Source organism: Onychomys torridus, chromosome 17, assembly GCF_903995425.1.
Source record: "Onychomys torridus chromosome 17, mOncTor1.1, whole genome shotgun sequence".
Lineage (NCBI taxonomy): Eukaryota > Metazoa > Chordata > Mammalia > Rodentia > Cricetidae > Onychomys > Onychomys torridus.
In genome coordinates this window covers 11,926,779-12,045,699 of record NC_050459.1, presented here as the reverse complement: position 1 = coordinate 12,045,699, position 118,921 = coordinate 11,926,779, and the positions used below count along the sequence as shown (strand labels likewise).

The 118,921-nt window shown below is 49.7% G+C and overlaps 2 protein-coding genes across 8 annotated transcripts in view; both read right to left on the bottom strand.

The window, feature by feature from the left end:
• Positions 1 to 10,987: 10,987 nt before the first annotated feature.
• Arhgef10 (Rho guanine nucleotide exchange factor 10) lies at positions 10,988 to 108,771 on the bottom strand. 4 transcript variants are annotated; one of them, XM_036209522.1, is made up of 29 exons: positions 107,925 to 108,771; positions 87,132 to 87,222; positions 82,994 to 83,176; positions 81,676 to 81,957; positions 79,289 to 79,352; positions 78,086 to 78,162; positions 76,558 to 76,614; positions 72,727 to 72,890; positions 70,230 to 70,346; positions 67,675 to 67,789; positions 65,737 to 65,843; positions 60,239 to 60,316; positions 59,816 to 59,995; positions 57,651 to 57,767; positions 56,062 to 56,154; positions 53,004 to 53,174; positions 51,521 to 51,666; positions 49,866 to 50,038; positions 38,984 to 39,099; positions 38,367 to 38,494; positions 38,123 to 38,223; positions 36,509 to 36,630; positions 35,638 to 35,724; positions 34,039 to 34,265; positions 33,289 to 33,446; positions 29,499 to 29,641; positions 21,399 to 21,573; positions 14,659 to 14,781; positions 10,988 to 12,759 (listed from the first exon to the last, which is right to left on the bottom strand). In XM_036209522.1, the coding sequence occupies exons 1-29, from the start codon at positions 108,090 to 108,092 to the stop codon at positions 12,245 to 12,247; spliced, it is 4,278 nt and encodes a 1,425-aa protein (XP_036065415.1). In that variant the 5' UTR covers positions 108,093 to 108,771; the 3' UTR covers positions 10,988 to 12,244. The 4 variants fall into 4 exon arrangements, with proteins under 4 accessions (XP_036065415.1, XP_036065417.1, XP_036065418.1 ...); XM_036209524.1 differs by lacking the exon at positions 107,925 to 108,771 and adding an exon at positions 101,544 to 101,599; XM_036209525.1 differs by lacking the exon at positions 107,925 to 108,771 and adding an exon at positions 95,452 to 95,498.
• A 9,039-nt stretch (positions 108,772 to 117,810) lies between these two features.
• Positions 117,811 to 118,921, bottom strand: part of Cln8 (CLN8 transmembrane ER and ERGIC protein) — an 8,599-nt gene continuing 7,488 nt past the window's right edge. For all 4 annotated transcript variants that reach the window (XM_036166940.1, XM_036166939.1, XM_036166941.1 and 1 more), the window contains exon 3: positions 117,811 to 118,547. In XM_036166940.1, coding sequence (XP_036022833.1) covers positions 118,221 to 118,547 — 327 coding nt within the window. In that variant the 3' untranslated portion in view covers positions 117,811 to 118,220. The remainder of the gene's footprint in view (positions 118,548 to 118,921) is intronic.

Genomic DNA, 118,921 nt, shown 5'->3' with positions numbered 1-118,921 from the left:
CTCCTTGTGTGGACAGCCTGGGGTGACACCAAGGTTGTGTGAACTAGACAAGAAGTCAAATCAGGGTTTGGCCCCGGTAAATGTTACTTTTAAAAGCTTTATGCAAATTACCCATAGCTAGATTTCAGAGCACAGAGGGCTTGGACATTTACTTCCTTTTTCTCGACTTTGATATGCTTGGCCAATTTACATCATCAGCCCTTCTGAGTTCAACACCAAAGCTGTAAAAACCCTTCTTGTTCTGTAGCCAGACATCAATCAGAAAGCTGCAAACTGCTGGAATTAAACCTTCCATTTTCTGTTGGTTATAATATAAATAGGCAACCTTGAGGCTGAGATTCATTGTTAATTTCAGTTTTTACTCAAACATGTGACTCTTGAGGTCTCTTTAGTGTGTTTCTATTTACTCGTGGGTGGAGAAAAGGCAGAAGGCTGACCAGGAAACAGCCTCTTGGTTTCCTCTACACCACCAGCCCCCAGCATCCCTGCTCTAGCTGCTGAGAGGATTGCTATTGTCTTTCTCCATCTTTTCACGCTCCCACATAGGATCATGTGGGACTTACATCCCTCCCCTTCCACCCACCCCCACCCGAGATTTTTACAAAGAACTTCCAACTAATTACCACACCTCTGCAAATTTCACTGAGTTCACTGAAACTAGAGTCTATAAACATCTAAGTGGGGAAACACAGAGGTAAGCCCTGCCGTAGATCCTGGGAATTACTTCACTCAGTTCTTCAACTCTCAGAAAATGTTCATGGACGTTACCCCCGTGCTGGAAGTTCTTTGTGCCTCTGAGGTCCTGAAACTGACCTGGATTGTGGTCCTGCTGGGAATAATAGTAATAGCGTATGCCATTAAAATCCTCCTGCCTCAGAGCGAGCCTAACAGCAGTGTGGACTTGAGAAGCATGAAGACACACCATCATGGGTGTGGTGGTTTGAAAGAAACCCCCCCCAAAGGGAGTGGCACTATTAAGTGTGGCCTTGCTGGAGTGGGAGTGGCCTTGTTGGAGGAGGTGTGTCACTGTGGGAACGGGCCTTGAGGTCTCTTGTGCTCAAGCTTTGCTCAGTGTGACCCTCAGACCACTTCCTGTTGCCTGCAAAATGTAGGACTCTCAGCTACTTCTCCAGCACCGTGTCTGCCTACACAGTGCCATGTCCCTCCACGATGACAATGGACTGAACTATAAGCCAACTCCAGGGAAATGCTTTCCTTTATAAGAGTTGCCGTGGTCATGGCATCTCTTCACAGCAATAGAAACCCTAACTTAGACAGTGGGTATCTGCCAGAGTCAGGTGTGATGCTGACTGAACCTTTTACATCTTGGGTGCCTGGTACAACTGGGCTGGTCCAGGCCAATAGTAGCATTAGATCTCCACAGACAAAACCCCTAATACAGTCAGCCTTCCCAAACCTGACAGGGACGAGATTCTCGCCTTCCCTTACAGTACCCATCTCAGATTGAAGGAGATGGTACCTGCTGTGTACTGGGTAGTGGAGCTGTCTTTCTCCAAGAAGGGTGTTCACCTGATACTACCATTGCCCTGGCAACTCTCAGATCTACCTGTCCCTTTATGGTCTACCTTTCCTGCACACAGCCTTGGGGGAAGTAGAAGAAGCAGGTGGCCTGTAGGTCATAGCCACAGAGTTCTTTCCTAATCCCAGATGCTTTGGTTGGGTGTTGTTTTCTCACACAGGCCACACCAGACAGTCCCCAGACTTGTTTTTTAAAAGCCTGTAAGACTGCATGCACTGCGCTGCTTCCTGCTTCCCCAATCAATTAAATTCCAATGACTGTCAGGAACGGCGCCAGTTGCTCTAAGTACTTCCAGCTTCTTGGCATGAAAATAAATAATTAGATGTGTGTTGGCTCATTTAAAATCCAACGCATGCAGTGTAAGAGGGAAGTTGTCCCTCGGGACTCCCTTAAGGCAGCCTTGTCTGACCAAGCCACGCCCTGCAGGGATGAATCTGCATATGGACTCTTCCAGAGGCTTCTTAGATACTGTGGCTGTGTTGATGAGGCCTCCTTTCTCTTCATACACTGCAGACCAGGGCCTAAGAACCAGGTACCCAGAGGTCATGTGATGTGCATTATCTGTGAAGTGCCCAAGGCAATGGTGACTATGGAAATTGATGCCACCTGTGAGATGACCCTGGGCCAGTCTTGTCCTTGGAGGCACTTTAAAAGTACAGATGACCCTCAGCCTGAGTTGAGACCTCATGCCTCAGAGCTGAATATGACAAGAATGTCTTCCTTTGCTCTATGTCCTCCTGGGTGGAAAGCCCTAAGTGACAAGGGATGCTGGTTTAGACCGTACAACTGTCTTTTGCTGCTCCTGTCTTTTGCTCTCTGTGGACTGGAGGTTCGGGTAGATTGCTTCAGCCAACCTCAGTTCCTGAGAGGAGAGAAATCCTTATCAAGTGAGTATTACAATCATCCCTTAATAAGCCAGTAAGTTCACAAGTGTGAATCCTAATATGTTTTTGAGAATAGCTTTAAAAGGAAGTAAAATTTTAATAGTTGAGATGTTCTTTAAAATATGTTAGTACACTAAAAGCAGGCTGCAGTTGGATGAGATTTCACTTTTGCAAGTATATAAATCAAACTTGTATTGATGAGTCATAAAGAATTTTATTTTAAATCAATCATTTGGTGTAGTTTTACCATTTATTAAAGAGGAAATTTGCATACTAGTGAGATGGATGTGCTTGTTCATTTTTGAAGAAAAAAATTAAACCTCTGCTGATTATTTGATCTTGTAGTACACAAAGCATCTTTGTTTTGTTTTGTTTTTAGAGTTGGTCAATATTTTTTAAAGATATTTTTTCTTTTTAGTTACATGTTTGTGTGTTGCATGTTGCATGTTGCATGGAGTATGTGCATGTGAGTTCAGGTGCCCATGGAGGCCTAAGGTGTCAGATCCTCTGGAGCTGGAGGTGCAGGTAGATGTGAGCTAGAGAACCACTGCATGCATGAATATTAGGAGCTAAACTGAGATGGCCAAAGGTACAGTCTACACTCTTAACTGCTCAGCCGTCTTTTCAGCCCTGAGATGGTATTTTTTTTTTTTTTTTATAATTGTGAATGCTGAGAATACTATTTCATGTAAATATGTAGCACAGAATGGCAGAAGTTATGTGTGGGGCCATTTCTTAAGTTATTGGAATTTTGTCCTAATCCTAAAACAAAATTCATTGAACAATGTTTTTTTTTTTTAATAAAACTCAAGCAACTAATAATAGCAATTTTAAAAATGAAACATTCAAAACACACTAATTTTAATACATGCTGAGGAATGACAGAAAATATTGAAAGTCTTCATTTTCTGTAATTTGCACGTATAGTAAAAACTCTGCACTTGCTAACATTAGCATCAAATGTGAGCCAGGGTGTTTCAGGCAGCATCCATTGGCACCACTGGGCATGACAGCATGCACAGTGAAAAGTTGTATATGCCATATGCTCAGAAGCACAGTTGCAGTGAAGTGTCATGATACATGGGTGAGTGCCGCAAGAAACACCCTGAATGTGTTACATGTTTGGTTCCAGATGCAATTTTGGCTTTTGCGCATCCTTCTGTTGTCTAATTTTTTTTTGTGACCTCACATTCAGTTATGTGACCCCATCTGGGGTCTAAGAAGCTGGGATTTACAGTCGACCAGAAAATTGAAATGGTTCCTTATTACAATGAAGGAAACTCATTATTCATGAGATGGAATAGACTTGCCCCTGGTCACACATTTTATACAAATACAGCAGTGTTCTCCTCCAGTCTAGCCCAAAGCCTTGTTCTTTCGTGATGAAACGCCACCTTTCCAAATGAACAGAGGTCCTTGCTACAGAATACAAAGCAAAAAGGCTGTTAGCACCAATGAGAACACACGGAAGTCCTTTCCATCTTGACCATATTTTGTTATAAATTAAACATTTGTTAGTTTAGTGTAGTTGGCATGTTCTTTGAGCCTCTAACCAGTTCTCAAATACAGCCACAGAGACTTATTAATTATGGATGCTCAGCCTTAGTTTATGCTTGTCTAACTAGCTCTTTTAACGTAACCTGTTTCTCTTCATCTACATTTTGTCTCGGGACTTTTACCTTTCTTTCGTTCTGTATGTCTTACTTTCCTGCTTCCTCCATGTCTGTCTGGCTTAGCTTCTCCCTGTTGTCTCCCTTTCTTTCTTCTTCGAGCCTGAATTCCTCCTCCTACTTACTCTCTCTGCCCAGAAGTTCCACCTCGTCCTCTTCCCTCGATACTGGGCTCAGCTTTTTATTAATCAGGTGCATTAGGCAGGCAAGGTAAAACAGCAACACGTCTTTACATAGTTAAACAAATATTCTGCAACATAAACATATGCAACACATCTTTACATAGTTAACAAATATTCCAAAATAGTTTGGTTTTGGTGTTTTGGCAGGACCAAATGATGTGCCCCAGACAGTTCTTGAACTCATGGTAATCCTCCTGACTCAGACTCTCAAGTGCTATGATTTCAGGCATGAGCCACCATGCTCAGTAGAGTGTAAATGTGCCCATGAGCTATACCTCTTATTGAAGTGGCTTGACTCACTTCAAATGGCAGGAGCCTTGTGCATGTGGTCAGTGGTCAGGCAGCTCCAGATGGACGCACTGAAAGTGGGGAGAGCTCTGTGCTGCAGAAGGCACAGCCACAGGAGCCAGAATGCACAGGCCTTGGTCCTGTGCCAGCCCTGGCAGCCAATGCACATGTTGTCACACAAATCTGTTCTCTTTTGGTGAATGCAGTGCAGTTTGGAACATGAGCAATGGCTTTGGTGCCATATACAGTTTAACATAACAAGAATCCAAATAAAAAAATAAGACATCCACTCTTGATCCTCAATCACTGCAAAAATTAATTTTCTGGCCATCTTTAACTAAGATAGCCTGAAGTAGTAAATTCTCAAATTCCCTTGGATAGTGTGCCTTGGAAACCTCAACGCTTACTAGGGGTTGAATTGTGTATAATAATAATAATAATAATAATAATAATAATAATAATAATAATAATAATAATAGTGGCATCTCATCCCCATCCCCACCTAAAAATGTAACTACATTGAGAAACAGGGCCTTCACAGAGGTTACTCTCGGGATAGAGAGGTCATGGGGGCAGGTCCCAGACCAGCATGACCAATGTCCCAAAGGCAGGAGAGAGACAGATACCACAGAGAAGTCACGAAGACAGGAAGAGAGGCTCAGACGAAGCTATTCTGTGGCAGGTGTCCACACCACAGGACACTGAAAGCTGACAGGCACAGAAGGAAGTTCTCTGAGTACCCACAGAGACAGCAGAGCCTACCGAAACCTTGCCCACAGGCTCGTGCCCCAAGAGCTGTGGTTCATAGGCCCCAGCTTTGGTATTTTGTGGCTACAACTCCATGGCATGGAGAGAAATTTTGCATCCTGGTTATATAAATAGAAGTGGGTTTTTTTGTTTTTGTTTTTGTTTTTGTTTTTTTCAATCAGCCTGGACATGGACCTTAAATGTCTTTACCTTTCCAACCCATTATGGACTGTTTTTGCAGTTTATAGTAGATGTAACATTTAATGAAGAACGTATGAGGGCTGGGGTGCAGCTCCATGGAGAAGCATATGTCAAGCATGGGCAGGGCCCTGGGTTCCATTCACAACACTTCAAAGAAACAAATGAACAAAAGCAAAAGACAAAAACAGACTCAATGCAAATGAAGAAATGAATGAACAAAAAATGAAGGGCAAAAACAGAGACTAGATGAACAGCAGTCACCATGACTGAGCGGGCAAGAGGCCCCAGCCAGCATGGAGCATGCTGCTTTCAGCACCTTAGTGTAGTGGGGTGACCTAAATCATGTTGTGTGTAGCCTTGCCAGGACGGGTCCTCTGAGATGACCCTGCCATGTTTCCCCATGCCTTCCCAAAGACCTCAGCTTGTAGGAGTGGATGGAAACGGGAATTCTTTCACTTTGTCTTACACCAAACTCACTTGGGCAAAAGCAGGTGTAATACTTCTGAGAAGTTAGCCAGCCAGGGTGGGGTGGGCATGAGGGTCTGAAACCGGGACTAGACTATTTCCATAAACGGGAACCGGACCACTTGGCAAACATTACCCGTGTGTTCAGAGCAGACAGGCTGGCCTCCTTCCCCCCTGCTGCTGTCTGGGATGAAAGGGTGATGGTTTGCAGGCTCAAGATGGCACTTTCAAAACCCAGAGTCCCCTAGGCTGGCCACTCGTGAACACTCTGATCTCTCAGGTGGCATAAGCCACTTCAAGTTATGCCAGTATGCTTAAGCTGGTACCACGCCAAAGCTTTTGCATTTTTCCCTGGCTCCCGCTTCTGCTACCAGCATCCTGGGAAGTGGGTCAGCCTGGGCAGGCCTGGCCAGCTGCCTTGCTGTGCCAGGGGAGCGTGCCCTCCCTCCACTTCCTTCCCCACAGCCTCCCTCCCTGCACCCAGAAGCTGTTTGTTCTCCAATGGGAGGAGCAGGAAATGAGAAAAGCAGCTGACACTGGCTAGAAAGACCTGACAGGCAGTCCCCTACGACCCGACCCGACCCCACCCCACCCCACCCGTGAAGCCCTTTTCCTCCTGTCCCTGGGTGGGAGAGAGTCAGAGTACCTCTTCTTGTCTAGCTCCTGCCTGAATGAGCCACTAGCCTGCACCTGCTGGTCCCTGGAGAATGCCCACATCAGTGGCCTTCCACATGCCCCAGCTCTACTACAACTCCCTGCTGGGCCAGGGATGCAAGGAGGCTGTATGATTGTGGCCTCTGCCTGGGCACAGCTGCCTTGGGTAGTCAATAAACCCTGCCTCATCCCCAACCAGATGAACACTTCTCCCCCTCTTATAGATTGCTCTGCCTCCCCTTCATCCTGCCTCCCCTACCTTCCCCCATCAGGGCTCCCAAGTTGTGTTTCTGGAGGATTAAGTGAAGGAGTTTCAGAATGCAAATATAGTCTTTATGCCTCAGGGGGTGGATGTGGGCAAGCTCCCCTTCACCAACTCTGACAGCAAGATGAAGGCAGACACCTTCTCCAGGGGAAATTGTCGTCACCTGCCTTCCAGCTGGGAGCGTAGGGCCTGCACACTAAAGAAAGCAGTTGTTTCTTTGTGAGATGTTGAGAGCACACTTTCCTCCTGCTTCCCTTCTTGAATGCCTGCCAGATATCGGTACTCTCCTTAGCCTGTCACTGCTGAAAAGAGCTGGCTCTAAACGTCTCCAGGGTCCCTGTCCTTCCCTCCCTGGGCTTCCCCTGTGTCTCAGAGGCTTGTTCAAGACGGGCAGGCTGGAGCCAAGCCAGCATGGACAGCTCCTGCACACACCTGGCATCTATAGGCATCACTCACTAGCATTCTGCTCTCAGTTTCTTGATGGATTATGGGATTCTAGGACACTGTCCTTCTTGGGTTCCTACAGGCCATGGCAGAGCTCCACTGTGCAGGCTTGGATGCTCCATTGGAACCGGGCCCCCAGAGTTGCCAGATTTTGCAGAGAGCAATCAGGATTAAATGACACGTTTCCAGGCAGCAGTCCACAGTCTCGTGACCATGACCACAGGAGTTAAATGCACCTGGATGGCAAGGTGCTGTTGACTGTGTGGGTGGGCTTGCTGGGCTTTGTGCCCTGTCCACGCACCAAAAGAGCAGCAAGAGCAGCGTGCCTAGCTTGGTGCTGACCCTGCCTACTCCTGCCCCACTGATGACCAGCTCAGGCTCCTGACCACCTTGTCAGACAGCAGCCACATGGCTGAGCCAGCCTGGGTCTACCAGAGTGGGGGAGTACATTCCAAACTCCCTGAGCCGTAGATCTCCACCTGCAACAACTTGGTCTTTTACATGGTATTACATCAGAACCACAATGAGCCCTTCAGGAGCATAGACATTCACAGGGAAGTAGAGTTCCATCGGCATCTAAGAAACACACACGCGACCCATATTGACAGAAGCTCTCAGATGCCAAGGCTTTCCAACCCTGCTTGCCAAGAAAGGGTTAATTCTTTCCCAGAGTGCTAGGGAGCACTGGCCCCAAGCCCAGGGTGACTGGCAGCTGCCTCTGTTATTTCCACTCCAATAGACATTGCTCAACCAGTCCCTCACGGAAAGCAGTAATTATTAGAGAAGGGCAAGTATGTGTGTATATATGGGTGCAAATGGAGACCTGTGTGCAGGTGTGTAAATTTGTATTTACACAGGGATGGAGACCTGTGTGTGTAACTGTGTGTATGCACATAGGTACAGACCTGTGTGTGTAAATGTGTGCATATGCACTGTGTGTGTGTGTGTGTGTGTGTGTGTGTGTGTGTGTGTGAATGTGTATGCGGATAAAGGTAGAGAAGGGCTAGAGTGGGGAAGCAGTCTCTGCAAGGATGGGAACTATCAGATCCAAGCTCATGTTCTATTTTAGTGGAACTTTCTCTGATCCCATGTGAATACTCTGCTTTGGGAAGCAGGGCCTGCAGCTCAGCAGGGCCAATGGCTGTAGGGGTGAAAGCTCCAAGCTGAAGATGTAGAGGGCAGGCGCCATGCAGGCCTTCATCCTCAGTCCCTAGGGCATATACCCAAGCTGGGGCTGGCAAGCCTTACATCAGCTACAGAGGATGCATGGAGATAGGTGGGGGCAAGTCCAGGCTCTGGCAGATAGGGTCAATGTCAGGGCTCCTCCTGGACTATGGCTCTATCGGGCCACCCGCTTTGGGGAGCCAATAAATCCTGTTGGCACCAGCCCTGACCCTTGTCTTCCACAAGGTTAGATTTCATGGCTTGAGGCAATGCTGGGTACAGAGCAACTTGAGTGACAGTCCTCGGCTGAAGGGTGGAAGCGAACCCACACTCATTCTTCTAATTACAACAATGCATTCCAGGCTCCAGCAGCAATGGCTACACAGAAATTGGCTTGTCTCCCTGAAACAAAGGCAAGACACTCAACCCTGCCTAATGAGGCCACCGTGTAGCATGAATCTTCAAGAGTCTTATTAATAAAATCAAACCTGAGGCTAGTTATTGGGGTGAATGCTGGAAAATCAGAGAAGCAGAACAAGCCACAGCTACCTCACCTCGCCAGTTCCTCAGCTGATTCTGTTTCCTCAGACTGGAAGCCTCTGAGTCCTCACCCAAATGGATCTCAGCTGAACTGTGCTAGAAGCCTAAAAGCTTAGCCAGCCAAAAGCTTCTAGTTCCTAGTCCTCAAGCCTTATATACCTTTCTGCTTTCTGCCATCACTCCCTGGGATTAAAGGCTCGCCTTCTGGGATTAAAGGTGTGAGTCACCATGCTTGGCTGTATCCTTGAACAGATGGATTTCTGCCTCTGGGATGCTAGGATTAAAGGCATGTGCTACCACTGCCCATCCTCTATGTTTAATATTGTGGCTGTTCTGTCTCTGACCCCAGATAAGAGTATTTCGGGGAACACAATACCACCACACCACCGTCAGTGGCAGGATCTGTCAAGCTGGGCCTGAGGACTGTACACACCCCAGTGCCACCTCTGTGTACTCAACACCACAGCTCAGGTCCTCTCTAACCAGAAGCCAGCAAATAGGTCATTCTGTCCCCTGGTGGGTGGGGCTGCCAGGCTGGTGCCAGCACAGACCCAAGACAGCTTGCCCATGCTTCCAATGAGCTGACTGCTGAGTATATTTGCAGCACTCTGGGGGAGAAGATGCCTCTCTATGCCTCCAGGGGTTCCTTGTGCTGATCTGGGAACACAAAGTCCTATTACCCCCATCCCACTTCACCAGGGCCTTGCTGAGCACTGGCTGGTTATGGGGCCTGCCTGTGTGCTGAGGTCTAGGAGATGATGCAGTGGGCAACATCTTGACTACCTGGGCCTTATTGTTTTGAGACAGAGTTTCTCTGTGTAGCTCTGGCTGTCCTGACCAGGCTGGCCTTGAACTCAGAGATCCACCTGCCTGGCATGACTACCTGTTCTTACATCACACCCTGACTCCTTGGTTCTGCTTCATGTTACTCTGATGAGCTATCCCTTTACCTCTCCCATACCTCAGATCCAGGCAACAGCAGCTGAATGCAGGGGGTAGGCAGATCTTAGACTGCATTTGCATCTCCTGAAATTGTGTCAAAACTTCCCATTTTTATGAAACCTTTGTATCTGGAGGGGTCCTGGGAGCTGGGACACAGGATGGGATCTCATGGTGGTGCTTGGGGCTTTTGTAAGAGGAAACACCGTGTTTCATATTTCTTCTCCTTCCCAGGAAGACAGTGAGAAGCTGACTTTGAGGGCTGTGGTTGGATTTGCTCTCTGAGGAGCTGAGCCAACATAGCACCTGAAACACATCCTTCAAGACTGGGGGCTTAAACTGAGGCTGCAGGTCCTAGAGAAAGGTGCCAGCATGACAGGGTCCACATTTCATTCCCAGGCCTGGGAGAGCTTAAGGCAACTCTGACACGTAACAGGCTTAAGAGCTGCCTCCTCACTGCTCATTAAGTGTGTTGGCCTTAGCAGGTGGCTTTGTTCAGTGGCCGCTGACACACCCGTGTCCCTCAAATCCAGGACTCACCAGACACAGGCCACAGCAGGGCTTGCCATCCTTGAGTTCCCACCTCTGCCCTGTGGGATGCTCACCACCCAGCCTGCTTCTCCCAGGTAAGGAGCTGTGGCGAAGCTTGCTTTGGGCGCACATCTTGCTTGTATCGGCAGTGTGGAAACGCTTGCGGCTCCTGCCTCCCAGGACCGTGGACTTGCTCTGTGCATCTCTTCTGTCGGTCCTCTAGGAGTTCGCCCTGGCCTTGCAAAGTATCAGTTAGACAGGCAAGTTATATCAACTCATGATGTGACACACCATGAGAACTGTCAAGTGCAGGGGTCCTTGGAGGGTCCCTGTGAGCTGTCACATACACAGAGTCCCTGCAGCTGGCTACTATAATGCCCAAACAGAGAGAAGAGGACCGCTCCCTCCCCTCCTGGATGCAATCATCCTTTCGGATTTTATGGGGGTTGGAGAAGAAAGGAAACGTATAATACTGTGTTCTAAAATAAAAAGTCTTTTATTTATTTATTTTTTTTATCAAATAAGATAGCAGCTAACAGTTTAAGAAAGCTTGGGTATATGTGCAATGTAGGAAATATTTGGCTAAGTTAAAAGTTAGCATTTTTAGTCATTTGTAAAGTGCTGAGAAGTGTGTTTCTGATGAATATCTGAATTAGGCTTAAAAGAAATAGTTTTAGCCATTCAGTAAGTGAAACACTGATGTACAAATACAGGTAGAGCGAATAGTCTATAGGTTACTCGTCTCCCTTGACATGTACAGCTGCCTCTCAAGTGCCCCATATGACCCTGTATGTTCTATGTGTGTGTGTGTGTGTGTGTGTGTGTGTGTGTGTGTGTGTGTGTGTGGACACTGGCATGGCAGGCTGTGGAGGCAGCAGCTGACTGATCAGCACCATGGGCGACTTGGCGTGGGTGTCCAAATGTGGAGGGGCTCTGATAGCCGGAGACTGTCAGAAGACCTGAGACTCTTCCAGCACCATGCCTGCATGACCAGACCTGCTGCACATGTCCTGTGCAGATATTAATATCATTTAGCATGAGAAGGCAAGGGTGGTTTGGCATGGAAGCTGGAGTCCCAATGTTGATAGGTATTGAATATTTTGGCTTAAAGCAAAGATTATGTGCAAAACACTATAGATAGTATATTGACTAAAACGTTAACGGTTAATTTTTTAATAGAAAATGCAATATAAAAAACACTATTTGTTAAAGGGTACAGTACACATATCAGTCTACTTTGGAATGCCTCAGTCGCTCCCAAACAAAACAGGAGGACTGGACTGGAATGTGTTACCTGGCTTTTTAAACTGTTACAATTTTTATTCTGAGATTTAAAAAATATATAGAATATAAATAACAGCAGTGAGTCTAAGTCAAGTAGAATGATTTTAAGAATGGTTAATGACCTCCTATGCTACTGGACGCTGCATTTCCCAGTCGTCTCTCTGAGATGTGACCAGAACTGATACCATTGGCACACTGTGCATCTCAGGGGAATGACGGGGCGGGTGGACTGCAGCACTATCCTGGAACTCTGCTCAGTGACTCAAAAGCCGGAATGCTCCTCTGCCTCCCTAGCACATCTGGACTCAGTTGTGCTGTGGGAGAAGGCAGGAGAGCTGTGTTTCCAGTTGGTCCCAGTGGTACGGATGCAGCCTTCGCCACTCGGCCTGCACCTGGCTGAGGGTTGTCCCTGATTGCCACCCTCATGCCAGGCAGCAGCCTCTGACCTACATGCTCAGCAGTGGGATCTGCCACACCATCACCGAAGATACTGGGTCCTCCTGAGAAGGCTGCCTAGCCTTCCGATGCACTCGCCGGTGGCCTTGGCCCCCACACACCACCAGCGCTGAACTGGCTTTGGCTCTCCTAGAGCGCTGTGCCCTGCTCCTTGGGGAGGCGCTGGGGTCCTTTAGGAGGTCACACAGGCTGCTGTCGACAGATCTGTGCTCAAGGGAGCTGGAGCCATGGGAGAGGCTCAGAGACCCAGAGGATGAAGACAGGTCACTCTTCTGCCCTGCCAATCCTGAAGAGTCTCCCAACCAAACAGCTGTGTTGGCATCCGTCTGGCCCAAGCAAGAAGTGCCCTCCTCATTGCCAAGCAAATCCTTGGGGTCTTCATCCTGAGGCTCGGGGCCGGAGGGTGGGCTGTCTCTGGCTCTGTCTTTGTTTTTCTGAAATGCTGTGGCCATGACAATGAACTTAACAGGCCCATTATGTGCATGGTAGGAGACCATGCCTCGCCCTGAGAGGACAATTCAACAAAGGTCTTTAATAACACACATACAGCACTGGTTATCAAAGAGCAGGGTCTAACCCTGCACCCCTACCCAGGGAACAGCTTGACAAATAGCATCAAGCAGAAACACCCTAGATCACATCCCTGTGGACTCTCAGTCATCCGCAGCCTTAAAATGGATGGCTCCTGGTAAGAAAGTTTAATGCTCTTGCAGAGGACAGGGGTGCAGTTCCCAGGACCCACACTGGGAAGCTCACAACTGCCTGTAACTACAGGGAACTGATGCTTTCATCTGGACTCTTTGGGCACTGCACTCCCACGGCATACATATAAACACACAAAGGAGCCCGCGCGCGCGCGCGCGCACACACACACACACACACACACACACACACACACACACACACCCTTGAAGTAATATAATAGTCAGCGTTTAACTCTTCCTCACTTGCTCTATGCAAATATACCTGAAGTGCTCAGTGTTAGGAACACAATGTTTACACTACCAGAAAGTTCCTGGCAATTTCCACTGCAAAAAGTTCCTGGAGCTTGAGGAAAAACAATTCTATAGTTGTTCACTAAAAACCAGGGCTTTCCAGGTGGTGTGACTCATTCATCTTAGCTGTCAGGGATAACTCCTGACATCCCACTGACAAGATGCTGCCTGCCTACATCATTGATCTTAGCCATATATTTGGATGCTTCGCAGGCACTAATGACAGATACCCAGATACCGGAGCATGGCAGGAAGTAGCAGAAACAGAGGAGAAAATCAAATCACTACAAGACTTCTGTAGACAGCGCAAAATGAGGAAAATAATGTGAGGTACAACTTTGGTGAATGAAACAGAGGGAAGGGTGTGGAAGTGGAAGAGGTGAGTTTGGAAGGGTGGCTGGCTGGGGACTCGGACCTATAAACCATGTCCCATTTCCTCCACCAGACAGCCACCATGCTATTTAAACAGAAAACACTTGGTAATCACAACTTGAGGTATGTGCTTGTATTATAGCTCCTAACAAAAACAGGAATTTAAAAATGAGTGAATGGAGCTGGGGTAATAGCTGTGTGGTAAGTGTGAATGCCAATCATGTGTGAGGCCCTGGATTGACTCCTTAGCACTGAAAAGGAATGGAAAGGGGAGGTGTGAAGGGAAGGCAGGGAGGGAGGGAAGGAGTGAATGAACTGGGATTCCTTAGCCCTACTAGCTAGGAAACACCACAACTTAGCAGCCTGTCCTCACTACATGTCCACATGGACCCACCCTCGTTAACTTGCGCTAACATCCTTCAAGTCCTCTGCTGAAGACTTGACAGTTCCCGACAGACAGTCTAACCAGCACCCATACAGGATCCTTGCTTTACCTCCAGGGTCACACTCTGGGGATCTGCAGGAGCTCTCTGCCACATTCTCTTCAGTGAAGGACCAGGCAACTCTCCCTAAACATCTCCCTACCTCTCATTTCAACATTCAGGTGGCCGCTTTTCCGTGCTACTGAAATCTTCCCATCATGCTTTGCTCCTGGCTGGGGCTTGCCCGAGTAGCATCCTAAGGTGGAAACCCCAAGACTATGATGTTGAGCTGCTTCCCAGACCTGCTGCCCAGTATGAACAGCAGCCAGAAGCAGCTAGCTTCCTCTATGCCCAGGAAGAAGGGGTCCATTTCTACTGCGCAAAACCCTGTGTTCTGATGGGAACTAACGGGTAATAGAGGCACCGTGAAATGAGTTTTCAGGGTCGGTTCTCCTGGAACTACTAACACGAGAGTGAGAAGAGCCAAGTATGAAGAGAACGTGACAACAGAGCAAATTGGTATCTGCTGAGTATCTACAGCGCACTAAGGACCACAGGACAGCAACGTGCCGGGCCACTTTCAAGAGAGGCAGGCATGTGGCTGTGCCCACTTACCTGTCACTTTGGGGATACCTTGAAGACGAGGGACGGGCAGGGCCACGACAACACCCAGGCTGGTACCAACCATGAGCAAGCCGTGACAGACGAGCAGGCTGGTCACAGACAGACGCTGGTGCCCTGGATAAGAAAGAGAAGAGAGCAGTGCTGGGTGGGAGCAGGGGGCGGGGGTGTAGCCTGGAAATGTCCAGACATCAAGGCCGGTCTCCCAAGACAGCACAAAGCTGTAAGAAAGGGTACTCACACCTGTGCCCTAAGCCTTCCTCTTCAGGAGAGAAAGACAAGGTCCTGGGGTTGTCCCATCAATGCACCTCAACTGAACGGCAGCAAGCACATGGCAGGTCTCCAGTCTGTCCTCAGACCAGCCTCGACAGAGGTGCACCAACACCAGAGCTACTTAAATCATCTGCATTTATATAGTTACATAGTGTCTGTGCTCTCGCTCTCTCTCTCTCTCTCTCTCTCTCTCTCTCTCTCTCTCTCTCTCTCTCTCTCTCTCACACACACACACACACACACACACACACACACACACACACACATACACACAGACAGACAGTTGATAAGGGGCACTGCCTTTGAGGCTTCCGGACTTTCTGCGCAAGTGTACCCCACAGGCATGGTGCTAGTGACGGTAAGGAATGGGCAATGACAGCCCTATGGGGTCAGAGAAACCTCCGGAGTACTTGGGCTGGTCTGCTGAGCCTGCCCTGTAGCCAGGGAACTGACAGGCCAGGAGGAGGGCTGCAGAGGAGTGAGCGACATTGCCGAAGGGATCTTCTTGCAGGCTCCAGAGAGGCAGGGGACTGCCAGGGACTCTGCTTCCAGGGAAAGTGGACAACGGGTAGAAAGGAGTCCCAAAGCTGACCAGCACAGAGGCACCGAGTTTACTGATGTGGCACCCTTTGACTCTTGTTTTCTGTAGAACAAAGGTTATTTTTGTTATATCTGCTTCTGGCAAGCAGATACTAGGGCCAAAGTGGACTTGTGTGTCCTCAGAGGTCATTTTTATGAAATGCTTAAGACTTCAAAACAGGTATTTCAAAAATTAAAGGCATTTTTAACCTCTTAGCATCGATCTGTGTAATGTCTTTTTAAAAATGCCCTAACAGTATTTAATCCCTGAGGTTCCAAATCTGTCCATATGGAATGAAGTGGACCTCAGAGATGCATTGCAGTTCACCCTGTGTGGCCACATCCTTAAGCAGGTGCTTTCAAAGGCTGCTGAGGAACGCTGAGGAGTTCCCATGTTGACACCCACTGTCACGCAGGGCCGTTATTGCTGACTGGTGTGTTAACCATGCCAGGGCAGGCTGGTGGGTCATCCCCAACACACAGGGGCCACTTCCTCCATCTGACCTCCCATGGGTCCCCCCACGGTAAGACAGGAAAACAGATGGGAGAATGGAAAGTTCCCGTGAGTCCGAGGAACTTCCTTTTTCAAACACAGAGGTATGGGAAGGAATTAATCCCACAGCTCCAAGAACCCCTCCCTCCTCCCACCCCAGGACCTCTCAGCTCTGCTCAGGGCAGCTGCCTGAGGAGCAGGCATGTACCACAGCGGCGGGCGGCCAGTCAGCTGCTGTGGGCAGGCGAAGCTCCACAGACGGGATGGCCGTGAGCATTCCCATCTGACAGCCCAAACTGGTTCGCACTGGGAAACTGACTTCCCTTTATTTTTTCTACAAAGGGGAATTTCTGAATTCATAATTTTTAGAGTGCTAATCTGAGCAGGGCTTTTAAAGAAGCCTGTGAAATACTTTTACTGTAAATAATGTCACTTCAAAGACAGTTAACAGGCAAAGAGGGCAAATCGTGTGTAATGCCATTTCATTCAATGGCTCCAAAAAATAGTTTACCGTCAAAGCATGAAGGATGAAAGAGTCACCAGATATTTTCATTCACCCAGAAATACATCTTGTATCCTTCACTCTCTGATTAAGTCTCCTACGTGTAAACAGTGGGTATTTTTTTCAGAGAAATTTCACTTTTACACCTACATTATCTTAAGAATATATAGTAAGAATCTGGGAAATGTTCCATTGCCTTTTCAAAGAAATCCCTTCTGTCAGAAGTGTGTTTCTCCAAGAACAGCATGTTAGATTCAGATAACAGCTTCCTGGAGAGGCCAGAAGCCCTGCAGGGATGCTGAGATACAGGGGCTTGGGTGTGCAGCAGCAGGGTATCACACAGGTGTCCCCTGAGCCCAAAATGCTGACCTGACGTCAAGATGATCAGATGGACACTGCGAAAAGAAATGTCCTTCCTTAATAGTAATTAGTAGTAGTAATAATAATAATAATAATAATAATAATAATAATAATAAAAGTCAGTGACAAAGAAAAAGCAGGTGAGTCCCAGATGCTACTATTTCCTGTTTTTTTATTCAGTAACTAAGTAGAAACTTGTTCCAGGAACAGGTTGTTTGCTTTCTTCAAATGCTCACCTCACCTGCACCTGCATTGAGTACCTGAGTCACACACATCCAGAAGTGCAGTTTAACTAGCCAGCTCCCTTATGACTAGGCCCAAGGAACTCGTAAGACTCACACTAACTTTTTAAATAAAAAATGTAGCCCTTTTATTTGGCTCCATCACTTCTGGAAGCTGTATCCGCTCAGCAGGGACACAGCGGGTAAAGGTGCCCCACCTCGCTCTGCCTGCTTTGAGTATTGAGGACAAGACAGGAAACATCTGTGTGGTGACACTGAGGCTGCTTAGGGGCCTTCCCATGCTGCAGCCACACCTCCTGTGCCTCTGTTCTCAGAGTCCAAAGCTTGCTCTAACAGAGGAGCCCCAGGCACGACCCAAGATCTACTGCTGGGCGGCCCTGTGCTCAGTGTGGTTTACATTAGGAGCCTATGTTAAATGGCCTCAGAACTGAATTCCACATACAAGGGGAGGCTGACCTGCTAGGAATGGGTTCATATGTTCCACGGGGTGGCCTTAGGTCTGATCAAGTTCTGATGATTCCAGGATCTGTTCTCTTCCACATTTTGTTCTTTTTGGACCCAGCGCGTCTCTAGCCTCAGGATCTACTTGGACTTTGTAACTCTCAACAATGGCATGAAAGGACTCTTGCCCATGCTGCTTCTCACACACACACCTACATGTGCACTTACTGTAGTACAAACAGCAGGTCACCCAGTTTGCAGCACAAGACAGTGGTGCGTACTGCTATGAAACACTGGCTGGATTCTCTCAACCACAGCGTGTGCTGGTGAGCAGAGCAGCCCCCACGGCACCATTCTGGGATGCCAGGAACTACTGTTGGACACAACAGACAGAACCCGGTGCTTCCTGCAGCAGAGCTCTGCTCTGAGTTACGCTTCCTCAGTGACCAGGCTGTAGGACAGCACCACATCACCAGTGGAAGAACATACTGGCAGGGGGTGGGGTTGGGGGGGGGGGGTGCAGGCAAGCCTGACAAGCCCCCGCCCCCCAAGGTAGAATGGAAGCTACTTAACATACAGCACAGGATGCTGAAGAGTGCCGTCCAACCGTAGGCTGTCCGGTCCACTGTGGTCGGACAGCCCTGTCCATTCCATCCACACATGAATAAGAAGCAGACTGATGAGACTGATGACCTGCACAGATGTAGATCAAGCTCTATGACAGAGGGTCCCACAGGCTGTGTCCCAGGTGGTTTTCATCCATCCAACTTCCACAGCTGTGACACCAACAACTTAAAAGCAGGACTGACTGTGGGTCACAGCTTCAGTCCACAGCTCCACTGTTTTTACACCTGTGGCAGGCCAGAGTGACAGGCGGGTGTGGCGAGGAAAGCTGCTCACCTCATGATAGCCGGGCAGGCTGTGTGTACAGAGGGGATATCTGTCCAAGGCATCCCCCGAGCAACACACCACCTCTCACCAGACCCCATTCTCATTTCCAATACCTCTCAACACCATCAAAGTATGAATCATCACTGGATTGGGCCAAAGCCCTCATGAACCATCCTTTAAAAAGTCTCTAACTCGTGAGCTGTCAGGAGGCTTTGTTAGATTCCAACTGTAACACTGTAGAGAGACTCTGATAAACCCTCTAGCCTGAGGGAGGTGAGGTGGTGAGGTGAGCAGTCCTCTGGAGAATGGCCCATACCCCACAATCCCATGAATCTGGTAGTGCTGAGGGGTCGGGATTTGCAGAGAAGGGTGGGACAAGCCAGTGTTTGGCCAACTGGAAACAGTGCAGAAGGCTGAAGAGGGGCAGCACCAGCTATAGGGCCCGGAAAGAAATGCAACAGCCCCGTGCTGTTGGCTCAGCTGCAGAACACTGCACACCCAAGCTGAGTGGTCCTGAACTGGCTGCCTGCCCGGGAGGCAGGGACCCGCACTGGTCAGTAAGGCAGAAGAGAGGAAGTGGGCGATTGTGCACGTTCCCATGCGCCCTGCTTGCCTGAGTGTGTAGCAAGTGCTGCCAGTGGATCTGCCGAAGCCAAGCACATCCCACTTTCTCTACAGCAGGAAGACATTGAGAGGCCAGGGGAGAGCAGCACACAGTTCACTTTTAAAATCAGGAGGGCATGGGAAACACCAGATACTGGAGGGTCAGCGAGGGAGAGTCCCGGAGCCACCCCACTGTTCACTCGGTGTTCCTTGCTGTTTGGTTTCACTGTATCATGGACAAGGATTATTTTCACAAAATCTCAACACACAAACTGCACTCACTGGTTAGCCCTTCCTCTCCCCAGTCTCTGACAGAAACTGCAGGGTAATGAACACAAGGCAGAACGGGGGGGGGGGGGGGGGGGGGGCTGTGGCAGGGGCTGTGGCCAGACAGCATTCCTATGGTTGGTTCTCAGGATTCCAGAAACCATGGCAACCACAGCTGCTTCCCTGGAGGCTACAGGGTACCGGGTCAGGATCTGGGGCCCAGAAGCCTTTATCACAGAACAATCTAACTCCTGTAGCTTTCCATGTCAATAGAGGGTACAGGGCACTCTCTGGCCAGATGCAAGCATGTGCTAGCAGCTGCCACATCAGACCTGGTTTCTGTCTAAGGGACAACAGATTCCAATAGCAAACACCTGTCCAGGTGGACAATACTTAAAACAGTCAGGTCCCCAGCAACATGCTTCGAACGCCATCCTGATACTAAATCATTTTTATTTTCTAAAAATAATGTTCATTACAAAAACCTTTATTTTCCTAACTAAATAAAACAGCCTATTAATATCTTAAAAAAAAAAAAAAAGGTTGGCAGCCAATCCCATAGAGAAAAACATCTGTCAGTATCCCTAGATGCCTGTGTCCTGGAGGTCTCAGAATCTTCTCAACTGCCATCTTTTCTTGCCTCTACCTCCTCATTATTCCTCATGTCACAAGATAGGTGCATACCCTTTCTGCTTTGTGACCTCTAAACTTTTGGCTTTTCCAAGGCATCAAAAAACGTGAACTGTGATGGACTGTATGAGTCAGTATTCTCATATTCTCATGTTGTAGGTGATAAGATTAGCAGGTGGTACCCGAGGGAGGAGACAGGATTAGGTTGGAAGACAGGGCAGTGTGAGAGGGTTGGGCCTCATGATGGAATCAGCAACCTTACAGTAGGGACCAGAGCCGATGCTCTCTCTGCCTTGTGTGAACATGGTGTGAAGTGCTGTACCTGAACAAGCTGATGTTCTCTCTGCCTTGTGTGAACATGGTGTGGAGGTGCTATACATAAACAAGGAAGTAGAGCCTACCAAGACCTCACACCTTGAACCTCTACCTTCCAGACCGGGGAAACAGGTGATGCCATCAGAGGCCTCAGCCTGTGGCCAGGACAGGGGCCAGCAGCCCTCCCCCAGAGCCTCCCTTTCCTCCACAGACACCTCACCCACCACAATTCACCAAATAGACAAACTCACTTACACTCCCCCATCCACAACACACACACAGACACAGACATAGACATAGACACAGACACAGACACACACACACACACACACACACACACACACACACACACACACACACAGCATCTGGTCTGAGTGTGATTTACAAATAATATCAGTCATATAACTCACTGCTGGCTGAACAAAGCACCACACAGACCCTCAGAGAACATCTCCTGACTACTAATGCACATGATGTGAAGCATGTCCAATAGGGACATTGGCCTACAGAGACTGGCTTACCTGTGGTCCACACATGAACACTGTCTAACACAGCACATCTGCTAACGGGAGACCAACTCACCTCACCACCCACTGCTTACTTTCTAACTTCAGCCCATTCCTGTGCTCTCCATTTCCACCTTTCCCTCATATTCTCCCTGCAGTCTGTTAGACCCCGTGGACAAAGGGCAGGCAAGACCCACTCCAGCCTCTCCCTGCAGGATGATTCTCCCCAAATCCACACTGGCACAGTCTCTTCCCCTCCCTGTTCAAAGTCTTTGGTGATTTCCTGCTGGCAACAGGTACATCCAGGACCATGAATTTACCTTGTCTTGCCTCTGGCATCCCCATCTGGTCCATTATGGCCATTAGAGCAGCCTTCATCATAGTCACAGACAGGCTGCATAACTGTGCATACAAGCTACACGTTTATGTACACTGTCCACACACTAACTCACGCCAGGCACCACACACAGTGGCTATGCATCTACAGATGTGGGGCATGTGTGAACAGGGTCCGTGGACCACACTGTCTATACGTGTACTAGCAGCTGCGGTCTCTGCTGCTCCTTGAACCTCTGCTGCCTTCTACCCCTCCTTCTGAGGCTCCTGGCTGCAGGCCACGCAAGGGAGAGTACCTGGCAACATGCTATGCACCGGGGCGTCGATGTTGACATCCTGCAGGTGCTTCAGGGTCTCGGTGTGGAAGAGGCGAAGGGTGGACCCGGAGGTGAAGGCAATCCAAATGCCAACGCCAGCCACGGCCATGTGGGAGATGATCATCCCTTCCTCTTGGTGGGCCTCCAGCTGGTTCTGGGGGGAGGGGAGAGGAAACGGGGTTACACAGGGTATGAGGGGTTCAGCCAGAGCCTACAACAGTGCTGTGGGCAAATCTGCCACACAATGGGGGCTAGGCTGAGTCACTCCTGAGTATCATGGGGCCCAGTGGGAGCTCAAACCCGTGACTGTAGCAGCATCGATCTCCTATTCACAGCCACAGAATAGCATCTGAGGGTACAGTGCTCTTGTGGAGTTTCCCTGAGCAGGTAAAAGTGCTACTGAAGGGAACACAGTGCTACTTTTCCCCTTACCACGGCACCTCTACAAGCTGAGAAAACAACCCCAACCCATGAAAGGAGCTGAGAAGGGGATGGCTGCTGATCCTGGGCTCCAAGGAGGCAGAGCCCACTGAGCAGCCTGGAAAGTGGGTGGTGGGAAGCACAGCCATGGGGACTGAGGAGGAAGCTAGTCCTTCTCCTACAGTCCAGGCCAAGACATCACACGGTCATAGGGCCACCTCTCCCGAGGCCTGCCTGAAGCAGGCAGTCCTGTGGGATCTCGTTTCCCCCACTGATACCCTAACAGCACCATACTGCACAAGGCCTGACTGGCAACAAACAGCTATGTGGTCATCTTGAGACCAGATGGGGAGTGGCAGCCAAAGCCAAGTCGGGGTACAGTGTAGCAAGACCCGGGAAAGTCAGGAAATGCACACTAAATATCAATTTTGCATGGTGCTCTTAATTTGAACAACTTAAAACACCCCCTGTAGGGGAGCAGACATAGATCTGTGTCCTAAGAGAATAAGAGGGGAAGCACATGACCCCTGTCACAGAGACAGCAGGCTTGCCAAGGTCACAGTACCCCACACCCTCACAGATGCTCCCAGCAGGGCTGGTCTGAGCTACACCCTGTATTAACTGGATCTCATTTCAATGGAAGATTCCAGGGCAGGAGTGGCTCAGCTTGTACGTAGCTGGCAGAGCCCAGGTTAGGAGGTATATAGGAATGTCTCCTGACCTTGTCTGATTGGCCTGGTTTTCAGGCCGTTTGCTGCTGGCACACACAAACTAGGTTGATTTTTGGATATTGATCTTGCACCCTCTGACCTTGCTGAATGTTGTGTTGTTTTGTTTCACTCTGCTAGTGTTGTTCCAGATTCCTTAGGGATTCTGTACCGGAGGCCATTTCTTAGCCAATTCACATCCTCCTTCCAAACCCAAACCCACCCAATCCACCCCCAGCATCTCTGGCAATAACAGCCAACTCTGTGTGGGCAGGAAAGGAGGAGGTGGGAAACTGTGTATACCTCATGATCTCATTTACACAGTTGCTATTCCAACACCCATCTTTCTCTCCATGCCCTGACACATTAGCACTGCCTGGACCCTAGACTTCTCTGTGGGCTCATGCTGAGCCCAGTGTGTCTGATGTTTACTGGGTGGCCTTAGGGACAGGTCCTCCTCAATGCCTTCACACAGAGAACAGAGCATGTAGCTGGTGCTGCCACCCCCACAGGGGCTGTCTGCTTTACCCTGGAGCTCAGGCTGCATACTGGGATACTTCCTGGAATGCTGAAGAAAACTGATGCCCAGGTCTGTCCCCTAAAGTCTCGGTACTGGCATGGTCTTTAAGATTCAGAGATGCACGCATGCACACACGCATGCACACCATGCACACACGTGCGCGCATACACACACACACACACACACACACACACACACACACGCACGCGCACGCGCACGCGCACGCGCACGCACACACATGTGCGCGCACACACACACCCTGTATAGTCAGACGTCACTGGAGGAAGAACCAACAGATAAGTCTACTTCCCATGTAACTCTGGCCGTAACACATACTGTAGACTGCTGTGATTTAGCTCAGACCACAAAGAAACAGGGACCGTTTACGTGGAGCTTGTGATCCAGATATGAGGAATCAATGTCACCAGCCTGGGATCCTGCAACTGCTCTGTTCTTGAGACAGCCAGCTGGGGGTACCCTGGGCATGACCCAGTGCCAGGGACTAGAGAAAGGAGTGGCTTTGAGTAAGGACAAACAAGGGACATAGGATCAGGGGAGGGTCAGACTTCTCTGTGTACTGTTCTCATGGGACAGCTAAGGTTACAGCTGCTTAGCTGCCCTGGTCTCTGGAAACTGGCATCAACTTCCTCATAGGAGCCAGACTGCCAAGCCTCAGGTGGAGGACGAGGCAGGACACTTTGCCTTGCAGGACCTTGTTTTTGTAAGTGCTGAAGGAGTTCTCCCTTCCTGTTGTTTGCCCAGTGCTCACGTTGGGTGCAGAACTGTCTGCAGGGGAAGATGAATCCACGCATTTGGGGCACAAGTCTTGACCACTACTGCCCCTCATGTGAGTTCAAGGCTGAGTGGTAACTGCCCCTAGAAACCTGTGGTAGCTGAGTGACAGGACCTCCAAAGAGGCTTGGAAAAGCAGAACAAGAAACCATGGCATGTGAAGACACAGCACTGGGGGACTAAATAACAAGGCTCCTCCTTCCTGTCCACGTCTTGTTACAACGTCTACCCAACTTTCCCTGGAAGCCTGCGTGGCCTCAGCTCCGGGGTCACCAATTCCCAGCAACTTCCTCAATGTGACTTGCAGTCTGCAGGACTTGAAGGGCTGGAAGTACTGTCTCAGAAGAAAAAACACATTTCATAACATCTGTTCTGTATCTGATGTCCCTCGGTGCTCGATGTCACATGGCAAGTGCGATAGTCAATGGGGAAATGCACAAGTCTGCTTTAGGGCATGAGGTCAAAGGTGCTAGCTCCAGCAGACCTGGCAATTCCCATCTCCACCCATAGACCAGGAAGCTGGGGGGCAGTCCAGACCTCTTCAGCACCCCTGGAATCTATATACCGAGGTGAAAAATCTAGGCCCCTATTAATGTAGGGTTTTCCTGGTGCTGTCAACTCACTATATCCCCTCACCCCTCGCCCTATTGACCCACTCTTCACCCAGTCTGAGAACCACAGTTCCTCCAGGAGTCATGTCTCACTCTGACAATCTCTTGGGGTTTTCTTTCCCACGTCTTAAACTCTGCTTATCTTGATGGGAGTCGTGATGAGGCCCTGGAGTGAGGCCATATGGCCTGACACAGACTCAGGGCAGACACAGGACTTGAACATTACAAGGCCACTCCTGACCTGAGCATGGGCTTATCATGCCTGCTGAGGACTGGGCAGAGAGGAGCCACCAGAACTCCACAGCATCTGACACTGTCCCACAGCTGGACACATAGCCAGGGTCTGTTGTATTGCACCTAGTACTTGGGAGGTATAGAACAGTATTTAGATGCTGGATGAAGGACCACATGACAATGGTTCAGTTCTGTGATGCTGGGCATGATTTTTCTGTTTGAAAACAGGAACACAAGCCTAGGATCTGTGCTGGCTAGTCCTGTGTCAACTTGACACAAGCTAGAGTCATCTGAGAGGAGGGGGCCTCAATTAAGAAAATGCCTTAAGAAATGTAAGATCCAGCTGTGAGGCATTTTCTTAAGATTGATGTGGGAGGGCCCAGCCCATTGTGGGGCCATCCTTGGGCTGGTGGTCCTGGATTCTATACAAAAGCAGTCTGGGCTAGCCACGAGGAGTAAGTCAGTAAGAAACACTCCTCCATGGCCTCTGCATCAATTCCTGCCTCCAGGTTCCTGCCTTTTTGAGTTCCTGTCCTGACTTCCTTCAATGATGAACAGCAATGTGGAAGTGTGAGCCAAATAAACCCTTTCCTCCCCAGGTTGCTCAAAGATCATGGTGTTTTGTTACAGCAACAGAAACCCTAGGACAGATCTGTTCCTCCAAAACTGTTTCTGGGCATGTCTCAGAGGGATGCCAAGATGCATGTGTGGAGCCCTGGTCTGCACTGCTGTGCTAATTATCATAAGGAAGAGCATGGTTGGAGACCACTGTGATGTTGCTGTACTCTGTCCTGGCTGTTCATTCTGTCTGTCCCATTATCCTTCTTTCCTTCCATCTATCTGAAGTTAGTCAAAAGCACTATATATGGTAGAAACTCAAGAGCAAGGAAAGCAGTCTTCAGAGTTAAGCAGCTCCAGGAGGGAAGCGATAACCGTGCCCCATGGCTCTAAGAGAAAACGCTGTGAAGTTAGCATCTACCAAAACCCTAGAGTTTCCTAAATGTCAGATTGCTTTAGGCTTGTATTAGGTGTTGAGGCTTGAGTTTGAAACACGCATGCGCGCGCACACACACACGTCTATAGAGACGCAGAAATAAAATGTGGAGAATGCAGCTCCTCCAATAGGTGACAATCAGCACTAGGAACTCTCCTCATGCTTTGCAGGAACCCAAGTGTCATCTGGGAGGTGTTCTGCCCAGGCCTGCCAGGTTCTAGACCCCAAACACAGGACATCCTGGCCTATGAGCATTCCCACTCAGCCCTGCAGGGGCTGTGAAGATGCCTCAGCTCCTGGTGCTCTTACTTTCCTGGTGCTGTTACTTTCCTGGTGCTCTCCACCCTGTGCAGGAAGGCAGCCCCCTCAAGCAGGAGCACCCCCACTCCAGCTGGGTGAACACAGGTTGAGGTCCTGGGCTGCACCCACATCTCAGCTGTGGCTGCCCACAAAACAGGAACAGCATGAATCTCCTTTTCCCAGAAAAGCAGGTTTTGCTTCTCTCTATAAATGTGTCTAGTTATTTTTAGGCTAAAAACTGCACAGAGGGGACCAGCACTTGGCTCGGGATGCTCTACTCTTTGAGCCTTGGAAATCTCCAGCACTGAGCCTCTCTGGAGCATAGAAGCACAATAAAGCAGAGGGGAAACACTGCCTTATCTCAGAAGCCCTCTAGGGAGGGCTGCCAGCACCCCTTGCATTTCTGCTTTTAGTTAACCAACAATGGAGAAGAAGGAGGAGGAGGAGGAGGAGGAGGAGGAGGAGGAGGAGGAGGAGGAGGAGGAGGAGGAGGAAGAGGAAGAGGAGAAAGAAGAAGATGTCGCCATTTGGGGAAAAAAATCTTAGGACAGTGTCATATGTCTCAGTATAAAGACAACGGACGGCCAACAACACATTACTCTGGCTCGTGTACGTTCCTTTTAGCAAGATTTCATCCTGAAGAAAAATGGTGACTTCGGCTCCGATGGGCTGCGCTGGATGCAGGTACTTCCCTTCACCAACCAAGCAGCCCTGAGCGAGGGGCCCAGGAGAGCGTCCTGTGACATGCCGCTGGGCTGTGGGTGGGCCTGTGCTACTTCAGCTACGGAATCCGCAAGGTGACATTGCTAGTCATCAAGACTGCCATGTGGAGCACGTCTACATTGGGTTTGGAACTTTCTAGGAACATTATTTACCAGATGACGTCACTGGTACCTACAAGGGCTGCAACAAAATTCTAGGAAGTTGCCACGGCACCTGTGACTTGGTAGGGAGGGCTCTGTGCTTGAAGGGAAAGCTCTGACCACAACAGTGACTGACAGGTGGATATAAAAGTGACCAAAGTGACCATGAAACTATCGTCCATGTCTCCTCCTGCCTCCCCTGTGGAATACAGTGGAGCCACCTCATAAAAGAATCAGGAAAACAGACGCTGGTGCAGTGGCACACTCCTGTCGCCCCAGCCCTCGGGCTGAGGTAGCAGGATCCTCAGTTCAGGGACAGCCTGGGTCTGCCCAGCAAACTGCTGGCTCCATCTCTGCCCTGGGCAGAAACCTCCTCATCCTAATCGAGCCTCACCTCCCAACCCTTAAAGTGCCCTTGGGAGTCTGCAGGCCTGAGACAGCATCCTCATGGATGAGCTCAAGGTCACAGTCAGGGCACACTCTATTAGAGCTCTGGAGACGGGAACGTGACTAGGGAGTGAAGTGTGGAACATGCATGGGGTCCTGGATTCCACTCCCAACACCACAACCACCCTGAGTTCTCTGTACCTGGAGCTAAGTTCCATTCTCTCCCTGAGGTGACAGAACAAGCCACCAACCAATGTCCTGAAATAGATGTCTGAACAGTGTCTGAAAACGTGACATGTGAACTCTTAGCAAATGGCCTGAAGCCCTTCTATGGTGAGTTGGCAAACTCCACCAGAGATGACCCAAACATGTTTTCTGAAGCTATGATGGGGCAGTTTGATTTGCAGATTTCTGAACAGCCATTCCAACATGTCAGATTAAATAAGCCACACCCCAGAGAAAAAAACACAATACCTCTGTGTGACACTTAAAGAAAATTTCGTGAAGATTGGTTTGTTGCTGTGGTTTTTTTGTTTTGTGGTTTTTTTTTTTTTTTTTTTTTTTTTGAGACAGTGTTTCTCTGTGTGTATCCCTGGCTATCCCAGAACTCACACTCTAAAGCAGGCTAGGCTCTCAGAGTTTTGCCTGTGTCTGCCTCCCACATACAGGGATTAAAGTTATGGGCCACCACTGCCCAGCAATATGATTCATTTTTAATGGCATAAGAAAAAAAAAAAAAAACAGTGTCCATGTGACCTGAGCTTACGCAGGAAGGGCGGGGCAAGAGACCGTAAAAGACAGATGGGTGACTGGGCATGAGCAGTCTGTCCAGTAAGCAGTATAAGATATGGCTAGAAAATGCCAACGGCACAATGATGAATATACAGATCGTATAGCTGTGAGCTGCAACGAACACACTGGGACATGGCAGCAGATGTGACCCCAGGCAGCCGATGCAGCATTTCGTTGCACTTGTGGCGCTCACCGCATTCACTGCCGCATGGGATGCCTGTGCTTGACCAGCTCCCACTGTGGAGGAGGTTTGTTTTGGGTTCCTCTGACTACCTTTCCTTTGACATACTGAAAAGTGGAGTCTAGGAGATGGGAGGTTACCCCACAGAGGGGAAGAGGAATAAACCAGTGACGGACAGGGGTTGTTAGAGAGGGGATGGCTGCGTATAGGGCTGCAATGTATAGGGCTGCAATGGACACATGTCACTGCACATCTGTATCTCCAAAGTAGCAGCACTGACATGTCAATTCAGGTCTGCTGATGCAAACAAACATGACACATGGATGGGTGCCGAGGGCAAGGAAGGGGAGCGCAGGGAGGGCGTGCTGGGGGGTGGGGAAAGGGGCAGAGAGCTACTGCAATCTGAACTTCCTGCTTTATCTTTCCAAGAATCTAAAGTTTATACACAAAACAGAACCTCGCTGTGTAAGCCATGCTGTCACCGAGGCATCGGGTGTGCGGCTGTGCATTTCCTTTCCTGTCTGTTGCCTCTCAGGCCCTCTGAACGCTCCCTACTGGGTTGGTTGTCTCTCTCTCCATGTCTAGGAGGGTACCAAACATGTTAATTACAGGTCATATATACAGGAAGTTATTTCCCCTAATCTGAAAATGGATATATCGGTGTCTGTGTACTAAATATTACGTGTGAAAAGTGATGATGCTAAGTCACAATTTCTTTCCCTGCTGTGGCAACTTCTGGTGTCTGGGGTCTTGGGAGAGGCGTCCTCCACCGCACAGCGACTCACACACTAATCCTGCTTTTCGCCCTGTGAGTCTATGATTTCTCCTTTGTTCAAGTTCCCACACACAGGGTTTTTTGATTTAGGAAGCCTGGACTGGTTTCCTGCACCCCAGGAATGATCCCCTGGCCCGCAGATGAGAAATGAAACTCCAGTCAAGTGCTGATGTTCCATGGATCCCTACCTACCTACCTACCTACCTATCTATCTATCTATCTATCTATCACATATATATATATAGCGAATATATTTCTAAAGCAATGTCTCCACTACTTAGCTGGTAAACACATAGCATCTATGCCCCAGAGAAGAGGTTAGGAAATAGTTGAGTTTTCTAGTTAATTGTATCTTTCTCAGCAAAGCCGATAATCGTTTCCTTTCACACACAGCCCCAGCATGCACCGCCGGTTCCTGCCACTCACACTGCAGAATGCCTGGGCTGCTGGGACACACCCTGTCCACAGCATGCGGCAGCAGGGTGTGCGGTGACAGCACTCACCTCTATAGTGTGCGTCTCCAGGCTGGCCATGAACACCTGCCCTCCCGAGGCTGCCCACAGGGCACCTTCCACCAGGAGAAGGCTTTTGACAGGCAGGACGCCCAATTTGATCACTTGCTGGGGTTCCGAGTTCCAGGATCCATCTTAAAAGAAAATATTTTTAGTTCCTCTTGAGCTCAGGGGACAGAGAAACAGGACCACACCTCACCGCAAAAAACACAAACCAAGTACCAACTGTGACTACAATGCTTGTTGTATTCAACATGGGAAGTTCAGGGGCCCTGGAACCAGCCCTGGTTCACAGAGCCCGTAGCATGTGGAAGACACAGAGGACAGCAGGCAGGATGGGACCATGTCTCTAGGTACATTCCTTGCTTTCAATAAATTAAGTATCAGTTTCTTGATCTGTAAGATGGGGGCAGCACTGTCATAACCTCGAAGCTTCTTTCAAGGACTAATAATGAGATGTATACATAAAAGCTCATTGCAGGGCTCATCACGTGGTTCCTCAGATCCTGCTGCAATACAGTGGTAATGTGTGACATGCCTCAGTCGTCAGGAGGACTGCTTCTGTGATGCGCACAGCATCACGAGGAGAACCTGCCCTTACTGAAGGTGAAGAGACCAAAGCGAAGCCAAAGGCCCTCCCCTGCTCTTCTAATGTCAACCCCCTTTCCCGACCCCTGGAAGCCAAAAATGTATTTTAGTTGAAAAAACGTTCCAGAGATTTGGGATGAGTTCTGCCACGACTTAAATGAAGTATAAACTAATAGTGTAGCGACTGTAAAGACTGAACACAAGATTTAATGCAAATTTTAAAGTGACTGATGTGACTGTCCTGTAAGTAACTCCTCACTCATCAGCCCCAGGATTCCGACGGTAATGGCATCATCAGTGTGGCCTCCCTGCCCTGTGAGTTCTCTTAGCTCCGAGGAAGCAAGGTCTCAGCTTCTCTCTCCTGACCAGAAGCGCTGAGCCTCTGAGCACAAATCCCATGAGCAAAGGGGGCTGAACGGGGCTGTTAGATAGAGGCAATGGGCAAGCTCCGCCCACGGTGGTGTGCTCCCTGTTAGACAGAGGCAATGGGCAAGCTCCGCCCACGGTGGTGTGCTCCCTGTTAGACAGAGGCAATGGGCAAGCTCCGCCCACGGTGGTGTGCTCCCTGTTAGACAGAGGCAATGGGCAAGCTCCTCCCACGGTGGTGTGCTCCCTGTTACGGTGTTCCTTTAATGGGAATTCTGCTCAGAACAGTGTTGCAGGATGGCTTTGCACCCCAGTGTCCAGGCCTGCCTTTCATGTAACAGGTGCACTGGCTCTACACATGGTTAGGTGCATGTGTGTGCATGCATGCATGCGTGCACATTCATGCATGCATGCACACAAAAATGCAGGTGTGTATACAGCCACACGCATACACCTTCACCTTTCCCTCCTCGCCTTCCCTAACATTCATAGAAACAGCCACCCCTGTGGTACTTACAGCCCTTCACAGCCCTGTAGCCTGTAGACACAGTTTCCTCTGTGGTTCCCAGGCTCTGAAGGGCATGGCATGAGAATACAGCTCTGTCTCTGAAGTGAGACAGAGCTCTGCCTGCAGGCTGCCAGAGTAGTGTGATGCTGCTGACAGACGGTGTGGTTCCTTTGAAACAGGAACTCCAAGATCAAAGGAGGGATAACCCACTTTTGGGTTAAGATTTGACTTCCAACAATCGGCCTCTGTTTTCTGGCCACCTAAGCAAGCTCTCTTCTCCTTAGATACTGTATCCTTGTCTCCCCGGGAGGGCCATGTCCAACCTCACTGCTGAGAGTATGTGAATCTGGGCCAACTCCTGGGACGACTTCTTCCTGGCAGGTCACCTGCACCACAGCCAGACTTCATGCACGAGATAACAATACTGATAACCCCAAGTCTTCGCAACCTGAAACATTCCCATCAAGTCCCAGGTTTCCAAGACCCACTCCAAAGCAACTGCCCCTCTGTCTGGGAAGGCCATAGTCTCCACTCCACCACCCAGGCCTGGCCACATGTGCAGGCCATGTAACACACAGCAGGAACGCTGCAGATGGTGGGACTCTGGAGACACCGTGTGCTGTGATGCATACTGCATAGTGCAGCACAGAGCTGGGCTGGCTAAGTGCAGGGACACACAGCAAAGAAGGTTAAACCCTCAAGCGATTAACACCCAAGAAGGAAGAAAACCAGACAGCCAAGGGAAAAGGAGCAAAGATAACCACCTAGAAATCTAAAAGAAAGGGCATCGTGAACGGGAAGCATAAGACAATATAATGGCAATCAGAAAATTCGGCACAAGAGAAAAAAAGATGTCCAAAGACCCCTGTGCATTGTGAATGTGCCTTCTCTAAGAAGGGTAAGCAAAAATAAACAAACGAACAAACAAACTGTTACCTCTAAAAACAGGCGGAATAGAAAAGGGACTATCAGCATTTTAATGGAAGAAAGGGCTAGGGACGTGGCTCAGTGGCCAAGTGTTTGCTCTATGAGCAAGCACAAGGCTCAGTTCAGGCTCTAATACATTAAAGATAATAAAGTAAGACAAAGTAAAATGGAAGGGTGTTATAAGTAAGTCACCACATAAGTTTTAATAGTATAATGTTAATATTTTATTAATCCCATGCAATGTGGTCTCCTCCAAAGAGGGTCTGGAGAACACAAGGTACAGAGTTGGGCAGCAAGGCCCAGCAGCAGTGGACAACAGTCCAGAGCTCCCTAGACAGTGTTCATCCTTGACAGTGCTCCGCAAGGTGGTAAGGAACTCAGCAGCCCTGTTGAAAGCTCATTAACAACTATTCAGAAAGCAAGCACTGCAGGCATACAGGGCAGCATCGGGGCAGGAAATACCACACCATATTTTGGAGGTAATGGACAGGGTCGAGTCAGAAGGCTTTGGACACGTATGCACAGGGCCAGAGGCCAGCTTTCAGGGAGCTGTGCGGCCAGGTGTGCAAGGCTGTGGGGTAGGCCTGGGCATGTGGTCAGCCTCGAGGCTTCAGTTCAGCATGTCTGTATTATGTGCCTGCATGCGGGGCTAGGGAGAAAGCCTGGCCACTAGCTGTGCAGTGGCGAGGACGATCCCTGGAAAAGCATTCCTACAAAGCAGCAGCTGAAGCTCATGAGAAAAGCTAAGAACAGCCATGGTACCATGCCCACAACATGGCAAGTTCCCAAAGTCTGAAGAATGGTGTGAGGCTGCTGTACCCTCTGCCGGGAGAATCACAGAGGGACCAGAGAGCCAGGGAGGCAGGAGGGTCTCCAGAGAAGAGCACGTGACCTGGACAGCCCTCTTTGCACCTTCATGAGTCTATCAGGATGGGTGGTTAAAATACTGCCAAGCTGTAGGACTGGAGGCTGAGGGGCACACACAGGGGCTGAGAGCTTCTGAGGTGGTAAAGATCGGGCTCAGTGTGTGAGACTCTGCACAAGGGCAGATACAGCAGAGCCACAGGGAAGGATGATAGACAGAGAAGCCAACCCTGAACAGCTATCAACTTTTGTCCCCATGGAAAAGTGGGCTTGAGTGATGGAGGAAGCCTCAGGAGAGCAGCGAGAGTCTAGAGTGCCCAAGGGCACTAGGGTGGGCCTTCAAGGCTGGTCTGCACTGTGGAGCAGGAAGAAGCCCCTGGCAACCAATGTTAGAAAGACGTCCCGTGTGCCCATCAATGACTGTTTAGGAAGGAGCAAGTCACACAGGTTTGGAAGCAGGGGTGATAAGCACCATGGGAGGTGAGACGGATTCCTAGTCAAGGGTCAGGGCTGAGTGTGGGTCATTACCTGGAGCCTTGGTGTAGCTGGCTACTGACCCATTGACCAGACCTGCATACAGGCCTTGTGGGGAGCAGGCCAGGCTCAAGACTGTGGACTTGTCAGGGGTGTAGAAGTGCTGAAGCCTCACTTTCTTGCAGCCCTGACTGCTTTTGTAGATGGAAATGCTGCAAAAGAAAAACCACAGTAACAGGCCCATGTGCGCCCCGTGAGAAGACCAGGCACCAGTCAGTGTCGGAGAATGACACGCATCCTCTTCATCCCTCCCCGTGGCCTGCCTCCCCGCTCTTAACACACACTTGGCTACATTAAAAAAAAAAAAAAAATACCTGTAGCCATTCAGATTTCATTCTTAGAGCTTAAAGAGAAATTCTAGGTGATAGTTTCTTTTCTTCCTATAGATTTTGGAATGTTAGCTTATTTGCCATTAAACAGTGTCAATGTTCCACATGATTATACTATAAAATACTGTTGCTTCATTCCACAATTGAAATAGTATATTTTTAAGAAGAATTAACAAAAACAAATCACCCTGGAGGCAAGCAGAACTTTCCCCTGTATCTCTTGCCATACTAATTGCCATGGGTGTGGCTGACTGGTAAATTTAGACTACAGTAATCTGGAACCCCCACCCCCCTCCCCCCCCCCCTACCCCCTCCAACCCCAGCCTTGCATCTTCTATTAGGCTCATACTGTTCCACGTGAGAGCTGATGTGTCTTGAACTGAGGACAATCCCTAAAACAGCGGATATTCTCTACCTTCCTTCTTCTGTGCCCAGGCAGATGGTGGGCACATGGGACGCTCTCGAGGCTGTGGCCTCTGGCTCCATGGCTTCACCGGACTCTTGGGGCTTCGACTCCTCTGCGGGAATGTATACCATGCACAGGATGCGTGACTCCACATTGAAGCACTCAATGACTTTGGGGTTGGAACTTTGAAAGGAGACGATGGCGACCTGACCCATCTGGTCACTACAGCTTCCGATCTGAGATACGGTTGTGAGAAGGAGGAAGGGTGAGAAACTTAGGCATATTTCTGGAATTGTTAAATTTTCTGACTGGGCATGATTCTGGATATGCAGAAACCTGACCTATGAAGGTATCAATTTTCATGTGTGAATCATACTCAGAAAAAGCAAATGAAGTAAAAGGATTCCTAACAGCCCATTTCTCTTTTCAACATGTTTCGTTTGGCTTTTAAATTTTTCAATAACATGAGTACAACTTTATTTTCAAAGGGAAAACGTATATACATCGAACACCAGACACTCATCCCTTACACAACTGTAAGGGCCTATTCACACACTCATTTTGTAAAGTACTGAAGAGCAAATTAGTGGCAGTGTTAAGTAAGCTGGCACAAAGGTGTGACCGAGCCCAGCCTCAGTGACAACAAGCCTTTCAAGAGGCGACAGCCAAAAAGAACACAGCCCAAAGCAGGTCATCCCAGGGAGCACACTGAGTGCCACCAAGCAGATCTGGGATTTCTGCAACAAGTCCCAGGAAGGTCTCTAATCCTCTCCACAGTTAACAGTCTAGAGGGAGACAGCCCACTGGTTCCCAGTACCATGGATCTTCTCTCTTCCCTCCATCCTGGAGCATGTTGTCACACCTCCCTGCCTCTCCTGCATGTGTCCCATGCTACAAGTAAGCAACCCCCTCTGACCCTGTTGGAAGGAGGCCAAATCATCAAATCCCTGGGAGAGAGAGAGAGAGAGAGAGAGAGAGAGAGAGAGAGAGAGAGAGAGAAAGACAGAGACAGACAGAGACAGAGAGAGACAGAAAGAGATATCATACATCAGCAGCTACAAATCTGCTCAGTAGGGAATCACTACCCAGAAGGAATTTAGCATCTCTGCTGGTCCCTAGGTGCTGAAACACCAGCTAGCCACGCTCCCCCATTCTGAGCATACTGGTTGCAACAGAGATGTCAACTTAGAGGGATGTGTACTGAGAGGGGAAAGGGGAGAGGCAGGAGGCCAGGGACCCGGGCCCAGGGAAGTTCCTGGGCTACTGCTACTGAGGACTACTGACAGCCCAGACTTCGTGTAGAACCAGTTCATTTCAACTAAGACAGCAGCGTGACAAGCCGGCAGTGTTTTTGAAGAGGAGGAATGTCCATGCGGAGAAACACTAGAGTGGAGGACATGCCCAAGTTATCCTCACAGCATTCAAGTTTTTGTCTTGGGTCTTTACTCAACTGTAGGTCTTAGATGCAAAAGAATAAAAGCCAACATTTTAATTCCTAAGTCTGCACCTCAGAGGAAGGGTTCTGTTTGGAAACCTAACCTGGTGCTCTCTGGTGAACTCCCCTGAGTTCTCTGTCAACCTGCCCTGAAGACAAGCAAAGAGCCTTACCCACAGGAAGCCACGTGCTGAGGAGGGCGAAGCTGGCTGGCTTTCGTTGCTTAGGTAAGGCTCGGGGTTATAAGCTGCGCATTCGATCTACAAAGGAACACAACACCGAGGGTTCAAAATGTTTCCCATTGTTGGCTGAAGCGTGGGCCTGAGCCCCTGCACCCTGTAGCCAACTGTGTGAGTCTCACAAGTGTATTCTGCAGGCATGAATTCCCAAGGAGGTTTGGTCTTTTGTGCTGTTGTCTTTAGAACCCTCAACCATGCCAAAAGCCAGCTGGCAACGCCAAATTGGTCAGGAGGAACTAAGCCAGGAGCAGGACACCTGATGGGTGTCCACTGGCCTTCCTGACACATGTGCTGTGTAGTTTTGCAGAGCTGGAGTTCTGAGGCTTCTAGAAGTGTGCCTCACTTGAGGCATGGACAAGGCCATCCTCATCAAGTGGGTCAGAATCCAGGAATAAGAGAGAGATAACAGTATCAAGTTATTTCTGAAAGAAAGGCATAGTACCTTGTCAATGCCATTGGGCCTTGGGGCCTGAGATGAGGACCCTGTGGGTGTCCACAAGACACTCGGGGCACTTTAGTGGAGGAGCACACCACATCAGATAAAGGCTTTAGAGTCCCAACCCTCTACAGAAAGGGGCTGTTGATCAAGCTGGAGCACCACAGAAGAGACAGGTGCTGGAGCACAGTGGGCATATGGCCAGCAGCAGGCCACACAGGCAGTGGTTGAGCTTCACCAGTGGGCTCCAAGCAACAGCATCTCCAATACTGGCAATACATTTCCTCTCCAGTCGTAGTAACAAGGGTCCTACACCAGTGTTCCCCAGGTAAATCCTCTACAAAAGCGGGTATCGCCTAGGGCCCTCACCTTGAACTCTGGCTGCCTGGCCACCATCACAGGCATGTGTCCCACCAGGAGAGGGTGCGTCTCCTTCTTGGCTAGGTTGCCATCGTCGTCCACACAGAACCATCCCATGTGGTTCTCCTCCTCTGTGGGCACATTCAGAGAGAGCAGAGCTGAGCTGCTGGGGTGAATGTGAGTGCCTCCTCATGTCCCAACAGCTGTACCCAACACTCCAAGGCTCGTGAGCAAAAATGATTTTGTCTTGGGAAACAACACTGCCTTTCCCTAACTGGAGGTTGGGGGAGGTAAACTCTCACCACGGCAGACTAATCTGCACCGTGTCATGGGGCCTCATACTTGGATCCATTCCTGAACAGAATGCACCAGTATCAGGAGCTGGGTCCACCCAACAGGCCTGGATCCTTTAAGCAGCTGAGCTGGTCAGACTCAGTGAAAAATTCTTAAACATGAAGACATAACTTGCTCCTAAAGATAGCGATCATCTTAGCTTTGAGTAAAGACAGAAGGGCGCTTACTGCCATGTTATTTCACAAGGGGTCATCCCCTGGATTATAGGACACAACCCAGGGAATCATCCAGGAGAGGACAAAGAGCTATGTCCCTGTCCTCAGCCAGGTCAGGGAGGCTCCCTTTCACAATAAAAGTCATTTTTTCTTTTCACTAACCATTGCTTTCTAAGGGGCCAGCAACAGCCTACCTCTGTTTCATGCTTAGGTGATGGTTCAGACCTTCTGCACTTAGAAGAGAATTTCATAAATGAGTGCACACACCTGCCCACATACAGGTAGGTCATCAGTCTCATACACCAACATCTACACCTAGACACACACCAGCACTTACTTATATGTCACCTAATATGCCTATCCAGCAAGCTGAGTAAGAAATCCGTGTATATAAATTCTATACAAACTATACAGAAATGGATCTGCCACCCTCCCTCCATCTCATCTTTCAGTCTGTATACCCATCTACCTACCATCAATCTCCATCTGTCTACCTAATTACCTATTGTCTATCAATCTATCTCTCCGTCATAAATCATCTACATACCTACCTATCATCTATCTACTTACTACCTATTATCTATCGATTTGCCAACCTACTTATCATTTACCATCTACCAACCTATCACCTATGCATCTATCTACCTACCTACCTACATAGGCTCAATAGACAGAAGAACCAGAAAACAGTTATAAAGCCACTTCTAACCACAGTAAAAATCATGGGTCTTATTTTTAGAGCTGGAGGTCCTGAGTGACAAGGTGTTAATACACTAGACCCCGTCACAGGAGGGTTAGCGCAGAGGCTGAGATGATGTGTGTGCTTCCTGCTGCTTGAAAGCTGACCCACGCCAAGGGTTTCAAGCTCTGGACCAAGGGCCTACCCTTGTAGACATAATATACAAGAATGTCTTATCACAACAGAAGCAATTGGAATGTTCTTGTTTAACTTAATTTTTCCAATTAAAGCTATGCTTCCAAGCCACAGGAAGTTCTCTCTCCACCCCAGTTTTACCCTCCCAGGTGTATGCATCATCATACGACCTCTCTGATGACTCTGAAACATCTATTTCTTAAGGGAGAGTGCCCAGTTAGCATAAATCCTGTGTCTTACCAAGTGCCAGCTTGGCCATCTGCAGGCTGCTGACCCAGGACTCCTTGATGGCAGGGGTAAATGTATTGAACACGGCGGTAAAGAATGTGGGCCGCCCTGACCTGCCAGAGAAGAGAAGCGCTCCCTTTACAGACCGCACTCGAGCACATACAATGACTGTGCACAGTTCGCCATGTGATGCAATCACCAAGCCAGAAAGCAGGTATGACAGAGAACCGTTACACTTGTGTTTTGAATCACTGACTTGTCTTGCTTCCCCGGGAGCTGTAACTGAATCCTGCAGCGGTCAGCGGCTCTGATTTCCTCTTCTTTCTTCAGGATCAGTCGCTGTAAGCCTGACGTCCAATCATGGGCTACCGCCTGGTTTAAATTCTACAGAGGAAACATACATGTTTGTTAGGTTTTATTGCATTTTGCCTTGTCCATGTGACAAGGTCTCACTCTACCCTAGGATGACCTAGAACTCACTAGGTAGTCCAGGCTGGTATTAAACTCATGGCAATCCTCCTGCTTCATCCTGCCAAGGGGGGTGTTTACAAGGATGAGCCAGATCACTTTGCTTACACACACTTTTAGGAGAAGGGAAAAAGCAAAGTGCTAACATGATGAAGACCCCCAGGGAGACTCAATCATATTCATATCCAATTACAAAGCGAATCCATTAGGGTTGGTCATGCAGAGATATAACTGAGGCATAAATACTGCAGCATGAAGGAAAGCTATGCCACCCCGAACAATGGAAAGCAGCCCTGGACCTAGTCCTTAGAGACATCCAAGCACTCGATCCTGGAGAACTGGGAGACAAACCTGCGCTCACAGATCTGGAAGCCACACAGCATCCCATCCAGGAGGCCACGTTACCTGATAACTCCCACGGAGGTTTCCTATTAGCTGCGAGATCTGGCCAACAACGTTCAGGTCATGCAGTAGGTTCTGCAAATCCTGATACAACTGTCCCGGCCCCATGTAAACTTTGTCTGAAAATGGGAAGGAAAGACGAGAATCACTTCCTGCTTGGGAGGCACCAAAACAAATTTTAGTTTTTTTTGTTTTTTTTTTTAAAGTTGAGGAGGATCTAGAATTAAAAAAAAAAAATAGCTTCAAGCATTTGGGAGTTATTCCTTTGCTAACTGCTATTTTGAAATAATCTGACATGTACAGAATGATGCCTTTCATCTACCTTCCACGACGTTGGTGTCTTTCCTCACAGAACTGTATATTTCGATGCTCAGGATGACACAGAACTCACTGTCCTGTTACATCCAAACACTACCGGCTTTTTCCCATTGTTCTCATGCTGGTCCAGCCCAGGTCCCTGAACTCCTCGAGTGTCCTAGCCTTCACCTGCCCACAGACCTCTCAGTGTGTCTTTGATGAATTTGACTCTTTTGAAAGACACCACTGAATTATCTTATAGAATGTCTCAGAATTTGAACAACATTTTATATGAGAGAGACAGACAGACAGATGGACAAGGGAATTTCATGTATTTCAGGTTTTCTTCAAACTCCTAAGTAGCTGAGGCTGACCTTGAACCTCTACCTCAGGATTGCTAAGATTGTAACATGCATCACTATGCTGTATTATACAGTTCTGGGTATCAAACTCGTGGCTTCATGCATGCTAGGAAAGCAACTCTGTCAACAGAGCTGTACCCCAGGTCCCCTCATTTTAAATGTAATCATTATTAGTAAGAAATACCCAGATACAAAATTTAATCAGAATCAAATTTCTAATATCTGAGGTTTCCAACACCATAGCGTTCCCTAAGGATTTCCCTGAAGTTAAAACATTTAGAAAGTCCCAAAAATGGCTCTCTCCATAAACTTGAGTCAGGAGGTGATGAGCACCATGCTGTCTGTGTGTCTATAGTCAGTTCTTACCAGCCAACCCCCAATAGCTAGGCCAGCTCCACCACTTACAGAAGGCTTGGGGGGCACAGGAGGATGATTTGCAAATACTGTATCTCTAGACCCCAGAGGTACGTGACTGTTGAGAACAGACCCTCAGCCTCTTTTGGTTCCAAGCTGACTTGGAAACCACCCAAGGTCACAGAGAGTCAAGAGGGATCTGCACTCAGAACTACACTCCAAACCCATGCTGCAAACCAGCATGGTGTCCTCTTGTCCCTTTCTCACCCTCTATATCACATAATCAGCACATCAAACATCTAGGGCCAGCCAGGGAAAGAGCCGATTCAGAGCCAGAGTCATTGGGGCTGAAGAGAGCATCAGGGCCTTGGTGTTCGAGTCTCAGCAGACCGGCTGCCTGGCCACAGCCCTGCCTCGAGGGTTCCAGGCTTAGCAGAGCCCAGCTGGGTCTCAGGGTCTGGTCTGCTGCTAACACCTTCAGCTTCTTAGTGATTCTGATCACTGAAGTCCGCAAGTTCAGTTTGCACTGTCCGGAGAATCACACAGCTTGTCCCATCCTTCATTCTGTCTAATATGTCACTGTGTCAAAGCTTCCCATGATAAAGGCTTCATTAAATATATGTGTCTCAAATACACACTGTCTCACTAAGGACAAAGCACTCTATCTATGTCAAAGACACCACCAGAATATAGGCCTGATTTTATCACCTTTCGTGCATTCTTGAATTAGGTGCCTCTCAAGAATCTTGAAGTTTCACCACATGAGGAGTAAATTGTGGCAATGTATTATTATGAAAGTATCTCTTGCATTCTGAGAGACTGGAACTTCCTAGACCTCACAGCTTAGTTAACAATACATCTTGAAGTTACTTAAGACTCAACATGGATATGTACTGTATACTCAGCCTGTTTGTTTAATGTGCTTTTAAGAGGACAATGTAACTGTCCTTACTTGCCTTGTGTTTCCCATGTAATCAACTTTTACAACCCAAGTTAATACATAGCTTTAATCTGAAGATATGTACTCTTCCATGTCCCTGACCCAGAGGGCAATGTGTGTGCGTACATATGTTATAGTAATCAATCCTGGAAACAGCAAATAGGTTGAAAGCAACCTTATGCAATAAATTCCACCACAAAGGCTGGAAGTGGCACATAGATAATTATCTGATAGCATTTGTTTGTTTGTTATCTAGGTCAGTAGGGTTCATGTGCACTAGGCAAAGCTTCACCCCTTGTAAAACACTGTTAAAGATGTCTGTAAACTGCCCCTCGTTCCTTTCCCATGGGATCCTTTCTGTGCTGTTCAATAAAAAACAGAGCAAAAGCCTTTTGTGTGGGGCACAGAGACAGGGACAGACAAGACAGCCTTCAGGAAGGCACAGACTCAGACTCATACAACAGACAAATTCTACACTAACCAGAGACAGAAGACAGGGAGAGAAACAGAAAACTCAAACGTGGGCTCTCTCTTGATTAAACCACTCCAGGGGCAAGGGCCTTGGTTTCCTTCCTTCATGAAACACTGATGAATTCTAGTGACTCTGAATTCATCACTAATGCACTCAATCGATGCAGTAAATGTGCTAGGTGCATCTATGTACATACACCTGTTCATCTACGATCCACACACTGACTATATATGTACACACACACACACACACACACACACATTATGCTTACAAGTCAAAATATTTTTATCTGGCAACTCATCTGTTACATTCACGATATAATAAACTTTTGAGAATAAACTGTGAACCCAGACTTGTAGTGATACTATAAATGCTATAAATTAACTTTCTTGATCAGCATCTATTTTCCATTAGCTTTACCATTATTAATAAATGTTGATTTTGATTTTTGGTAGGCAGCTCTAAGAATTTCAGGGTACATTTTAGATGCTCACCACACTCTTCAGTTAGCCCACAGGCCAGGAATAGCTCTACGGCTCACAAAACAACTCCCATCACCTGTGGAACTCCCTCACACGCCCCCCCCCCAGAGTCATGCCCCCTCCTTGGCCCTGTTCTCTATCACTATACCTTTGTCTAACCATAACCCATATCTAGTTTTAGCCCCCAAATTAGTATAGTTTTATTTATACTGGTGTTCAGTTGATGAGCCTTTATAGGAGAAACTCCTTGGATTGGAGGACAAGTGTCCACCCCTGTCACAGTTACACCCTGGGCTGTCACGCCAGAACAAGTGCCACAGAGCGGAAGACTGCAAAGAAGGCAGGTCTGTACCAGGCTGCCAAGGGCCTCTGCTCCAGCCTCCCCACTTCCCATCTCTGGGAAGAAGGTGATAAACTAGAACAGATACCAACTCTCCGGCAAGTGTTTCTAAGCTGAGCATGTGAGAACATGCCATTTGTTCTTGGATTTGAAAGAGACCATTTCTCCCTCCCACTCACACGTGAGTGAGCCCCATGTTTAAACCGAGGATACTTTTCTACTTAATCCAGCCTTTCTTGGATCCCTTCAGGCCCGAAGCCATATCTAGGCTCTTCCTCGAGTCTCCATTCCCTTCAAGGAAAAGAAGTGACGGGCGGTCAAGGCAGCGCGTCCTGAGTGTTGGAGCCCCTTTGGGTGGCTTTGCCCAGCAGGTCTGCACAGAGGATGACTGAACCACGGGCCTGAGTACCAGGTGTTTGGAAGGGTCTACACTTGGTTGTAACTCACAAGGGGGAGGTCTTTGCAGGGCGAGTGGGTTTTGACCCAGGCCCTCCCGAGGCTGTCCTGTGTTTCTGTCTTTCCTCTCGTCAGCTAGCCCTCTCTTTCTGGCTAATGTGTCTCCCTTCTCCCTACTCAAGAGTGCCCTGGGCCGTAAAAGCGGCGGCTGGTCCGTCACACCTGAGCAGAGAGACCCCGGGAGGAGGGGAGATGTCGACAGGAAACAGAGGGATCTGAGGTAAGGCTGCTCACTTTACCTCCCAGACACCTGGAGACCCTCCTCGGAAGAGAGGGAATGTGGAGACACAGCCAACCGTGTCCTGCCCACTCAGGGAAGAGACAACGGGTCTGCACTGTGGCTCCAGCTTACACAGCAAGAACTTTACCCACTGAGCCATCTCCTCGACTTAAAACACAACTTTAAAAAAAAAGAAAAGAAAAAAGAAAACCTGTGTGTGTGCGCACACCCACATGCACCATCACTGCTGTGAATCTGGGGCAGGAAGGGAGGCAACTTTCTCCTTGGTGAATTAAAGACCTTTATAGTGAGACCACAAGGGTGTGTCTGCCTCCGCCCAGCACAGGAAAATGTACCAAGTGGCACCTGAGCATGAGCGGCAGACGCTGGGGACACAGAAGAAGAACAGGAAGCCACTATGGAAGATCCCAATGCTGGGCAGCAAGCCAGAAAACCTCTGCTCATGGCAAAAACTACCAGCTGCACAGACCTCAGAGCACAGTGGCTCTCCAATGCTGCTTCCCTGCAGGAAAGAACTTGTTGTTTTCCAGTCCAGACTCCATCACGTAAAAATACACAATCGGAAAATTTGTTAGCGTTGGTTTCCAGTTACCTGGTGACAGATTCTGAGTATTTTAGATGTTGTGGGTTGATTCTCTATTGTGGTCGGCACACAATAGCTCCGCATCTTTCCCTGGCTTTCTCACGGACCCTGCCCTCCCCGCCCCTCCCTGTTTCTATGGAAATCCCTAGAATTAGTTAGAAAATTCAGGGTGTAAGCTGAGTGGAATCTTATGTGGAACAAGGAAGGGGCTGTGTGGCTAAGTCACCAGCAAGGACGTCTACAATGACCTGGGTGGGAGTATGGACGCAGACATGACCCTCAGCGAGTCTGGAAGCTGAAATCTCTCTGATGCTGGTGGAGGGATGTCAGGGGCAGAGGGCTCCCAGGCCCAGACAAGGCTGTTCCACTGGGGGTGGGTTGTAAAGTGGAGGATGCAGGGAGCAGGTGTGATGGGAAGCAGTCAGCCGTGAGTCACCACAGGCTCCCACGTGCTGTCCCTCGGAGCTGCCAGGCAAACATTTTTCCTCAGAACCCCATCTGATTTTCCCAGAGCTCCAGAGAATCAGCAGGAACTGGAAGGAATTGCTATCCTCTGGCATAGCAACCAGCTCCAGTCTGTGTCCCTGTCTTCCCCTTCCCACGGGGCCACTTCCCCGGGGTCAGGCTTCTCAAACCTAACTGCTCCTGAGAGCAAACACCAGGGTTCAGAGTCGGCTTCTGTGTGCACTGAGCGGGGTTACTGTAGGTTACTCTAGACGTCCTTACTGGTGACTTAGCCACACAGTCCCTTCCTTGTCTGCCACAGAAGATTCCATTCAGCTTATACCTTGAATTTTCTAACTAGTCCAACCTCCTGCAGGTGAATAACTAGCTTTTCCAGAACTATTTGGCAAGGGGTTTTTACACATGACCCCAAAGCACAGATAACAAAAACAGAAGAATAAGCATTATATCAAATTGAGAAGTTTCTTTTTTTTTCATTTTTTTATTATTAAGAGATTTTCTATTCATTTTACAGACCAACCACAGATTCCCTTGTCCTCCCATGGGGAGTCGGCAGAGTCCAGTACATTCAATTGAGGCAGGTCCAGGCCCCTCCTCTCTGCACCAAGGCTGCACAAAGTGTCCCATTATAGGCACTAGGCTCCAAAAAGCTGGTTCATGCACTAGGGACAGGTCCCGATCCCACTGCCTAGGGGCCCCCTAAACCGTTCAAGCTAAACAACTGTCTCTCCTATCCAGAGGGCCTGGTCTAGTACCATAGGGGGCTCCAAACAGAAGTTTCTACACAGCAAAAAGAGCAATCAACTGATAGAAGACAAAAGATGCCGCAGACCAATCATGTGACAAGGACTAACATCTAGACCGTCTGTAACAAAAATCCAATCAATCCAATTAGAAATGGGCAAGTAAGCTGAACAGACATTCCTAAAACATAAGATGCGCAAACAGCCAATGAGTCAGTCCACAAAGAAGAATTCCACATCACTAATCACCGCAGAAAAGGCAGACCAAATTACACATCACCTTACACCAGTGACAATGGCTGCCATCAAAAAATAAGTGACAAATGCGGGTGAGGAGGCGGAGAAAGGGGGATGATTGCCAGCACAGAGAACAGCACGGAGGCTCCCCAGAAAGGCCCAAGCAAACCCACCATATGCTCCAACTACCCTACCCTGAGTATCTATCCAAGGGAAATCAAGTCAGCAAGTCACACAGACCTGCGCTGGCTTCAGCACCTCTCAAAAGGGCCGTGACACAGAAGCAGCCGAGGTGCCCATCAGCAGGCAGAACGGGCAATGGATGGCACACACACACAATGGAAAATTGCATCCAATGACACAGAGTATGGAGCCCCAACATCTGTAGTGAAACAGATGGAAATGGAGCACATCGTGCTAAGTGGCATAGGGCGGACACAGAAAGATAAACACCATGGGGGGAAGGCAAGCAGAGGGTCCAAATACAGACGAGGTACTTCGGAGGCGAGGGGTGGGAGAGGAGCGGGAGACCAAAGAGGGACTGAAGACAGAAGTATTAAGTTCTGCATGGTGCAGTGTGACTACAGTTTACAACAACCCGTGGATAACGGGAAGAGAGGTGACAAGAAGCCCCAAACACAGAGCAGGGACAAGGAGATGGTAGCATTAAGTACTCAGCTCAGCCAGGATGTATGTCAGTACTGCACTGTCACACTGGGTCCCACAAACATTTATAATTACAATGTGTTAACCAAAAGCTGAACGACAATTTTCAAGGAGACGGAAATACTGAGGATCGTGTTCAATTATTATATTTTGAAGTCAGATGTCAAGTTATCACATTATCTGACGTAAGTATGTTAAGTATAGTAACAACTCATAATAAGCAGCACCAGGGGATGTGGTCTTACTTGGGCGAGGAGGACCAGAGTCACGTGAGGTCATAGATACCGAGCCCCCGGGTTAGCTGTGGACCATATGCCAGATAAACCAGTACAAACTAACCACCCAGGACCTGCTTCTGCTGTAGTATCATCAGTGTGCAGAGGGCAGGTTAGTGTGCAGCATCCCAACAGACGGTTCATAATCTGTCTTCCCAACCATGAGCCACAGGCTGAAAAGTCAGCGAAACCTTTTAAACTACCCCAGAAAAGGACACACTTTGCAAAGTAATTTCAGAGGATCTCAACACTTAACCCAACCCATGGGTCCCTGGAGGAGCCCAGTTCACTGGTTCCCAAGCCCCTCTCTATGTGCAAAGATGATCATGGAAACTCAAAGAGACTAACACTCGTGCCCTGCCCCCCAGTGGGAGCCTGTTTTCTGGGTGCCTGAAGCTGTGCAGGGCCAGCTCCTTGCTGCTTCTGCTGGCACAGTCTCACCCTTTCCCAGCACTGGTTGCTAGGCAGTGACACCCACACTCTGCCTCCAACACAAAACAACAGACCCAGCTTCCCAAACTGAATGTTACAGTCATTCAAACAGCACAAAAGTCCTGTGACTTCAATGAGAACGAGAACTTCTACCTTCTAGCTTCTCCAAACCTAGCTTCTCCAAGTGCCCCAAGACAGCAAACCCAAGGGGAGGAAAAGAGCACACAGAGAGAGGCCAAACTTGGAAGGAAGCAGGAGCAAGACCCAGGGACGCCTCCATTGTGAGTGAGCGGATTATCAGTTCAGCCTGGTGCTGGCGTGACTGACTGGCAGGCTGGAGGGCAGCTCATTTGATCCTACAGACAGGCTGACCCTGTTATGAGATGAATCTGGATGAACCCAGTTCAGCCCTTTCCCAGTATCTAGGGTTAGTTAGATAGGCCAGCAAGCATGCTGTCTGCTGCAGCAGGAGCAAACTTTCTCTCCTCTTCCCTCCCCTTCCCTCCCACTCCCACCCTCCCTCCCTCCCTCTTTCCGTGTGTGTGTGTGTGTGTGTGTGTGTGTGTGTGTGTGTGTGTGTGTGTTTATGAGACAGGGTTTCTCTGTGTAGCTCTGGTTGTCCTGGAACTCTGTAGACAAGGCTGGGCTTGACTCAAGAGATCCACCTGCCTCTGGCCCCAGAACGCTGGGATCAAAGGCATGTTCCATCACTGCCCGGCAGCAAACCTCTCAAATGCAGGAGAACACTCCATCACTGAGGCCTGCACAAGACAACTTGAAGGAGTGGACTCTCTCTTCCGCCGTGGAAGCAGCAGAGGTCAAACTCAGGTCAGTCAGGCTTGGCGGTGGCAAGTGCCTGCTGAGCCATCTCACCAGCGATACATCTGAAATGCCTAACCACCAAAGAGAAGAAAAGCAAACCGGTACCTGCTAACGGTGATGACTAGCCAACCAACTTGGTTGCATGTCACTTGACACATGTGTATCAGAGCATCACATGAAACATTTTAGACATATGTGGCATACAACTAAACCTCAGCAAGTGGGCAAGTACAATCTGGAAGCACACACTCATGGAGTCCTTCAAGATTTAGTCATCACTGCTATGCGGACCACTCAGATGAAGATGCACTGAGTCCCAAGCAGCAAGTGGATAATTTGGGCCTTTTCCAGCCCTATGTTCCTGAGACTGAAGCCGCAGCTCCGGGGCAGTCTCCCACAGACCACAGGGCTGGCTGGACTTCCACAGCTGCCCCAGAACCATGGCTCCTTCAGGAGTACCCAGGCCAGTACAGCTGAGGGCACCCATGCAAGGGTCAGTCAGGGTGCCCACCTCCATCTGCAGAGCCCCATGTCTTCCCAGCAGCTCGTTTTAAAGGCACTGTTTCTGAGAACACGGTCTCCCTTTTATCTGCCAAAGCTTTTATTCCTGCTTCTATTCTGGGATGTGTCACACAGTGCAGCCTCTGTGTGGCAGGACAGCCTGGTCGGTGCCAGGTTTGCTTGTGGCTCACAGGACTCGGTGCTTGGCTCATCGCGGGCTTCTAATAAATAAATGTGAAGAACAATGCTTCGTTAAACCGCAACGCCCACTGGAAACTGCAACGCTCTTTAATTCGTCCTACAGATGCCTTCTACATGGCACGCTGTAAAGCTGGGGGATAAGGAACAGCAAACCAAGGGAGAAATGAACAGATGAAGTCACCCACCCACTAAGTTGCCACCTCAAAGGGCATGGTATTCCACCATCAATATCAGCGGCAGCGAGATGAGACATACTATGCCAGGACGTGGGTTCATCCACAGTGAGCAGACAGCAAATCTCTGGAAGACAGCACAACTGTCTGACTGTTGGAGAGGGTGTAAAAGGATGCCCCAAGAAACTGCTTTTACTTAGTGCTGTCTTAACGACACAAAACCGACACGTGCCTGCAAAGGGCAATCTGCATGTCTCCAAGGACTTTGCAAATTCCTCTTAACAAGGCAGAAAGGCAGTGATCCTGAGCTCGGAGTGAGGACAGCTCCCCTCTCCTGGGGAGGAGCTCCCCTTAGCTGCTCCACACTTAGCATCCTACCCCACACCTCATCCTCAGGCAGTGGGCATGCTCAGCCCCCAGCTGGCTGGCTCCTCTTCCCTTCAGCTCCCTGTGTTAGCTCCTGTCATAGCCTTCACGGTGAAGTGGGAGAGAGAAGGCAGGTGCTCCGGGATGAGTCAGCTCTGCATAGTAGTTGGGACGGAGAGGTCGCTGCAACACACAGGCCTCCAACAAGAGGAATCCTTTTCTAGCTCTTCCGTCCACAGGAGCTGGTCAAATCATCCTGCTTTATACTTTCTCATAACGTTTCTTACTGATTCTAACCCCATTCTACATTTGCTTCGTACAAAATAGAAAGACAATAAGAAAATGTAAGTCTGTGTGTCCACAGATGATCAGAATTATCAATAGCCATCTGGACACTGAAAAGCAATCTCAGCTACAAACACACTTTAACACTGACAGCAATATTAAACACAGTCATCTGTTCAGAGATACAACACCACTTGCAACCGACACTGCTGCATAATTTAAGGGAATTCTCGAGACCACTTGGAAAGATGTATTCAATTCCAATGAACTGTGACAATTTGAAAAATCATTCTCTTCCTGCACTACCCCCTCCATTCTTCCCTTCCCTCCTCACACTGCTCATCTGTCTGAAGTCCATCTTGGTGCTCTAGGATACTCTTGGGTATTTCAAGTCTAGTGGGGAGTCTAGATAAAGGAACATGCTGCCTTAAGTGGGGGGTACAACTTACAGTCAGCATTCAAGAGTCTACTAACTGATACTATGTTCAGAGAACTAGCCTCTGAGATAGATGACCACATGTCAACATTCTGGGAATTAGAAAAGGGGATTAGGTCGGATACTTATTGCTCCATCTTCTCCTAAATGCTCATGCCCAACCAGAAAGGCCAAGTTTCAGTGCCTGCCTTCATGTTTCTGGATGTGTCAAAAACAAATTAATCTGAAAGGTTAATGCTCGTTAAGATTTATAGACAGTTTCCCATTCACTGTGGTTTCATTGGTCCAGAGGCTGGGGTCAACCACTGCATTAAATCTAGCTAGTCTTTAGTCAGGTTTAAAATGGAAGAGGAGGGGAAGGCAATGATTCCTGCTCTCAGATCAAAAGCTGCAGTCCGAACCATGACTGGTAATAGCAATCCCAACTACTGTGCAGTGCTGAGCCATTCCCAAAGCACCGCCACCCCTTCACTGTGAAGGCCACACACACAAGCTCCCCATGGGGAACTGAAGAAACAAGGAGCCAGCCAGCACAGAGCAGAGCCTGCCCAAGGTCGTCTGACACCTTGTAGACAACGCAATGCAGAGACAGAGAGAGCTCTGTCATGTCAGACAGACAGACTGACAGACAGACCAAGGCGGCAGACTGACATCCCAAGAAATGTAGCACTCCAGCTCCAGGGGAGGAAGGGAGGGCCAGGCTCAGAGCTCACGTTGCCCACAGCTCCCAGGAAAGTGGACAGGACCGTCACTTACGTGGCTTCACATTGGCCACCACGGCCAGGCTTTCAGGCGCGTGTGCGGCATGGTGCCTGTGCTCCCCGGCGCCAGAGCTACCGCTGTACTCGATCACATCCACGTGTCCTAGAGGGACACTCCACTTGAGCAGGTACCTCTGGCTCATCACAGCATGGCTTTCGTGTGAGGTCCTAGAACAAATAGAAGGCTGTTACTTTACCGGTGGCCACGGGGCCAAGTTCCTATGCCTCCCATCTGTCACGTATCGCTGAGCAACAGTGGAACTGCCAAGGCACTCAGGATCCCTCTGCAAACAGCAGTCACTGGCTCCAGCTAAGGCCTCCAGCAAGATGGGCAAAAAAAAAAAAAAAAAAAAAATCCTCTCCACAGTCTCTCACTCAGAACCTGACAACTCATTGCAACCACGTCCCAGGAGTCGGGACAAAGTGTCCCAAGTGTGCAGAGATGTTCTCTGATAGCTCCATCCGGGTTGACTCTAGCGTCCCCCTTTATTCTTATATGGCTACATTATAATCAATTAATAAAATTAAGTCACATCCCACACTCCATGACTGAAGCATCTGTTGAGTATACAGAGGTGAAACAAAAACCTATGTATTCTCTTCTTTTTACCACAACGTGGAACACAAACACAGAGAAACACCTATGACCAAACAGCAGCAGAGCCCACAGCTCATGCAATTATGCACAGGCACATCCATGTTGCTGAGGGTGCTCAAGACAGCTTCTGCATGGCCAGCCTGACCCTCATGGTCAGTGCCCTTCACTTGCTGACAAGGAGTTAGAGGCTTAGCAAGTGGGGTGACTCTGGCTCTCAAGTGTCATCCACATATCCTCTCTGCCGGAACTCTGTGGTAGTGGGAGGAGGGTGGCCACCTATCCACAAGGGTGATGCTGGACAATAAAGCACCATGTGATGGAGGTGCGCAGTTGCACGGTTCCCAGCCTGCTCTCCAGGAGGGACAGTCCAGATGCGGTGCCACGCACCCTCACGGTGCAGGCACTCCTGCTAGACCATTGTGCATTACCAAAGGCTCATCGACGGCTCCTGTGAGGTCGGTAGAAGCCTCTCACCTGCTGGCTCCACATCAACCTGCAAGGATCCCACCCTCCCAGATTCCCTCAGCTTCCCACAGTAGCTATGTGCTGGGGAACCATCCTGATGCTGGAAAACACCCATCCGAAGTATACTTAGAGGATCGGCTAAATGACAGCCGAGAGCCACAGGTGACAAGGGAGGTCAGGGGCGCAATGCGGGGCCAGCTCCAGCACCAGCCTACCTGAGTTCACTTGTACACACCTGATTTCCACCAGCAGACTCACTGACCCTCAACAACTCAGTCCCAGATTGGTCTGTGTATAACGCTCTGGGTTCCACCCTCAGCAAGGCATAATAATAAAATTAATACTAACACTACTTCTTCTACTTCTACTTCTACTTCTACTACTACTACTACTACTACTACTACTACTACTACTACTACTGTACAAAAAGCTTGCAATGAGTTTCCTTTCATTAAGGTACTGAATTTGGCCACAGCTCAGTGCAGTTCAGGTGAGGGATTGAACGCAGCCTCTCTCTCGTTATCTGATGTACATGGCATGTCGACATACTATAAGGCCGACGACACATGGCCTGGGCTTGTTCTTACCGTGAGCTGGCAGTGGCACACATGAGCACATCATTCAACATGAAGAGGCGGCGTTCTTTGGTCTTGATGATTTCTCCCCTGTCGTTGTAAACCGTTTCAATCACATCATCAGATCGAATGAGGTACCGGTTTCCACTGCTGAGGAGCTGAGTGTTCAAAAGGACACCAACACAGTCACTACCTCTGGGTTCAGGCAAAGGAGAAGGGATAGGGGACTCCCGAAATATACAACCTTACAGTGTCCATGTTTTATATGACTCATTCTCTGTAAGAAGGGTCCATAGCTCCTGCTCTCTCCTCACAGGGAAGCTACTGGGCTCAGTGTGTGACTTTAAACTCCGTCTTATTGACATCAGCACTGGGGGTGAAAGGTGAGTCTGTATCTACACTTAACTTGTTGTAATTGTTTTACCGCCATCAGTGATTGAACCCAGGACGTCCTGCAACCCACCAAGTGTTCCACTACTGAGCTACATCTCCCAGGGGCTGTATCTGGTCTTCCTGTCGTCTGCCACTCTGTGTGTCACTGAACCACAGAGACATCAGTTCCTGCAAGGATGCTCTACATGGATCAGTGCCATGGGATGTCACTTCATGCTCATAACAGGAAACAGCACCTTTGGCCCACCTCTGCGCCTAGCCTACTACCTGACGGCCTAGCTCTCAGAAACCGGCTAGAAGCCAACATCATCACGGGGCCTTTCATGGCCTGTGCACAGGATCAAGGTCAGGTGCTTCCAGGCTGCGGTCAGTATGTCTTCCTTCCCAGGATGCTCTCACACCAAGCACCATGGAGATGCTCAACTTTAAATGATTCAAACTATATCAAGAGAGCATAGCCGACTGTAATTCTCCATTCAAAAACTTTCGGTCATTGAGAAATCAGAGAAATGCCTCTCAAAATGCACAGCCAGAGCTCCTCAGCAGGAAGCCACCGGATGTCATCATCAAGCAGGACATCTCCCCCGCCGAGGAGAAAATGAATGTGGTATTAACAATGAATAACACCATACAAGTGAGCATGGCTCCTACAGGTAGACTGACTCCTCCCCACAGACGACAGGGCCTTAAACAAACATGTGAAAGCCTATGAAGGTCTGTGGTGTGCTGCAAGAAATCCTTCTGTAAAGAGCAAGTCCAAACAGCCCGGCCAAGGAGGGCAGATTTTTGGGGTACAGACAGCTCAGCACTGGAGGATAAAGACAAACAGCTATCTGTAACAAATTATGGGGTTTTGAAACTAAAGCTAAGAGTTGTGGTTCTTAAACTTTTGGGGGTTCTTGGATCCAAACGAGGGGCTACCAAGTCTGTGATGCCCTTTCCTGAGAAACCATGTGGGCAGAGGTCAAGGTTTTACGTGCATTCCCAGGCATTCCCGGCCCTCCCCACCACAGTCAGACGAGCCGAGCGAGTTACCCTAGTAGTCAATGAAACTGTAACCCTGGCTCGTTAGCATGAAAGGGCCGAGAAAACCCTCTCCGACCTTGTTCAGGTATCTTTCATTTATGGCTTTTGCGATCTGTTTGACTTCACAGCGCTGGTCAGCATCTCTTTTTCTCTCGTTCAGCTTCTCCGCCAGGGTCTCGAGCTCCGTCAGCGCCATCTGAAGGGGCAATCTGTCGGGGTGTCCTTTGGCCGTGTTTTTCAGCATGTCCTGTGAGCAGGAGGAAGGGTGTGTGTGGTCGGCAAAGACGCCTCCAACCCCCACAGTTAACAGACCACTCAGTCTGGCAGCTGGAGTGACATGGGCTGCCAGCCACCCCTGGAGGAGAGTCCGGACTCAGAGAGGGATAAGAGTCATCTCAACACTTGGCTGAATATCCAGTCAGCTCTCTGTGTAAAAATGAAACTACTGATGAAAAACTACATAGTGTGGGCCCGACATAGGAACATACCACCATCTCAGAAAGCCAACAGTGGCCAGGACAGAACAGTCAGCCTGCGTTTTTCTACTGGAATCAGTAGTCAAGCAAATGCACCTACTCCCCGAGTTCCCAAGCAGTGTTAAATGCGCGACTGTGGCACCGACCACACTCACAAGGTCAATTCACCCAGCAGGGCTGTGTGCCCTGTCTGTCCACTCCTGACAAAGGCCCCGATCTTAAGGAAGAAGACTCGCCACATGGTACCACGCAGGCATGCCGCACATCCACTCTGCTCCTCAGACCCCGAGTCTTTGGCAGGTTGAGGCCATGGCACTGTATCCACCTCATCCACAGGGAGTTTTTCCAACAGCATGTCCTTACGCTGAGTCTCCATGGCCCACTTGGTAATTCCCACAATATTTCAAGCTTTTCCATTATCATCCTGTTACGGAGTGCTTGATGCCTCTGTTGCAATTGTTCTGGGGTACCGTAACCCACACCACTCAAAGACTGTGGACTTAATCTATAAATGTGTGTGTTCTATTGACCTGCTGACTGGCCACTCCTTGAACCTCCTTTTTCTCCTTGGGCCCCCTAACACCAGAGATACAACAGTACTGAAGTAGGTCAATCAACAATCCTACAGTGACCTCTGGAGAGTCTCAAACTTCTCACTCTAAAGCAAAAACTAGAAGTGGGGCCAGGTGTGGTGGTACATGCCATCCCAGCAGGCCAGAGGCCCAGGCAGGAGGGTCAAGAGTTCAAGGCTGAGATGAACAGTGAGTTCAAGGCCAGCCCGAGTGCTCTCTCACCTGGTACGCAGCAGTAACTAAGAGATCTCTAAGCCCTTGAGAGAAATTCAATGTTCTCCTTTAGTAAAGACACAAACAGTCTTGATGCTGATACAGGGAGAAAATCAAACTAGCCAGATACGGCATTCCTCAAGTCAGCTAAGTGAAGAGACCCTAACTTCTCCACTCTCAGGGAGGCTAAAGAGAGCTGCTGACTCTGGACAAGATAAGCCTGGAGTTGGCAAAGGCTGGATCAAGAGGTGTAAGCACAGAACATCCCTGGAATGCGACAGGAAGGTGAAGCAGCAGGTGCCATCGGAGAAGACTCGGCAAGTGTGCCCCAAGATCCAGCTCAGATAACTGCTGGACGGATGGGCTAACCAGTGAACTTCCAGTGAAGGCCAAGCCTCCTGCTAACAAGACACCACTTCAGATTCGCCCCACTAGAGAGGAGCAGCCGGTGCCTGGCTCGGAGCTACAAAGGACAGGATGACTCTGTTGGAGAGCAGAGTGGACACGCAGGGAGCTGAGATGGAAGATGATGGAAGATGAGGCTCGCTCAACCGTCCGAAGGCCTTCTCCTCTCACCATGCCTACTCTGCTTGTGCTCTGAAAATGGAGGACAAACCCTAGCGACAGCCCAGTTCACAGCGTCTCTTACTCTGTGCTCTAAGCTCACCACTGAGAACAGCTATGTAGAGAAAAGGACGTCTCTGAAAACAGGACTGACGCTTGACAAAGCACGGTGCAGCAAATGCAGAGGAAAATTACTGGGGAGGAGCCGGGGGAAGAGCCTGCCGGAGGGCCTCAATCACTGAACCCTCTTTACCATGGCCAGAGAGAGAAGCTGGGTCCCAAGAAGGAAGTTGTAGCGGGTGCAGGTGCGGCAGCACTTGAGAGGGCTGACTCCAGCTCCAGGGGGCTCTGGGTGGCTAACGCTCTGTGCAACAGACACACACTACACGGAGGAAGAGGAACAACCTGGCTTCCACCCTCTGCTACAAACAGGGCTCAGGGATGTTTCTTGGAGGGGCTGAGAGGCATGACAAACACCCCTGCTCAGAACTGAGCAGGGCTCTCTATCATGTAGCACCCATCTTTGTGATATCACACTGGTGCCTTTTTCTGCGTAGGTAATGCACGCCAACAGATTGCTCCCCTGGAGCCAATGGTAGCCTTTTCTGAACGAACAATCTTGCGGCCTTTCACACAGCTCCTAGGCAACCCTTCAGCCAGTCCTTCATCGTTGCTGCTTATGATTCCTTAATGTTCAACACCTATTGTTCTGGTCCATTAACTCTCCCACTTTGGCCAACTCTGCTGTAGAAAGACGTGGACATCGCCTGAACCTCTGATGATCAACTTCCCCCTAAACATTCTGTCTTTTTAACAGGGAAAGATCTCGGCACAAACAGCCCAAAGGCTCCAGTTTTCATGACCAATATGTCCTTGCTCTGCATATAAATTACATGACATTCTGTCAACAACAAAAAGAAAACAAGACAATACCAAAAACAAACAAACAACAAAAAACAAAAACAAAACCTCACCAAAAAACAAACAATTAACAGGTCTAAGGATGGTTCAGGAGCTAAGAGCACTGGCCACTTTTGCAGAGGACCCTGTTTGGTTCCCAGAATCCACATGGCAGCTCACAACCATCCTTCAGTCCAGTTCCAGTGCCCTCTTCTGGTCTCCACAGCCGCTGCCTATGTGACTGCTGGTGACTGTGCCCTGCTATCCCCTGTGACAGCAACAGATTAGGGACCAACTCCTCTAGGGGCAGCCCATCTACTTGTAGCTGCAAAGGAGGTCTGCAATTGTTGAAGGAGGGGGAGCCTTGGGGGGCCCACCCACACCTGTTCCTGGTCTTTCACCGGCATACCTGCAGTAGGAGGATGAACTGCGGGAACCTCTGGATGGGCCTCATCATAAGGCTGTGGAGTGTGACGCGGTCTGGACTGGAATCCTGGCTCAGCTATGGGGAAGAAGGACAGGGTCAGTGTGAGCAGTGGGTCAGCCTAGCTGTGTCCTTGCTGCACACAGAGTGAGGATGATGGACAGGCCGCTCAATAAAAAACTTTCTAGAACATAGGGAAAACACTTCCTACCCCAACCCTTAGGAGGACTCATGGCTGACGCTGGCCTGAGGAGGGGCCATACCCAGCTATTTCAGGCCCTGATATACTTCCCAGTATTCTTAGGGTTCCATATTGGCCCAGTCTGCTACAGAGGTGTGGCCCCTTCTGCCGCTTCCGAGAGAAAGTTACTCCCAGCACTCATCAGTCACCTTGACCAGCATCTCCGAGCACCCAGGGAGACATCAGTACTGGACCGCCTGAGGCCCTGATTGGCCCTGGCCCCGGGGCTACACCTGGGACATCTCCTTATAACAACTCCACACAGTGAGGTCAATGCACAGTAAACAGCAAGGCTTAGCTAGGCCTAGACTAAAGGTCACCTGGCCCTGGGAAGGACACCGGGAGGGACTGTGGCCACCACAATGCCACAGTTTCTATCAAGTTCCTGACAAAACCCTCAGAGGAAATCACTTGCTAACTCGGTAATGTCTCTGTTCCCTCTAGGAAAAGATGTCACAGCTCTAGGACACAGAGCTCAGCTTCTCCAAAGCCAGAGGATATTTAACCTCTGGAGAGCCCTCTTTGAGCTGACCGCGGTGCAGTGGGGACCTGAGCTGTGTTCAGTAGGAGAAAAGGGGGGTAAGTGTCCCACCTTAAATCGGACATCAGTGTAAGCAAGAACACGTGCCCTGTGTCTGCTCACCCCAGGCAGCAGACGCCAGAAAACAGTCCAAGGACCAAGAACACACGGTGCTCTAAGGCTTTGTCATTCAAATGAGACTGAGCAGGGATGCCCAAGGTCCTTGAAGGGGACTTCAGTCTGGTTCACTGTGCATCAGCCTCAGGGAGGCTTTCACATGGAGGCCTCTGAGTCCTGCCTGCAGACCAGCACCTCCAGGGAAATGCCCTCCATTGAGAAATGGAAGAAGGCAGCAAGAGCTTGGGGCTCTCAGCCTGACATCGGGAGGAACAAACCCCACATATCCAGCAGGCCCCTCCACCCAGGGTCAGCCTTTCCAGGCCCTGGCTTACTGCTCTGTCTCAGGAAGGGGGATCATTTCCAACTGTAATCTAGACGTGAGCTACTGTCACACCTGACACCATGCTGAGATGGGAGCCCCAGTCCTCTGCGGGTTCTGATTCAACTTCCTTTACATCTATTTCCATGTAAGTACGCTTCTAAGGTGAGCAAACAAAAGTTCCTTCAAAAGCTGTGATACAGCCTGAAATCCCCAGACCTCCCGATACCCGGGGATCTGATGGTATCGACTCGCTACAATAAACGGCACCACACGTTCAAGGCACGGCTCGGTCCAGCCTCGTTCCAAGGCACTTCGATATGGGACTTGTCATAAGACACAGTTCAAACCCCAAGCAGGGGAAGTGGGCTTACCTTTAAGAACTCCAGGAAGGCGGGCTTTGTGGCACACGTCTTCTTGAGGACGGCCACGGCTGTGCTGAAGTTGTTCACATACTCGCTGTAAGCATCCAGCACCATGGACTTGGAGAACTGGAGAACAGAGATTGGGAGAGGCATGGCTTAGAACATGCCCTTCATGATGCTTTCACAGGACAAACCACTGTGGCTACACACGGTTCTTGTTTCCTGTGTATTTGCAGTGCACTTGGTGTCTACCTGGCTGGACACGCCTGGCCTGACCCCAACACACCTACCTGTTCCTGCACTTTGAGTTTAGGAGGGAAACCCTCCTGGCTGCAGAGGAGCTCAGCCAGCCAGCTCAGTTTCCTTGGCAGACACAGCTTCCAAGAGAATAAGGGTCATCACACAGTGGCCCCCACACCCTCCCTTGGGGCACAACCTACCTCTGGAAACACAGGGTAAGGCCGACCCCTTCCCCAGGTGGAGCTATGACACCCATATGCTAACATCCCCTATTTTCCCGCAAACGCCAAGGCTTTAAGATGCAGGATGAGGCAGGACTGGTGGTGCCCCTGGCACCAACCTTCTTGTTCTCTCACAAAGGCACCATGTGTCACCAGGGACAGCCAGGTGACCGACATGAGCATGCTTTCCGGTAAACCTGTGTGTGTGCGTGTGCGTGTGCGTGTGCATGTGCGTGTGTGCGTGCGTGTCTGTGTGTGTGTGTGTCTGTGTGTGCATATGTTGTGTGTGTCTGTGTGTGCATGTGTGTGTCCATGTGCGTGTCTGTGTATGTGTATGTGTGTGTGTGCGCGCGCGCATGACACTGAAACTCATGTGCTTGGTTCTGTCCACTTCATCTCGTATTTATACAAGAGAAAAGAGCTCGGCTGGCACTCATGCACAGGAAGCTGAGGCAGGACACCTCGCTAGCATTCAAGGCCAGCCTGGGATTCGAAGCAAGGTTCTGTCTCAAAAAAATAATCTAACATGGCCAGTGTGGTGACTCAGAGGGTAGAAGTGCTTGCCCATAAGCCTTGACAACCTGAGTTCAATCCCCAGGACCCACAGAGCGGAAGAAGAGAGTTGACTACGAAAAGTTGTCCTCTGGCCTCCATATGAGCGCCCCCAACACACACACAATAAAGAATAAAACATCATTTAGAAATAAACAAAACTGGGCTGGAGAGATGGCTCAGAGGTTAAGAGCACTGACTGTTCTTCCTAGAGGTCCTGAGTTTAATTCCCAGCAACCACATGGTGGCTCACAACCATCTGTAATGAGATCTTGTGCCCTCTTCTGTATACTAAATAAATAAATCTTTAAAAATACATATATATATTTTTTTAAAAAAAAGAAATAAACAAAACTGTCAAAAGTTTGCTACATTACTAATGTGGCATCATTTAAGTATCCAAGTACTTTTCCCACAAAGCTTCACGTTTCTATCCCTTTGACAGCGACCTTAAATCATCACAGAGCTAATCTACTTCCTCCATGGCCATCTACGTCCAGACTGAAAGGGAGACAACCCGCATTGTGCGTAACCCCCCCCCCCCCCCCCCCCCGTGAAGAGGAAAGATAAAATGACTCCAAATCCGTGACACACAAACGCTGTGCCCTTGGCTTCTGGGGGGCTGCTCCTGATGCCAGGAAATGTCACCTGCAAGCTGTCCCAGCATTATATTCCTGCAACATGGAGGACCAAATCCTAGAGCCCCATAACAAAACACCCAGGCCAAAGAACAAAGGTTCGAGGAAAACATCCAGGTATTTTTTTCTGCCTCGTTTTACACAGTCACCAGGCATAGAAACTATCGTGTAGAGAAAGTATGACCTCCATCAGGAAGGGGCCTGGTGACCTTACTACTACACAGGCTGGGCCCTCGCTCAGGGACAAACCCACGACTCAGTTAAATGACTGTGCACCCAAAACCTGATAAAGCGTGTACACTTAAGCCTTTCTGGACCTGTCTTTTGTCTTAAACCTCTGCACAGTCCCCTTTGGCCCCTGGGCAAGGGGCCCCTGCTCCTTCCCTGAAGGTACAAACTGGGTCAGGGCACTAACTGAGCAGCATGCATCCTTATGGGCTCTGGGGTTCTGGGAAGGGATGCCACCCCGAAAGGAACCCACAAAGCTCTAGGGAGGGTGGGGGAATGGGGTCTGCTGAGTTACCGAGGCCACAAAAACGTCGCCGATTGTTTCCACGGCATCCCACTCAGACACACGGCTGGCCAGTGCGATCTGGAACATGGAGTGACATTGCAGGATCTCTTTGACACGATAAAACACCATCTTGAGCTTCCTGTCACTCAGGAGCCGGGGCTCCATCTCAGACAGCGGCTTCTCGTATTGCTGAACCAGAAACAAGGACGGACAGTTCAGTCACCCAAGGTGGCAAGAGAGTTATTCTCACTTCCAAACAAATCACGTGACTTTCACTGTCAGCCCACAGTCACAACACTTAACACTTTTCGGAGAATTTCTCAAACTTGTGTATGTTTGGCCATAAACATCCAAACAAAACATACACAACAAAAACTATGTACACAGGGGTAAGGAAGGGTGTGTGAAATATGCGGCACTGTGCTGAGGTACCTCCAAAATCCTTCGTAAGGCATCTACGTAGTTCTTCTCACTTTCAACAATGGAACCCAGGATGTACCTCCTCAGAACCTGTCAGAAACGTGAAAGCAAGATGGTGGAAAACTGCTTCAGAACACACACTGGTAAACTTTACTTCTAGGTTAAAGCTTGTTAATTAAAATACATTTCTGGGGGTTGGGGATTTAGCTCAGTGGTAGAGTGCTTGCCTAGCAAGCGTAAGGCCCTGGGTTCGACCCTCAGCTACACACACACACACACACACACACACACACACACACACACACACACACAATACATTTCTGCCAGATGTGGTGGTGTGCATCTTTACTCAGCACTGGAGAGTCAGAGGCAGGTGGGTCTTTGTGAGTCCAAGGGCAATGCTCTTTACATAGCGAGTTTCAGGCCAGCCAGGCTGCCCAGTGAGACCATGTCTCAAAAAAACGTAAAATATTTTAAAACTAAGGAGACCTCTGAGGAAATGTTTTAAGTGGTGTGTTAACTAAGTAACACGGTGGGTATAAAATACACCTCTGTTGATACAACTGTCACCTTTTAAACCCCAAATTATAAACTGTAACAACAGCAAGACAAATAGAATAACACTTGCTTATGCAACATCCGTGATGTGAATTAACCAGTCAGTTAAGTGACGTGCCGTTTCACATATAACAGAGGGCAGAAAAGCTTCGGTCTCAATCAAATAATGCTACTAGCAACAGCAACCTACAAATCATTATTCTTAAGTTATAGACGAGCAGAAGCCTGGGAAGATGGAAGAACTGACTCTGTTTGCTAAGACCCACCTGGGCAGCGTTTTAATTCTCCCCTGTCACGAGAGGTGTGATCTTCTCATGAGAGACTGTGAGCTGCTCGCATTTAAAACACAGCATTTTCTGATTCTTTTTCATTGCGAATATAAAGGATTAGCGTATGGCTGTAACATGTCTGTAAAATGCCAGCGATGACATTTGGTACTGTCATTACCCAAGTGTCAACTGCCAATAGAAGGAAAATAAGACATAACACCACAGTAGAGTTACCCTCAAGTCAACACTCACAAACACACTCATGCTCGACATATCCATTTGTACACACATCATTGTCACACATGATGTGGACACACGCACACACCAGAACTCTTCTGGGCAAACAACTTGCTAAATGGCATTATCTGAAGATACTGCAATGCCACCTAGTGGGCCAAGAAATCATTTCCACCCAAAAAACTCAAGGCGGTTCAGATTTCAACTATGATTTATGAGACAGTCATTGCTCTCTTACAAAAAGGACTACATATTCAACCCACAAAACTAAGAAGACAATAAACCTTCCAAGAATATCTAAAGAAATTGTGTGTAGTGTGTGTGTGTGTGTGTATGTGTGTGTGTGTGTGTGTGTGTGTGTGTGTGTGTGTAAGAAACAGACAGACAGACAGTGTAGGCCAGAGATCAATCTTGTGTTGTCATCCCCAGTCATTTTAATTTTCTTGAGATAAGGCACTTGGCTGGTGTGTGGCTCACCAGTTGGGTAGCTTGCTCATCAGGAAGGAGTCCTAGGCCTGCTTCCCCAGTACTGGGGTGTATCTCACTATGCTCAATGTTTCTCACAGGTTCTAGGAGTCAAGGTCAAATCCTCATGCACGTGCAGCAAGAGACATACAAATACAGGGCTTGGTGGCTTATCCCCGTCATCCCAGTAGTTGGGAGGCTGAGGCAGGACTGATGATGAGTTAGGGCTAACAGGTGAGTTGCTGATGGTCTTGCCTATGAATCTAGAACATGCCTCAAAAAATACAGATGAAGTGGGGGTTAGAAATACTTGGAGCGGGCTGGGCGGTGGTGGCGCACGCCTTTAATCCCAGCACTCGGGAGGCAGAGGCAGGCGGATCTCTGTGAGTTCGAGGCCAGCCTGGTCTACCAAGTGAGTTCCAGGAAAGGTGCAAAGCTACACAGAGAACCCTGTCTTGAAAAACCAAAACCAAACAAAACAAAAACAAAAAAAACCTGGAGTGGTCATAAGACAATTTTCACTACTTTAGTTCATTCTCAGGCAGAGCCTAAGCACAGGTTCTTCACTGTAAAGTACACTCCTGATCACAGATCCAGGAAACTGTTTCTGCCAAAACTCAGAAGCCCAGACCCTACCCTGGGGCTCTCAAGTAACACTGCCCAAGGGTTAGCCTAAGGATTCAGACAGCTACATCTTAAGGCCCTGAGATAACACCTTAGGTCAAAGGACCAGAAATTGGTATAAGGTAGTCAGCATACAAAACCCACTCCATCATCTAGATTTCCTGGCTACGGCAGGTGATGTCAGCCTTTGGGGGTACTCAGAACTGACCCATCAAATGGCATGTCCACAGAGGAGTGGCATTAGAGAGCACCCAGTGATGTAACATCATCCTAAGAACTACAAATCCAAAGTTGCAGAGATAAAGTTCGCCCACGGGCATTCAAGAACCAAAGGAACAACCCAGGGGAGACAGTATTGTCCTCAAGAGCGACAGGTCTGCTCAGAGCAGAATGGGCAGTCCTCACTGGGGCCTGGGCCTGGAGAGATTCCAGACCCTTCTATGGCCATTCTTGTCCTAATATGGGTTGCTGTAGGGCGACTGATAAGATTCGGTACCCTCGGGTAACAACCTCAAACATATAAGTAAGAGCTGTCCTACCCCTTCCAAAATTAGGGCATGAAAAGAATATTCAACACGCAGCCTTTCGGGCTACTTCCAGTCCTTCTTTCCCTTTCAGAAGGGGGGGGAAATCCAAAAGCATCAACACCCCCAGTTTAACCTTTAAAGACATAACTCTCAAGGAGAACTCAGTTGCCAGGGAGAAAAATAATAGACGTGCATCACAACTGTAGGAGAGCAAGCTGAACAAAGAACACAGAACTCAGGGCCCCTGCTCAGGGTTGGGAGTGCTGAGATAAAATTCAAACTCCCCCACTGAACCTCATAAACTACTAGAGTATCTCCATGCCATGCGGGAGGGGAATTGGGGCTAGACTCAGTCAATGTGACCAAGCTAATCCTAGTGTGGTCTACGGGCCTTTTTGCAGAGATGGCTCTACTTACGGTCACCTGGGTAACCCACAGGGCACCTCCACCTCCACCCCCCCCCCCCCTACCCACCCCCATCCTACTAACCACAGTGAGCACCCAAGAGGCTGCTGGGATTGTGGAGGTGTCAATACCTCCTGCTTAAAATCCTACAAGCAGACTGGTCAGATGGCTGGAGGGGGAAAACATTTGTCCAAGCCTGAAGATCCGAGTTTCAACACCAGAAGCCAAGGTGAGAACAAAGAACTGACTCCCGAAAGCTGTCCTCTAACCTACACACACACACACACACACACACACACACACACACACACACACACACACACACACACACACTATTGGCCATTTCCTCCTTGCTCAGTATCCCCATCTCCCCACACATCACACGTCTACCCACGGTTTCCTCACACTCTCGTTCATTATCTCCATACCCCATCCACTCCCTCGCTTCACACATCCCACACTACTATCTCTATATACAGCTCACACACCTGTATTCACTATCTCCTCACAAACCACACAGCCCTATTTTCTGTCTCCTCGCACACCAGACAGCCTAGCTCAGCACCCCATCTACCCTACACCCCTGCCCACTGTCTCCAGATATGTCGCATCCCTGCTCACATGTTCACACACTCTGCCCTCGTTTATGGTCTTAGCCCACCGGTGTCTAGTTCCAGCCTATTCTTTTTGTTTGGATGGTGTTTGCTCATGGCTGCCTGGCTCCTCAGGTCCCTTCTATCCTTGCACCCCTAGGGATCTATGCCTAGCCACACCTCCTCTGTGGAGCTGCCCCTCCTCCTACGATGGACAGCATTTGTTCTGAGCTTCCTGTCTGGCACAGGAATGTGGACGGAGGACAGGATCATCATTCATATCTTTTGTCCCCGGTACCTAGCTGAGATCCTATATGTGATCAAATGCTGGGAACAGTAATGTCAGATAGATCACTTCAAGAATGCTGGCGGTAAGCCTTTCCCTTGTTATAACTCATGCTCACACGAGGTGGGGGAGCCAGGCAGTGAGAGAGGTTCTTTATGCCTGTGACAATCTGTCATCGACCCTTTTCTGGCCGGCAGCTCAGGTCACTTCCCCAGCTGGGCACAAGAGAGTTGGGGTTAAGAGCAGTGACTTTCGCACGTGTATCTGTGAGGCATGGTTCAGATCATTCACCTCCTCCACGGCCAGCTTTCTCTGTGTAAACTGCATACAGACAGTGAGGGCTTTTGAGGACCACGGGCTCCAGAGTGCATCCAGCCTCAGTGCTGATGACTGATAACTAACCAGGCAGCTCCCAGGCTGTCTGTGGACCCCTGCTGATGGACCACACCTCTTTACTCATTTCTACTTCTGCCTTGGTTCCGTTTTCAAGTCTCAGAAAAGGTAAGCTTGTAAGTGGGTCCTATTAACAGCCCCTAGATGTCCTCTTTAACCTTTTCAACGCTAACCTTGCAACGTAGCATGTTATTTTCCTTTTATGTGTCCATGGTCTGTATCTATTTACCTATACATGATCATGCATCTCTACCTATCATCAGCCTGTTTATCCAGCCACTGATTCATCTCTAACTTGTCATTAATCTTCATTTATTCAGCTGTGCATTATTCACAAATTGAATTATGCTTTGTTTCTTGTGTTTTCTCTTCCTTTTACCAAGGAAAGTCAAATTGAAACCACTAACTTTTCCCCCTCTGAACTTACTGTCAGATGTTAAGAAATGAATTACACCCAGATAATTTCATTAGTTATTAAAAGTCTATCATTTGGGGGCTGGAGCAATGGTTCAGGGGTTAACAGCACTGGCTGCATTTGCAAAGAAGCCAAGTTCAGTTCCCAGCACCTACATGGTGGCTTACAGCCACCTGTAGCCAATTCCAGGAAATCCAACACCCTCTTCTGACTGCCTTGGGCACCAGGCATGCACATGGTGCACTTACATACATGTAGGCAAAACACTCACATTCACAAAATAAGTAAGTCTTTGAAAAGAAAGTCTATCATTCTAATCTCAATTTTAGGCACCTATGCATACATCTTCTACACACACCTGTATACTGTCTCTTTAAGGGTTTTATGGAGATAAGGTCTGGCTATACATCTCAGGTTGGCCTCAAACTGGCAGCAATCCTCCTGCCTTGACTTCCGCAGTGCTAGAATTACAGGCATGGTCCATTATGTCTTACAGTCTCTATAAAAGTAGCTAGAACTAGAATAAATAAAGGATGACAAGGAAATTAAGCTCCACACATTTCTCTCACTTCCACTTGGAGGTGATATTTACGGTATTTAAGGAACTGTGCTGAGGCCAGAGCTGAGACCAGACATTTTCACGGATGGTTTAGGAGCAAAGTGTGGAAGCCCCAGTGTATAGTGTGTTCTCAGAGACAGGAGCCGGTCCTCCAGTGTGAGCACCAGTGACCCACTCACCTGTTGCTGAGACAAGCCCTCAGGCATTGGGGTCAGGACAGCCTCTGGATGCTTGCAGTCCACATCTATGAACAAATTTTGCTCCTCTTCAAAACAATACCTTTGATCTAAAAAAAAGCCAAAATGCATGAGTCTGACATTAAAATTCTGTATTTATGATATCATAGCTCAGTAAAATAAGCCGTGTTTAAAATAAAATAAATCTTCTGCGTAAGCATTTCAAGTTCAAATACGTACTTCCCACCTGGCTATTATTAAATTGAAAATTTAACAAACTCAATTAAAAAAAATCCTTCCACAAAGGTAATAAATCATCAGTATTGAGATTCTGAAGTTTATCTTCAGTTACGTAGCCAAATGGTAAAGTAGAAAAGGATATTTTAGTTTCTAACATTACACAGCAACAAAATCAGAAACAGAAAAGCAGCAGGGATGGGCTGAGAGCGGACACTTAGGAATCATGGAGGACTCAGATGGGACCGACTCACTCACTTCCTGTCTTTCTCACACTGGGATCCGAAAAAGCACCATTTTACAAAAACCAAAAACTTTAAACTAAATGTGGGAATATAGCTCAGTGGTAGAGCGCTTGCCAACATGTGCCAGGCCCTGGGTTCGATCCCCACCACTGGGAAGAGAAGTTTAAACCCAAACTAAATCCACTTCTAAAAACCAGGCATAGGTGAGTACGCTAGAATGTGCACTGTCTGGAAGCAGGAGGCACAGGGGGCTTCCAGGTAAGAGAAGCCAAGAGAGAGAGGCTGACTGGATGGCTGGGGAAACCCGAGAGGCTGTTGACTGGTGGCTAGGGACCTCAGCAAGTGATACTTTTAAGAACATTTCCAGCAGGGCGGTGGTGGCGCACGCCTTTAATCCCAGCACTTGGGAGGCAGAGGCAGGCGGATCTCTGTGAGTTCGAGGCCAGCCTGGGCTACCAAGTGAGTCCCAGGAAAGGCGTAAAGCCACACAAAGAAACCCTGTCTCGAAAAACAAAACAAAACAAACAAACAAAAAAGAACATTTCCAGGTAACTGAGACATCCAGGACCAAGAACTCGTGCTCAGGCCAAGCTGCTGGTCTGGCCGCTTGTGAAGTGGAGACAGATGGTGTGTTTAGGGACACACCTTTGAGCTACCACACCTCTCTCCTACCCCCACTCTCCAAGAGAACCATCCCATCCTGAGCCAGAGCTCACAGCTGCACGCATGCCTGAGGCCTCTGCCAGCCTGGAGGTCCTAGGTGGTATCTCAACTCTAGGAACTTCCTCTGACCCAAAGGATCTCATGCCTACAGTTTCGTGACAGCATTCAGTGTCCCCGGACACACACAGGCCACACAAGCTGTGGCCCTTTAGTGAGAGTTAGGAAATCTTGAGTACTGTGACACTAGCCAAGTCTTCCTTCACTGGCAAGAAGGCTTCTATAAAGCCCGCACTGATGGCTGCCTTGTGACATATACCCCTAGCCCCTGCAGAACGACAAAGCCTGGGAGAGCCAATCCACGGTCAGTATTGTCATGCACCAGTCTGATTTAGGATGGGTGAAGTGACTAGAAATCTGGAGAGGGTCCCTGCACCTGAGGGCTATAGGGAAGGGGGACAGGGGAGCAGCTGGGGCACTAACTACCCTCTAGTAAACGGAGGCAGCCAGAGAGACAGCTATTTGCAAAGACTCCCGTAACTTTCTGATTTGATTGTGTGCATCCCTTTGCGTATTTTGCCAATGAGTCTCAGTATCCCGCAGCTAAGTGGGGGCTGTAGCGGCAACCCTTCTCCTTCCTTTGGGAGGGGCAGGCCTAGGTCAGCTGGGCGGAGCGCAAGTCTCTGCTGAGGGGAAGTGCAGGAACTTTCCACACTGCCTCCACCCCGCACCAGCCAGTGCCACAAGAGAAGGGAAAGCTGAGCCAGGCTCATGGTACATGCAAAAATGGGTTCCCGACCTTGAGAGACAAAAGACTTGGTCCTGATGAAGGAACGGCCTCTCTTCACGGCGGCTTTGGTCTTCTCCAACCCGTCTTTGGTGCCCGCCTTGGCTGCCTTCATGAGCTTCTGCATCTGTGAAACAGAAGCAAATGAGTAGGGAGCTGGGACGGTTCCGCACCATGTCACCTGCGGGTACTTTAAAAGAATACTGTCAAGTAGTCTGAGTGGAAATATGACCGGCAATGAGCTTTTCAGTTAGGGAGACGCTTCTTGGTTATAGTATGTGTTTGTGGTTCTGAGATATTTCTGATTTTTTGTTTGTTTCTTTCTGTTTTTTGTTATTGTGAAAGAAGAGTCCTTCCTTGACATGGTTCAAAAGCCTTCCTGCTACATCAAAGTTTTTTGTTGTTGTTGTTGTCATTTTTGTTGTTGTTTTTATTGCAGTTACTTCCAAACACAGGGAGCTTTGTAAGTGGCAGGCAGTCGCACGCCCCTAATCTAAGGTCGGAAGAGTTCACTGCACGCTCACTTCAGTTAAGCTTTTAGATGTTCTCTACAGGAAACCTTCCTGACAAGTCCCAGGTCTACACCCAGTTGGTAGGAGGGGCAAGGAAGAGTCAGGGGCAGAGAGTAGGCTGAGACTGGCCCAGGCCAGAAGACGACAGCCAATCTCTCTGTGGGAACCTACATCAGAAAGGCAACAACCCTTGCGGGTGGAGTTCACTGGACCTGTTTTCCTCCAGCCAGGGCTGTGACTTCACATTCAAATCTGGGCCACAGGTACCCAAGAGTGCCCTTGGCACATGCTGGCACCTCCTTTCTTACTCTTTAAACATCTGGGATTGAAGGTATTGGCAGGAGACACTGAATGTCCTTTCAGAGAAAACCCAAGAGGCCAGTGAAGAAACAAGCCAGCATCCGCACACCAACCTCTTGGCAAGTCTTCTCTACCTCTCAGCAGGCTGCCATGCCAACTAAGCCCGCAGCTCATGCCCTCTGCTACCTGCTCTTGACTGGTTCACCTTGCCAGGGGACAGGAGTCCTTACTGGCAATCTTTGGGAAAGTTTACACTGAAGTCCCCTGCTTCCCAATGATGAAACCGCTGCTTTCTAGTCAACGACCATTCAACATAGCTATAATTAACCCCTGATCTACACTTCCAACCCAGCACCCAACTTGGATTTCCATCCCTTTTATAACCATTCTTTCCTGTAATAGTAAAAATTATAACGTGACTCTTGTCCCCATCCTAATTCCTGCGTCCCTCAGTCCATATCCATCCATGACCATCACCTGTTGGTATGTCAATGGCTAGCTCTTTTAGCTCACTGCAGGTACCTTTCTAGGCCCTGCTCCTCCTGACCCCAACCATGGGCAGCTGCACCTCAGCCCCACTTGACCACATCAGAATAAGCAGAGAAATGCAGAAGGGGCCCTTCACACCCCAAAGCACACCTCCATGTTAGGCAGATAAGATTCAATTCTGGGAGGTAAGGAGACTCGCCCCAGGCTCGGCCTGAAGGCAGGGCTCTTACTATTCATGCTCCTAACTCTTGCTCACATCTCTGGACCTGTCACTCAGCAACACACATACATCCCTAACCTGGACTGAGCTGACTTCGTGCAGCATGCTACCCCAACTAGCAGAGAGCCCGTGGCTCCCAGGAAAACCCTCGAGTTGGCTATTTCATGGATCTGCCTCAGTCCTCTCACTGCCCTGCAGGAATCAACCGAACGGTGACATGACTCTCTTGGGGAGGCTGCTCTGCTTCAGAAAGCCTAGTGTATAAATGCTGAAGAGTGGAGCCACCACCACCTGCCCAGGGCTGGCTCCAAGGACCTCTAGTTTTAGTGAAACCCCATCTAACACATGAATAAACCTCACAGGACCAAGGGGATGGCAAGTCAGGGAAGGTTACTTGACAGTGTCCTTTTAAAACACATCTCAGAGGACTAAGATACGCAAAGCCAGCAGTTCTCAAACTTCTGGCCTAGGAGCCCCTTAAATGTCCCAGTCATTTCTGGGTTTTTGAGCGGTGCTAGAAATGGAGTCCAGGGCCTTGAGCTTGCTAGGCACTTCCTTTACGTCATTTGGCTCTGAAAGCCCACAGGATGTCCTACAGCTTTTACTTCGAGCAACAGTAGTAAAGTTAAAATTGGTAACAATTTTAAATGTTATATTGATATTTATTTAAAAGGTAGTAAATCTATTGCATTTACATTAAACGACATAATTATGAGAAATGACTTTATTTTCCAAGACAAAATTGATATTTATTTTCCATGCCTGGGAATCTCCCAGACACTGCTGACTCCACACTCCATCTGTAGTGATATCACACATTGCAAGCTCCTAGAAACTTCTTCCCTTCACTTGTGAGAGATCGAGTTCAGAGATGGTTAAGGATGGCCCTTGGTGACATTAAAGAAATGCCCACGTGACCCGGGAGCCCTGGGCCATGCTTTGAGAACCACTGTTCTGGCGAGCTGCACATGGCATCTACCTTGTGCACAGCATGGTCTGCTCTGGACCACATGCTCATTGCAGAGGGTAAGGAGGAGCCACACTACCTTCCGCTCCTGCCTGTGCTTTGCCTGCGGCACCTCCACGGCTCCCACCGTACTGGCCACCAGGCCTCTCATCTTTTCCTCACAGTGCGCCTTAAAGCGGTTTAGGTCATGAGAGAGCTGTGGCACAAAGAGACATGCTTTTCAGAACAGGCTCTGTGGGTCCCCAGAGGCTATCCTGCATGAAGGGTGTGGCACCTTCCGGCTGGCGGCCACGGCCAGCTCTGCTGACCTGAGGTGAACGCATGTATGAGTGAGGCGTGCAGGAAGGATATATGCTCCCTTCCACCAGTGGGCTGCAGAGGCCCCAGGGAAGAGCAGAGCCAATAAATGTACAGAAAGTCCTATGGAAGATCAGTCCGTGACATCTCGAGGAGACAAGGACTCACAGAGGCAAAATACACTTAAGACTGTTCTGTGTCAGCATCCACAGGGAGGAACCTTGTATTCAGGATTGTGCTGGAGCGCAGTTACTGTGGGGAAGAGAGTCTCCTGTCTTGCTAACATGACACCCTGACTGGGTGTTGACTGGGGTGTGCCGAACCACCCTTCTACGGACACCACCATCTCAAACACACACAGCCAGCCGCTTCTCCTCTGGGGGTAATGTCTCATGTCAACCAGGACAAGCACACTTTAAATCATGTTTAACAGAAATTGGATACCACTTCAACAACTCAGTTTTATACTCTGGTACTTTTAAAAACACAGACACCTTAGATCTAGAAAGCCTGTTCTTATCCTTGCACTTCCATGTTGGGCAGCCTTACACCCCCGAGGACCCCTGTCCACAGCCCCCATCTTCCCAGAAGGAGGTGTGGGCTCTGCGTTCCTTCCTTACTGCTCCACACTGACAGGCCATTTCCCAAGCATGTCTAGTGCTTCCACAGAAAAGGCTGCTGAGCTGGCATTTCTGGAGGCCTGACAGTAAGTATGAGTCCACCTTGAGTGCAAGGAGAACAGCCCCCCTGGCATTGCCAGACTGGATGCCATCTTCTCAAGTCCATCAAGAGGACAGGCCTGAGTGTTTGCTGCAACACAGGTTCGTAGGCACCCTGGATGCTGCCCCTCTGGGTTACTTTTTAAGGACCTCGGATTAGGTCGGGAATGTCTCACACAGCTCGATGCAGACAGCTATCACCTCTTCATTAGCTGCCCTGGCTGCAACTGTAGATCCATCCTTCACTCCCAGATCACAAAAAAAAGACCCATGATCCTGGAGAAAGTCTGACTGCAAGCCGGCACTACTGACTGTCCTTGGGGTTGGAATAAGATAGAGGAAAGGGACAGTTCTCTGGTGACAACTTGCAAAAATACAGTGACACAGAAATGTCCACAGCTTCTGGCTGCTGGAGTCACTGGGGGAAGGCAGGTAGGTAAGACCAGGTCTCAGATGAGGACCTCATGTGGGCTGTCTGTCAATCACCTCACACAGGAAGTGCTCAGACACCACTGTGACTGTTCACATGGTCAATCAACCCTTACTCCCGGCCATAGGCAAGGCCACCAACAGGCGTCACACACAGTACCCACAAACCCTTCTATACCCGACCAGAGGGGACCCCACTACAGAGTATGTGACCCTGCCAGCCGCAGAGAATCCCACTACAGAGTTCACCTCAACAAGCTATGGCCAGGGCCAGAGACATCCTCAATCTAATATTCACTCTTTTTTTTTTTTTTTTTTGGTTTTCAAGACAGGGTTTCTCTGTGTAGCTTTGCGCCTTTCCTGGATCTCACTCTGTAGACCAGGCCGGCCTCGAAATCAGAGATCCGCCTGGCTCTGCCTCCCGAGTGCTGGGATTAAAGGCGTGCGCCACCACCGCCTGGCTCTAATATTCACTATTAAAAGCTCCCATGTTCCTCCCTGGACACTTTATGACAAAAACCAAAAGTTCTCTCTAGGGAAAAATGATCCAGGTGGCTGGGGTCTCAGTGTTCACCATCGTTTCCTGGCCCTTTGTTTTCACATTTCCAGTTCACATATGCTGCTGTCCACTGGCTGGACCGTCTGGGACAAAGCAGAGCTGTGCCTGTCCTGTCCAAAGGGACCCAGCCAGCTGTGCATAAGGACTACGGCTGCCCAGTGCATCCATTTAGTGACCACTGGCATTTTCCCTCCTTTTAAACCTTGCCTTTTGAGGAAGGGTCTTTCTCTGCTGTCCTGATACCATACACCCCAGGCTGGCCTTGAACCCCCAGCAATTCTTCTCAACCTCCCATGGGCTGGGGCTACACTTGTGCCAACACACATCTTTTACCGCTTTCTTAGCGTCCAGGTGGTGAGCCTGTTTAGGAAGGCAGAAGTGACTTTACAGGGACGTGGCAGCCCAGCCAGATCCAGAGCTGAAAGACTGCTTCCGTGGTACCCTATGCTCCCCAAACTACACGTCCACGTCTGAGAAATAACCACGGGAAGTGTGTGACTCAAAACACATGTCCCGGTCCTGTGCCCGAAAGAGTGGAACACAGAGGTCCACCACACAGACTGAGCACGTACTTGCTTTTTATGGCTGCTGCGCAGGAAGGATCTGGGGACTCCATTCTTGCCCTCGGGGTCGCTCTGTTCCTCGTAGCTTTCGAATTCACTAGAACTCCACCCGTATTCCAGTGAGCTGTTTCCGCCTTCATCCCCATTCTCCACATCATCATAAATCATTTCATCTGAGTGCACAGACCACGGTGAAATTAGATCAGACCTGAGTTCATGAGCCTGCTGAGTTACCTTTTCACCTACAGTCCGGACGGAGGCTGTCCAGCACTGCTCGGGACAAAGCAGACGTCGCTAAGGGCACTCGGAACCTCCTCCATGTGGGCAGTGACTGGAACCTGAAAGTGAGTGCTCGGCATATGCTTCTGGAACGCCACTATTGTGGTGGTACTGTGTTCCCCAAAATATTGTGCGCCCTAATAAATTTATCTGGGGTCAGAGAACGGAACAGCCACTAGACAGACATAGAGGCCAGAAAATGGTGGCACACACATGCCTTTAATCCTAGCATTCCAGAGGCAGAAATCCCTCTGGATCTCTGTGAGTTCAAGGCCACATTAGAAACAGCCAGGCATGGTGACACACGCCTTTAATCCCAGGGAATGATGGCAGAAAGCAAAAAGATATATAAGGCGTGAAGACCAGAAACTAGAAGCATTTGCCTGCTTAAGCTTTTAAGCTTTGGAGCAGCACAGTTCAGCTGAGATTCATCTGGATGAGAACTGAGAGGTTTCTAGTCTGAGGAAACAGGATCAGCTGAGGAACTGGAGAGGTGAGATAGCTGTGACTTGTTCTGCTTCTCTGACCTTCCAGCGTTCACCCCAATACCCGGCTCAGATTTGTTTTTATTAATAAGACTCTTTAAGATTCATGCTACATCCTATAGCATAGGGACCCAGCGTGACTGCAGCAAATAACACAGCAATATACTAAGTAATGTGCTGGCCATCATGAACTTTCCACCAAGGGAGAGCTTCCTTTGCTTACAGAGCATGCGAAGATTAGACAGACAGGCGATAGGCAGAGAGAAAGGCAAGCAGAGATGCGGTGCTGACATCGATGGCTGGAGGCTCGAAGGATGATAAACAACTCTCTAAACAGTGAATAGGGTGTCAGTTCAGACACGAGTGTGGCCCACTTCTCCCTGGAACTCTGCTCAGAGGAGGGCATTACACACACACACACACACACACACACACACACACACACACACACACACACACGATGCTCAGCAGCCTGGCTATCACACCGGGGCAGGGTCTCGGCATTTGAACGCAGCAGCTGGTTTAGGACATTCATGGATGTGATTATGTTTTCCGATTTGGGGACAGGTGATTCTTACGAGAGAACTGTCATCTCACTAACTTAACTATTGCAATTTATTGACCTCCGGTTATGATTTTCACAGACAGGTGCTGAGTTACCTTCCCCATCCTCCCCTGCTCCGCTTCTCTCTCGATAGCGTCCCCAGAGTCTGTGTCGGCCACTTGTCGGACAAGAGCTTTGGCTTTCCCGACACGGCTTAGCATCCTGGTTTCTGTCTCACACTTCTCCACAGTCACCCTCTGCCACTGTCCTCCACGGGACCGGGCAGGATCTCACTGCCTTTCAACACATTTTCAACACAGGCCATTATCTCACTGGCTTCACTGCTGTAAGTCTGTCCTGAGAGTGTTTACGATTACTAGAGTCAGAACACGCTGTGATTTCCAGTCTCGCTCCATCTTTGACGGTTTGGAAGGTGACAGTACAGCTATTTGTGTAGAGTGGTTCTCTACTTCTAAATATTTACTCATTCATTCATTCACTGTAGAGCAGGGGACTGAACCTGGGGCCTTGAACGTACTAGAATGGCGCTCTGCCACTGCACTATAGATTCCCACACCTTTACCTTCATTATAATTCGGTGGCACTAGCTGCCCAGCATGCCTTGAACTTGTTCTGTAGGTCGGGCAGGCCTGGAACTCACTCCACAGTTCAGGCTGGCCTTGAACTTACAGCCCTCTTCCTCGGCCTCCAGAGTAGCTAGGATGACAGCTGAATGTCACCAGGCTCAATAATTTGCATTATTTTTATCCTTTTAAAAATTCTGCTGATTTTTAAAATCAATTTTATTGGACTGTGTGGCAGTTTAGTGTCAGCTTGACACAGGCTGGAGTCATTGGGAAGAGGGAGCCTCCACTGAGAAAATGTCCCCACCAGATTGGCTTGTGGGCCATCTTCATGACTGATGTGGGAGGGCCCAGCTCTCTGTGGGCAGTGCCACGCCTAGGCTTGTGGCTGAGGGTTCTATAAGAAAGCAGGCCTGGCAAGCCATGGAGAGCAAGTCAGTAAGCAGTGCCTCCCCCCCCCCCCCCCCCGCCCCCGACCCCTGCTCCAGGGTCCTGCCCTGTCTGTCCTCCCTGATGGAAGATGACCTGAGAGCTGTCAACTGAAACAAATCCTTTCCTCCCCAGGTTGCAAAAGAAACCTTAACTAAGATAGACTGTTTAATCAAAAGATGTCTGCATAATACACTTTTGGTATTTGTTAGTATTTGTGCAGAAGCATAGTGCATGATTTTGAAGTATTACATGGAGTCGACAAAACACTTGGAAACTCTATCTTCAACGCTGTCTTTAAGTTGGTCATGCTACTAGCATTCTACAGCCACGGATTCTGCAGCCAGCACCCATCGACAGTGGGGAGGCCTTTGTTAAAATATCATACTCCAGTTACACAAGGAACCTCAGATGTAACTTTCTGTATGGTATGCATATGCAGCCTGTCCTGTGAGGCCACTCTGTCCCTGTAAAAGTGCCACAAAGCAGGAAACCTAATGTGTACTGGTTACGCTGGCTAATAATGGTTGCTAGTTAGACTGGCCACATTTTGGTCACCATCATACTTCCTTCCCACATGTTTGCTTCTACACTGTCTGTATCCTTACAGGCAGTTGGGTCCAATTTATATTAACTGTAAGTGTCAATATTTGGACTCACTCTGCAATCTTTCCTCCTGTCATTTTCTTCTTAATTTATAAGTCCTTGCTTTTGACCACATTGGTTTGGCTCACTGGTTTAGAAGCTAAACGACATATTTCTACGCTCTCAGGTGCTGCCCATCAAATACACACTGAACCTTCCATAGCCAAGCAAAACCACAAACCACAAAAAAACAACAAGAAAACCAGCCACTACCCTGCCAGTGTAGAGGGGCCCCGCAGCTCTGAGGGTCGGCCCACCTGCCAGCCCCTCAGCACTGTCGGCCGCCTCCGCTGTGCCCTGCGGTTCACCACAGGTCTGCAGGCGCCCGTGCTCACGGCTCTCCTGCTCACGGCTCTCCTGCTGCCTAGTGCTTCCTTCTGCTTCTGCATCCTTGCCCTGGAGTCTGTGAGGGCAAACCCAAGCTTCTGGCTGGCATGGCACGTTGAAATGATTGTGCCTGTCTGGATGTGGAAGCCGCAAGGGGCGCCTCCCTCTTCCAACTACCCAGTGGCCTGCCGTCCTTCCCCACAGCTCTCAGTGGCTCATCTGCTTCCTTTGCTGCTTTAAGATTTTGACAGCCATCTGGTGCTCGGCCGTCTCATTTCCGTCTGCCGGGTTCTAGATCAGGGTCAATGAACCCTGCTTTAAAAGTTCCCAACATTTGCACCCATTTTTCATATCTTTTCGCTCTCGTGCATCAAGTGCTGTGAGCAAGCACACCACTCCCCAAACACCATACAAGATAAGCACCCAAACCACCAAGACAGAAAACATGCATGCCGGACCTGGGGGTTGCACAGGCACCAGCTACGTTTGCACCCAAAACAAAGACTGCTAAACTAGACCTAAAACACCGGTCCAGACAAGATCAAACCTGGTTCGGAGTCTGAGTTCTCCCTTGGAACGTCATCATAAATTGCTTCCTCTGGATCTGCAATAGAAGGGAAGGTCTGTTAAAAACTGGCCAGGACCAGTGAGTGTGGCATTATAAATATCCCAGTGGTTAGCGTAGAGGGGTGGCAGACTGCATCCCAGCCAGAAGAACCACTCTGAATGAGAGCTTCATCTCAAAACAGAAAAGATGTCAAACAGGACCAACGGGGGGAGGGGAGGGGCAGTTCACAGTTTCCAGGCCTACCCATTCATTCTATCATTGTGTTCACAATGTATCTCTCCATGGCTCTTTTGAGCAGGGGTAAGCTTGTGGGGTTCGGAATACAAAGGTGGTACACACTCTTAGGAATAAAAGGAGTATCCACTGGAGCCACATCAATTGGAAAATCCACTGACCTACACTGATACACCCTGGAGGTGAGAAGTCGCCTGTGCCACTAATATGTCAAATGCACAGGGCATTTCCACCCAGGATTATGGGGACACGAGTGATCTGTGGGTAAGTGTTCTTAACAAATGTGTGTGATGGGGGTGGGGGAGTTGTAAAAATGTAATACACTATATAAGATGGCCACATTGGATCACCAATGACATTGAAACTGACTTGAGTATGTAAAGTGCTTACATGCCTTATATGGATAAGATGCTTCATCTAAAGTTTTTTGAAGTTACTTTTCCAAGGTATTTGTGTTATCGTTTCTATGGAAGCACACCGAACCACGGTGTATTACCGTACTGGAAAACCATGGGAGACGGAGTATAAATGAACTGTCCCCCACACGGAGCATGGCGGCTACTCATCACCATGGAGAGCAAGCCCAGAAACTGCAATTCTGAAGCTGTGGTGGCCGCTGGCACACCACTCACATCTAAGCAACTGTGGCCACAGTAAGGAGTTCTCCTCCCGGGGCAGGGCTGGGCCACGGCAGCCCTAGAGTTGTTTTGAAGCAGTTGATTGTTTGGGTTGGGGCGGGGGCGGGGAGGGGGGGTACAGACACCTTGTACACAACAAGAGATTTATGGGTTCTTGTGATGGTTCTGAGTCAGCAGCCCCAAAAGAGCCACCACAATCACCCTAGAACCTGTGTCAAAGTCACAGTTCAAACCAAACCAAAACTTTCGGGAAGACACTCGAACACTTGAGGCATCAAAGGCATAATCCTTACTTCCTTAAAAAAAATAAAATAAAAAAATGATTGGCTAAAAACATCTCAGCTTCTTAAAAACAACTGGGGAATCTGAGACCTGTAGGCCACCCCTGAGCATCCCCACCGACAAACACAGTGCTCAGTGCAGAGCTGTGACTGCCCCAACGCAGAGCACAAGGCCGCTTCAGAATCCCAGGGAAGCATCTCTACATAAGCTTTTATTAGTATCTGAGTAAACGAGAACATTTTAAAACTTCCAATCTGATCTCAGCCAGGAAAGGAAACCCACCACCATCTAATGTCAAAAGACCACAGGCGCTCAGGAGCGGGGATCCAGGCCCCTGGGTCAGTGGTACTTACTTTCCATCCATGCTGTGTTGGCAGGGTCAGCCGTCCACCGGGCCAGGGCACTGCCTTCCTGGCTGCCTTGATCGCCACTGGAAGTAAAGACATCATGAACTGAGAGCGTAGAGAAGCATACCAGTCATGGGGAGCCAAGTGACTCATAGTATTCATGTGTGTGTGTGCGCACTATTACGTTTGCTGCAGGTCTTCCTGGACACAACTACAAGAATCCCAAGTTCAAGTTCACACACATAGCTCCATCAACAATCACACACACAATCACATACACAGCAGTGTCAGAAGTGCCATGTTTTCTGTGCAACCCTAAGGTCATACATGATTCCACCTGATTGTGCAAGGCCCCAGCCTCCTCTTTCTCCAGCACAGGCGGGCAGGAGGAAGGCACCAGGAACATAGAACTATCTATATCTATACCCTACAGGGTGACAGTCACAGGCAGACAGGGACTTGGACTTCTGTCTTCCACGATATGAAGCTACTGTGACTCTTCCTACAGAGAATGACAGGAAGGGACTCACTGTAAGGTCTCAACACATTGACAAAAGGGTGGCAGGTGACAGGCCCCAAGACAGCCACCTCTGGCTGGGGCAGTCACAAAGGCAACTACCTAGCCCTGGTTTTAGTTTTGGGAAACAATATCTCACTATGCAGGCTAGCCTAGTAGTCTAGAACTCATGATTCTTCTGTCTCCGTCTCCTCAATAGGACTGATTACTAACTTGTAATCATATAGAGAGCTATAGCTTCTGGGGGGGGGGGGGGGAGGTCTTGGTGGGTCTGTTTGCGACAAATTCTCCACTCCCTCTCGATAAAAAGTTCTTGCCATGTGACTATTTATCTCTAGAAATTCCAGTGATTTCTAGAATTTCAAGTTTGGGATACTTTAATCCTTAATGACTAAAGGGAAGACATAGTTAAGAGCAGCGACAGCCATGCAGGGGTGACACGGCCTAATGACAGAGAGAGGACACATCTCACAGGATAGAGAGGTCACCATCTCACAGCTGCACTGATACTGCAGAGAGAGGGGACACTTTGTGGCTCCTGGGAGGGCCTGGAAGTGGGTAGGACCCATGACAATAGCACCGAGGGTCAAGAGTGTCTTCCTGCAGCTCAGATGGCCTGAGAACCCAGTGGGGTGAGCACAGCCCTCAAGCTAAGGCCACAGATACAGACGATCCCGAGTTAGCAGAGGTACCTGTGCGGAAGGTCCTCGGAGCTTAGGGAATTGCTCTGCCCGTCTCCAGAAACTTCTGCTGCTTCTGCCAAGAGAAAAGATCGACAGTGTTTCACCCCTGACAAGATGTTTCCACAACAGGCTTACACCATCACAGATTAGAGAATGTTCAGCTCTTAGATAAAATGTATTCATGACAGAATGTGAGATACCAGGTCTGTGACACAGGTTAACACAAACACACATCACATAGCAGCCTGGAGGGAGGAAGCGCAATACATATCAGCCTTGGAGACAGTGTCCCCCGGGGGCTCCTGTACTGAAGTCATGGTCCCCAGGTTAAGCGGTCCAATCACTGAGAGGCGACCGAACTATAAGGGCTCTGACACCAAATGTTAACCACCAATGGGGTCATAATTTGATGGCATTACTGGAAAGTGATGAAGACTTCCGGAGGTGGAGCCTAGTCTGAGAAAGCAGGCCACAGGGTGGCAATGCCCTTGGGGGCCATCTTCTCAAGGCCCCTGCCTCTAACAGTTTGCTGGCCGCCATGACAGAAGTGGCTGTGTTCCATGTACAATCTCCCACCACTCTCGCTGCCTCGCAGCCACGCAGCCGTGACCATGGGATGACCCTCAAGAGCCATGAGCCAAAGCACACCTTCCTTCTCTTTAAACTGTTCGCTCAGGTATCTGTTGTAATAATTAAAGCTAACACAGCGCTCTTGCAGTTCTGAGTTCTCATGGAAGTTACTACTTGACTTATAACACGAGTGCCTGGCAAACCCAAAAAGACAGTGGACAGAGGAACAGGGGTGCGTGATAAACCCAAGTTCCTCCTCACACAAGTTGTCCAGGCACTCTCTGGTCTGCCTGGCAGTTTCCTCCCATTTCTGACTCACATAGACACGTTTGCCCCGGACCTGACCGGACGCTTCAGGTGCTTTCTCATGCTTACCACTGTTCTGGGCAAGAGCCTGCTTCTAAGAAGTCAGAAGAGTGGGCCCTCAAGACACAGGCAAGACACCAAGGGGGGCAAGTGAGCATGTGCAGGAAGTAGGGCACCAGAGGTCCCTGGCCAGCAGAGGGCTGTGGACAGTGATCAGAGCTCTTTGCCACCACTGGCCCCCCTCAGGTGGCCAAGCCTGAGCTCCAGCTGGGCTGCCAGCATTGGCCATGATGGGAGACTTGAGGATATGGGTCCCAGGAAAGCTTTGTGGAGCATAGCAGCCTCCTCCTGTAGGGCAGGACGTGGGTACCAGGTGTCCAGAGGCCAGGGGCGCGGAACTCAGTCCCTCACCAGGGCATTTCCTTCTCCCATCTCAAGGGTCTCTATCTCTCCAGGGAACACATGGGGGAGGGGGTACTCAAGGTGAGACATTCTCCTTACACTTGGGGAGGCTCAGAGGCAGAATCCTGATTCACAGTTACATGGGAAATTCAGTGGGGGCTCTTTCCTTTACAGTTAACAACCAAGAAAACAATCTTTAAAGAAAACTCTGTTTTTGAATACTGGAAACCATAGAAGGCTCTAAAGAGAAATGTCTCCTTCGGAAATCGACCAGAAATGCTAAGACTATGCTACATCCTGCAGGGCATCCTCCCTCTCTAGCAGGGGAGCAGCTGTCTAAAAATGATGGTCTTTGAAGTCAGAGAAAACGTGTCCATAGGCCAGGCATGTGGTACAGCTTCTTCGGGCAGCTGAGGCAGGGGGATCACAAGTTCCTGACTGCCTAGGCTACAGAGTAAATTCAAGGCCAACATGGGCAGCTTAGCAAGACCTGCTCTCAAAATAAGTAGTCAAAAAGTGCTGTGGATGTGGCCCATTGGCAGAGTACCTGCCTAGCATGTACAGGGATCCAGGTTCAAACTCTAGTACTGAGGAGGAAAAGAAAAATCTATCATTTTAAAGTGATGAATAACTGAACACCATTTAAAGCACTTTACTTAAAAATAATTCAACATGACTCAAAACAACCTATTTTCTTGTCTTGTCTTTCTTTTTGCTTTTTAAAAGCACTAAGTCCCAGTACTTAAGGACAAGGTGTGCATGTTTATCTTCTGACCTTTACCACAGAGATTACAGAGCCCCCATGCTAAGGTGCACAGATTAGGAGAAGATGGGACACGTACACACTCTAAAACGGTGATGATAAGTTAGAGAACGCAGGGCTGGGGCCAGCTCTAGTTTAAAGGCCACACAAGCTCCGGCAGGGGCCGGAGGTTCCGGAACACACGGCTGCCTCTGAGCTATCCCTGCACTGACCCCAAACAGTTACAGGAGGGGTTAGCCTGGGCTCATTCTCCAATACTGCAGACAAATAACATATGAAGGGAAAGGAGAGACGGGACGTGGATTTCGTAACCACTGCGCCCTGTTGCTGTGTGGAGGAGCTCTGGGCGACGTACCTTCCTCTTCCACAGACTCGGCTCGGATGACGACAGGACTGGTGTAGGCGGGCAGCAACAGCGGCAGGTTGGACGGGACAGCGTAGCCGCAGGGCACAGGCACAGAGTAACCGCTGGGCACACGCAGGCCCACCCCTTCCTCCTCGACGTTCGCGTCTGGAGATGGTGGCTGGTCCTCCTGGAACGGGGTAATGTCAATGACAGAATAGGGGTTCACTCTTGTTGGGACCATAAGTTTCGCAGGCTCAGCCTCGGGGGCAGGTTCAGCTCTGGTTCCATTTCCTAGAGGACAGAGGGACAGCAGTTAGTAAACACGGTGTAAAGGATGTAGTATGTGGTCCCCGTGTCTATAGTAAGGGCACAGGAACCCTGCGTCCACCACCAGTGTCAGGACCCCCAGCTTTCCCAGATCACACTGCAGGAGGCTGTGAAGCACAGGTCCTTGTGATACACCATGGAATGGAGAGCTGGCCTCACCCCTAGGCACAGATGGAAGAGCCTCTGGACAGAGGCTCCTAGGACAGTGTATCAGACAAAAAGAACCACATGGAGGGACTTGGCTGGGGACAAAGGAGGAGGAGCTGGTCCTCAACCACAGTGACCACTGCCGCATCTAAGCACTCTATCTGGCTAATGAGCCAAAGTCCCAGATCTACCTCCAGACTTGAAAAACATCAGCTCCCACAGGTGCCATCCCAGTTTATGAACAGTGATAAAATGAAGTGGTATCTATTTGAAAATAGCAGACTTCTGCCTCTAAACTACAAATGAGTTTAGCAACTAGCAACGAGAATGGAAACTGAGGGAAAATGAGACCAAAAAAAATCAGCCAGAGCATATAGTTCTTTCAGCTGATCACAGGGACTAGACTCCTCTAACCCCCAAAACTGCCCTGGTTTTATATGTGAAGCCCATCCCCACCCAAGGCTTACAGGCTGAAGGCGTGGTCCCCAGCAGGTGGCGCTATGAGGGGTGAATGGACCCTGGTAACCCATGGATGAGCTCCTCCCTCAATTCCCCAAACGGGGACCCAGCTGGAGGGAGGGGGGTCACTGGAGCTGCACCTGTGTGCCTCTGAAGGAGCTACCTTGTCTCTCTGAGTCTTGCTCTGCCTCCGGAGCGGCACCATGTGAGGAGGACAGCTTTGCTCTTCTGTACTACAGACCCACACCCTCGGGGAGTGTGAGCCCAAGTTAAGCTCACATTCTAAACTCAGGGATTTTGTTACAGAGATGGAGACCACCAGAGTCCTCCTGGAAGCACCGAGCGGTCAGAGTGCCTCCTGCAGGACCCTGGGCAGCGTGGCTGTGCGACTGACCTGCAGGGGAGGTGGTCTCGCCGGTCTCCCCACCGGCAACACCGGCTTCGGCCCCTCTGGTCCCATTGGCTGACGGGGCCTGGCGATCCGCCTCAGGGACTTCGTCTCCACTGTCAAAGTCAAACAATTCTCCCTCTTCCTCTTCATTGTTATTGGTGTCATATTTCACTTCATTTTCTGAAGCTGAGAATAGCAGAAACCACAATGCTGACATTTGCTCCCAGGACGGATGGCATCTGTACCTCCACGGACGGGACAAACCCAGCAGGAGAGAGAGGTGGAGAGCCTGAGCCCGGGCCCTGGGGAAGCGGCTGGCAGCATCACTACAGACAGCAGCAGGACTCTGGATCAGAGCTACAGTTTCCCCTGGCAGGCACTTGGGCCACAAGGTGGAAAAAAGAACAGCAGAGAGGGAAAGGAGGAGAGGGGGGAAGCATCTCTCACGTCTCAAACCCATGCTGTTACTTAGGATCTAGGAAAATCTGGTCTCCTTCCTTGTCGCACAAAGACAACGTGAGGAGAGGAGAAGGGCTTGATTTACTAACAGACCCTCTATGCACAGGACAAGTCCATGGTCTTGCTATTCGTAATGACACACCTCACATCGTCCCCTGGCAGAATGAAGGGCCACTTAACATCTACCCCACAATTAGAACGGTTCCAGACTGCTCTTTGGGCCGGAGCGGGGAAAGAAAGAAAGCGTGGCTGAAATAAACACATTTGACATCGCGTAGGGTTTCTTGGGGTGCAGTTCAGTAGCAGAGCACGTCCCAGCATGGGAACCGCTCTGGATTCCATCCAACCACTGTCTCCCTCTCTGAGGTACCCACGCACATCTCCTTGAGGAAACGCAACTGCCACAAGACTATGGGGGCACCCCCAAACCAGCTGGTGGGTTAGAAGGTATTCTGTGATCCATGAAAGTAGCGTGTACGGAAGAGAATCGCAGGCAAGCTTTGGCAGCTATTGCTCGGCCCTTGCTTGAGGCAGTGGGACACGTGGCAGGGGCTGAGCTGTCTGCCAGAGAGGACTTGCCCATGCAATGGAAGAACTGAAATGGGGAAAGGTATGTGGACAACGATGCCACCCTCTGCATTTGCCTTTGGTTTGCAGAAGTGGGAAAAGGGAGCGTAAGAGGGAGGTGTCGGCTTTTACAGCCGGCGGGATGAAGGGAAAGATAGTCCAAGTGAGATTTCTCTCTGAAGAGCCCGTCCTGGGGTTGAAGATCTTGGGAGCCCCCAGGTAGAACCAGACCGCCAAGAGGGAGAGCGTGAGACAGAAGTGCTAAGAGCCCCCTCCGATCTGACTCTCAATACAGAGGAAGAGGAGGAAAATCTTTGAGGATGGGAGCCCTAGTGACGGCACAGCCTGGGAAACCATGGAACTCAGGCAATACTCAGCATCTGAACTGCTTGAGCTGGCAACGGCTTTCAGGCTAGGAGCCTTCAAGTGCGTGGCGTGCGAAGCTGTGGGACGTGGTGGTGGATGAAACCCAGCTGAGGGCCGTGGGAGCAGAGAAACCTAGCGATACAAACCCCTCATCCCCTCCTCGAAACAAAGGCTGAGCGTCCTTGGTGGACTGGCTGAGGGCCACTAGGCACACTGGGTTACTGCTGCCCGAGGTCCCTGTGAGTATCGTGGCCTGGGAGACACCGGGAGGGTAAGTATCACTGGAGCCACCAAGACGCAAGCACGGCAGTGCAGGGGCCAAGAGGGCTGTGTTCACAGGAGAGCTAAGGAAGAGGTCGGTTCAGCAGGGGCGGTGGGACCAGTCTAAGGCTTTACTGGCCTTGCTGAACCTCACTCTGGGGCCAGAGAGGCTCCCGCAGATCTGAGGGATGCGGACTGGCATGTAAACCGGGTTCTGAAGGCACCAACGCAGTCGACATGAAATGAGGAACAAGCAAAACAGACAAGTGGGGGTCTGTCCAGGTCACCCCAGGGCAAATGTGGCCAGACTGGGTAAAGCCAGAGATCCCAGGGGACAGACTTAACAGGAAGCTGAAGGCTGTGCTAGTGAGCTTCTGGAAGGCACGAGAGCTTGCCCAGCGGTCTGCAGAGGACCTAAGGGACAAAAAACGCACACCTTGACCTGGGGGTGGAGTTTTACGCCCCACCCCACCCCCAAAGTGTGCGTCGTGCATTTCTCCCCTGTAGAGAAGTATACGGGGTGGGGGGTGGGGGTGGCGATTGCTCATCCAACCTGGGGGGGAGCGGGGGGGGGGGGGGCTTTCAGCAGCCAAGTGTGGCTGATGGAAAGGTGAGCATTACAATGCGGGCCTGCAGCCAGCCAGAACCAGGGAGCCAATGCCACCAGCAGCCACAGCTGGGCACAACTAGCCTAACCAAGACCATCAGTAGTTGGGAGATGTTCAGTGACCCGCCACCCCCCAAGGCCGCAACAGAGCCCTGGGATGAGGAGCCTGGATGGCTCTGGAAATGATTACAGAGGTCTGGAAGATGGAATGTCTCCCCTCCACATGGCTGTACCCCACACTGTTCTTTACACAAAACAACGGAGGTAGGTGATGGGGTCCCGTGTTCAGCTGGACCTCACTGAGGTTCCATTTCCGGTTTCACCGTCGCGGTCCAAGACCACGTGGCACATACTTGAAAAGACAGCGGAGGGCCTGCCACAGAGGAGGTTCCTGACTCACATCCTCACTGCCATGCTGGAAACTCAGTGGTCTGAACAGCATGAAGCTGTTCCTGGTGAAGGTCATGTCACGTCATGATCCCCACCCCTCCCTCCCATCATCCTCTCTCCTCTCCTTCTTACTCCTGATGACTGATGACCCCTCCTCTTTGTGTGTGTGTGTGTGTGTGTGTGTGTGTGTGTGTGTGTGTGTGAGAGAGAGAGAGAGAGAGAGAGAGAGAGAGAGAGATAACCAGTGAGCTTCATGAGGTTGTATACCACTGAAGAAAATCAAATCTCTCTCCTCCACTAACAATTGTCAGGGCCTATAAATCCTCGTGGAGAGGTGGCTTGGAACTTGCTTTCATACCCTGTGTTTCCTGGGTGGAGCAAAGCCCAGCAGGTGAGCTTCTAGCCTCAATCTTCACCCACACAGGAGTCCCCCTGTGGTGTGGCAGTGTGACTGACTCTGCACTAGAACCTTCTATCTACCCAGTTCACGACCTTGGTCCTTCCTGGTGTCCCCCGATCTTAGATGCGCCTTGGAAACAGCTGTACGCATGTCACTTGTGACCCCCGTGTGTCGCCGTGTGGGCCCAGAGCTCCCATGCAGCGGAGAGTGGGACAGGGGGGCCAGAGCCAAGTGTGACAAAGGTCAGCAGCCCCTTTCGGCCCCCACACGCAGGGTACTGGACACACAGCGGAATACTGGCCAGCCTCGTGTGGCTAAGCTGACTCACAGCCGCAGCTCACCCTGACCTTCAGACTGTGCCTCCTTCTCCATCTGCAGGGTGGGTGGGTAGCGGTGTCTCTGACAGACAGTCTTCAAAGGAAACCAACCAAAGGCCCCTCCTTTTGTCCCCGTCAACCGAGCAGGGAGAAGAGGATGCCCAGTTTGGCCTTGAGCCGCCTACAGGGAAAGGATGCAGGAAGAACACTGCCCCAGTCCACCCCCAGTGCTCAGGGGGTTGCCAGTTCCTGAGGGAACATGACTGGAAGGCTGAGCCTATCCCCAGATATGAATTGCACATGCCCTGAGGTACGACCCGCGCTGGATCAAACAAAAGAAACCTCCTGGAAGCCGTGATGCTGAAAACATATCACATGCTAGCTCACCAGCACCCAGGTACACCGCTGTACCACAGGGGCAAAGCCCAAAGCTTAGGTCCCATCTATACCACAATACCAACCTTCTCTTTCTTGCCCCATACCAAGCACTAGCATTTTAGTGATTCTGGAAGCTGGAGTCCTCAGAACTCCTGAAGACCATAGGTTTTAGGGACACCTCTTATTTTTTTTTTTTTTTTAATTTTTTAAAATTTCTCTAACCTTTTTTTTTTTAATGTGCATTTGGCATGAGATCCCCTGGAGCTGGAGTTACAGACAGTTGTGAGCTGCCATGTGGGTGCTGGAAACTGAACCCGGGTCCTCTGGAAGAGCTCTTAACCACTGGGCCATCTCTCCAGCCCCCCAGATACACCTCTAAGGAGGCAGATCCCCTACCTGCAGGCACAGGAGGTGAAGGCTCTCCTTGGTCCATGCTCAGCATCACCTCTTTTCTCCACGCTTGGTCAGCATCAGGGGACAGGAGCCCCTACAAGCAGAAACATTGTCCATCAAGTTGGCATAAAAAGCCTTCCCAGGAGACACCATTCGGGACTTTCTAGAAACAACCTGTAACAAGGAAAGAGGTCACCCGCCGCCGTCACTCCCAGCTGTAATGACAGCACTTACCATCTATGAGTTGCAAATACTTGCAAATCTCCCGAGAAGGGGCAATCCAGAGCAAAACAAACAAAGGGTTCTCAGTGCGCTGGACTTCACCTTGAACCACGGCCAGGAACCCGAGGCCCTGGCCAGAACCCTCTCAACCAACACCACAGCAAGTCTTTGCTAGATTTCACACCATGTTCTAAGGGGAGAAGTCAACACATAGACCAGTTTCTCCTCTTCCTTCAAATAAAACCTCAGCAGCGCTAACTCAAGTTCCCAGGAGAAAAGCTGCGGCCACATTCAACACTCTGCATGGCTGCTTACTGATCGGAACATCAATGACTGTGGAGAGCTGGAATACTCCAAGCCCAGAGCGTAATTATCTTGGGCTATCTTAGGCCCTAAACAGCCATCCCCCACCCCACTCTAGCCCGTGTGTGACCTGCCATCCTTGCGACTGTGAGGTAAATACAGAACAGACCCTGTGGTGGCCTGGATGAAAATGGCTTCCACAGACTTATAGGAAGTGGCTTTATCAAAGGGGTGGCCTTGCTGGAGGAAGTGTGGCATGGGGGCTGGACTTTGAGGTTTCAGGAGCCAGTGGCACCCTCTCTTCCTGCTGCCTGCCGATCCAGGTGTAGAACTCTCGGCTCCTCCTCCTGCACCGCGTCTGCCTGCATGTCACTGTGATTCCCACCATGATGACCATGGACTAAACCTCTGGACCTGTCAGCCGGCCCCAGCTAAATGTTTTCCTTTGTAAGAGCTGCCGTGGTCATGGTGTCTCCTCACAGCAATAGAACACTGACTGAGACAGATCCCTAACCTCCACCACGCCAAGGATTAGGAATGTCATCAGACAACATGGGAGGCCTAGAGGAGCTTCCTCTACTTTACTGGAACTCACCTACCCGAGGTAACCAAGTGCTCTTTGTTGTTACTATAAAGCTCTTCGGGAAGCTGCTACCACACAGGGGCATGGTTCTGCTCTCAGACACCATCGTGCACATTTGGCTCCAGAATAATACCTTTTATCCCCTTCGAGGTGAGAGCTGGGGTTTTGTGCTGACAATGGTGGTAGTGTTGTGTTCCCCAAAATATTGTGCACCCTAATAAAGTTATCTGGGGTCAGAGAACAGAACAGCTGCTAGATACAGAGACTAGGAAATGGCACACATGCCTTTAATCCTATCACTGGGAGGCAGAGATCCATTCCAGATCTCTGTGAGTTTAAAGCCACACTGGAAATAGCCAGACATGGTGACACACGCCTTTAATCCCAGAGAGTGGGGGCAGAAAGCAGAAAGATATATAAGGCATAAAGACCAGAAACTAGAAGCATTTGGCTGGTTAAGCTTTTAGGCTTTTGAGCAACAGTTCAACTGAGATCCATTTGGATGAGGACTAAGAGGCTTCCAGTCTGAGGAAACAGGATCAGCTGAGGAACTGGCGAGGTGAGGTGGCTGTGGCTTGTTCTGCTTCTCTGATCTTCCAGTATTCACCCCAATACCTGGTACCAGGTTTGTTCTTATGAATAAGACTCTTTAAGATTCCTCCTACAGACAATAGTTTTTTGTAAAACCTGTTCCTCATGAGGAACAACACTTGACATTTTCTTAGCTACCTCTGGAGTCAGCATAGCCAAGCTACACAGGCTGAGTTTCTGTCCTGTCTTTCTTTTCTGTGATTCGTTCTCTACATGTATTAGAACAACTGAAGTTGAGAAACAAATTCATGTGAGAAGGGTAATCTGATCCATACCAAACCACTCAATACCCATCCTAGCTTCATCCAGGGAATACTCAACACTAGCCCCTGGATTGCTGTGGGATGTTCTGTACATCAAATGTGTTGCTCTGATTGGTTAATGAATAAAACACTGATTGGCCAGTAGCCAGGCAGGAAGTATAGGCGGGACAAGCAGAGAAGAGAATTCTGGGAAGTGGAGAGCTGAGGCAGGGAGACACTGCCAGCTGCCGCCACAACAAGCGAGATGTAAGCCACGAGCCACGTGGAAAAGTATAGATTAATAGAAGTGGGTTAATTTAAGATAGAAGAACAGCTAGCTAGAAGCTTGCCATGGCCATATAGTTTATAAATAATATGTCTCTGTGTGTTTACTTGGTTGGGTCTGAGTGGCTGTGGGACTGACGGGTGAGAGAGATTTGTCCTGACTGTGGGCCAGGCAGGACCAGAAAAACTCTAGCTACACTGGATCCTGCCTGGGACCACTCAACACAAGCCCTGGATCCTGCCTGGGACCACTCAACACAAGCCCTGAATCCTGCCTGGGACCACTAAACACAAGCCCTGGATCCTGCCTGGGACAGCTCAACACCAGCCCTGGATCCTGCCTGGGACAGCTCAACACCAGCCCTGGATCCCTGTGTGAATCACTCAACACCCTCTCCAGATTTCACCAGAACAGTAGGAAGAAAAGCAAACTGCTTTGAGATCTTCTCCATATGCTTCTGTTCCAGTGACAGACAGGTGGATGCAATGCCCGGTGAGCAGCACCCCTGCCTCTTCAGCCACGGGCTCTCCACATACTTCCTGCCCAATGACAGGGAGAGGGAGAGAGAGAGAGAGAGAGAGAGAGAGAGAGAGAGAGAGAGAGAGAGAGAGAACAGGCAAAGCTTTGCACCTTACAACATCTAAGATGCCAAACCAGCCCAGTGAATTCTTTCACCCTAATTAGCAGGCTTGATGTTGGCTTTGGCACTTCCAGTAAGCCAAACCATGTTTTCATGAAGACAAGTTGGCTGCCCATGCCAAGCCCCATCATCTGCCAGTATACAGAGTTCCTGTCTGCCTGCCAACCTTGCTCAAATGTGCTCTCTGTTATATGCCTCTTGCATTGCCCCCATGCATGGCCATGTGGCTCCATCTTACCCTCATGAGCACTAGAAGTTGCTTAGATACCCACCTGAGTGGCTAGGCCTCTTCAGGGGGCACCTGCTGTCTCAGCTCTGAAACCCACATCATTCCACCACCACACAGCACTTGTGGTGTTGGCTCTCTTTGTCATACATGTGGTGAGCCACAGCCAGGCTTGACTGACTTACCACTGACTGTATAAGCACACCCCAGCTCTGAGAACAGACCCTATTATTTCAGATGAAGACACTATAGCTTGAGGATCTGCAAGATACACCCGGGCTATGATGAGGGCAAGTGTCTGGCGTACAGTCTGAAAGTCAGAGCCTAGGGTAGAGGCAAAGCCCTTTGCCGGCCAATAAGACCTGGGCAAGTACCAAGACCTTTGTGCTGCAGCTGCTCACATGGAACCCATGCGAGGTGACACAATCTCTCTCAGAGGGGCTGTAGGTGAGACACCCCACACATGTGGCAAGTGCACATCTCAGTGCAAGGCACCTTGGCCGGGTACACACGTGCACACTGCTGCATTGCTAGGCAACATCTGTGACTGATGTTCCGATCCAGTGCTGACCCTCCTCCACCCATCAACCTGCCTGGTATTTGCTGGACATCCAAGGGTTTCAACAGTAAGAACAGAGGGGTTTATGGGAGGGCTTCTTCCTGGAAAATGGTGAGAAACCACAGGAAGCAAAGGACACATCTGTGTGAGACTCACTGGGAGAGGGATGCTGTCCACTTCCATGTCACCTCCCCAAGAGGAACACAGGGCTGCTGGAATGGGCACTACCCCATCTCCTGGAGCTCACATGACCTCAGCCTTGCCTTTATTCCTGGAGCCAAAACAGGTCTAGGGTTCTGAGGACTCGGGCTGCTGAAGACTCAGCTGGTCTCATGGAAGAATGGACACAGATGAGCTGTGTTCTGTGAACGCAGATCCAGCCCTGAGACATGCCTTTCCCAGGCCTCATGCCCATGTGGAGCAGATGAGAGCAATCAGTAAGTACTTCCGAACTCTACAGTCCAGAAAGACTGGGACCAAAGAAGCGTGGCCACTGGGCACCTGAAAGTGTCATGAGATAAACCCAGGCTGATGGCATCACTTAGAGCCAGTAAGAAACAGGCCAGCTAGAAACCAGAGTAGGCAGTAGTGCCCAGGGGCTCTAGAGAAAAACAAAGCCACCCTGCATTGGCTCTGTGTGTCTCTGTGCTCACCAGCACTGCCCACTTACCCTGCCATCAGCTCTGCCCACTGACCCAGCCAGTGACCCACCATCAGCACTGTCCACCGATCCAGTCAGTGACCCGCCATCAGCACTGCCCACTGACCCAGCCAGTGACCCACCATCAACACTGCCCAGTGACCCATCCAGTGATCACACCACCACCAGCACTGCCCAGTGACCCAGCCAGTGATCACACCCATCAGCACTGTCCACTGATCCAGCCAGTGACCCTGCCATCAGCATTGCCCACTGACCCTGCCATCAACACTCTGTACTGACCCAGTTGGTACCAGCCAGTGACCCTGCCAGCACAGTCTGCTAACCCAACCATCTGCACTGCCCACTCACATGGCTGGCACTGCCCACTGACCCAGCCGTCAGCATGGCTGCCAGGTGCTTTCCATTTAATCCCTTCTTGTCTTGCAAACTGTGCTCCTGGGTATGCTTTCACTGTCTCGGCCTTGCCTCTCTCCGCCCTCCTCTGCTCCCAGCCTGACTGAGTCCATGGCTATGCAGGAAGGAACTCACCTGGACTTGTTGACATGAAATATTGTGTGAAGTAATTCCTAAGAACAAGGCCTTATTCATAGGCTGAGACACAATTCTGCACATGCTCCAGGTGAAGCAGACATTGAGGAGGCTCCCATTGAGATGGGGTGCAGGTTAGGTCATAGCTAGAGGGGCACAGTTGGTGGGCCTGGTCTGGTGTAAACCTGAGGAGACAGCCTCACTCCACCGGAGAACACAATGACCAATGCACCAGAAGGGCTCCCTGCCAGCCTGGGTCTTTACCGCTGCAGCCTATGCAAAGACCCCCAAGGCTGCCTCAGGCCTCTGCAGCCACTGTGCTCCCAGGACATCGTGGCCCAGCTTCCAGGGATGGCTCTTGAATATATATCCTTCAGGACTCAGCCAGCCATGTTACTGTATGTACCATTCAAACTCCAAACAGTCCAGGTCAGCTCAGAGACCCATCGTATCCACCTGCCTGATCCCTCCGGCCCTCACGAGAACCCACATCCAAGAGGGCGGAGAATGACGGGCTGCAAGCACGGGCCCAGCCATGCACCTGAGTCGTGCTGCTGGCTGGCCTGCATCATCACCTTCGTTGAACTCAGTAATGTACATTCTGCGCACAGTCCCCAGAGGCTCCCAACAGAGGTGGGAGTCAAAGAGGAGGCGGCATCCAGGCGAGATCCTACTGAACTTGAAGATCAACATGCCAGGATGGTGTTTTACCATCAAAGAGTACCTTCCCTTGGAGCCTGGCTGGCAGCCTGGGTGCCCTGAGGCATGCCCAGATTGTGACCACAGATGACACAAACCAATAATGCCTCAGAGACTCACGTCATATAAACAAAACCCCAAACTGTATGTTGCCATCTAAGTGTCTATGCAGTTATAATTTCATGTTGACTGGGTAATGCCTTTGCAAATGTTCTTCAGGAGACCAGACGACATTACGTTCAAAAAACAACAGAGTAGAATATGTCTCTTGCAGAAGGCAGCAGGCGCCAGAGGAGCTCTGACCATCTGAACTGACTGTCTGTGCCCCCACAGGCTGCCTAGGTAGCCTCTGTGGACAAGCCTTTCCATGGCACTCTTTTTTTTTTTTTGGTTTTTCGAGACAGGGTTTCTCTGTGTAGCTTTGCACCTTTCCTGGAACTCACTTGGTAGCCCAGGCTGGCCTCGAACTCACAGAGATCCACCTGCCTCTGCCTCCCGAGTGCTGGGATTAAAGGCGTGCGCCACCACCACCCGGCTCCATGGTACTCTTGTGAGGCCCTTAGAACAGTGTATCAGGCCTTGGTTATCCATGGCCTGTAAAGCCCCAGGCAGGTCTAGTCCAGGAAGGTACAGAACGGAAATGGGAAGTTCATGACCTGACCAGGGAATAAGCGAGGATTCAAAGCAAACTATCCCAAATGAGCAGAGTGAGGACAGGAAGTGGAGCAGGGGAGACAAAGAAAACTCCCCCAAGTTGCTGCTGACCATGGGGATGCCCCGTGATTTCACACATACACAATTCTTCACACTGTTGAAACTATCCAGGGTTGTGGTCTGCTTCTGCACTTACACGTTGGGAAGCCAGCAAGGAAGAGAGGGTGTCCTGGTTGTCACATGCTTGGAGACTTCATATCTAGAGAGGCTCAAGTCCACCGGGCCCAACTAAGACTTCCTTAATGGAAGGAGGGACAGCGAGGACGGGGAACGGACAGAGCTCCCTAGAAGTGAGCCGCCCAGCACTGTGGGAAGGAACATACCAGGCTGAGAAGGCTGGCGGCCAAGGGGGAGGGTGGCTGCTGTGACTCGGGAGTGGACAGCCTGGAGTTCCTGTTCAGGACACGGTGGGCCTTTCAGAACGAAGGGATCCAGGTAAGGAACAGGGGTGAGGTCTGCAGGGGGTCCGGGAGGAGGCCGGCCAAGGGACAGCAGCATCCTGGGAAGTCTGTATGACTGAGGCTAGGACAGGAGGAGTATCACGTTGGAGGAGGCCGAAGCTGGACTTTGTGAGGCCATAAGTGACCCTCCAGATGTAGTCATGTCCACTCTCCTCCATTGTCTGTGTAGACTAAGGCTCAGGTGAAGCCTGAGGAATGCTGCCCGCCTGGTGGCTGTTAGCAGGAGTCTCGGGATCCCCGAATGGATTAAGAGCATCCTGTTCCTGTGCCACCACTCCATCCCTAACCCTAACCCTGTATCCTGAGGAGTGTGTCCTCTCTAGTGGGACTCCCATGGGTCTGCACAGACATCCATAAGCAGGTATCGCTGTAAAGGCGCTTGGGATACCCCTCCTCTGCTCCTTCTGCCCAGGTGGAGGAAACAGGCCGTGTGGACTTCTCCCTCAGGAGAAGGGACCTTCTCCTCTCTCCTCTCTCCACAAACCAGCTGCCAACATTCAGACACTGTCTTGAGGCCGTCAGCAACCTGTTCCTAGCCTGGCCATCAGAGGATCTATGGAATCACAGGTTCCCTTCCCTGCACACTTCTCTTGGGTAGGTCTCTCCGGGTGCCACACTCTCCGCACCCTCTTCTAACTCTCTGAGGCCCAGAGTGATTCCACACACCTGCAGCTTCAGTACCAGCTGTATGCCTAAGACCATACAGTACTGTGGACACTGAGGGAAGCTGCCCACCCCATGCCTTGGGGAGACAGCTCAAATCCTAGACACCTCCTGCTGGCTTCTTCCTCTCTCGATAAACAGAACCCTGGGGGGCACCCCCAATTCTCCTCTTTCTCTTAGACCCCGGTCCAGATCCATGAGCAAAGCAGGCAGTTTTCAACTTCCCATCTTCCCAAAGCTGGCTGACCACTGGCCGGCACTACCCACTCCTGATCAGTGACTATGACCAACTCAGAATGGGCCTTCCTGCCTCCACCGTCTCCCCTGCAGGGTCAATGCAGTCCTGTGAAAATATGAACAGACCCGCTTAATGCCCGTCCTGGCTTCCGGTTGCTCTTACCTACACAGTTACTACTTCAACCTCCACATCTGTCACTCTGTCTCCAAGGAAACAGCGTCATCCAGACACAACACTGGTGCACATATGAATTCACAGAGGCCTGCACAGGGTCAGGCCAGGACTGAGAGGGCTAAGTAAACCCAGGGTTCCACACCTAACCAAACAGCTATTTGCAACTGATACCTACTGGCAAAGAGAAAAATCAGTTTTTCCCAGTACAATGTCACTGGGTGTATCAACCACACGCCAGGGTTGGCTCGGTGCCCAGGAGTAGCTGGCCAATACAAAACAAACTCTATGGTTGGTTGGTTTGTTTTAGCTTTCTGTTTCATTTTGTTTTGGCTTTTTTTTTTGGGGGGGGGGGGTCTTACAGGTCTTTTATTTGTTTTGATTTTCTTTTCCCTTTTTTTTTTTAAGAGAGAGAGAAAACATGAAGTTGGGTGGGTAGGGTGGTGGGGAGGATCTGAGAGGGGTTGGGAAGGGGAAAACATGATCAGAATATACTGTATGGAAAAAAATTAATTAAAAGAAGAGGCACTCACCAAGGACAATGAAGGTGAGCCATCTGCAAAATGGACTTGGTACAGAACTGAAAATCTCCCAAGGTGACAGGTAAATTCAGGCGGCTCCCTCCTCTTCCCTGTGGTCTGATCGCGAGTCCCACCCTCTGCTGACCTCCTGTCTAGATACAATGGAGGATGGAAGAGACTCTTTCTCAGAAACAGCCCTCCTACCTCCACCGAGAATCACTGAGGAGACCGCACATCCTGGAAAACACAAATCTCCCTTCCTCCCTTCAAGGACCTACGATTATTCCCCCAATTGCTTGTGTTGCTTGGCAAAACACGGCACCTTGCATTCCTTCCTGTGAAGTCATCCAAAGCCTGCATGTCTAGACTCTATCCTAAAAAGCAGAGGGCCTGCCCCAGGCTTTGCTGCATTCAGCTCCCTCACTCGGCTCCCTCGCTCTGCTCTGGGCTGTCAATGGAGAACTGTGTCCCTCTGACATTTTCAGAAGCAAATGGGAGAGTTTAGTCTTTGGCTCTGACTGAAAAGTGGCCGGCGCTACACAGCACAGGATCACACCTTCAGAGACGGCTTCTCCCACAATGCTCCACAGAGCAGCTCCCACTCCGCTTCTCTGGTGCAGCTGGTGTGCCCTCCTGAGCTCTACCCCTCTGTTTCTCTGATGGAGCTGGCGGTGCCCATCTGAGCTCTACCCCTCTGTTTCTCTGATGAAAAAAGTGCTCACCTGAGCTCTGCCCCTCTGTTTCTCTGATGCAGCTGGCAGTGCCCACCTGAGCCCTGTGACTCAGCTCACCATGGGCTGCTTCCACCCACCCACCCCCACTCCACTGAGTCAAGAGCTTCAGAGCAAAGCATCAATATTCTTGTCTCTTCTGAAGCCAGAAGGCAGGCCAGTGCCAAGAAGCAAACTGGACAAGCCCACACAGAAAGTCTCTCTGCAGGGCCTCAACAACACCCCACCCATGCAACCCCCCTGACCCAGCCAGACTTGGGCCCACACACTGTGATGACACACTCCACGGGTTCTCATTCACAAACCCAGGCCTTCACACTTGGAGTCGCTGGACTATGAAATCCCCTGAACATGTCCACACTTGGTCCTCACCATCGGGTCACCATGTCATCACCATCAGGACCCAAGTGGAAACACCACTGTAGGACACAAGGCCTGACCTTATGGGTCAGCCCACTGCCTCACCATGCTGGTACCAGACAGTTTATCCTCTCCAAAGACTGGGCCTCCAATCCTGAGCTTACAACTAATAAGATGGGCACCAAAGAGTATTTCATTATTCTTAAATTATTTAAAGAAAGCCAGAAACCAAACTGAAATCATGACTCTGTTTTCCTTTAAAAAAATAAAATAAAATAATGAAACAGTAAGTAAACAAAGGACCTGGCCAGCTGGCACAGCCTTAGCACTGAAAACTACCAACCAATAAAAAAAAAAACCAAATACAGCCGAGCAGTGGCAGCGCACGCCTTTAATCCCAGCACTCGGGAGGCAGAGCCAGGCGGAGCTCTGTGAGTTTGAGATCAGCCAGGGCTACAGTGTGAGTTCCAGGACAGGCACCAAAACTACACAGAGAAACCCTGTCTCAAAAAACAAAAATAAAACAAACAAAAAGAAAGAAAGAAAGAAAGAAAGAAAGAGAAAAAAAGAAAAAGAAAAGAGTTTCACACTGTAGCCCAGCCTGACCTAGAATTCACTAACAGTTCTGGATGGCCGCAAATTTGAAGTGGCCCTCCTGTCTCTACCTCATGGATGCTTGCATCAACATGTGAGCCACTACCCCTGACCTCTTATACAGTCTCACTTATCCACACCAATGAGACATGACACCAGCTCAGACATCATCTGCGCATGACTCTAGAGGTTTCTCTTCAGTGCTGTATCTCGAGGAATGTCCACAATGCTTTCTTTAAAAAGAAATGACATCAGGATTGAGCTGTGGCTCCGTGGTAGGACATGTGCAAGGCCCTGGGTTCAATCCCCAGCACAGCAAAAAGTGTCACGGGGGTCAGGGGAAGGTCAAAAACACCCACCAGCCACACCCACAATGAAAAACAGACCTCAGTGTCTAAAGCAGTCCACACCTTCAGGATAGCGGCCCAGTGATGAGAGCCTGTTCTCTGCAGCGAGGAACAGATAATAACAAGTCTGTTCTCTGCATGGAGAGCCGGTTCTCTGCAGCAAGGCACAGATAGTGATGAGAGCCTGTTCTCTGCATCGAGGCACAGATAGTGAGTGATGAGAGCCAGTTCTCTGCATCGAGGCACAGATAGTGATGAGAGACGGTTCTCTGCATCGAGGCAGATAGTGAGTGATGAGAGTCTGTTCTCTGCAGCGAGGCACAGATGTAATGAGAGTCCGTTCTCTGCAGTGAGGCAGGGACAGACAGGTCCAGGCCTTGGGCTGCTCCTGCTCCTGTTGTCCCAGCTCAGACCCACTTGCTGCCCTTCCTGGGAACTACAGCCTGGCTTGGGCCAATCAGCACCGTACTCCTCTGCAGGACACGGACTCAGCCAGGCCACAGCTGTGTGGCAGAGCCACACTCTACCCACTGGGCACACTTGTCCATGGCTCCCCTACAAGATCCTCCATGTGACTGTCACAGTTGTTCGTCAGATTGCAAAGTCTTGGTATGCAGCCAGAGCTGGTCGACTCAAACTCGACATCCTCCTGCCTCTGCCGCCCCGGTCCTGTGACTGTATGTGCCTGGTTTTGCACAGCTTTTCATGTTCTATTTTACAGCCGAGTCACTTCCCATATCAGACAATGACATAGGGAAGGCGAAAACATTAAACCTAATAACTCTCAGAAAACATTTTACCTCTTCCCCCATTGCCTTGTAAAAATGTAACAACCCACAGACACCACCTTCTACGAGTAGGTGTACACTAACGTGACAAGGAAAAGCAAGTACTGGTACAGGTGGAGAGAGGGCGGCCACAGCACTGTGAAAAACTACTGCTCTGTTTCATAATCAAGATTTCAAAATTCACAGAAAGAGGCAAAAGTCAGCGTCCAGGCCCCGCCCCCATGGAAGGCCAGGTCAATGGGGTCAGCCAGAAGACCCTAAAGGGGAGCACTCAAGTAGGGGCTGATGGCAGGACCTTCTTAAGGTACACTGTACCTCACATGTTCCTACAGATGTTGCCCCCTTTCCAGAAGCTGCAGCCCAGGTCCCATGCACAGCCAAGGCCAATACCTTGCTACCTGTCCACAGATATACTCACGGACCACCTGACACCAATTCTCAATTCATTTCAGACCCTTCCAAGCTGTTGGTCCTAGAACACCCACCCCAGTGTACTGTCCCCAAATCACATCTCCAGAGAGCAGAGCTAATAAATCTTGTAGCTCTGCCCCAACAATAAGTAACGGTGCATCCCACTGTGTCTAACCCAGCCTTGCCTATTCACCTCTCCACCCAAGCAAACTGTACTCAGGAATGAATGGCAATATGCTCTGCTTAGCTCCAGGCACAACCTTCTATTGTGTGCTTACTATTTTGAGTCGCGCAATTAGAGAAGGATGTATTATACAACAGGGGATTCTTTCAATTATGAAAATGGTTTATGCTATTATCTACAGATGACAACAGCTACACTTGCTGCATCTTCACTTGTCTCTGGTGAACACAGAACACTTCCTGGTATTGAGCGGTTTTTACACACATTGCCTCCCAGAGACTTCACACCGGGAGCAGTACCAAGCCAGGAGTGGACAGCCGCAGGGCTAACAGTGACTCCATCAGGTAACCTAGGGCCCAGGCACACAGCCCTCCCTCCCCACCCAGAACTTCTCCCTTTAGAATCACTAGCGCTTGCTTCTAGCCTCACCAGAAGCAGCAGCACATCCAAACACCAAGGCATATTTTGATAAATACCTCTGATAAATCTAGAAGAACCAAAGAGGGCCTCGGAGTAGCTCAGTAGTAGATCTTGTGCGAACATGATGACATGGTTCTAATCCAAACACTTCAAAAACAGACAGTCATTTCCAATAACCAGCTTTACTTCATCCCTCAGTAGCTAAAACTCCTTTGTCAATAACTGGGCTGTATGGTGAAGCTAAGAAATGATAGGCACCACCAAACACAGCAACTCTTCCCTCTGAGAAGCCATGAACTACTTACTCTCTAACTCTGGACATTGACTTCGAACAAGTATCAATTCATGTTTGATACTGAAGCCAACAAAATGAGAGAAAGCCGTTGGAGCTGGAAAGGAGGGGTACACATCTAAAGCTACTAAGTATAAACCTCGGTAATCTTTTCCGATAAAAGTTATTTTTTGGTAAAACGGGGATTCGAGATATGTACTTTATTAGTTACTTTGTTATTGCTGTGATAAACCATCGTATCCAAGGCGACTTATAGAAAGAAAGGTTCATGTGGTTCCTGAGGGATGAAAATCCATCATCATCACTGAGGGGAGCAAGGCCGCAGGTGTGGCGGCTAGAGGAGAAAGCTGAGAGAGCGCACACCTGGAGCTACGCGCACACAAGCATAGAGCAAAAGAGAATGCATCCGGAATGGTGCATGGCTTTGAAACCTCAAAGGACATACTTCCTCCTTCAAGGCCGTAAACCCACCCAACAGTACCACCGACTAGGAGCTGAGAAACCAAGGGTCTGCGCTTGTGGGAGGCATTCTCATTCACAACTTTACCTATGCATTTATTTACATCCTTGGCACTTAACTGGGTGGGGATCCAAGCCAGCCTGCTGCCTGCCAGGCAAGTGTTCTGCCTCTGAGCCACACCCCAGCCCTGTCTCCTTGTTTATATGGAAGGTCTCGCTGTTGTAGCCCAGGCTGGCCTCAGACTCAACTTAAGACTCTGACTAGTTAAGCGAGGCTGTGCAAATGGCCAAGCAGTAGAGCATTTGCCTGACAAGGTGCTCGGGGCCGTAGTTACCAGCACCTGTCCTGCATGTGCAAGAAACTACATTCAATCAAGAATTCAATTCAATCAATCCAAAAAAAAATGTCACCCAGGAGTAAAAATGCTGTCCCTTGCCCAGATTCTAAACATAGCAACACAGTTTACAATGTGGCCCAGCCAAAGAAAAGAATGAAGGGTTGCAGCCATCTGAGTTCACAAGAACTCCAGCAAAAGCTGTAACTGAGACGCACCCTGCATTGGAGTCCACACCAAACCCTGTCTACTGCCCTCTGGGAACTGACATACTCATTAAAGCCCAAACATCCTTCTTCTGCATTCAAAACACAGAGTGTCCCGGGCCTAGACACATGCTTTTATTGACTGCACATCAGACCAAGATCTTGATTGTTGAGCAATGGTGGGTGGCAAATAAATAAAATAAACAAACAAACCAAAAACAGCAGTCACCTTCACCCTAAAGGGGATGTCAGGATCCTAAGCATCTGCATTCGAATGCCCCAATCTGACATTTCCCAGGCAATCCCAGCGCCCTGTGAATTCACCCCAAATCTCCAGCCCAGAGACTGCAAGTCACTACTTCACATGCCCTAGGGCTTTCTCCTGAGGCTATGGGCATCCCTGATGCTAGGGGCTAGTGACTGTAGTCTGTGCCTAGAGAAGGCATTCCCTGAAGTTAGGCGGCTGCTCACTACTCTGGGTCTAGGGACACCCATTGACGTTGGGGGGCTTCTCACGGCCTTGTGTCTAGGGATAGCCACTGACATAGAGGGCTGCAGGATGCCTTACCCATGCCTGGGGACACCTCAATGTTGAGAGACCGCCTGCTTCTGTCTGTGCCTAGGAGCCACCTGCACATTTTGGGGGTGCTTCTTGCTGCCCTGAATCCAGAGACACTGATAAGTCTGGTGGGGGTGTAGGGGCTGATGGGCCCAGAGAGAGGAATACCAACCGAGTTTGGGGGCAACTAAAACTGAAGTTGGGAGTTTCTTGCTGTCCTGTTCCAGGGACAGCGGCTGAACTGGTGTGGGGGGGTTGGCTATTCGCTGCCATCTGTGTCACTGTGCGCGCTGGTCCCGCAAACCCTGGGTGGGGTTTAGCTACTTTGGGGAGCTGGGCAAAAGTGCAACTTTTAAAGCAAAGAAGCAGCCCGCGCAAGCGGCCTGGGGAGACAGGAGGGGTCGCCGTGCTCACTCACCGAGGGGCCGGGCGCCATCCGCCGTCCGCGTCCGCTAGTTGTCCGGCGCCCCCCGCGCGCCCCGCCCGCGATGCGCTCCCACCCCGCCCTCCGGGGGAAGCCCCTCCCACCTCGCCGTGATTGGTCAGAGCGGGACGTGCCTGGTGCCTACTGGCCAGCATCCCTGCTCGTTCCTGGGACGCGCCCGGCCCTCGCGCCCGCGCATTCCTGCGAGGCCACGTGGCCACCCGACCCCCCCCCCCTCCGCCCCGCCCCGCCCCTCCCGCCCCGCCCCCAGCCCAATGCCCGTCGCCGCTGGGCGCGTGGGAGAGATGCTGCCTGCCAGGCGCTCCCGGGGAGAGGAGGCATTAGAAGGGCACCGGCTCGCAGTGCCTCAGAGTGGGCGCTTTTCCCCTCAGACGCTTGATCACTTAGGGTTGTGGCGCGGGGCCAGAGTGCGCCTCCCGAGCATCCGCCCTCTATGAAACTCAGGGAGCTGCGCTGGCGCGGGCGGGAAACACAAGACACGCACCCCACCCATCGTGACCCCAAGCATCTGCTGCTCCCTGCAAATCCCCGATCTAGGTTCCTATGGGCAGGGGGCGCTGAGCTACACTTCACCCCATCTTTGACCCTTTTCTCTGCCTGCCCAACTCTCCCTTCTTGGGTCCCATGGGCAGGGGGCACAGAGCGGATACCACACCCATCGTGACTCTAGCATCCTCTGCCTCTTCCTGTCTACCTCTCCCATCTTGGGTACCATGAGCAGGGGGTGCAGAGCAGATATTACACGCATCATGACCCCAGCATCCAGTGCTCCTTGCAGTCCTCCCCTCCTGTGGGCAGGGGACACCAGGGGGACAATCCATCCGACGTGGAGTATCCACCCTCCCTGAGCCGCCCTGCCTGCCTAGGCCGTCCGGGTTGGTCGGCGTCAGCTGCTCCTAGTCCTGCCAAGTACGGGAGCTAGAAATCCAGAATCAACAGTGACCTCAGCTCACCACCTCTCGTTTTACAGCTTGCCTGTCGCCTGGAGGTTCTTGTTTTCCGGACTTGAGTCCGTGCACAACTAACTTCCCAAAGCAGCAAGCGAAGCTGGAGAGAGCCTAGCTAGCCTCTGCCAGGTGCCTGATCCTGGAAGGGTGGCGCTGTGGAGACCCGGAGCATCACACTGTGGGCCATGGTGATAGGAAAAGGCCCGCCAGTGTCTTCAAAGAAAAGTGCTGGGGTATTCTGGAAGGGCCCTTGTGGGCAGTTAGTTGAACTTGCTCCGCATAAACCTTTATGGGAGCTGTGGACAGGCCCGACTTCTTAGAGACTCTAAGCCCACTCAACTAACTACAGAATGAGTTCAAAGAGATACTTGTTCCGCATTAAGTGTCCACAAAGCCAATGGACTCTATAGTTAGGGGCTTCTCTGTAAAATCAAACGGACTACTCTTGAGTGGAGAAGTCTAGGTACAGCGACACGTCACAGGTGTTAGCAGCACTCGATAACGTTTCAGAAATGGACCGTGTTGTTTCCAAATGCTCTCCCAGACCTGTCTGAACACAGGGAAGACACTCCTGTTGTCTCCATGGAAGACCTTTGGGTAAGCTACTCAAAGAATGCTCAGACTAGAAACGTGAAGGACATTTTCTAAACAACTTTTTGAGAGGAAACAGGTCTGCACTGTGGCGTTTTCTGCGGGAGTAAAGGGCACACAGCATTGCCCAAGGCTGTGAACAAGCCCCCAGACTGGGGCTGGCAATGACACTGAGAAGGATCACACCAGGCAAGGGCTTGGAGTAAAGCTGGTCAGAAAGGAGTTGGGCTGGCTCAAGTCCCATCCAGTCTGTTGTAGTTTCACGCACCGCCATGTCTGTAAGCCCACAGGTGGGAATGCGGGGCTTCCCCTTTTAGTCCTCTTTGACCCATGGCATACCAAGAAAAGTTAGGCTTGATTATCACACGTTTAGAGACTTTCTTTTTACTGTTGTGTAAATACATCTATAAACACATAACTATTTCATTATACAAGTAAGGCTTCATTCTACTGTGCCCTAGCAGTATATGATTTTTAAGCCTTGTGAAGACGTTTCATGGCTAGCATTGTGTTTGAGCAGATGTTCTGTGAGCACTGAACTGCATCTGTTATGTAGTCAAACTCACGCCCTTCATTTGCTGATGTAATGTTTTGATTGTGCAATTAGGTCATGTTCATTACCAATTGTTTTTATCTGTCTGTCTGTCAGATACTGAGAATGGCGTGTTACTGACTTCAACTGCCCCTACCCATTCACCATTGCCCTAAGCATCTAACAATGTTACCAAGTAAACCAAATAGTATATGGAGGGGTGTGCTGTATACAGAAAATATGTGTGTTAAAACCTTAATTTTAGAATCAAATTTGAAATGGACCACAGACTGCAGTGTAATGACTGTAAAGTTTCTAGAAGAAAAGGGGGTAAAATATCTTACTGACCTCCAGACAGGACACTGGAAAAGCACTAAAGGGCCTTGATCGGGGGCATGGTTAGGATGGAAAGATAAGCCACAGCTCCAAGCAGATATTGGTAGCACACTGTTAGGGTTTCCATGTGAAATGCACCTCCACAGGTTGATATGTTTTAGCACTTGGCACTGTTTGTGGAGATTGTGAATCTTTAGGGTGTGGGGTCTAGCTGGAGAAAGAAGGTTACTGGGAAGGTGGGGCTTGGAGCATATATCCCAATCCCCTTTCCTGCCCACTCCATTTCTTGATTGGTACCATACAATAAGCAGCTCCCACATGCTCCCACACGTCACCATGCTTCCCTGCCATGACACATTGTGCCTCTTCAAACCAGGAGCCAAAACAAACCCTCTTCCATTAAGAGGCCATCTTGTTAGGCTAATATTTGGTAACGGTGATAAGAAACTGAAATATACACTGTATTTTATCCCTCCCCTGAAATCGCTGCCTTTGTCCATTTCACATTGCTATAACAGTGTCTGAGAACGGGTAATTCATAATAACAAGGAACTGATTACTTACAGTTTTTACATTACTTACAAGCCAAGGGCTCCCATGTCTAGTTTGTTTTCTATTTCTGTACTAAAGGACACGACTAAAAGCAACCTGGAGAAGAAAGGGTTTATTTCAGCTTACAACTCCCAGGTCACAACCCATCACTGAGGGGAGATAGGGCAGGAATCTGGAGGCAGTACCTGAAGCAGAGACCATGGAGGGATACTGTTTCTTGGCTTGATCTCTTTCTTTCTTTCTTTCTTTCTTTCTTTCTTTCTTTCTTTCTTTCTTCCTTTCTTCCTTCCTTCCTTCCTTCCTTCCTTCCTTCCTTCCTTCCTTGTTATTTGTTTGTTTGTTTTTTTGGTTTTGTTTTGTTTTGTTTTGTTTTTTGAGACAGGGTTTCTCTATGTAGGTTTGTTGACTGTCCTGGATCTCATGATCTCATGCTGTAGCCCAGGCTGGCCTCAAACTCACAGAAATCCACCTGCCTCTGCCTCCTAAGTGCTGGGATTAAAGGCGTGCACCACCACCACCAGCTTCACCCTGCTTTCTTAAACCATGTAGGACCACCTGCCTTAGAGGTGGTACCACCTGCTGTGGTTTGTTTTTAACTCTTTCTGTGAGGTGCCCTGCCACTCAGCTCCCAAATAAATCACACACACACACACACACACACAAAGGCTTTTTTTTTTTTTTTTTTTTTTTTTTTTTGGTTTTTCAAGACAGGGTTTCTCTGTGTAGATTTGCACCTTTCCTGGAACTCACTCTGTAGCCCAGGCTGGCCTTGAACTCACAGAGATCCAACAAAGGCTTATTCTTAATTATGTTGCCTGCCTTAGCTTGGCTTGTTTCTTGCCAGCTTTTCTTAACTTATATTATCCTGTCTACCTTTTGCCTCTGGGCTTTTACCTTTCTCTTACTTCTGTAAATCTTACTGTTACTCTGTGGCTTGCTGTGTAACTGGGCGGCTGATCCCTGGAGTCCTCCTCCTTCTATGGCTACTTCTTCTTTTTCCCAGATTTTTCCTTCTATATACTCTCTCTGCCCGCTAGCCCTGCCTATCCTTTCTCCTACCTCGCTACTGGCTGTTCAGCATTTTATTAGACCATCAGGTGTTTTAGAGGTGTTCACAGAGTTAAACAAATAAACAAAAGTAACACACCTTAAAATAATATTCTCCAACAGCCCACAGTAGTCTGGGTCCTCGACTGGGCAGGATGGGGTCACGGTGTCGCTGAAGCTCAGGTAAGTGTAGGACAAGACTGTTTGCAAGACAACCTGGGTGGCCCCTGCTACTGCCACTAGCCAGTGCGTGAACTCGGGTTATTATTTACTCTCCCAGCATCTTCCCTTATGGAAAAGAGGGAATGAGGGCCACCTGCTTGAGGGTCTTAAAGGCCAAGTGCTTTACATTGTTCCCTTGAGATATTCCGAAGCAACCTCGGGTGCTGTAGGGGAGTAGTCTGCATCTACATGTGGGCTCTAACCCCACGATCTCTGTTATGAGTGGTGTGTTCTGTACAGTGGGTCCTAGGCTTCTCCACTAAAGAGATGAAAGGAGAGCCATACCTGCCACTGGTCTCTGTGTACCCTTGACTGGGCGCCAGTCCCCCAACCAGACAGCTGCCACATCACTGTCGTAGGGACGTTGGTATGGCTTAGGCCCATTATCGTGTCACTTTACATGAAGGAGATAATGCTAGAGAATCATTCTGAAGCCTCCACATGGGAAGAGAGGGTTTGCCTGCGGATGGGGGCTTTGACTTCACTCCAGACCCATGTTCCAGCCTGTTGTGGATATCACTCTGTGTAAATAAAATGCTGATTGGCCAGTAGCCAGGCAGGAAGTATAGGTGGGAGAAGCAGAGAAGAGAATTCTGGGAACAGGAAGGGGAGGCAGAGAGATTGCAAGCCACCACCATGAGAAGCGAGATGTAAGGTACTGGTAAACCATGAGCCACATCGCAAAGTATAGATTAATAGAAATGGGCTAAATATAAGAGTAAGAGCTAGACAACGGTAGGCCTTAATGGCCAAGCAGTTTAAATAATATAAATGTCTGTGTATTTATTTTGTAAGTGGGCTGTCTAACAGGGCTTGGTGGGGGCTGGAGAGAAGGTCTCCAACTACACCAGCCTCCTTTAAGTAACCCGCACAGGCAGGCCCACCACCTGCCCCACAGAAGCGGGGTCCTGGCCATGACGCTCTCCATGCTGCACTTTTGCTGGCTAGGGTCCCTTGTGCCTTGGCTGACAGATGTGCTCCCAGAATACCGACCCTGATTGTGTCTCACAGTGAAGTGAGCACATGTCTGTGGTTATCAGGTAGGTGTCGGGAGGACAAGGCAGGCTTTGGAATCAGATGCCTGAAAGCCACTGTCTTCACTGGCCTTTACTATCTCTTGCACAGAGCAGTGTTACTACACCCTGGTGTAGACTAGAATGCAGACAAGGTGTGGCTGGCTGGGCCTCTGCCTATAGCAAACAGCACAGGGACATGTTAGGTTCACGGCCACGTGGTGAAGGCATTGGGGAGCAGTCAGCCTATGAACCTCTTGCCTACGAATCCTGGTAAAGACTGAAGTAGACACATCTCCGTCCAGAACAGCCCCTAGACAGTGTCCCAGTTTGTATGGGGTGCCCCAGCCTCAGACACACAAAGGGTGTGCTTATTCAGCGTCATTCTAAATTACCCTTGGAGGCCCCCATATGAATCTGTGGAACATGGAACCAACAGGGCACTTCTGTACAGAGCCTCCGGCGGCTCCTCAGGCCTTGCAGTCTAGGCCTCTGCATGCTTGCTCAGAGTTCAGAGGGTGGGGCATGCTGGAAGGATGCTAAAGAAATCCTGTTCTCACTATTGTGTATCCAGACCTTGCCTCCGCCCTGAGGCCCAACCTGGCCTCCTATCCTCCACAGGTGACCTAACAAAACTTTCCTGTAGATATACAGTTCAGTGACTGAAAGCCCGTGCCAGGTCGCAGGCACTCAGCCTGGGTCCTTCCTGCTCCATCTCAGCTCCTGTCCACATACGTATGGAGCCACGATGGGTCATCTGGGCAGGACCTCAGGTCGAGATGATGGCCCACTACCTCCCACTACCTGAGAGCAGTAAAAGATAGCGCCATGCTGCACACCACACAGCCCATTCTGAGTGTCTACCGAGCTATCAGCACTTGCCCTTATGGAGATCCCAAACACAAACAACTCCAATGACAGAATCATTGCCAAGCATCGGTGGCTGTCAAGCCTCTGAACAGGCAGGAGCTATCCTAAGGAGGGTCAAGTTTTGAGTGGGCAGGTGATCCTAAGGACAGCACGGGGATGGGATTACCCAGGAGAAAAGTGGGTTTGGGTGAGAAGCAGTGCTCGCTCTCCTGCACAAGTTACACCCACAGCCCTCTAAACTCACCGGGATGCACACTGAAGTCCATCTTCTCTCACATCTCCGCAAAGCCATGAGGATGGTGAGCTGAACCACCTGGAGGGATGCCATCTTTGTCTGAAAAACCTTTGGTGAGCCACCCTCAGCTAAGACTGAGGCAGTACTGCCCTGAATCCCATGACTGTTTCCATCCATAGGAAATGAAGCTGGTGTGCTAGGGCTAAAATGTAATTATGTTCTGGGGGCCAGAGAGCAATGGGCACGTCTCCCAGCAGGTGACACCGGGCAATCCAATAGCCATGTTCGTGACACAGGTATCTGCTAGCTTCCCAGGCCAAGGCCTGAATCCCTGGACCGTAGGACCAGATGTCCCTGGCTGCCACCTGCCAGACACCCTTGCTGACCACCACAATACCTCCAAGCCCTCTCCCACCATCTAGCACATGGAAGCTACCTCTGACTCAGCTACTCTTCACCTTCCCCTCAGAACAGGCTGGGGACACTTCAGTGGAGACAACAGGGGGTGGGTGTTAACAAGGAAAGCAGGCTTTGAACAACAGGAAGTCGACACTACTGGCTCTTTACTACCGGCTCTTTCAGACTGGCAAGATTGAGTACACGCCAGTGTATCCTCCTAAGGGGTCATGCCTTTCAGGGATGAAGCCACACAGCTTAAATGGCCAGTCCTGCCTTCCACAGAGCTCTGAGCTTTATACAATCCTCCTCTCTATACCTGGGGTCTCTGGGTGTGTCACCAGCCTGAGCTCTGATCTGCTAACTGATGCTTGTTGGTAAGGCGAAGCATTAGTTCTTCTCCGAGTTCCAGGCAGAGGCGGCAGCTTGGCAGGTCAAGTCCCTGGGTTTTCTAGCCCTAGGGATCTGTTTCTGTCCCTGCCCCAACCTAGTCTTCCTGTGATAGACGGAGGCCAGAGAAAAGGGAGGGATGCTGAAAACATGAACCAGAGATGACTTTGGGACCATGTAGATAAGGCCGGCTCTCACTGGGGTCTTTCAGTAGATCTGTACAATGCCGTGGGAGAAGGACGCACTGTCCCTGTGGGAACAGTGGCCTTTTGTTTCCAGAGCTTCTGCAACAACTGCCTGTTTTCTTGCTTTGCTCATTCAAACTGGGGGGAGAGGCAAAGAGCGGAGACACCCAAAGGAGCCAGCTGGGGTGGTGGTGGACAGACACCTCAACTAAACGTTTTCCATTTCTGACTCCTCATGGCCCAGGAAGGCTTTGAGGGACTACACCCTCTTCACACAGGCACACCACAATAGTCTCCTTCTTCTTGGCCCTCAGAGTGCCTCCCACCAGGGTCCTTTGCTCTGTCCAGCCAGCCTCTGACAGCACCAAACAAGGACTGGGCAGCTGGAGGGGGCAGTAGTGGGGGATGAAGGAAGGAAAAAGATGCCCTGTCCTAACTAGCAGAGTACTCTGTACCAACAAATCCAGCAATAAAAACGAGCAGCCTGGGCAGCCATGCTTAGATGCAGGTCAAGGACAGATAGTGTGTGGTGTTTTCCGGCCCCATCGCCATGAATTCTCTGCAGCTCACAGTGAGGCAATCAATTCCGGCTCTATCGTAGGCATACTTTCTGGAGAGAGATGACAGTCTCTGGGCCACATCTGTGATAAAGATCCAGCAGACAGGGTTGGGGATTTAGCTCAGTGGTAGAGTGCTCGCCTAGCAAGTGCAAGGCCCTGGGTTCAATCCTCAGCTTTAAAAAAAAAAAAAATCCAGCAGACAGGTTGACTCGGACTTCATGGTTGTGGAGAATTTGAATGTCACAGAGAGCTGAAATTATCGTGAGCTATCTTTAGTCCCCTTCATGGACACTCACTTCCAACCTCTGCATCTGACTTAAACTCTGTGATTTTAGCTGGGGAGACAGGAACAAACATCTGTTCACCAGATAGGGTATTAAAGGCAGACAATCTCACCCAAGTCTACCTGGGTGAAGCACAGGGATTACTGGGGTTACTTCTAGGAACAAGGATGACCCAGAGGCAGCCGCACTGCTGAACCTCCACCTGAGCAGAGGTGATGACTCACAGAAGCTGCATCCTCGGAGACCCCTGCACAACCTGCAGGCAGAAGCATTTCCTTTACAGCGCTGGGAGAGGCTCCATGACTTCTAACATTCTGACAGTCCTCATCTTGTAAGTTTCCTTAGCCACTGGAGCCCTGGGACCTCTCCCTCCCCCCACCTACCCCCACCCCCCACCCCCGCCCCAGGAGGAAATGCTTCAGTTAGAAGGAAACACAGATAAAAGAGGTTAGAAAGAGATCACCAGCTTCTACCAGTCCTAAAGTTAAAGTTATCCAGTAGCACCTGAAACTCCAGGCGGGACGTGCTACCCATCTAACCGATGTCCCTGTCAACACATGTGGCAAATGCACTGATTCGAGACTCCTTTTGTTCTGTGACAAAAGTTACTGTAGCCTTTTCCTACAAACCTGAATCTGTTTTTCTGGGCCGTATCTGGCCCCAAATGACCGACTTCTTATCCACTTTGAGGTGAGACCTGTGTTTTGTTTTTATGCTGGGGTCACGCGTACACACCAGTAACCCTGAAGATTCAGGAGTTACCAGAATCACATCAGCTGCTCAGGACCTTTTAGGAAGAGGCCCAAAGATAAGTAAGTGACTTCTAACGGGGCAAGGAGGGTACTCAGAATGTAGGGAAGCTCAGGAAAGGGCTCTGGGAGTTCCGGAAGTAGAAGTGTATGTCAGAGTGCTGGAGGCTTAAAAAAAAAAAAAAAATCAGAGCTTGAGAAGGCCCATAGCACAAGGGGCTGACCTCTTCTTCACCTCAGGAAACGGAGGCTGAGGTGTGGCCTCCCTAGTCAGGCTTTGGGCAAGAGGGAGCAAACTGTGTATCCAGCCCAGCTGGGAACATCCCTCTCCACTGCATCCAGAGTCCAGCCTAGAATTTCATCACTATCATTACAAAACAACCATACTAGCACCTTACCATTCCCCTCAGAAGCTCATTAACTTCCAGAAAGTACAGTCAGCAAATGCTAATCCTCTATGTTCACAATGAAGTCTCGCAGGTCTGTGTGTCCCTGCCTCCACCCTAGGACCTGCCTTGGTCTGAGTTTCTATGGTATCAGGGCAGACATGGGGACCCTACTTGAACACATCCATTCAGCACATGCTTCAGGATTTCTGTTTTTAAGATATTCTGAAACAGACACAACAGAAAAACAATTTTCACTGACTTACTTCAAGAATTATTATTAGCTGGGGCTGGACAGATGGCTCAGTGGTTAAAAGCACTGGATGTTCTTCCAGAGAGGACCTGGGTTTGATTTCCAGCACCCACATGGCAGCTCAAAACCATCTGGAACTCCAGTTCCGGGGGATCCACTGTTCTCTTCCGGCCTCCTTTTGCCCCAGGCATCTACATGGTACATAGATGTATATGGTGGTTTGACTAGGAATGGCCCCCAGAGACTTACACGTTTAGATGTTTGGCCCACAGGGAGAGGCACTATTAGGAGGTGTGGCCTTGTTGGTGCAAGTGTGCTACTCACTGTGGAGGCGGGCCTTGAGGTCTTATATGCTCAAGCTCTGCCCAGTGTGATGCAGCCTTCTTCTGCTGCCTGCGGATCAAGATGTAGAACTCTCAGCTCCTTCTCCAGCACCATGTCTGCCTGCATGCTGCCATGATTCTCACCATGATGATAGTGGACTAAACTATAAGCCAGCCCTGATTAAATGCTTCCTTTATAAGAGTTGCCATGGTCATGGTGTCTCTTCACAGCAATAAAACCCTAAGACAGCATCACGCAGTCAAAATAGTCATACACATAAAAATTAATGAATTAATCAATTAAAAAGAATTATTTGCTGGTTGTGGTGGAATGTAACTGTAATCCTAGCATGGGGAGGCTGAGGCAGGAGGATGGAGCTTTTCCAGGCCTACCTCAGTAAAAGCCCATAGCTTCTTAGAGGCTATTGCACTGTATTGTCTACAACCCTAGATCGTTGCTAAATCACTTCACATTTCACATACACAAAGGAAGAAATCATGAGCCGTTTCTCCTACAAAGCCAACAGCATGCAACTAGAGGAATCTGTTTCCTTGCTCACTGCTCTGAGGAAACCCAGGAGATAGGCACAGGGGAAGGGAATGGCTTTATCTCCTTTGGCCCAGAAGGGGAGGAGACAGTTCCCAATCTCCTCCACCTTGCTAACTGCAGTGTACAAAGGCAGGGAAATGCACATGTGTGGATTTAGCTGTAAACCTCAATTATCAGACCTGGGAGTCTCGCTCATGGGGGATGAGTACCCACTGATGCCACTAATTATCCTCATCCCCCAAATGGAATTTTCTAGAGAAGCTCCGATCCTCATTATGACTTCATAATGCCAGTGTCAGGACTCAGGGGCATCCAAACGACAACCCTCCACTGACTTTATCTGCATGTCAACTCATCTCACTCACTTTCTGAGAATTTCCCAGAGCAAGGGAAGACCAGACTATTCCACTCTGTTTAGGAATTCCACATAACCTATGTCCAAAGTACTCCAGCTGCTTGTCTTAATCAGGTTACCAAAATTAACATCATCACTGATGGGCAAACAGATAAAGACCTCTGACCTGACCCTCCACGGAAGACCAGGCTTACATAGTACTCTAGCCAGATGTGTGCCTTGAACTCAGCCTGACCAACATCATACCAACCAGAAGAGGGACAGAGTTAACATCACCAGCTGGTGCAGGGACTGAGGAACCACAGCAGGTTGATTAACACAGGTCACATGACTCAACAGCCCTGGAGCAGGAGAGGTGGGGGTGGGGGGGAGACACGCAGGAAGGAAATGTCAAGATGGAATTAGATAAAGAGCCTGGATTCTGGCGGAGTTAGTGTAGCTACACGTGGAAATGTTTCTGTCCTTATGAATAAGCACTGCGTATCAAGGGGTAAAGGGGTGCAAAGCCAGAAGTGATGAACCCCAGTCGTCTCAGCAGGCAGGAGGGCTGAGGCAGGAGGATCCCCTAAGCCCAATCTGAAGCCAGCCTGGGTAATATAGAGAAACCTATCTCCAAAGAGAAAGGGGTGGTGGGGAGCAAAGGGATTTTCACAAGTTAATGACAAGGAGAAAGGGAACACTGGGGAACAGAGAGGGGGAGGCAGAGAGAGACTGGATTCAGACAGGCGGGAAGAACCGCTTTAACAAGGGACAGAGAGACTGGCAACTCTGAAAGCGGGAAAAGGTAAATGAAAGGCATTTTGACTTGTGTTTTTATTTCCCCAGCTTGTCTATTCAACAAAAGTGTCAGAAGTCAAAGAAAACGAAACCGAGTAACTTGCTTAACTCAGAGCCTAGCTCCTGAAATGACAAAGAGAATTCCGACATGTCAGCAATCCCATCCTGGAAGTTTCCTCTGAGAGCAATTGTTCACACTGTAGGGGCTGGTGGGGCTCATCCTACGTTCACATCCTGGGGGCGGGGGAGGAGAAGGGGAGCCCTGTGTGGCTCTTAGTAGGGTAGGTGTCCAATCCTGCATCCTTTGTCATTGCCTGTCCCTCGGGCAGGTCCTTGCAGTGACAAGAGCAGATGGCCCTGAGGACAGGACTACACCCGGCAGAAAGGAACAGGAAACGAGGAGGCTCTCTGCTTTCCTGGCTCACCTTCCTGTGGGAAGAAAAGCACACCACCCAGGAGCTCCTCCATGCTTGCTGGTCAGTTCCATGATACCTGAACACAAGGGCAGCCAGGGAGACAAGGAACCACCACAGAGGGTCGGTCAACAAGTTCCGTGTGACTGCGCCAAGCAAGAGCCCCGGATTAAGAAATGAAAGCCGCCACGCCAGGTTTGGTAAACAGCTTCAAGGTGCTGGGCTTTTGGGCCAGTCACAAGCTAAGGAAAACGCACTTGGGAGGAGCCTGCAGCCCATCTCTAGCTCAGCAGCAAGCTGGAGCTGTCTCTCCCTGGATGGTTTTGTGTGGAAACAATGTTTCTGGGTGGACCTGTGTGCTGCGAAGTTCCTGAGAGGAAAACCGCTGCTGGGATTCTGTGCTGCTGGGATTCTGTGGCTCACATAGCAGCTTTGAAACCCAACACGGTGAATGCTATGAATGTTGCCGGGACTGCCACCAGTTTACTTTTAAACATTTGGTGGGGATTCTTTTGTTTTTCTTCCCCCTCCTCTCCTCCACTTCCCCACCCCCAACCCATTCCTCCTCTGTAAAAGCTCAGAAAGGGGCAGGCCTCCCATGAGCCTCAGCAAAGTGTAAAGCTCTGCACATCAGGCTCGGCAGGGGGCTCTTTAGACTTTGCATCTCTAACTTTTAGCAAGAGCTAAGGATTTTAGCACTCGGTTCATTTTTGAAATATTTTGATGAGTTTGGGGCTGTTTAACACTGTGAACTAACAGGAAACGCAAAGCTTCCAACAGACTGGAGCATAACAATGAAATCATCAAACATAAACCAGAATGATGGCAAACAGATGAGACGCACAAGGCAAAAAGTGAGTTCTCACGGAAGGTTCCAAGTCGGAAGCTAGAGCGCTCAGTGTCAAAGAGACATCCAGAACCCAGGGCTCCAGGGGCAAGGTAGGGCTCAGGCTACACTGTGAGAGATGTCATGGCAGAGGCATCCCCACTCACTTGGAGTTACCAGAGAAAAGACAATAAAGGTTTCTTTCCTTAATATCTATCTATCTATCAATCAATCAATCTATTGATCGATCAACAGAGAGAGAGAGAGAGAGAGAGAGAGAGAGAGAGGGAGCAAGCTAGGCAAATAAACTTTAGGGTTGTCTTTTTTAAAAAAACAACACTATTATTTATTTGTGGTTCTGTGGCTCGGGTATACTAGATAAGCATTTACCACTGAACTACATCCGTAGTCCTATGCATGTAAAACTTATATCAGAAATAAACATGTGCATAGTACATGCCAGGTACTGAATGGGGGGAGGGTGTGAGGTTCACAAGGAGGAACACTGAATTAATATCCTGTGTCATTAGAGCAAAACGAAATTTAGATAGAGTTGACCTAAAAGTATCCAGTATTCATGACAATTGTCTTGTGTGGATTTACTGCTAGGTGAGTTAAGAACACGCCTTATGGGGCTGCTGAGCAGAGATCATAGCGGGCCCTGGCTCCCTCCGGCAGCTCTTCTGATGTAGGCCCTTGGATGGCCTGGGGACCACAGGCAGCCGATGTTGAAGGAGGGCAAAGCTCAGGCATGGCTTGAGGCTAGAAGCAGACAGACCGGTTCTCAGGCAGCCTGAGCATCCAATCAAGGGGGCAGCTTCCTGCCACGGAACCAGTTTTAGACTATCCTCAGCTAATAGTCACACCGTATCATCAACCCCCAGCTTTTTAGTTTATAAATCACCTGACATGTTTAATACAAGGAATGTTTCCCATGTATCAGGTTGTGTGACAGACACATTGGTTTGCACTCCCTCATCATAAAAGGAAAGGCTAGCACGTAGTTCCCATAGGGGCCACCTGCCTGCCCAGGTCTCTTCCCAGGGCCTCTCCTTGCTGTTGGGGGTGGAGATAGCTTCCTGGCCTCCTATACTGCCTTACGACTATGCCCTCAGCAAACATCTGGTCTCCCTTCTGGGTTGGTGTGTCTTCTGGCACACACAGGTACACACAGGATACCTGCCATGTGTTGACTTATGTGTCCGGCCCTGATCAGAGCCTTAGAAGGACCTCCAGGAACCCAAGTTAGGCTTATTTTGTCTTTTTAGCCCTTCTGCTCTTTGGAGATATGGTATCCCTTCCACGTGGGGGTAAAGCAATGTTCCACAGAGGAAGGACCGGGCCTCTTCCTGACCAAAGCCACCAGCACCTGACCTTGGACCACTATGCCTGGGAAACTAGGTGTGGTTAGTCTCTGCTCTTCCTCTGGGACAGGCTCAGGTGTGATCACTACGGCACGCAAGACAGACAATTCAGGACTCCCATCAGGAGGGTCACCACGGGCTGTGGGGCTGTGTGAACAGGTGCTTAAGAGCTCAGGTAGAGATATGGCCTCTGGCTAGCAGCGTCACTGTGGGTGGTCACAACCCCTCTGGACCGTCGCTTCCCCGGGGATACTGTGGGAGCAACAGGGCCTCCTGAGGAGCTGTCTGGGTGAAGGGGGCCTTGGCATCCAACTGATGACAGCAAAGGGCCAGTCACTGGCTGTGCCGCACCACTTGGGGGAGCCTGTGGCACACTGAGAGAAGGGCTGGTACTAAATTAAAGGGGCGGGGCCAAGGCATCAGGGAGAGATGGGGAAGACTGGGCTGTTTCCTGCCACTCAATACCCCCGACCCATCATTCTCTAAATTTGAAAACAATGTGGGTATACAGAAGTATTCCTCTGCCCTGAGAGAAGGGTGGTGCTCTTTTGGTTTTTCCAAACCAGTCAAATGGGAGAGCCAGTGTCCCTTCTGCAGAAGCTGAGGACAGAAAGCAGGCAGGGCTCAGACATGCTACGTAGGCACTCTACCATTAAGCAACACCACGCCCTGTTCTAATTCCTAACAGATGATGCAGGAGTCTCGTGGGATAACGTGCAGCTGAACCTTGGCCCATGTGAGCCACAGAGCAGGCCAAGCCTAGGCTCACATCAGTGTCCTCCTCACCATGGCCCTCTCAGAGACCTATCTGGCAAAATCGTGGGGTCTGCAAAGGTGCTTATAGCTAGAAAGGGTGGCTGCTCTCCAGGGAATAAAGGCAGGGGCTAATGGTCACATCACCCTAGAGCCTTCTCATCGGACACTCTTGCCTCCAAAGTCCCAGGGGATGTGTGTGGAGCAACCAGAGACCACTGGGAATGGTGCCCAGTTGACACACATAAAGACAGAGGAAGTAGTGTGAGGTCATGCTCCAAGTGTAGGCCAGAGAACGTCGGCTGAACTTCCCAACTGTATTCTGGTCATCTGAAGACATATTCTGGACACGGAGTGTTCTCAGACACTCCAACAGTGAGTTTGTTGAGCTCATGTGAGCAGACAGGAACTGGTACGTGTTTGGTTCTGTAAACAGTCATAACTTTATTACACTTCTGCCCAGTTAAAACCTGCCAGGCTTGTGCCTGCGCAAAGCAGATAAAGGAGCTACAGGGTTTTTAGTTAATAATCTTAGGAACATAAAATAAAGACATTAGAATGAAATAAATAGGCATCATACATCCTGATAAAGTTAAAAGCACTAGTATTCAAAACATGCTGAGGCCCACGATCCATGGCAAACGTAAGTCACACATGATTTTCAAGAGCAATTACCATTTCAAAGGTAGCTTTTGTACTTTAATTGTATACTTCTGGGGAAAGTTTCTGCATCTGCCAATAATATTGACAGTTGGTGTCTGGATGTCTCACCCACAGTGCAGGTAAGAACACTTCCCTACAGTCACATCAAGGTAAGAACACTTCCCTATGGTCACATCAAGCCAGCTGCCTGTTTTTCTGTGTTCTGGCAACTCAGGCAGAGCATCTCTGGGTACAGGACCCCCTCACAGCCCACAGGGGAAAAGTCACTGCCCTGCCTTGAAATTGACAGAACAGAATTGGGGGCTAGGCTAGCCAGTTGGGTTAATTAGAAATAGCTTGAAGTTCCAGACACCATGCCAGGAGGGGTAGATAAACTCTAGGACCATTCAGCCATTGAGAAAAACCTTTTACTGGAACTGCATCCTTCTGCCACTTGCCACTAGAGGGTGCTGCTGTGTCACGGGCTGAAAATTCCGCGGGCTGGGAAATTGTCACGAACATCAGCAAAAATCACATTTTCTTAGGCCAGTTCTTTGTAATGAAAAAGAATGTTGCCAGACAGTGGTGGCACACGCCTGTAATCCCAGCACTCGGGAGGCAGAGGCAGGTGGATCTCTGAGTTTGAGCCCAGCCTGGTCTACAGAGCAGGACAGGCTCCAAAGCTACTACAGAGAAACCCTGTCTCGAAAAACCAAAAAAAAAAAACAACTTCCAAATAAGGCACACAGACTGTGAGCATGCTGACTCGTCCACACCCACATGGGGTCCTTCCTAATGCGGTCCTTTCAAGTACTCAGGCTGGCCTCCTTAGCAGCTTGGACACCTGGCCACCACGGCCCTTCCCCTGACCCTGGCCTGGCAGACACAGCATGGCTGAGGCCCACACCAGAGGAATCAGAAGATGACCATGTCGGCCAAGACCTCCTGCAGGCAAATCAAGGTCCCAGCAATACTTCATGGCTACTTCAGAACTAACACGAAAGAACAAGTTAGTATTCACCTACGTGACGAGTATTCACCTCATTCACGAGCTCCTCTGTAAAAGTCAGTCTCTGTGGAGCCACCGGGTCTCTGGGCACTAGAGCCTCTTTTTCAGAGGCACCTGGCCATTGGTCCTTTCCTGCCTGCTGCCGCCCTTGGTTTCGGGCTGCGCGAAGTTCCAGTCCACGGGGTTAAGAAGCTGCTGGGTCTTTTTGTGCGTCCAGTAGGGGTTGAGGATGAGCGTGAGCAGGGCCAGCCCACAGAGAAAGAGTGCAAAGTGAGGCAGGTACAGGCTGCCGACCAGGGCACCCCAGTGCTGGAAGCACACCCACCACATGTGGTAGGTGAGGATCATGCGGCAGTGAAACATGTGGATCATTAACCACTGGTTGACCTTCCAGAACAGGGAGTCTGACCAGCCAGCCTGTGGACAAAGCAAACACGGCGTCAGTAGGGAAGGTGACAAGGTTGTGTGCCCTTTACGCGCCATGAACTCGGTTCAAAGCGACAGGCTTCTAGCCGGCACCTGCCTGCTCTCCCGGGCTTAATTCTGAAGGAAGATGAGAACCTGGGCCATCGCCTCGTTAGTGGGCCTGTTTCGCTTACTTCCTACTCCCTAAGGCAAAACTCAAATCTTTCTGTCTTGAATTAGCACATATCATAAGGCAAACGGGCTCCATTTATCCAGCAGCAGCAGACACACACCCTGGGGCAGTTTGGATAGGATGTATGTCCCGCTTCCTTTAGCTCTTTCATCTCGGAGGGCCTTGGACGAGGGCTAAAATGGACGCGCTGTAA

What these genes read in the sequence shown, in the direction of transcription:
- Arhgef10 (XM_036209522.1), bottom strand. Translation starts at nt 108,092, where the DNA reads ATGGATGGAAACAGTCATGGGATTCAGGGCAGTACTGCCTCAGTCTTA. An exon ending in CCTTACGAAGGATTTTGGAG is followed by an intron (nt 59,996 to 60,238) that starts GTACCTCAGCAC and finishes TTTCTGGTTCAG; the next exon opens with CAATACGAGAAGCCGCTGTC. An exon ending in ACCTCCGTGGGAGTTATCAG is followed by an intron (nt 38,495 to 38,983) that starts GTAACGTGGCCT and finishes TTTCCTCTGTAG; the next exon opens with AATTTAAACCAGGCGGTAGC.